The following is a 144,179-nucleotide window of genomic DNA, read 5'->3' on the forward strand; positions in this document are numbered from 1 at the left end:
CCATGTCGTAACAGGCAAGCATACAGTTAGCACAGTGCTAAACCATGCTAACGTTAAACCACATGAAACCCCCTAGTGCGACCATGTCGTAACAGGCAAGCATACAGTTAGCACAGTGCTAAACCATGCTAACGTTAAACCACATGAACCCCCCTAGTGCGACCATGTCGTAACAGGCAAGCATACAGTTAGCACAGTGCTAAACCATGCTAACGTTAAACCACATGAAACCCCCTAGTGCGACCATGTCGTAACAGGCAAGCATACAGTTAGCACAGTGCTAAACCATGCTAACGTTAAACCACATGAAACCCCCTAGTGCGACCATGTCGTAACAGGCAAGCATACAGTTAGCACAGTGCTAAACCATGCTAACGTTAAACCACATGAAACCCCCTAGTGCGACCATGTCGTAACAGGCAAGCATACAGTTAGCACAGTGCTAAACCATGCTAACGTTAAACCACATGAAACCCCCTAGTGCGACCATGTCGTAACAGGCAAGCATACAGTTAGCACAGTGCTAAACCATGCTAACGTTAAACCACATGAACCCCCCTAGTGCGACCATGTCGTAACAGGCGATCATGTGGCCAAAATAGCCAAAATAGTACGACCATCCCACAACGTAGCATATTGTCAAAGATAACGCTAATGTAGAGACCGGTCACCACATTATAAATTAATTTAATTTGACGACTCTTTGTCACACAAATGATTGTGATTAGTGATTTTTGGCATTGAACATTTGGAGCGTTACAATTAGTATTTCTGTTTACCCTTGAGGCTTCGTAATCACAGGGTAGACGAATAACATCACTGACACATTTAATGATTTTTAATAATTTTTTTGTTTTTCGAAGATTTTTACAAAATAGCAAAATGTACCTAATAGCAGGAAGAGTTGAGTTTTGCAGTGGAGTGGAGCCTTTAGCATGCAGTGTGTGAAAAGCTCCCTTAATAGAGATATTATTTATTTTAATCAAAGTATATTTTAACTAACGCAAGTGTTTCTGAAGTGGGTCTATGGAGGCTCCACGCTTTATGTTTCTGTTTGTTAATCAACTTTTTATTTCTCTGGTTCTGAAATAATGGTTTGGCTTCTATAATTATATTCTATACAACGTAACGTTGGCTCTATATTCTACAACATTATCGTTTGAAAAACGCTTGAAAGACGCCTGATTTGTACGAGTTTAACCCATTTTGACCTGAGATCAGATTCTAAAAAATGTCTTCTCCATCCTGACACTTTTCTGAAAAAGCTATGTTTCTATGTCAGTCGTTCTTCGATTTTTTTCAAAAATAGCAGACCCGAGTGGCGCGCTACGAGCTTGTAGATCTGCTATTTTTCAATAGCTAAAGCATAACATGATGCTAACGCCAAAAGGGGTTCCCGTTCAGAATGGGTTTAAAACCAGCTCAACCTTTACCATGAGGTCTGTGCCTCTCTTTTGTTTCATTGTGTTTTTGTGTTTGTCTGATGGGATGTTCGTTCCATAGGGTTGGGTGTCGTTTATACCGGTGCTAATTAAGCAGTACTTTGAACCAGAGCCTTGGATATAGACAGAGTTACGCAAACTGCCTTCACTTCATGGGGCTTCAGTCCAATGGAGGCTCTCCTACATTCTATTCTATTCTATTGAGAATGGGGGACAACCGACTGGGGACAAGTCCTGGACCGGAAGTATAGGCAGAAATGCATTGGACTCACAGGGCAACTTAAATCCCTTTTATTTTAGATTGTTTTGTAGTAATAGTACAACATAAACATTAAAGAGACTGTAGTTGTTACTGTAGAACACTTTAAAACAGTTGTCATGTTGCACACATGCTTAAAATAGCTCTTATTTGCGCCGCCCTCGTTGAAAACAATGCATTTCCAACTCCAGCTTGTCTCAGTCCAGGCTGCATGAATGAACAGCGCTGGGTTTCTGCCCCCTCAATGTCCTAACTCTTCTATTAGATGGCTCTGCTTTGAACGCGCTGCCGGTGCCTAAACCGATTGGTCGATGCTCATAAAAGGCACAGAACAATGGTGTGTTTATATAAATGCTAGATTTTGCATTTGACGTGAGAAATGAACCCCCCCCCCCCATGCAGCTGTTAAGAGTTGGTAGGAACACATAGGTAGGAACCTTTTTGGCCGCACATGTTGCACACATGGGAACACTTAATAAAGTGACACGGAGGCAGCGTTTTGCCATGCTGGTTATTATAAACCTCTCAACCTCTCACTGGTGGTCCCCGTACCACTGGTGGTCCCCAGACCACCTGGAACCCCCTCAAAGACCACTGGTGGTCCCCGGACCACTGGTGGTCCCCAGACCACCTGGAACCCCCTCAAAGACCACTGGTGGTCCCCGGACCACCTGGAACCCCCTCAAGGACCACTGGTGGTCCCCGGACCACCTGGAACCCCCTCAAGGACCACTGGTGGTCCCCGGACCACCTGGAACCCCCTCAAGGACCACTGGTGGTCCCCGGACCACCTGGAACCCCCTCAAGGACCACTGGTGGTCCCCGGACCACTGGTTGAGAACCACTGCCTTATGTGTTGGTCACCACATGCTTCATAACATTTGACGCCCCTCCCCTCCCCCCCAGAGTTTAGGCCAATGAGAGCTGTCCTAGTGCTGCCATCCTTTATTACCAGCTATTGCCTGTGATGTTCGTTTTGGAACACCAGGAGGGCGAAACGCCGTCTGCGTTGCGATTGGGTCCCGTAGGTCATGTGGTAGTTTGCGTACCCGCCCACCCGGCCCTAAAACGAACGTTGTTTTAATTTATTTTGTTTTATGTTCCTTTTTATCGCTCGTCTCTCGCTGATCTTTCACTGAAGTAAAACAAATTACCGTTTTAACTTCTTCAAAAATAGTTATCCTGTCCAGTGATTGGTCCGGGGAGAAATCTCCTATGTCCAATTAAAGAATTAAAATAACGACGAATTAACGAACAAAGTATACATTTGGGGATGCGAGGTTTTCCGCCCGGTACCGGCGACGATAAATAATTAAAACATTTAGTACTTAATGAATTACTGAGCAGATAAATGTATAACCACTGAAACGGCTCCATTATTAAAAAACATACTTCCTGGTTCTGTCGCACACACAAATTAATGTGCTCTGCTGTCATTGGTGGAGGGGTTTTCAACTCGGTGCTACCTACCTACCTGCGAGCGTACGATTGGTGCAGGGTTGACGACAAAGTGGGTGTGGTCTGTGCGCGAGGGTGTCTGTCCGTCATATTGCTTTGCTCTGAGACTCTGTATCCTGTGTAATTAATAACTCAATAAAACAAAACGTTAAACGCATAATTATCCTGCCTGCTGTTTCTTTTATCTTGTTGTGATGAAGCGCTCTGAGCAGATTTCATCCTCATAGAGCACCATACAAATGTAATTCTACCTATGAGTTTAGCGCCATATGTACAAATATAAGGGTTCAAGTCCCTGCAGTGCTCTGCTCAATGTGTTGTATTTACATGGTTTATTTTTGATTTTCTGCTCATTGTGTTGCCTTTTCATAGATGATAATAATAACCCCAGGTTCGGTACTGTGTTTGTAACTCCCTACAGTTATAGGTCACCAAGTCTATTCAGTTATTCTTTCTGTTCACTAGAACCAACCGTGAGAACTTCTGTCTTATCCTGGTTTAGTTTGAGAACGTTTGAAACTTCGACCCCCATCTTGTGTGGTTCCAAAGACCCCCATCTTATGTTGTTCCAGGGACCCCCAGAAGCAAGGATTTGAGTTAAAGTCATTCTAAAATTCCAAGATTTTAGAAGAATAGCAGATCTACAAGCTCATAGTGTGGCATGAGGTAACGGTATAAAAGGTTAACATGATTGTGATGCTGTATGAACTACTCTTGCTGGGGACCCCCTTGAACCTCCCCAAAGACCCCTGGGGGTCCTGGGACCTCCCCAAAGACCCCAGGGGGTCCCTGGACCCCCTGGGACCGCCCCAAAGCTCCCCAAAGACGATGATAGGAGTTCATTGATTGAATGCATTAGACAGAGGGACAGAAATGCGAACAGCACGGGTACACTAAAAGGATAACACAAAAAAGATGTTTCCATTGTGGTCATGTGTATTCAATTCATCCACAAAGCAAAAAAAAAGATGACACCAAAATGCAATATAATCAAACACTTTAGGTACAGAGTTGGACACGTGTGAGAGAGAAGTGTCGTGTGACCCCTGACCCCTGAGATTTATCTGACCCCCCCATGCCTTGGTTGGTAACTCCTCGCTCGCTCTCTCTCCCCCCTCTCTCTCTCTCTCTCTTTACTGAGGCCTACTTTCCAAGAATAAGGCAGCAATGGTGTGTGTGTGTGTGTGTGTGGGTGCGTGTGTGTGAGAGATAAGAGTTGTCACTCCCTACGAACTCAGTCGACCTACGAACATGATCCGACCTCGTTTGACCTCGCATGTCGTCTTGAAGACGTTTATGGTGGAAATAATCAATCAATGAAAACAGCTTTTGTACTGTACAAAATATATCTACTGTATCGTGTTGTTTGTTTCACTGAGGATAAGGTTATGAATAGGCCTATAAGTATTGGAATAGTTTTACTGAGGTTAAGGTTAGGAATAGCTTTATATTGGAATAGCTTTACTGAGGTTAAGGTTAGCAATAGCTTTATATTGGAATAGCTTTACTGAGGTTAAGGTTAGGAATAAGGTTAGGTTAAACTGTGTATCTTACTGACATGCTACAGTCCCCACTGTCTTGTCCTGTGTCCTAGTGGAATTATATAGATATATTAAACAGAGAGGACTGGAGTCAATTGGGTTATATTATGTTTAACACTAATTTGAAGCTGTCAAAATCTGACAGACTTCTGGCGGCCATGGCCACGCCCACCTTTCGGTAGCCCACTTTCGGCCAAGCCCACAAAAAGGACCCCCATGTCATTTGCCAGGCAGGCTCCACTGCAGACAGGGTCTCAATTTGAACACTGACGCCTGTTATTTGGCGCTGCACTGTGGCGACATGGACTAGGGCTACGCTTGCATGCGGGCCCTTTGTCTAAGACAAATTTCTTCCTCGGGAGACTAATAAAGTATATCTCTCTAGTCACAATGTGGGACAGACAGCGTCTCAATTTGAACACTGACGCCTGTCAGTCACAATGTGGGACAGACAGGGTCTCAATTTGAACACTGACGCCTGTCAGTCACAATGTGGGACAGACAGGGTCTCAATTTGAACACTGACGCCTGTCAGTCACAATGTGGGACAGACAGGGTCTCAATTTGAACACTGACGCCTGTCAGTCACAATGTGGGACAGACAGCGTCTCAATTTGAACACTGATGCCTGTCAGTCACAATGTGGGACAGACAGGGTCTCAATTTGAACACTGATGCCTGTCAGTCACAATGTGGGACAGACAGGGTCTCAATTTGAACACTGATGCCTGTCAGTCACAATGTGGGACAGGGTCTCAATTTGTGGGACGCCTGAAAAGTCTTGGAAATGAGGGACTGTGAGACATAGCATTTAGACAAGTCTAAATAGTATTTAGACAAGTACAGTTTCTGTATTGACCTGGACTTTCGTAATCGTTTGAAATGTACCCGTCCCATTCTGACTACTGGTCTATAAGCCCTACAAGGTGCAGGTCGGTCTCTGAACCCACAGGGGGCGCTGATAGCACGCTTCTCGAGAGGAGAGCCGGCGTCTCGCGAGATTTCACACGCCGACGTGACAGTGGACGTAGAACGTGAATATTATGTGACGCAGCAGTGTTGCCATGTCTGCGTATATATATCGGTTTTTTTCTCGTTTATGTTCCCTGTAAATAGTTTTGTCTTGTTTCCATATTATGTTTTTAAACCAGTGGTTCTAAAATATCGTTGTCATGGACCCTCAAATTAAACTGTTTTGTAAAATTTGCCTTGTTTTATTAATAATACCTGGTCCTGGTTTGCTTATTTCTCTCGAGGAACCTGGCAACCAGCCGCGTCGACGTGTGACGTGTCTGCGTCGGTGTGTACGTGGAACGTCAGTCACGTGACGCGGACACCAGTCAGAGGAAGAACAGCAGCCAGAAGAACAACAACAGAACAGATAAATAAACACATTAATAGTCTTCTTTCTGTAGGTTAATAACATAACGCAGAGGTTTATAACTCTGTGCTTCCACACACAGCTCTGTATCAACCTGTCTGTCTGTCGGGCAGTGTTTATAAGGTTTATTTAGGTTTATTGTTGTTAAAAACAACAACAAACAAACAAACAAACAAACAAACATGTCTGCTGCTGCCGGAGGAGAGAAGCTACACACCACTGAGCCATGGGGAGGCTTTGATGACAACATCATACAGGTACACACACACACACACACACACACACACACACACACACACACACACACACACACACACACACACACACACACACACACACACACTGCTATAATAATAATAATAATATATACGATTTATATAGCGCTTTTCTTTTCTGGGTACCCAAAGTCGCTTTACAGAAAGAGGTACAGACTACAGACAGTTTAAAAGGTTTAAAAACTAGAAATCAAAATCAAAAGAGGGACAAACAAGAAGGGGGTGTGTGTGTGTGTGTGTGTGTGTGTGTGTGTGGGGGGGGGGGGGGGGGGGGGGTTAGGGGAAGCCAGTTTGAAAAGGTGGGTTTTGAGTGTGCTTTTGAACATTTCGAGGGTGGGGGCAGCTCTGATGTGTGTTGTACATTACTAGTTGTACATTACTAGTAATAATACATAGTGTGTTAACTACAGTAGTAGTTATCGTGGTGGTAGTTCTGCAGCACTAGTAGTGGTAGTAATAACTGTGTGTGATGTACTGTGATTGATTGATTGATTTAAATATTTATTAACAGTTTGCAGAATTACAGTAACATTTCAAGCACAAACTCAATACACGGTTAAGACTGTTAACTGTGAGTGGACGACCCAATTAAGCATTACACTTGTTTACAAGAGGGTCCACCATGTTCAATTCATCAGAGGCAGAGGCAAGGAAGCAACTCAGGTGCTCAGGAGGTGTGCAGGTATAAAAAAAATTAAAAGATGATATAGTAAAAAGGTGCTCCTGCCTCCTGGGATCAATCGGGATAACTCGTCTATTGAACAAAGCGGAGATCCGGGCACACTTAGGGCTGTATTTTGCGTGTTTTACCCCCTCAGGCCGGGAACCCATATTTGGGTTCTGTACAGTATGTACAGTATTCAAAAATGTTACATTTTTGATGCTGCTATATACATATTTGAAGTTTTTCAGAAACCTTAGGTCAGGATTTAGAGGCGTTTTTAGAATCGGCCTTAGGCCTAAATGTGTTAAGTACCAGGTCTTATTCCTTAACTTGAGTAAACTAAAGACCTGGAGGCGTGGTCAATGCCATTTGGCTATTCTGAGTGGCCAAAGAGCATTGACCACGCCTCCAGGTCTTTAGTTTACTCAAGTTAGGGAATAAGACCTGGTACTTAAGACACGCAAAATACAGCCCTTAATGTTAACCCATTCTGAACGGGAACCCCTTTTGGTGTTAGCATCATGTTATGCTTTAGCTATTGAAAAATAGCAGATCTACAAGCTCATAGCGCGCCACCGAGTGGCGCGCTACGAGCTTGTAGGTCTGCTATTTTTGAAAAATCGAAGAACGACTGACATTTTTTTAAATCTGATCTCAGGTCAGAATGAGGTTAATCAGACCAGTGTGTATCCAGTGGAAACCTCGTATGAATCTGATCTCAGGTCAGAATGGGTTAAAAAGGAGGAACACTTTATTCAACCGACATGTTTTGACCTCTACGGTCTTAAAGGAGGATCTCCGTTTGTGTTCTCTAGATGTGTGTGGTACTTGATACAGTGACGTGGACAGTGCAGCAATATAATAGAATAACATAGAAGGGGCACGGTGGCACAGTTGGTAGTGCTGTCGCCTCACAGCTAGAAGGTCCTGGGTTCGATTCCCGCTGGGGACGCTGTGGGCACTGGCGGCGTGTTCCCTCCTCCGCGTCATCAGTGCCCATACCCGAGGCGGGGGTTGGCGAAAGGGCCTTTCTGTGTGGAGTTTGCATGTTCTCCCCGTGTCCCCTAGGGTAGGTACCCTCACAAAAACATGCCGTAATCCTGGTCTCTAAAACTACCTCCCCCTGGCCAGCCGGGGCGCCTGATGGAGGGGAAAGGAACTGGTCGGAATAACGTGTCCCTTCCACGCGCTACGTCCGGCCGGGGAAACTCCCCTCTGTCAGGTGAAAAGAAGCAGCTTGGACTCCTCATGCATAGAAGGAGGCATGAGGTCAGTCCGCTGCCCCCCCAGGTTGGCAGAGGAAGTGTAGCGCCCAGGATTACATTAGACAATTGGCACTGGGTGAAAAAGAAAAAACTGGGTTACAAAAATCGTGGGATAAAAAAAATATAAAAAAAATAATAATAGAATAACATAGAATAGAAAGAACATAGACTGTGTCATCATAGAACAGAATAACATAGAACAGAAAGAACATAGACTGTGTCATCATACCCGGCGGAGGTTATGCAGAATAACATAGAATAGAAAGAACATAGACTGTGTCATCATACCCGGAGGTTATGCAGAATAACATAGAACAGAAAGAACATAGACTGTGTCATCATACCCGGAGGTTATGCAGAATAACATAGAATAGAAAGAACATAGACTGTGTCATCATACCCGGAGGTTATGCAGGGACACCAACTGAGTGGCAAAAAACTACTGGATTATTCTGATTGGATGTATGGGCTGTCAATCAGATAGGACTTTGTGATTGGCATGTTGTTGTTGCTCCGCCCCATATGGGGCCCACGTGGCTCTGCTGTGATTGACATGTTGTTGCTCCGCCCCATAGGGGAGTGGCTCTGCTGTGATTGACATGGAGAACATGGATGACACGTCTGGGTCCAGCTTCGAGGACATGGGGGACATCCACCAGAGGATGAAGGTAAACATGGACCGCATATCCCACAATGCACTGCATCCACCAGAGGACTACATTTCCCACAATGCACTGCACTACATCCACCAGAGGATGAAGGTAAACATGGACCACATATCCCACAATGCACTGCACTACATCCACCAGAGGACTACATGTCCCACAATGCACTGCACTACATCCACCAGAGGACTACATGTCCCACAATGCACTGCACTACATCCACCAGAGGACTACATGTCCCACAATGCACTGCACTACATCCACCAGAGGACTACATGTCCCACAATGCACTGCACTACATCCACCAGAGGATGAAGGTAAACATGGACCACATATCCCACAATGCACTGCACTACATCCATTAGAGGACTACGTGTCCCACAATGCACTGCACTACATCCATTAGAGGACTTCATGTCCCACAATGCACTGCATCCAACAGAGGACTACATACATGTCCCACAATGCACTGCACTACATCAACCAGAGGAGTTAGAGGAAGTTAAATGTTTTCTTTGTCTTATTGTGAAGGAGGAAGAGGAAGTTAAATGTTTTCTTTGTCTTACTGTGAAGGAGGAAGAGGAAGTTAAATGTTTTCGTTGTCTTATTGTGAAGGAGGAAGAGGAAGTTAATTGTTTTCTTTGTCTTATTGTGAAGGAGGAAGAGGAAGTATCCGCGGAGGCTGCCGCCACCGAGGAGGAGGAAGAGGAGGGGGAGGGGGGGGGCATCCCGGAGGACGGAGAGTTCCTGGGGATGAAGGGCATCAAGGGGCAGCTGGGGAGGCAGGTGGCTGACGAGGTGAGGAAACCACACTTCTCATGGGCCTGACTGAACCCTGACTGACAGGGCCCTACTAGGCCCTGACTGGGCCCTGACTGACAGGGCCCTACTGGGCCCTGACTGGGCCCTGACTGGGCCCTGACTGGGCCCTGACTGACAGGGCCCTACTGGGCCCAGTCAGGGCCCTGACTGGGCCCTGACTGACAGGGCCCTACTGGGCCCTGACTGGGCCCCACTGGGCCCAGTCAGGGCCCAGTTAGGGCCCAGTCAAGGTCCAGGCTTTTTATTTACATCATGGTTTTACGTTCACCATCGCTGATGAGCAGCGCTTTGTAGGCGAGGAGGGAGGCTTATTGTTCAGGAACTCCATTATATCATAATATATATATCTATGTATTATTGTAATAAACATATGCCCTGTGAGCCAACGTGAGCCATGATGTCATACGTGTGTGTGTCGTTAACATGTGTGTGTGTGGTTAACAGGTGTGGCAGGCGGGGAAGCGCCAGGCGTCCAAGGCCTTTAACCTTTACGGTAACATCGACATCCTAAGGCCGTACTTCGACGTGGAGCCGCTGCAGGTTCGGAACCGGTGAGTCTGATTGGTTGACCCAAACCCCAAACTATCATCTGATCGGTTGACCCAAACCCCAAACTATTATCTGATTGGTTGACCCAAACTATCATCTGCATAGACCGCATAGACTCGATGCGATTGGGCGCATTCTCACCTGTACTTTGGTAGACTCCATGCGATTGGGCGCATTCCCACCTGTACTTTGGTAGACTTGATGCGATTGGGCGCATTCCCACCTGCACTTTAATAGACTCGATGCGGATTGGGCGGAGAAGTTGCATCATTCTTGCATATTTAATTTGCTGCGTTTGCCTTCATCCGCAGCAATTCGATTGATTGATTGAAGTATTTATTAACAGTTTTCAGAATTTCAAGCACAACTCAATACAAAATTGTTAAGTGTGAGTGGACGACACCATAAAGCAATACACTTGTTTGCAACAGGGTCCACCATGTTCAATTCAGTAAGTAAGTAAGTAAATAAAGTAAATGGAAACGCAGCAGGGAACTCAATGTGTTCAATTCATAAGCACAGTGGAAGAAAAAAAACTACACAGTGAAATCTATGGTGGTAAAATTAATAATTTGTGCATATTCTTTTGGGGCATGGAGGAACAATGCACTGAGCACAGACAGACAGCACAACATGAACCCGATGGAGGAACAATGCACTGAGCACAGACAGACAGCACAACATGAACCCGATGGAGGAACAATGCACTGAGCACAGACAGACAGCACAACATGAACCCGGACGCACAGACGGAAGCAATTTAGGTCTGACGTAGAAATAAATAAATAGAAATCTTCTAAATGCTTTTCTGAAAAACCTCATGTTTCTATGTGTCAGTGGTTCTCACAGGGTTAAACCTCATGTTTCTATGTGTCAGTGGTTCTCACAGGGTTAAACCTCATGTTTCTATGTGTCAGTGGTTCTCACAGGGTTAAACCTCATGTTTCTATGTGTCAGTGGTTCTCAAACATTTTCCGCCGACCCCCATCTGAAAACATGTTGTTCCAGTTACCCCCCCCCCCCCCAGAAGCAAAGATATGAGTTAATGTAATTCGCTCTGAAAATAATATATAATCAAAGATTTGCGCCACATTTTCAAGATTTTTCAAAAATAGCAGACCTACTACAAGCTCGTAGCGCGCCACTCGGTGCCGTGCTATGAGCTTGTAGATCTGCTATTTTTCAATAGCTAAAGCATGACATGATGCTTAAAACACTAAAAGGGGTTCCCGCCCAGAATGGGTTAAGCAATTGATTAATGTACTCGTTGTCATACTTGGACCAGGGCTTCGGTCTCCTCATTCGACCACGATAACGGGACATCTTTGCGCGGTGTAAAATATGCCTTCTCCGTCTCCAACTGCGTTTCCTCCTCATTCATTGATCATTTCCTTTATTTGATGTGAATTGCATTCACACCTGCAGTGAATCGAACACGAAAACCCCCGTTTTTCTTTTTTGGTGAAGTAGAATGCGATTGTTTGATCCCTATCAGAGTTTGATTGAGCCTCCCTTCACACCTGCCAAACGAGAGCGCACTTTCCGACCAATACGCAGCAGGATTCGGATTGTTGTCTTATTAATTGTGTTTTATAACAGGATGGTATGTTGTCTTAATAATTGTGTTTTATAACAGGATGGTATGTTGTCTTAATAATTGTGTTTTATAACAGGACAAATGGTATGTTGTCTTATTAATTGTGTTTTATAACAGGACTCTCATTGTGTCGTTTCAGGTTGATGGAGTCTATGATTCCTGTACGCATGATCAACTTCCCACAGGTACGCAAAACATCTGATCCAGGACCAGTAGCATTAAAGTTACACCATGTACAGTAGGAGCATTGTGGTGAGATCTGATCCAGGACCAGCAGCATTAAAGTTACACCATGTAGGAGCATTGTGGTGAGATCTGATCCAGGACCAGCAGCATTAAAGTTACACCATGTAGGAGCATTGTGGTGAGATCTGATCCAGGACCAGCAGCATTAAAGTTACACCATGTAGGAGCATTGTGGTGAGATCTGATCCAGGACCAGCAGCATTAAAGTTACACCATGTAGGAGCATTGTGGTGAGATCTGATCCAGGACCAGCAGCATTAAAGTTACACCATGTAGGAGCATTGTGGTGAGATCTGATCCAGGACCAGCAGCAGTGTAGATTAAAGTTCTCAGTCGCCACGACTGATTTAAATCATTTGTATTCCATAGAAACCTTTCTGTGAAAGCATGCTGCGCACCGAAAAGAGCAGATCTACAAGCCCACAAACACGTCGCAGCGCAACGTGTTGTGAGCTTGTAGATCGGCTGTTTTCGGTCATTTCGTTATTTTAGGGTGAAATAGTATTTGAAGTGATCGAAACTAGCAACGGAACACAAGAAGAATACAGAAACACGAACGGTCTCAGTTAAATGGTATGATTTCTTCCGCTGGGTCGGAACTAAAACGTCGTCATCACATTTTCAGTCTTGATCACTTATTTTTGCTTTATTCCATGTGTTCTCATCTCCTGTGTGTGTGTGTGTGTGTGTGTGTGTGTGTGTGTGTGTGTGTGTGTGTGTGTGCGCGTGCGCGTGCGCGTGTGCGTGTGTGTGTGTGTGTGCGTGCGTGCGTGCGTGCGTGTGTGCGTGTGCGTGCGCGTGCGTGTGCGTGCGTGTGTGCGTGTAGAAGGTCGCGGGGGAGCTGTATGGACCCATGATGCTGGTGTTCACCCTGGTGGCCATCCTCCTTCACGGCATGAAGACTTCTGGGACCGTCATTGTAAGACATGAAGACATTTAGTTTCTGCCGATAAAGTACAGTTTTATAGTCTCAGAGCTCAACTTGAGCCACGCGAGTCACCGCTGAGCGAGTTGACGTGCCGAACTTTGTGACGTTCGCTCGAGTCGTCTCAGCGCCAGAGGCGCAGCCAGAAAGGAGATTCTAGATGGGCCTCACAATGGCCAGCGTGCGCGCGTGCGTGAAAGACCTGCACGCGCGCAAAAGTCGCGTTATTTCGGGTTATTTATTTGCCGTATTTCGGTTATATTTCGGGTTATATTGCCCCCGGAGTGACAGCCGGGCAGTTGTCATCACACATGTCATGAGCATTATCATCTGATCAAATATCAATAGCTGCTAGCTAGCAATCATTCATATTTCATAAGCTGTAGGCTATAATACAAATAGAAATAAATCCACTTGAATTAGATGAGGCTCTTGTAAATGATTCACAGCACACTTCGATCAGCTTTTTGATTGGGCAGTGCCCAGTGGGATTTGTAGTTTTTGCGCAATTGAACAACACAGACACGTCAGACAGACAGAAGTCAGAGCGAAGACAGCCTGTTTATTCATAATATTAAGGAAGGTGATCACGCAAAAAAAACACAGACATTATGAATATGATATATGAAAATAGAAATTATGTATTTATTTATTTATTTATTTAAAAAAATATATATACATTTCTCCCCCCCCCCCAAAAAAATGGATGGGTGGTCCAGCTCTCTATACCACCCAACTTGACCCAACTTATATTATAGAAGTGTCTATTTGTACGTCTCTAAATGTTTTGATGAATTGAACAATGTGGACCCTGTTGTAAACAAGTGTGTAATGCTTAATTGGGTCGTCCAACTCACAGCTAACAGTCTCTGTATTGAGTTTGTGCTTGAAATGTACTGTAATTCTGCAAAACTGTTAATAAATATTTCAATCAATCAATCAATTTAAGCCCCAAACCTCAACAATGCAACTAGTCACAACATAGTCACAGTTTTAAGGACATGTCACACCAATGCAACCCCCCCCCCCCCCCCCCCCCCCCCCCCCCGCTACAAACAAGGACATGTCATGATGTAAAGATATGACTGTACATTCATTGTCCGTGGGAATGTAATGTTTGTGTCGGACACGTTTGTGAACAAGCGTCTAAAAGCTGGATATCGGATGGTCTGGCGTCCCTCAAAAACAACACGACAACGACATGGGGTTTAAATTGTCAAACTGTCGGTGCTATGGTGACCGTTTGACGTGTGTGTGTGTGCGTGTGCGTGTGCGTGTGTGCGTGTGTGCGTGCACAGAGAGAGGGCACCCTGATGGGCACCGCCATCGGGACGTGTTTCGGGTACTGGCTGGGCGTGTCCTCGTTCATCTACTTCCTGGCCTACCTGGTCAACTCCCAGATCACCATGCTGCAGATGATGTCCCTGCTGGTCAGTGCTATGTACTACACTATGCATGCTTTAACTACTACAGTCTATATGTGTAGCATTGTAGCGTAACACAACCAACCGCATCGCGGTGACAAGAATAACGCTTCTGGGGAGAAATACATATACTTTTAGACGAAGCTTAACGATGGCTATTTTTGGTCTCCTGATTTTTCCTGGAAGGGAAAGTGAATGTGTTTGTTTTCAAAATAAAAGCTCCCCGATACTGATACGATGTTTGTGTTGTTGTGGTTGCCAGGGTTACGGTCTGTTCGGACACTGCGCCGTTCTCTTCATCACCTACAACGTCCACTTCCACTCTCTGTTCTACCTACTGTGGCTGCTGGTGGGAGGCCTGTCCACGATGCGCATGGTAAGAGAACTACACTACCCACACTGCACTGCTTCCACTCTCTGTTCTACTGGGAGGCCTGTCCACGCTGCGCATGGTAAGAGAACTACACTACCCACACTGCACTGCTTCCACTCTCTATTCTACTGGGAGGCCTGTCCACGCTGCACATGGTAAGAGAACTACACTACCCACACTGCACTGCTTCCACTCTCTATTCTACTGGGAGGTCTGTCCACGCTGCGCATGGTAAGAGAACTACACTACCCACACTGCACTGCGACAGGCCAACAGAATGAACAGTGATTTCACTTGAATTAAGTGAAATCACTGACAAAGTGAAAAAGTGTAGAAGACATGTTTAGAATCTGATCTCAGGTCAGAATGGGTTAACCCATTCTGACCGGGCACCCATTTTGGTGTTCGCATCATGTTATGCTTTACCTATTGAAAAATAGCAGATCTACAAGCTCATATCGCGCCACCGAGTGGCGCGATACGAGCTTGTAGGTCTGCTATTTTTGAAAAATTCGAAGAACGACTGACATTTTTAGAATCTGATCTCAGGTCAGAATGGGTTCATCAGACCAGTGTGTGTCCAGTGGAAACCTCGTATGAATCTGATCTCAGGTCAGAATGGGTTAAATGAATGTCCTGACGTTTCCTCTCCCGGCCTGCAGGTGGCGGTGATGCTGTCTCGTACCGTGGGCCAGACGCCCCGGCTGGTCATCTGTGGCTCCCTGGCTGCTCTGCACATGGTGTTCCTGTTGTACCTTCACTTCGCTTACCACAAGATAGTGGAAGGTACTGATTTAACCCTGATGTAGTGACCACAGGGTACTGATTTAACCCTGATGTAGTGACCACAGGGTACTGATTTAACCCTGATGTAGTGACCACAGGGTACTGATTTAACCCTGATGTAGTGACCACAGGGTACTGATTTAACCCTGATGTAGTGACCACAGGGTACTGATTTAACCCTGATGTAGTGACCACAGGGTACTGATTTAACCCTGATGTAGTGACCACAGGGTACTGATTTAACCCTGATGTAGTGACCACAGGGTACTGATTTAACCCTGATGTAGTGACCACAGGGTACTGATTTAACCCTGATGTAGTGACCACAGGGTACTGATTTAACCCTGATGTAGTGACCACTAGGTACTGATTTAACCCTGATGTAGTGACCACAGGGTACTGATTTAACCCTGATGTAGTGACCACTAGGTACTGATTTAACCCTGATGTAGTGACCACAGGGTACTGATTTAACCCTGATGTAGTGACCACAGGGTACTGATTTAACCCTGATGTAGTGACCACAGGGTACTGATTTAACCCTGATGTAGTGACCACAGGGTACTGATTTAACCCTGATGTAGTGACCACTAGGTACTGATTTAACCCTGATGTAGTGACCACTAGGTACTGATTTAACCCTGATGTAGTGACCACAGGGTACTGATTTAACCCTGATGTAGTGACCACAGGGTACTGATTTAACCCTGATGTAGTGACCACAGGGTACTGATTTAACCCTGATGTAGTGACCACTAGGTACTGATTTAACCCTGATGTACTGACCACAGGGTACTGATTTAACCCTGATGTAGTGACCACAGGGTACTGATTTAACCCTGATGTAGTGACCACAGGGTACTGATTTAACCCTGATGTAGTGACCACTAGGTACTGATTTAACCCTGATGTAGTGACCACTAGGTACTGATTTAACCCTGATGTAGTGACCACTAGGTACTGATTTAACCCTGATGTAGTGACCACTAGGTACTGATTTAACCCTGATGTACTGACCACTAGGTACTGATTTAACCCTGATGTACTGACCACTAGGTACTGATTTAACCCTGATGTACTGACCACTAGGTACTGATTTAACCCTGATGTAGTGACCACAGGGTACTGATTTAACCCTGATGTAGTGACCACTAGGTACTGATTTAACCCTGATGTAGTGACCACAGGGTACTGATTTAACCCTGATGTAGTGACCACAGGGTACTGATTTAACCCTGATGTAGTGACCACTAGGTACTGATTTAACCCTGATGTAGTGACCACAGGGTACTGATTTAACCCTGATGTAGTGACCACTAGGTACTGATTTAACCCTGATGTAGTGACCACAGGGTACTGATTTAACCCTGATGTAGTGACCACTAGGTACTGATTTAACCCTGATGTAGTGACCACAGGGTACTGATTTAACCCTGATGTAGTGACCACAGGGTACTGATTTAACCCTGATGTACTGACCACAGGGTACTGATTTAACCCTGATGTAGTGACCACAGGGTACTGATTTAACCCTGATGTAGTGACCACAGGGTACTGATTTAACCCTGATGTAGTGACCACAGGGTACTGATTTAACCCTGATGTAGTGACCACAGGGTACTGATTTAACCCTGATGTAGTGACCACTAGGTACTGATTTAACCCTGATGTACTGACCACTAGGTACTGATTTAACCCTGATGTAGTGACCACTAGGTACTGATTTAACCCTGATGTAGTGACCACAGGGTACTGATTTAACCCTGATGTAGTGACCACAGGGTACTGATTTAACCCTGATGTAGTGACCACAGGGTACTGATTTAACCCTGATGTAGTGACCACAGGGTACTGATTTAACCCTGATGTAGAAGAAGAAGAAGAAGAAATGCGTTCTGGTAAATCATGTTTACCAAGGGTAACTCGACTAAGCATCAGATACTTGTTTACAGCAAGGCCCACATGGAGCATTTCATGGTAGAGGTTCAATGCCTTGTCCAAGGGCACTTCAACGGTGGTAATTTTTAACGTGTCGGATCGCTGATTCGAACTGGCGACCTTCCGGTATCTAGACCGCTCCGCAATCCACTCGGCCACCGCTGCCTACATTAATGTACTGATTTAACCCTGATGTAGTGACCACTAGGTACTGATTTAACCCTGATGTAGTGACCACAAGGGTACTGATTTAACCCTGATGTAGTGACCACAAGGTACTGATTTAACCCTGATGTAGTGACCACAAGGTACTGATTTAACCCTGATGTAGTGACCACAGGGTACTGATTTAACCCTGATGTAGTGACCACTAGGTACTGATTTAACCCTGATGTAGTGACCACAGGGTACTGATTTAACCCTGATGTAGTGACCACAGGGTACTGATTTAACCCTGATGTAGTGACCACAAGGGTACTGATTTAACCCTGATGTAGTGACCACTAGGTACTGATTTAACCCTGATGTAGTGACCACTAGGTACTGATTTAACCCTGATGTACTGACCACTAGGTACTGATTTAACCCTGATGTAGTGACCACAGGGTACTGATTTAACCCTGATGTAGTGACCACAGGGTACTGATTTAACCCTGATGTAGTGACCACAGGGTACTGATTTAACCCTGATGTAGTGACCACAGGGTACTGATTTAACCCTGATGTAGTGACCACAGGGTACTGATTTAACCCTGATGTAGTGACCACTAGGTACTGATTTAACCCTGATGTAGTGACCACAAGGGTACTGATTTAACCCTGATGTAGTGACCACAGGGTACTGATTTAACCCTGATGTAGTGACCACAGGGTACTGATTTAACCCTGATGTAGTGACCACAGGGTACTGATTTAACCCTGATGTAGTGACCACTAGGTACTGATTTAACCCTGATGTAGTGACCACAGGGTACTGATTTAACCCTGATGTAGTGACCACAGGGTACTGATTTAACCCTGATGTAGTGACCACTAGGTACTGATTTAACCCTGATGTAGTGACCACAGGGTACTGATTTAACCCTGATGTAGTGACCACTAGGTACTGATTTAACCCTGATGTAGTGACCACAGGGTACTGATTTAACCCTGATGTAGTGACCACAGGGTACTGATTTAACCCTGATGTAGTGACCACAGGGTACTGATTTAACCCTGATGTAGTGACCACAGGGTACTGATTTAACCCTGATGTAGTGACCACAGGGTACTGATTTAACCCTGATGTAGTGACCACTAGGTACTGATTTAACCCTGATGTAGTGACCACAGGGTACTGATTTAACCCTGATGTAGTGACCACTAGGTACTGATTTAACCCTGATGTAGTGACCACAGGGTACTGATTTAACCCTGATGTAGTGACCACAGGGTACTGATTTAACCCTGATGTAGTGACCACAGGGTACTGATTTAACCCTGATGTAGTGACCACAGGGTACTGATTTAACCCTGATGTAGTGACCACAAGGTACTGATTTAACCCTGATGTAGTGACCACAGGGTACTGATTTAACACTGATGTAGTGACCACAGGGTACTGATTTAACCCTGATGTAGTGACCACAGGGTACTGATTTAACCCTGATGTAGTGACCACTAGGTACTGATTTAACCCTGATGTAGTGACCACTAGGTACTGATTTAACCCTGATGTAGTGACCACAGGGTACTGATTTAACCCTGATGTAGTGACCACTAGGTACTGATTTAACCCTGATGTAGTGACCACAGGGTACTGATTTAACCCTGATGTAGTGACCACAAGGTACTGATTTAACCCTGATGTAGTGACCACAGGTTACTGATTTAACCCTGATGTAGTGACCACAGGGTACTGATTTAACCCTGATGTAGTGACCACTAGGTACTGATTTAACCCTGATGTAGTGACCACTAGGTACTGATTTAACCCTGATGTAGTGACCACAGGGTACTGATTTAACCCTGATGTAGTGACCACTAGGTACTGATTTAACCCTGATGTACTGACCACTAGGTACTGATTTAACCCTGATGTAGTGACCACAGGGTACTGATTTAACCCTGATGTAGTGACCACAGGGTACTGATTTAACCCTGATGTAGTGACCACTAGGTACTGATTTAACCCTGATGTAGTGACCACAGGGTACTGATTTAACCCTGATGTAGTGACCACAGGGTACTGATTTAACCCTGATGTAGTGACCACTAGGTACTGATTTAACCCTGATGTAGTGACCACAGGGTACTGATTTAACCCTGATGTAGTGACCACAGGGTACTGATTTAACCCTGATGTAGTGACCACAGGGTACTGATTTAACCCTGATGTAGTGACCACAGGGTACTGATTTAACCCTGATGTAGTGACCACTAGGTACTGATTTAACCCTGATGTACTGACCACAGGGTACTGATTTAACCCTGATGTACTGACCACAGGGTACTGATTTAACCCTGATGTAGTGACCACAGGGTACTGATTTAACCCTGATGTAGTGACCACAGGGTACTGATTTAACCCTGATGTAGTGACCACTAGGTACTGATTTAACCCTGATGTAGTGACCACAGGGTACTGATTTAACCCTGATGTAGTGACCACAGGGTACTGATTTAACCCTGATGTAGTGACCACAGGGTACTGATTTAACCCTGATGTAGTGACCACTAGGTACTGATTTAACCCTGATGTAGTGACCACAGGGTACTGATTTAACCCTGATGTAGTGACCACAGGGTACTGATTTAACCCTGATGTAGTGACCACTAGGTACTGATTTAACCCTGATGTAGTGACTACAGGGTACTGATTTAACCCTGATGTAGTGACCACAGGGTACTGATTTAACCCTGATGTAGTGACCACTAGGTACTGATTTAACCCTGATGTAGTGACTACAGGGTACTGATTTAACCCTGATGTAGTGACCACAGGGTACTGATTTAACCCTGATGTAGTGACCACAGGGTACTGATTTAACCCTGATGTAGTGACCACTAGGTACTGATTTAACCCTGATGTAGTGACCACTAGGTACTGATTTAACCCTGATGTAGTGACCACAGGGTACTGATTTAACCCTGATGTAGTGACCACAGGGTACTGATTTAACCCTGATGTACTGACCACAGGGTACTGATTTAACCCTGATGTAGTGACCACAGGGTACTGATTTAACCCTGATGTAGTGACCACTAGGTACTGATTTAACCCTGATGTACTGACCACTAGGTACTGATTTAACCCTGATGTAGTGACCACAGGGTACTGATTTAACCCTGATGTAGTGACCACAGGGTACTGATTTAACCCTGATGTAGTGACCACTAGGTACTGATTTAACCCTGATGTAGTGACCACAGGGTACTGATTTAACCCTGATGTAGTGACCACAGGGTACTGATTTAACCCTGATGTAGTGACCACTAGGTACTGATTTAACCCTGATGTAGTGACCACAGGGTACTGATTTAACCCTGATGTAGTGACCACAGGGTACTGATTTAACCCTGATGTAGTGACCACAGGGTACTGATTTAACCCTGATGTAGTGACCACAGGGTACTGATTTAACCCTGATGTAGTGACCACTAGGTACTGATTTAACCCTGATGTAGTGACCACAGGGTACTGATTTAACCCTGATGTAGTGACTACAGGGTACTGATTTAACCCTGATGTAGTGACCACTAGGTACTGATTTAACCCTGATGTAGTGACCACAGGGTACTGATTTAACCCTGATGTAGTGACCACAGGGTACTGATTTAACCCTGATGTAGTGACCACAGGGTACTGATTTAACCCTGATGTAGTGACCACAGGGTACTGATTTAACCCTGATGTAGTGACCACAGGGTACTGATTTAACCCTGATGTAGTGACTACAGGGTACTGATTTAACCCTGATGTACTGACCACAGGGTACTGATTTAACCCTGATGTAGTGACCACAGGGTACTGATTTAACCCTGATGTAGTGACCACAGGGTACTGATTTAACCCTGATGTAGTGACCACAGGGTACTGATTTAACCCTGATGTAGTGACCACAGGGTACTGATTTAACCCTGATGTAGTGACCACAGGGTACTGATTTAACCCTGATGTAGTGACCACAGGGTACTGATTTAACCCTGATGTAGTGACCACAGGGTACTGATTTAACCCTGATGTAGTGACCACTAGGTACTGATTTAACCCTGATGTAGTGACTACAGGGTACTGATTTAACCCTGATGTACTGACCACAGGGTACTGATTTAACCCTGATGTAGTGACCACAGGGTACTGATTTAACCCTGATGTAGTGACCACTAGGTACTGATTTAACCCTGATGTAGTGACTACAGGGTACTGATTTAACCCTGATGTACTGACCACAGGGTACTGATTTAACCCTGATGTAGTGACCACAGGGTACTGATTTAACCCTGATGTAGTGACCACAGGGTACTGATTTAACCCTGATGTAGTGACCACTAGGGTACTGATTTAACCCTGATGTAGTGACCACAGGGTACTGATTTAACCCTGATGTAGTGACCACAGGGTACTGATTTAACCCTGATGTAGTGACCACAGGGTACTGATTTAACCCTGATGTAGTGACCACAGGGTACTGATTTAACCCTGATGTAGTGACCACAGGGTACTGATTTAACCCTGATGTAGTGACCACAGGGTACTGATTTAACCCTGATGTAGTGACCACAGGGTACTGATTTAACCCTGATGTAGTGACCACAGGGTACTGATTTAACCCTGATGTAGTGACCACAGGGTACTGATTTAACCCTGATGTAGTGACCACAGGGTACTGATTTAACCCTGATGTAGTGACCACAGGGTACTGATTTAACCCTGATGTAGTGACCACAGGGTACTGATTTAACCCTGATGTAGTGACCAATAGGTACTGATTTAACCCTGATGTAGTGACCACAGGGTACTGATTTAACCCTGATGTAGTGACCACTAGGTACTGATTTAACCCTGATGTAGTGACCACAGGGTACTGATTTAACCCTGATGTAGTGACCACAGGGTACTGATTTAACCCTGATGTAGTGACCACAGGGTACTGATTTAACCCTGATGTAGTGACCACAGGGTACTGATTTAACCCTGATGTAGTGACCACAGGGTACTGATTTAACCCTGATGTAGTGACCACAGGGTACTGATTTAACCCTGATGTAGTGACCACTAGGTACTGATTTAACCCTGATGTAGTGACCACAGGGTACTGATTTAACCCTGATGTAGTGACCACAGGGTACTGATTTAACCCTGATGTAGTGACCACTAGGTACTGATTTAACCCTGATGTAGTGACCACTAGGTACTGATTTAACCCTGATGTAGTGACCACAGGGTACTGATTTAACCCTGATGTAGTGACCACTAGGTACTGATTTAACCCTGATGTAGTGACCACAGGGTACTGATTTAACCCTGATGTAGTGACCACAGGGTACTGATTTAACCCTGATGTAGTGACCACAGGGTACTGATTTAACCCTATAATGTAGTGACCACTAGGTACTGATTTAACCCTGATGTAGTGACCACTTGTCCGTTTGTTTAAAAACACTTTTCTCACAAAAACATGCAGTAATCCTGGTCTCTAAACTGCCTCCCCCTGGCCAGCCGGGGCGCCTGATGGAGGGGAAAGGAACTGGTTGGAATAACGTGTTCCTTCCACGCGCTACGTCCAACCAGGGAAACTCCCCCCTGTCAGGTTGTAAAGGAGCAACTTGGACACTCAGGCATGAAGGAAGCATGAGTTCAAGTCCGTTGCTCTCCCCTTGTCCCCCATATATGGGGACTAGGTTGGTGGAGGGTGTGTAGAGCCCAGGATCACATTAGATGATTGACACAGGGGTGAAAAATGGGTTACAAAAATCGTGGGATAAAAGAAATAGGTACTGATTTGGCTCCCTTTGTGTGAGCCACTTCATGGGCAGACTGACTCGCAGTCCCTCCCCCTTTCAGAACAACGAGTGGCCCAGGAAATTAATCCCAAAATGCATTTTCCTCATAGGCATTTCTTAAAGTATTTATTCAAAGACGGTTACGCCGCGGACAAAGCCAACTCGGATCGTGACAAATCATGACAATGAACACAATGTTTTGGGGCCGATCAAATCATTTATAAGAAGAAAAAACAAAACAAATAGTGTTGTCTTTCCTGCCTTTATTTTCTTCTTTCTAATGATTTGATCGGCCCCAAAACATTGTGTTCATTGTCATGATTTGTCACGATCCGAGTTGGCTTTGTCCGCGGCGTAACCGTCTTTAAATAAATACTTTAAGAAATGCCTAGGAGGAAAAATGAACGGCGATTTATTTTCCGGGTCTCTCGAGGGGGCGGGACTGCGGCGCTCTATGCTGAAGACGCTTGCTTGTTGTTGTTGTTGTTTGCATAAAATAATAGAATGTCCATTCCAGGTTGGTTCAGGTGTTAAATTAACCCATTCTGACCGGGCACCCATTTTGGTGTCGGCATCATGTTATGCTTTAGCTATTGAAAAATAGCAGATCTACAAGCTCATATCGCGCCACCGAGTGGCGCGATACGAGCTTGTAGGTCTGCTATTTTTGAAAAAATCGAAGAACGACTGACATTTTTTAGAATCTGATCTCAGGTCAGAATGGGTTAATCAGACCAGTGTGTGTCCAGTGGAAACCTCGTATGAATCTGATCTCAGGTCAGAATGGGTTAAAAGGTGTCCTGCAGTGGGCAGAGAGCAGATATCATTAGTTTACAGAACACCACCACCAGAGGGCCAATACATAGATAATATAATTAAATATAAGGATTTGGCTCCTACTACACCTGATACCTACCATGAGATAGTGGAAGGTACTGATTTAACCCTGATACCTACCACAAGGTAGAAGGTACTGATTTAACCCTGATACCTACCACAAGGTAGAAGGTACTGATTTAACCCTGATACCTACCACAAGGTAGAAGGTACTGATTTAACCCTGATACCTACCACAAGGTAGAAGGTACTGATTTAACCCTGATACCTACCACAAGGTAGAAGGTACTGATTTAACCCTGATACCTACCACAAGGTAGAAGGTACTGATTTAACCCTGATACCTACCACAAGGTGGAAGGTACAATTTACAATTTACAATTTACAATTTAGGCATTTAGCAGACGCTCTTAATCCAGAGCGACTTACATTAAGCAAGAACAAAAAAGCATGGGAATACATCACATAAAAACATTTATCATGAAACATGCGTAAGCTAAGAAAGTAACAGTGGAATATCTATAATGAAACTATACATATAAGCTATACATCTATACTACTATGCTATACATATGTACTATGACGTGCTATGACAATAGCACATACAATGCACTTATGCTGTCTACATAACATGCTATAAGTCTGTATCAAATGCTATCTAAGTCTACAGAATTGCTATCTAAGGGGGTGGGGTAAGTGCTATGGGCCATGATGGAGTCTGAAAAGGTGGGTTTTCAGACTACGGCGGAACTGATTTAACCCTGATACCTACCACAAGGTAGAAGGTACTGATTTAACCCTGATACCTACCACAAGGTAGAAGGTGCTGATTTAACCCTGATACCTACCACAAGGTAGAAGGTACTGATTTAACCCTGATACCTACCACAAGGTAGAAGGTACTGATTTAACCCTGATACCTACCACAAGGTGGAAGGTACTGATTTAACCCTGATACCTACCACAAGGTGGAAGGTACTGAGTTGTTGTGTCCTGTGTTCCCCAGGCCTGCTGGACACTCTGGAAGGACCCAACGTGCCTCCCTTCCAGCGGGTGGCCAGAGACGTGCCTGAACTGCAGGCCGTCGTCAACGCCGCCGTCAACGCCACCGTCAGAACGCTGGGCGTCGCCCTGTCCCTCTGAGCGTGACAGGAAGTGACATCATCATCGTGCGTTTGTGTTTTCCTGGTTGAAGGTGTTACGGCTATAATGACACTCTCGTCAACTTCTGTTGGAGATCAGACGTTTAATCCATTCTGGGCGGGAACCCCTTTTGGTGTTTTAAGCATTATGTTATGGTTTAGCTATTTGAAAAATAGCAGATCTACAGATTCTACACGATCGTAGCGCGCCACCGAGTGCCGCGCTACGAGCTTGTAGGTCTGCTATTTTTGACAAAAGAAATCTTGAAAATGTGGCGCAAATCTTTGAATATATATATTCTTTCCGAGCGAAAGATCTTTGCTTCGGGAACAACATATTTTCAGATGGGGGTCGGCGGCCAATTACATATCATTTCTGGGGGTCCTTGACGTGAAAAAAGGTGGAGAACCACTGAACCACTGACATGGAAACATGAGGGTTTTACTGAAAACTGTCGGGTTACTGGAAACCCTCTTTGAGAAGTTCTGTTTATATACGGATATATTTGGACGTTCCAAGGCCGACAACCAATTCAGGTGTTTTGGAACAAGACAGACCGATATCAATTGATTTTCATTAATTAATTAATTAATTCAAGTTTAATTTATTCTCTAAATTACACTGAGTAATCAAACTCATTGTGTCATTCAGAGTCGTCGAGGAATACAATCGCATAGACTAGAGTAACATCACAATACATCAGAATAAAAACAAAAGATATACATGTGTGATTAAACATAGGTTTACAAATAAGAAGATAAGACAAATTTCAAAATGATCTAAAAATGTATGGAATTAATAACAACACAATTAAAGCTCCACGCATCCATACTATTCATGTCCTAACCCCTCAACCCCTAACCCCTTGACCCCTAACCCCTCATCCCCTAACCCCCCGACCCCTCGATCCCTCGTCCCCTAACCCCTCGACCCCTAACCCCTCGTCCCCTAACCCCTCGTCCCCTAACCCCCCGACCCCTCGTCCCCTAACCCCTCGTCCCTGACATGTCTCCCGCTGAGCTGACAGTTTGGACAGAAGAAATGGTTTTCAGCTTCATGCAGTACCACTTGTCAACCAGTAGGTGTCACTGCAGACCACAGGATCTGGACCTAGTCTTAGAGAATAGGTTCTCAAACCTTTGCACTAGTCACGGACCCCCAGATTGATACACATTCACTGCAGAGCAGAGCCTCCAGGATAAAGGACCCCCATAAAGGACCCCCACATTCACTGCAGACCCTCCCAGGATAAAATGTTGGGCCCAAAGATTTGAGATTTAAAATATATAATGTATACTGTATATTTTCAGAGGTTTTCACAAATCTTTAAAAACTACAAGATCTACAAGATCGCAGCGCAGTGCAAAGAAAGTGAAGCCCTTTGAGGTTGCACACACACACACACACACACACACACACACACACACACACTGTCCCGGGTGTTTTAACAGGTGGGGGTGAAATCCAATTCTTTCTTCTTTTTTTTTAAGTTGTTGGTATAACCAGGAGGGGATGTTTGTACATTTATTAGTTTTTTATTAGTCTGTTCTTTGTTGTTTCTGTTTATTCATGTGTATTTATAGTTATTGCTGTACAGAAAGCAGAGAATAAACGTCATGGACTGTTACAGTGGTGTTGGTGATGTGAGTACTATGAAACATGGACCGTTACAGTGGTGTTGGTGATGTGAGCACTATGAAACACCGTTACAGTGGTGTTGGTGATGTGAGTACTATGAAACATGGACCGTTACAGTGGTGTTGGTGATGTGAGTACTATGAAACATGGACCGTTACGGTGGTGTTGGTGATGTGAGCACTATGAAACACCGTTACAGTGGTGTTGGTGATGTGAGTACTATGAAACATGGTCCGTTACAGTGGTGTTGGTGATGTGAGTACTATGAAACATGGTCCGTTACAGTGGTGTTGGTGATGTGAGCACTATGAAACATGGACCGTTACGGTGGTGTTGGTGATGTGAGCACTATGAAACACCGTTACAGTGGTGTTGGTGATGTGAGCACTATGAAACATGGACCGTTACAGTGGTGTTGGTGATGTGAGCACTATGAAACATGGTCCGTTACAGTGGTGTTGGTGATGTGAGTACTATGAAACATGGACCGTTACGGTGGTGTTGGTGATGTGAGCACTATGAAACATGGACCGTTACAGTGGTGTTGGTGATGTGAGTATATATGAAACATGGACCGTTACAGTGGTGTTGGTGATGTGAGCACTATGAAACATGGACCGTTACAGTGGTGTTGGTGATGTGAGCACTATGAAACATGGACCGTTACGGTGGTGTTGGTGATGTGAGCACTATGAAACCATGGACCGTTACGGTGGTGTTGGTGATGTGAGCACTATGAAACATGGTCCGTTACAGTGGTGTTGGTGATGTGAGCACTATGAAACACCGTTACAGTGGTGTTGGTGATGTGAGCACTATGAAACATGGACCGTTACGGTGGTGTTGGTGATGTGAGCACTATGAAACATGGACCGTTACAGTGGTGTTGGTGATGTGAGCACTATGAAACATGGACCGTTACGGTGGTGTTGGTGATGTGAGCACTATGAAACATGGACCGTTACAGTGGTGTTGGTGATGTGAGCACTATGAAACATGGACCGTTACAGTGGTGTTGGTGATGTGAGCACTATGAAACATGGACCGTTACAGTGGTGTTGGTGATGTGAGCACTATGAAACATGGTCCGTTACAGTGGTGTTGGTGATGTGAGCACTATGAAACATGGACCGTTACAGTGGTGTTGGTGATGTGAGCACTATGAAACATGGACCGTTACAGTGGTGTTGGTGATGTGAGCACTATGAAACATGGACCGTTACAGTGGTGTTGGTGATGTGAGCACTATGAAACATGGACCGTTACGGTGGTGTTGGTGATGTGAGTACTATGAAACCATGGACTGTTACAGTGGTGTTGGTGATGTGAGCACTATGAAACATGGACCGTTACAGTGGTGTTGGTGATGTGAGCACTATGAAACACCGTTACAGTGGTGTTGGTGATGTGAGCACTTTGAAACATGCACCGTTACAGTGGTGTTGGTGATGTGAGTACTATGAAACATGGACCGTTACGGTGGTGTTGGTGATGTGAGTACTATGAAACATGGACCGTTACGGTGGTGTTGGTGATGTGAGCACTATGAAACATGGACCGTTACGGTGGTGTTGGTGATGTGAGCACTATGAAACATGGACCGTTACGGTGGTGTTGGTGATGTGAGTACTATGAAACACCGTTACAGTGGTGTTGGTGATGTGAGCACTTTGAAACATGCACCGTTACAGTGGTGTTGGTGATGTGAGTACTATGAAACATGGACCGTTACGGTGGTGTTGGTGATGTGAGTACTATGAAACATGGACCGTTACGGTGGTGTTGGTGATGTGAGCACTATGAAACATGGACCGTTACGGTGGTGTTGGTGATGTGAGCACTATGAAACATGGACCGTTACAGTGGTGTTGGTGATGTGAGCACTATGAAACATGGACCGTTACGGTGGTGTTGGTGATGTGAGTACTATGGACCGTTACGGTGGTGTTGGTGATGTGAGTACTATGGACCGTTACAGTGGTGTTGGTGATGTGAGTACTATGAAACATGGACCGTTACAGTGGTGTTGGTGATGTGAGCACTATGAAACATGGACCGTTACAGTGGTGTTGGTGATGTGAGCACTATGAAACATGGACCGTTACAGTGGTGTTGGTGATGTGAGCACTATGAAACCATGGACCGTTACGGTGGTGTTGGTGATGTGAGCACTATGAAACACCGTTACAGTGGTGTTGGTGATGTGAGCACTATGAAACATGGACCGTTACGGTGGTGTTGGTGATGTGAGCACTATGAAACATGGACCGTTACAGTGGTGTTGGTGATGTGAGCACTATGAAACCATGGACCGTTACAGTGGTGTTGGTGATGTGAGCACTATGAAACATGGACCGTTACGGTGGTGTTGGTGATGTGAGTACTATGAAACATGGACCGTTACGGTGGTGTTGGTGATGTGAGCACTATGAAACATGGACCGTTACAGTGGTGTTGGTGATGTGAGCACTATGAAACCATGGACCGTTACAGTGGTGTTGGTGATGTGAGCACTATGAAACATGGACCGTTACGGTGGTGTTGGTGATGTGAGTACTATGAAACATGGACCGTTACAGTGGTGTTGGTGATGTGAGTACTATGAAACATGGACCGTTACAGTGGTGTTGGTGATGTGAGCACTATGAAACATGGACCGTTACAGTGGTGTTGGTGATGTGAGCACTATGAAACATGGACCGTTACAGTGGTGTTGGTGATGTGAGCACTATGAAACATGGACCGTTACAGTGGTGTTGGTGATGTGAGCACTATGAAACATGGACCGTTACAGTGGTGTTGGTGATGTGAGTACTATGAAACATGGACCGTTACAGTGGTGTTGGTGATGTGAGCACTATGAAACATGGACCGTTACAGTGGTGTTGGTGATGTGAGCACTATGAAACATGGACCGTTACAGTGGTGTTGGTGATGTGAGCACTATGAAACATGGACCGTTACAGTGGTGTTGGTGATGTGAGCACTATGAAACACCGTTACGGTGGTGTTGGTGATGTGAGCACTATGAAACCATGGACCGTTACAGTGGTGTTGGTGATGTGAGCACTATGAAACATGGACCGTTACAGTGGTGTTGGTGATGTGAGCACTATGAAACATGGACCGTTACAGTGGTGTTGGTGATGTGAGCACTATGAAACATGGACCGTTACAGTGGTGTTGGTGATGTGAGCACTATGAAACATGGACCGTTACGGTGGTGTTGGTGATGTGAGCACTATGAAACATGGACCGTTACAGTGGTGTTGGTGATGTGAGCACTATGAAACATGGACCGTTACAGTGGTTTTGGTGATGTGAGCACTATGAAACATGGACCGTTACGGTGGTGTTGGTGATGTGAGTACTATGGACCGTTACGGTGGTGTTGGTGATGTGAGCACTATGAAACATGGACCGTTACGGTGGTGTTGGTGATGTGAGTACTATGAAACACCGTTACAGTGGTGTTGGTGATGTGAGCACTTTGAAACATGCACCGTTACAGTGGTGTTGGTGATGTGAGTACTATGAAACATGGACCGTTACGGTGGTGTTGGTGATGTGAGTACTATGAAACATGGACCGTTACGGTGGTGTTGGTGATGTGAGCACTATGAAACATGGACCGTTACGGTGGTGTTGGTGATGTGAGCACTATGAAACATGGACCGTTACAGTGGTGTTGGTGATGTGAGCACTATGAAACATGGACCGTTACGGTGGTGTTGGTGATGTGAGTACTATGGACCGTTACGGTGGTGTTGGTGATGTGAGTACTATGGACCGTTACAGTGGTGTTGGTGATGTGAGTACTATGAAACATGGACCGTTACAGTGGTGTTGGTGATGTGAGCACTATGAAACATGGACCGTTACGGTGGTGTTGGTGATGTGAGTACTATGAAACATGCACCGTTACAGTGGTGTTGGTGATGTGAGCACTATGAAACATGGACCGTTACGGTGGTGTTGGTGATGTGAGTACTATGAAACATGGACCGTTACAGTGGTGTTGGTGATGTGAGCACTATGAAACATGGACCGTTACGGTGGTGTTGGTGATGTGAGTACTATGAAACACCGTTACAGTGGTGTTGGTGATGTGAGCACTATGAAACATGGACCGTTACAGTGGTGTTGGTGATGTGAGCACTATGAAACATGGACCGTTACAGTGGTGTTGGTGATGTGAGCACTATGAAACATGGACCGTTACAGTGGTGTTGGTGATGTGAGCACTATGAAACATGGACCGTTACAGTGGTGTTGGTGATGTGAGCACTATGAAACATGGACCGTTACGGTGGTGTTGGTGATGTGAGCACTATGAAACATGGACCGTTACGGTGGTGTTGGTGATGTGAGCACTATGAAACATGGACCGTTACAGTGGTGTTGGTGATGTGAGCACTATGAAACATGGACCGTTACAGTGGTGTTGGTGATGTGAGCACTATGAAACATGGACCGTTACGGTGGTGTTGGTGATGTGAGTACTATGGACCGTTACGGTGGTGTTGGTGATGTGAGCACTATGAAACATGGACCGTTACGGTGGTGTTGGTGATGTGAGTACTATGAAACACCGTTACAGTGGTGTTGGTGATGTGAGCACTATGAAACATGCACCGTTACAGTGGTGTTGGTGATGTGAGTACTATGAAACATGGACCGTTACGGTGGTGTTGGTGATGTGAGTACTATGAAACATGGACCGTTACGGTGGTGTTGGTGATGTGAGCACTATGAAACATGGACCGTTACGGTGGTGTTGGTGATGTGAGCACTATGAAACATGGACCGTTACAGTGGTGTTGGTGATGTGAGCACTATGAAACATGGACCGTTACGGTGGTGTTGGTGATGTGAGTACTTGATAAGTATAGAAATACTTTAAGTCCACCTTAACTATCTTTCTTTGGAAACCAGAGACAGCTCAACTAACAACTCAAAAGTACGCTCTCTGGTGGAAAACCAGAGGGAAAAAGACTTGAAAGGAATGTTCACACGGACGACAGGTTAATACAAGGATCTTTAGTGGATTCTTCGGTTCTTACAAAGTATGTTACACATGAAATATGTGACAAGAATGATGAAATATGGTAGGAGAGAGAATTCTCCGTACCGCAAGAGCTTCTGAACCCTGTTACATCATTTTACAATAGTATATATACAATTCAATCATGTCATGTTTTATCAGAATGCAGTGTCACTTCTCCATAGGTCGAACAGCGTGATTAGGGTCAGGCGTCATCAGACGCCAGTCACGCCAAACAACAGAACATGTTTTTGACTGGTAATCATGTTCCATGATTACGGATTCTGTTGTTCACGGTTTATCTCATGGGGTGAGAGTGTCATTTAGGTCAAGTTGTTTCCTCCAGTTTGAATCAATCTGGAGTGGGTGACAGCTGATAATAGAATGAATGAACATGCAAAAACAAGAGGTCCCTTACTCGGTGACAGGGCAGTCCTGTCCACCCGAGTGAGGACAATTTTTAACATTACATTAATATGTGAATCAATAAAATATGAATAGAAATATCTATCAAATCCCTCATCTTGATCACAGATTAGACCATGTTAAAAATCAGCACAAATATATATTTTTTCTTTTCAACTAGGAGGCTCCTTCTCAGTTTTCCCCCCTAGCATCATCTGTATGCTGGGTTTTGTAAATGATCTAAAAGTGAGGCACAAAATTACTTCAATACAAATCATAATGGCAAAAAATAATACTTATCATGATTAATAACTTTAATTAATTGATTAATTGATTAATTAACTTCAATTTAACTTCAATTTACTTCTTCAATTTCAAGGACTGTATATCTACATAAGAGTGAACAAAATAGGCAAATGTATCATAAGTGATGAGGCAGAAAACACTCATTCACAAACTCTCCTTCAGATGCCACCATAATCATTTATACCGGGACCTGTGTGTGAGTCAGAGAGCGGCAGGCCTCTCTGTCACATTGACCAACCTGTCTGGTCTGCATGTGTCTTTCCGTAGAATGTCTCCATTTCTCCTCATTTCTCCTCATTTCTCCTCATTTCTCCTCATTTCTTGAGGTTTTTTTATCCATTTCTCATGTGTTTCCTTCATTCTGTTATTATCTGGGGAATCTTTTAAGATCAGATCATACCTGCAGCTAGTCCCCACTGGCTCATTATAGCATGGTTTTAATCGTTGTGTTTTGTTGGAGTTCGCTTCGGTCTCCATACTATCAGAGTTATGTGTAACTTTTAACCTCTGGACCAGCATTTCAGGGGTAGCAGAGACTCACTCATGGTTTCTCTGGGCGCAACCCGGGAGCCCCCTGCTGTTCAAACAATTGTGTGGAGAAAAAGACATTTTGCACAAAAATAATCTAATAATAAAGATGAGTCTAAATCTAATGGTTATAGCACAATGATTATGGTAGATACTTTGGGACAACACATGAAAGAAATGTCACTTTTCTCATCAGACATGACACATTATACCCACCTGTTCCTCGTGACAGATGAATGATAGTCAATTGGTTCTGTGATGGAGCTTGTCTGATAATGTCATCAGCTTGCTTCCCTTCTTTTTTTTTTTTTTTTTTTTTTTTTTTTCTCTTAGGTTGAAGGGAAAATAAAGCAAAAACAGAGAAACACAAGAACATGATTAGTTATGAGAAATGTGAACATTCTTCTTTTTTTTTTTTTCTTAAATGTAATATAGAAATAATAGAAAACCGAAATAATAATTTTTTTTTTTTTTTTTTTATCAGTTGTAATAATAATAATCATTGTAATATGTTTTTCTTTCTTTTTTTTTTTTAAATGTAATAGAGAAATAATATAAAACAGAAATAATAATTTTTTTTTTTTTATCAGAGTTGTAATAATAATAATTGCAATATGAAAAAAAATCAAAGTCAAAGTGGATAATACAGGTTAATACAGGGTCCCCCCCTCCCCTTTTTTTTTTTTTTTTTTTTTTTTTTTTCGAAGATGGGAGAGGGTATAAGATGGAATGTGTACATGCCGTATTATCCTGTCGTGTTGTGTCATCTCCTGGGTTGGCGTTTTCAGGATTGGCCGGAGGGCCATGCGATGTCACACCACAAGATGTGTCCTTTCCCCGATGTGCAGGGATTTCCAGGTGGGGTTGGCAAAAAGAAACAAAATGAAAACAAAACAGCCCAGGGCCACATTATCTGAAACTCTTAAGTATTGACAGGCATGGTTTGAGACAAGTCCATATAGGAAATCCCTTTGTAGCCATTCGTGTCAATAAAGTTTCCAATATAATGTAACTCTATGCCTTAATGTCAATGTTTTTAAAACGGCGGCGGAGACTTTTTTACTTGTCTCACTGGGATCCAGCGGTCTTTTCCATAAACTTTGAGTACATGTGAGTGTACTAGTGTCACCTGATGGGGACCTTCCCACAAAGCCTTCCCCCACGGTTGATGGCCTCCCTTGGTTCGAATAGTTGGCTTGAGTAGGACGTAATCTCCCGGGATGATGTCGTGTGGTCTCTCGCCAGAGTCTGCATACACTGGCACAGGCTTCGGTGCTGCTTCTCTGATAGTGGGAGCCATGGGTTTTGAGGACAGAAACCTTTTCATTTCATGTGCGATGTTATTCATTGGGTCTGGGAACTCCTGGTCTAACTGGTGTCTGGAGAATGGACTTAGAGAGGGGACTATGTATGGTCGCCCAAAAAGGATCTCATAAGGTGATAGACCATTCTTAGAGGGAGTTACACGCATAATGAGCTTAGCTAAAGGTACACACTGGGGCCATGGCATATTAGTAGAAGCAGAGATCTTCATAATTCTGGCTTTAATAATTCTGTTGGCGTTCTCTATCAATCCATTAGCCTGGGGATTGTAAGCTGCATGTGGCTTCTGAGTAATCTGTAGTGATTTACAAATATGTGTTATTGTGGTGTTTAAAAAATGGGCTCCTCTATCACAGTATAAAGTCTGGGGTATGCCATGGTAACAGATAATGCGGTCAATAAGGACTCTCGCTACAGTAGATGCGTTATTTTTAACACAAGGGACAGATTCTATCCATCTACTATATGGGTCAATCATGTTCAAGAGGTATTGAAAGTTCTGGACTTTCGGCAAAGGACCCACAAAGTCCATCTCAAGAGTTTGAAATGGCCTTGTAGGGCAAGGAAATCTTCCAGGGGAGATTTTCACCCCCCCCTGAGGATTATATTGACGGCAAATCAAACATTGATTGCAAAAGTTGCGAAGAAATGGTGTGATACCTGGTGCTTTGAAGTAACGAGATATGATACTTCTCATAGGTACCGCTGAAAGGTGACCAGGTCCATGCGTCAGAAGAGTGACGGGATGGAATAGATTCTTCGGAAGATATGGTAAACAGGGACGATCTGACGCCCTCCTGTATCCTTCTTTGTCGAATGCACACCCTAGCCGGACCCAGAGAAGCTGTTCTTTTTCTGGAGCATTCTGCTGGGCCCGCAAGAGGACGTCTCGATCTAGAGATTCGACAGTAGGTGGTGCAAGAATGGTCAAAGTTAGAGCATGAGACATGATATTCACAGGATGTTTAGAAATATCTTTGGCTGTAAGGTCAGCAAAATCATTGCCTACTGAAATGGGGTCCTTGCCAGCAGTGTGTGCTGCACACTTACATACGGCAAGATGTAAGGGAAGCATGACAGCCTCTAATAGAGCCGCAATTAGTGTATAGTGTGCAATCTTGGCCCCCGTAGTGGTAGTAAAATTTCTTCGTCTCCACTGAGCAGCAAAGACATGTAATGTATTGAACGCATACTGACTGTCTGTCCAAATGGTGACACTGCGATCCTTGGCCAGAATGCAGGCCCGCGTTAAGGCGACCAATTCCGCTGACTGTGAAGAGTGGTCAGAGGACAGAGCCTTGGCCTCTATGACCTCTGTGGCGGAGACCACTGAGTACCCCGCCTGCCGCTTTCCTAGGGAGTCAAGAGAGCAGGAGCCGTCAACAAAATATGTGAGCTCACAGTCAGGGATAGGTTCACTTTTCAAGTCTGGCCTAGGCAGTGTGTTCTGGGCTACGTTAGTTAAACACTCACATACATGTCTGCTACCTTCACAGGGTAAAGGCATTAAGGTGGCCGGGTTGATTGATGTACATCGTTCAAGGGTGATGTGCGGTGAGCTGAGTAAAATAGCCATGCATGCCAAATGCCTGGCCGGTGACATGAAGCTAAGTTTCTGTTCTAATAGTAGCAGAGAGACAGCATGCGTGACAAGCAAGGTGGTCTCATGATATAGTAATAGAGAGGCAGAACTCTTTACAGCCATGGAGGCTGCAATAACATGACGGATACAAACCGGCATGGCTGCAGCCACAGGGTCAAGTCTAGCAGAATAGTAGGCGACAGGCCGTTGGGATGTGCCTAGTTTCTGTAAGACAACAGAGGACATGTAAGATGCATTGTCACACACACGACAGTCCACTGTTTGTACAAAGGGTTTACCATAATCTGGGAAGGCCAGACATGGTGCAGATGACAATTCCTTTTTCAGATCCGTAAATTGTAACTCAGCATCAGGTGTCCAAGTGAGTTTGTCCAGCGGGGACATAGGACTGTCATAAATTAGTTTCACTAAATTGCATGTTTTCATAGCATAGTGTGGTATGTACTGCCTACAGTAATTAGTCATACCTAGGAATGACATCATATGTCGTTTAGTAATAGGTTTGGGTGTCTGAAGAATAGCAGCCTGTCTGTCGTTATTCAGTGCTCGGCCTTCAGCTGAGATAGTATGTCCTAAATAAACAACCGTTGGCTGCCACAACTGTGCCTTAGATGGGTTAACTTTACAACCAGCTGCTGCAAGAAAGTTTAATAATGCCACTGTATCAGTCTTACAACTAGATAAATCATCACTAGCCACCAGGAGGTCATCGATGTAGGTTGTGATCTGTGACCCACAGGGGGGTGTAAACTGTTGAATACATGCTGAAATAGCCTGAGAGAAAATGGTCGGAGATCAGGAAAATCCCTGGGGAATTCTGTCAAATGCCCATTTCTTACCGGCATATGTGAAACCAAACCATCCTCTAGACTCAGGGTGTAATTTAATACTCCAGAATGCATTAGCCAGGTCACAGACAGAAAATATCTTTGCAGTAGGGCTAAGGTCATTCAATAGTGTGGAAGGGTCCGGTACACAGACCGCACGTTTCAATACAGCATTGTTAACTTTTCTGAGGTCTAATGTCATACGATAAGTACCTGATGATTTAAGAATGGGTAAAACCGGTGAATTAGAAAATGCATCTGGGCATGGAACAATGACGCCAGATTGGCTTAATTGATCTATGATTGGCTTAAGGCCAATCTCTGCCTTTGGATGTAACCTATACTGTCTAGTAACTGGAAAAGATAACAAATTGGGCATAGGCTGTATTTGAACCGGGAGAATATCTTTCATTAACCCCACGTCTGCCGGTCCCGTGGACCAAAGTGAGGCAGGTAGGCTACTGAGCTCTGGAAGGGCCCTAACATCAGGTTCTATAGCTAGGATCAGGTCAGTAAAGGGAGACAGAAATGGAGGAGGTCAGTCCTCATAGTGTTTATATATCGCTGCGGGTACCATTGGCCAGCCGGACAATGGTATGCGGTATACCTGCATTTCGTCGTCTAGCTCCACCCCTATCATGTGGTCATGGGTACGGAATCTGCCCGTCCGGACAGACCTTTGTGCCAGCTCACCGACATCATCCCATGTCGCGTCGCGGTCTCTCACGATTGCCACATGGGGGACCTGGTCCATACGGTGGTACTTTTTCTGGAGCTCTGTCAACTGTACAGTAATAAAGGCAGCATTGCAGAATGGTGACCAATACATATGTAACAGGTGAATCCTTTGTTGAGTAGTTAATGAGTGGAATAAGTCTTCCTCATATGCTATGTTGCCTGCACTGTCATGATAAAGGTACCTCAATATGACCTGTAGGTGGGACGGACTTTTGTAGATTCGTCTACAGTCAGGTGGCAAATATTGATGCAACGTTTTGACCAGCTCTCCCGGGGTATATGGAGCTATAGAGCTTTCTAGGTCCATTGAGTAATAGTGTTTGGACATTACCTGGTCATGATCCAGTACTAGGATCCCTACTCCGTGAGCTGAGCGTCTGACTGGAGACATACCATCTGGAAAGCTAACAAGATCAATACCCAGAGCCGTTAATCCATCCCTACCCAGTAAGTTACAGGGGCATGTAGGATGAATGATAAACTGAATAGAAGTTTGCTGTTTGGTGTCAGGATCATACAATACCAATGCTTCAGTGAGTGGTTTTGTTTCTGCCAGACCAGATGCGGTTTTAATCGTCATGGTGTCCTTAGAGAGGGGGAACTCTCCTAAGGGAACATTCAATACAGAGCGGCATGCCCCTGAGTCACATAAAAATGTTGTTTGTACATTATTAACCCAGAGATTAATTAAGGGGCGTCGGGTGTAACCCGCCTGCATCTGTAAAATCTGTTCCATGTCAAAAATGTCATGTTGGTCATCATTCACAATCAGAGTGGTGGGGTCATCAGTCACAGTCAATTCTGCAGCCCAGGGGATGTCTAGAGTCGGGGGTGGGGGGGGGGGAAACCCTTCATCTAGTCATGCCTGACTGTTCGACCCTGAATCTTGGGGCTTCCCCATCTTTTTTGGAAGGTAGGCCAGCGGTTGAACAATTTCCTGGGGGCATCTAAAAATGGAGTGGCCTGTCTCCCCACAATTCCAACAGATGGTCTTAGACCAATCTTTAGGTGGATGGGCAGAGCGCCATGTGGGTTTCTGAGTGTGAGATGTTTTTGTATTACCGTGCCTGTTTTGATGATGTCCCCTGGAATCCTGGGTCGACTGTCTGCCCGGCTCGGTCCCCTCTGACCTTTCCTGGTAGCCTGGTTTTATGAAAGAGACGTGCCCCTCCTCCGTAAGAACTGCCTGTATCTTAGCCAATGGTTTGGGTGCAGCTATGGTGTCTGTATAATAAGTTGCAAGTGTGGTAATTTCATCCGTTGTTTTACTTTTCCATAGAGGATCGTGCATCGTTATTGCCTGCTTTAGAAATGGCCGTATAGCTTCTATCACCAGGTGATTTAGTAGCTGTTGGTAGCCTTGTTGTTCTTTCGCCATGCCAGAGTGGCGGTCGAATTGTATACGGAAATTGTTAATAAATTCCGCGACATTCTCGTCTTCCTTTTGTTTAATGCCTGTGAGGACAGAGAGGTCAATCTTAGCTCTCATTAGAGTCCTGGTGTTTTTGATCATCAGTTTTAGAGCGTCTTCGTGTAGATCATTACGAACTTTGGCCTGTGCATTATCTGGGGGTGGGTCCTTGTAGTAGTGGAATCCCATCCCGTTATGATCTGTGATAATTGCGTCTTGTGAGATTTTGTGAGCCAAAAGTGTGGGGCAGCTGGCCTGGATCAATTCTCTGACTTCTCTGGTATTCAAAAGTAATTCTGCCACTTCTGCTCTTAGGGCTACCTCCCAGGCTTGTGGGTCTGATCTAATATCGGGTAAAGATAATGCAGTACTTGCAAAGTCGGCGGTGTACCATTTACGGTATGCATAGGCCGTCCCCCCATTGTGCGGGAAGCCCACAAGAGGGGCCACTAGGTTATCTATCGGTGGTGGTATGTGATCTGGTTGTTTATCCTTAGCTGTGTTTTTAATATGTTTAGCCTTAGCTACTCTGTGCAGTTGTGGTCTGGGTGAGCTGTGTTTCTGTTGCTTGCATGTTTTCTTACCCTCCCTATGCGGTGTGCTTTTGTGCTTAGGAGACTCCGGCCTTGGGCATGGGCATACAGTCGACCCTGGCTCCTTGTTTGGGACCTGTGAGGTGGATGAAACAAAATGGGCGTCATTATCATCTGAGTCAACTTCTTCTGACTGATCAGTGTCATACTCAGAGTCCTCATCATTTTTTTCATCATCATCATCATCATCATCTGTGTTACTGAAACACCTAGAAGTCTGTGTGCCTACCGGGGCTGAGGGTGCTTGCTGTGTGCCTACCGGGGCTGAGGGTGCTTGCCTTCGCTTACTATTTGAAGTCAGGATTTCATCACAGGCTGGAAATTTATTCCCTGCTTTGGAAACAGAATGAGAGTTAGTCGTTTTGTCTTTCGGAGGTGTTGAGTATGAAGTCAACTCTTTTTGTTGTCGGCTAATTACCGACTCTCTGTCCGCAGCTGTCTTGCGGAACTGTCTTAGAGGTAGTACCCCTAACCGTTCGATTTCTTTATCAGCTGCTTTTGTTCCCTTCTTCTTTTGAATTGAATCAATTTGCTTTCGTAATGCGGTTGAAAGTTCATTCAAATCAAGTGATTTCAATGAGTCATCATATCCGAATTCAGACCTCCAGAGTGGGAGAAAGGGGGCCACTGTCGGACATTTGGTAACAGCTAGTTTTAGGTCCGGGTCAGTCATTTGAGCAGTCAATGTTGCTATAATGCTGGATTCAAATGATTTTGTGGTTACCTCCGTTCTCTTATGAGATGATTTATATTTCGGTGTTAACAGTGGTTGTCTTTCATTTCTTTCCTGCTTATTCTGCCTTTTGTTTGAGTTCCCCATTCTAGAAATTGCAAAGTGATGTGTTTTAGGGGAGAAATACGACAGTTGGACAGGGGAGGTCAGTGTTATACTGCTCAGATTTTAGTGCTCTCTACTTCAGAGATAGGAATGTTTAGTGATAAGGCAGGAACGTAAATCAAGCTGAGCTGACCTCGGCCCACTGAAAAACGGGCTCCTCTATACAGAGGGAGAGAGAGAGAGAGAGAACTGTTATTTACTGATATCGCTTTCAGAATAAACAGAGATATTCTGAAACGTAGATCTTCTAAATGTTACACTAGTCCACTGAGAAACTAATGATACATTGTATAAAAGAAGACAATGACTGATGTAATTGGCCCTAATCAACTGAGAAATTAGAGAGAGAACTGTTTTTATTTTCAGAATAAACTGAGATATTCTGAAACTTAGATCTTCTAAATGTTATACTAGTCAACTGAGAAACTAATAATACATTGTCTTAAAGAAGACAATGACTGATGTAATTGGCTCTAATCAACTGAGAAATTAGAGAGAGATGTAATTGGCTACCTTCATCAACTGAGAAATGAATGGTGCATTGTATTGTATAAGACAATACTGGGCTTAGTAGATAATACTGGTATGGCTTTCAAAATAAACTGAGATATAGTGAAAGATGGATGTGAAGAAACTGAGATCTTCACCCCACGAGTAATGCCTTACTTTTTCTGCGTGCACATCGGCTTAGCTACTTGCCGCTAATCAACTGAGAGACTAGTCGCACAATCACAGAAATTGCCAAAAGAGAGAAAAGTGAGAACCACAGAGAAAATAGAAAGCCGGTTTGTCTGTGAAAGCCAGTAGCGCTACAGGAATTCAACAGTCCACCAGCTAGCAAGAGAAGTATTGGTACTTAGAACACTTTAAATAAGGTTACAAATACATACGTTTTGTTGAGTTGTTGCTTTGCGATCCGACCAGCCAGGCTGCAGGCACCGGCTCGGTCAAGATTTATCCGTATCCAGATAGACAGAAAGGTGAATTCTGTGCAGGTTCTAGCCCCCCTCCTAATGTTTTCACAAACCAGCTGTGAAATTCTATAGGCAAAGGAAACACCGCTCGATATGGACCAAATGATAAGTATAGAAATACTTTAAGTCCACCTTAACTATCTTTCTTTGGAAACCAGAGACAGCTCAACTAACAACTCAAAAGTACGCTCTCTGGTGGAAAACCAGAGGGAAAAAGACTTGAAAGGAATGTTCACACGGACGACAGGTTAATACAAGGATCTTTAGTGGATTCTTCGGTTCTTACAAAGTATGTTACACATGAAATATGTGACAAGAATGATGAAATATGGTAGGAGAGAGAATTCTCCGTACCGCAAGAGCTTCTGAACCCTGTTACATCATTTTACAATAGTATATATACAATTCAATCATGTCATGTTTTATCAGAATGCAGTGTCACTTCTCCATAGGTCGAACAGCGTGATTAGGGTCAGGCGTCATCAGACGCCAGTCACGCCAAACAACAGAACATGTTTTTGACTGGTAATCATGTTCCATGATTACGGATTCTGTTGTTCACGGTTTATCTCATGGGGTGAGAGTGTCATTTAGGTCAAGTTGTTTCCTCCAGTTTGAATCAATCTGGAGTGGGTGACAGCTGATAATAGAATGAATGAACATGCAAAAACAAGAGGTCCCTTACTCGGTGACAGGGCAGTCCTGTCCACCCGAGTGAGGACAATTTTTAACATTACATTAATATGTGAATCAATAAAATATGAATAGAAATATCTATCAGTACTATGGACCGTTACGGTGGTGTTGGTGATGTGAGTACTATGGACCGTTACAGTGGTGTTGGTGATGTGAGTACTATGAAACATGGACCGTTACAGTGGTGTTGGTGATGTGAGCACTATGAAACATGGACCGTTACGGTGGTGTTGGTGATGTGAGTACTATGAAACATGCACCGTTACAGTGGTGTTGGTGATGTGAGCACTATGAAACATGGACCGTTACGGTGGTGTTGGTGATGTGAGTACTATGAAACATGGACCGTTACAGTGGTGTTGGTGATGTGAGCACTATGAAACATGGACCGTTACGGTGGTGTTGGTGATGTGAGTACTATGAAACACCGTTACAGTGGTGTTGGTGATGTGAGCACTATGAAACATGGACCGTTACAGTGGTGTTGGTGATGTGAGCACTATGAAACATGGACCGTTACAGTGGTGTTGGTGATGTGAGGACTATGAAACATGGACCGTTACAGTGGTGTTGGTGATGTGAGCACTATGAAACATGGACCGTTACAGTGGTGTTGGTGATGTGAGCACTATGAAACATGGACCGTTACGGTGGTGTTGGTGATGTGAGCACTATGAAACATGGACCGTTACAGTGGTGTTGGTGATGTGAGCACTATGAAACATGGACCGTTACGGTGGTGTTGGTGATGTGAGCACTATGAAACATGGACCGTTACGGTGGTGTTGGTGATGTGAGCACTATGAAACAAACAAAGCATAGCGCTTGGTTTAAACTGTATATACTGGTGTAAGTTGTAACCAAAACGCCACAGGTTTGATTCCCGTAGCTCGGGTTCTCAAACCAAAGTACGTCACTCCAAATCAATTTGTCTTTCCATCATTATGATACTTTAATTATAATTATTAATCATTATGATGCTTCCACTGCATCTCTGAGGCTAATTGTGATACTTACACTTGTTTGTGTCGACTAAAACTAAGAGGAAAAATGTTCGACTACCTTTTTTCACTGACAAAAACTAAATGAAAACTAAGCTATGACGACTAAAACAGACTAAATATACTGACAATTTCGTCAACAAATATAAACTCTACTAAAATGTTAGGAAGTCTTTTTACACTTGGTTGCATGCTGAAAATAGCCGATCTACAAGCTCACAACGCGCCGTGCACTTGTGGATCTGCTATTTTCAGCAAGTGAAAACGCCAAAATACATTTTAGTCAACTAAATCAACTGTAGATTTAGTCGACTAAAATCTTGTGATATTTAGTCGACTAAAACCAGACTAACACTTAAACTAAAATGTGACTAAAACTAAATGGCTTGAGTTAAAAATGTGAATTAAATTAAAAGTTGTGTTTTCATAATCACCGAAAAATCAAGTAACAGTTTTTGTTCTGTACAGTATATCTGTTCGCTGATCAAACTATACAAGCTAAGCCTATAGCGTGTAGACTAGAGTATATAGGCTACTTTACAAAACATTGTTGTATGTTTATAAACAAGGTGTCCATGTTTGTAAACAATGTATTCCAGTTTATAAACATGTCAATATTTACAAACAACGTGTCCATGTTTACAAACAACGTGTCCATGTTTACCCCTCCTGGCAGAATGAAATGTTGTCCAGCAGGGGGAGTGGGTTTACCCAGGCTAAGGTTGCCCTAAAGCGATTACCGGTATTCGGTTTTATTTTGAAGTGAGTGACCGGAAGCCACAAGGTGTCTCTAAAACAGCTGCCTTGACGGATGTAGTTGGACAGCTGGTGTTGGACACATCAGGCTCTCAGACCCACCGCTAGCCTAGCGGGACCCAAACATCCATACACCCACCGGGCCGGGGATCGAACCAACCCAACCCAACCCAACCAGGAGAAAGAAGGACCACCATGGACGGACCACCTGTCCTATGAGCCTGTCCGGACCTCTTTGAATGAAACACCGTCCCGTTCCGCGGACACGATGGCGCGTGACACCGGCTGTGTGTCCCGGCGGTGTCCATAGCAACCGACAACAACAGACAGACAGACAGACCGGACGGACGATCAACGGACCACCCGATCGATCCGTTCCATCCGTTGATTGACCCGATAAGAGACAGAGATCAATCAATCAATCAACCACGTCTTGAAAGAAGAAGTGACCAGCCGCCTGCGCGTGCACGCATGCATGGCTACTTTGTATCCATAATATCCGCACGGAGGCGCGTGCACGCCCGCGTATAGCCTGCTGCCGAGCGAAGGAGGATTAATAATGACGTCATTCAATGCGTGCGTGCATGCACGGATCGTCTGGAGCGTGCGCGTGCGCCCTTTCTTTCTTTAGTCGGGCTTGATTGATCAACAATAACTAATATATAAATGAATGATCAATGAGTTAAAACGCACTATATATGCACCCAATGACGTTTATAATTGTGTTGCAGCTTATGGAATGTAATTAACATATGATGCAGACAGACTACCTCAACTGGACCGCTGATTGATTGACTATTTATTGATCATTTATTAGGATCATATGATCGATTGATCAACTTGATTGTATTTCATTTTAGAACAGCGGTGCCAATAACAAGAGAGACATCAGACCCAGAGTTTATTGTTATTAATAATGTATGATTACAGACTGCTACAGACTCAGAGATTATGGGAGATATTGATCAGTGTATAGTTGACTGCTCCTAAAGGCTATATATTGATAGTGTATTGGGTCAGTATCGGCTGCATGTACCAGCATGCTTCCTGGCTCCATCCAGGTCTAAGTTATTGATAGGTTATTGATAGTATATTATTGGGTCGGTATCGGTGCTACCATGCTTCCTGGGTCCATCCACATCTAAGTTATTGATTATTATTTATTGATAGTTTATCTGGGGGGAGGGGGGCGGGGGGGGTATCGGTGCTGCCACCATGCTGCCTGGGTCCATCCAGATCACAGGGGAGACCCTGTCCGGGGCAGAGGTCAAGGACATCTGTGACAGCCTGAAGGAACACGGTGTCAGGTAAAACTATACATTCATTAATACAAATGTTTTCTTAAATAACTGAAGTATAAAATCAGACACAAGTAGCATGTGCTTCGTTTTTGTCAGTGAAAATTTTTAGTAGACGAACATTGTTTTCTTCACAATTTTAGACTACTAAATAAATGACCCCTGCCTTCTTTGTCGTGTGTTGTCTTGTGTGCCAGGCTAAATGACCCCTGGTCTTGTGTGTTGTCTTGTGTGCCAGGCTAAATGACCCCTGGTCTTGTGTGTTGTCTTGTGTGCCAGGCTAAATGACCCCTGGTCTTGTGTGCCAGGCTAAATGACCCCTAAAGAAAGTCTAAAGAAAGTCTGGTCTTGTGTGCCAGGCTAAATGACCCCTGGGTCTTGTGTGTTGTCTTGTGTGCCAGGCTAAATGACCCCTGGTCTTGTGTGCCAGGCTAAATGACCCCTGGTCTTGTGTGCCAGGCTAAATGACCCCTGGTCTTGTGTGCCAGGCTAAATGACCCCTGGTCTTGTGTGCCAGACTAAATGACCCCTGGTCTTGTCGGTCTTGTCTTGTTTCCAGGCTGCTGTCGGTGCGCGGCTGCCAGCTGTCGGACCGGGACTTCGGCCGGGTGTGTCGGGGCTTGGCAGAGTGCCAGAGTCTGGTCCAGCTCAACCTCAACCTGGGCGTGGTCAACAACCTCAGCAGGACCAAACAGCTGGCCGACGCCCTACAGGCTAACCGCTCGCTGCAGACCCTGTTGTAGGTTCACTGTTCACTGTTCACTACACACTACAGGCCAACCGCTCCCTGCAGACCCTGTTGTAGGTTCACTGTTCACTGTTCACTGTTCACTACACACTACACACTACACACTACAGGCCAACCGCTCCCTACAGACCCTGTTGTAGGTTCACTGTTCACTGTTCACTGTTCACTACACACTAGTACACACTACACAGTACACACTACACACTACACACTATACCCTACACAGTTATGACTTCTCCTCTATATGTTGTAGTATTTAGATGGTTCTGTTATGACTTCTCCTCTGCATGCTGCAGTGTTTAGATGGTTCTGTTATGACTTCTCCTCTGCATGCTGCAGTGTTTAGATGGTTCTGTTATGACTTCTCCTCTGCATGCTGTAGTGTTTAGATGGTTCTGTTATGACTTCAACTCTGCATGCTGTAGTGTTTAGATGGTTCTGTTATGACTTCTCCTCTGCATGCTGTAGTGTTTAGATGGTTCTGTTATGACTTCTCCTCTGCATGCTGTAGTGTTTAGATGGTTCTGTTATGACTTCTCCTCTGCATGCTGTAGTGTTTAGATGGTTCTGTTATGACTTCTCCTCTGCATGCTGTAGTGTTTAGATGGTTCTGTTATGACTTCAACTCTGCATGCTGTAGTGTTTAGATGGTTCTGTTATGACTTCAACTCTGCATGCTGTAGTGTTTAGATCAGTGGTAACCAACCTTTTCAAGCCCAAGAGCCCATTTTATTCCCAATTGTAAGCCAAGATCTACCACTAAAACGTGTTAGAAAAAACACTTGTTATTTTGCTATTTCTGACAGGCTCAATGCATGTGCACACATCCACACAAAGACTAAAGCTTAAATTAGAATAAATACTTATAGTAAGTTATATTATCAATGTCAAATAATATTAAGACAAATTAGAAATAATTAGTATTAGAAATATTTTGTTTTTCATTTGAATGAATATTCACATTGGCAGATGTTCAAATGACAGGCATAACATGACCATATATATTTGCACAGATATGGTGACATACTCTCAGGGTCAGCCCACCTTTAATGAGACTGCTGTGACTGCACTTTATCTGCAAGCGTTTTGAAATCTGGTTCATATTTAGTGATTGCCAGTCTGAGGGTGTCATTAAGATGTGAGTCAGTCATACGAGTTCTAAACTTGGATTTTATTATTTTCATTTGTGAAAAGGCCATTTCACATAAGTACGTGGAACCAAAGTAGGCATGCAGCTTGAGTGCACACGACACAATCAGCGGATACTTCTCTGCTCACAAGAGACCAAAATTCCTGACCTGCAGGTGACAGTCACTTACTAATCCAATAATCTCCATTTAAATATCTGAAGTTAATGCAAACACATCCTGCATTTTATCGGACAGCAGTTCAATGACAGTAGGCTCAGTAAAGAGGAAAGGGTTTGATACAAAAGCAGCTACTTGACTCATGCGTTGTACTTCAACAAGTTTTCATATTTCATATTTATCATATTTTTTGCTCTATGTGTGCGTGTGTACAGAATTCAAACTGTAGCATTGATTATTGTCACGGACAGAAGTCATTCTTTCCCTTTGCATATGCCCTGGAGTGCACTCGCCTATTAGTTTGCATTGCAGACTGGTATATTCAGAACGCACCCTTAATTAAAAACCAAATGCAGCTGTGTATGTGGCTCTCAGCGTGCGGTGTCCCATATTGACTGGCTGAAGTCTGTTTGAACTGCGCTGTGTCAGAGAAGTAACAGATAGAAGCCGCAAACGTTACCCCCAAACGATACCCCCCCTCACCTCTGTGCTGGAAATATAACGTCTGGGTTTCCGAGGCTACATCCATGCTGACGCAGTGACTGTCCTGTTTCTGGCTAAGCTTTACGCGCAGGGCACATGAACCTCTCCGTCTCCAGTCAGTGCTGGTTGTTGTTTATTTGCATGGCTCAGAAAATGAGTAACAAACTAAAATGAGAACGTTATCGAGTTGTTGGAGGAGGAGGAGGAGGAGGAGAATAATAATGTTATATTTCTTATTGTGTTCTCAGGCCGCTGTGCTGTGCTGCGCTGCTGCTGCGCTGTGTGCCAACCACATCATCATCTTTTCATTTTGACATGATTCACATGAAATAATAATCCTGCACCGCGTGTAGCGTTTGGTTTCATTAACGCGATCGTGACAAAATAGCCTACAGCTGCTGCTGCCAAACATACCAAAGATTGGACAGTGCTACGCAACATGGAAGTAACACTGACTCCAAGCCGTTTATAAATCAGTCAGTGAAGTCAACTTTTCACCGCCGTTTGGTCCCCGTCATCCGTCCGCCCCCCCCCCCCCCCCCCCCTCCCCCGCCCACAATCACAATCAGAAGCGTTTTCAAAGAGACGAGTAGGATATAAAAGCAGCCTGAAAGGCAAGCATTTGCATTCCAATGGGTCTGACACTTCGGGATCGACTTGAAAGGTTCCTGCGAGCTACTGGTAGCTCGCAAACCCCTGGTTGGTTACCCCTGCTATACACTGTCTCTCTCTCTCTCTCTCTCTCTCTCTCTCTGTGTCTCTCTGTCTCTCTCTCTCTCTCTCTCTCTCTCTCTGCAGTCTTCATGGCAGTCCTCTGCTGGACGCTGGTCTGGTCAGTCTCAACGTGTCCCTGTCGTCCCATCCGTCCCTGGTCAGTCTGGACCTGGGGGACTGCATGCTGGGAGACCAGGCCCTGGGTCTGGTCTGTGGGATGCTGCCGCCCGATGGCGCCAAGTCTGGTACGTACTGGGAGACCTGGTCCTGGGTCTGGTCTGTGGTCTGGTACGTACTGGGAGACCAGGCCCTGGGTCTGGTCTGTGGGATGCTGCCGCCCGATGGGGCAAAGTCTGGTACGTACTGGGAGACCTGGACCTGGTCTGTGGTCTGGTCTGTGGTCTGGTAGGTACTGGGAGACCTGGTCCTGGGTCTGGTCTGTGGTCTGGTAGGTGCTGGGAGACCTGGTCCTGGGTCTGGTCTGTGGTCTGGTAGGTACTGGGAGACCTGGTCCTGGGTCTGGTCTGTGGTCTGGTAGGTGCTGGGAGACCTGGTCCTGGGTCTGGTCTGTGGTCTGGTAGGTACTGGGAGACCTGGTCCTGGGTCTGGTCTGATGGTCTGGTAGGTACTGGGAGACCTGGTCCTGGGTCTGGTCTGTGGTCTGGTAGGTACTGGGAGACCTGGTCCTGGGTCTGGTCTGATGGTCTGGTAGGTACTGGGAGACCTGGTCCTGGGTCTGGTCTGTGGTCTGGTAGGTACTGGGAGACCTGGTCCTGGACCTGGTCTGTGGTCTGGTACGTACTGGGAGACCTGGTCCTGGGTCTGGTCTGTGGGATGTTACCGAGCGCCCAACGGAGAGACACACCTGAGTGTTAAATATCAATATAATCTGATGGTGTCGTTGCTATAATATTATACTAACAGGTACTATTAGTACACTAAAGAGCAGGGGACACTATGGGAGACTCTAAGTCTATATAGCAATGATTACCCCCTTATAGCATGTTATGTAGACAGCACTATAATTGCATTGTATGTAGTCATAGCACGTATGTATAGCATAGTATAGTATATATGTATAGTTTATATGTATAGTTTCATTATATAGATATTCCACAGTTACGTTCTTAGCTTACGCATGTTTCATGATAAATGCTTTTATGTGATGTATTCCCATGCTTTTTTGTTCTTGCTTAATGTAAATCGCTCTGGATTAAGAGCGTCTGATAAATGCTTAAATTGTAAATTGTAAATTGTAATGATTACTACCTGAGCTTTAACTAATGCTTCTTCAACCAAAACGTTTAGTTTCAGCCAAACCAACAACCAACCAAAACAGAGCACTTACAGCATCTTTAACACTCGCTGTGGTTCCAGGACGGAGTGTGTGGTCACATCATCTCCTGTTCCTCTGGTCCTCTGGGAGGAACGTTTAGTTCCTCTGGGGAGGAACCGGAGGAGCGTGTGGTCACATCATCTCCTGTTCCTCTGGTCCTCTGGGGAGGAACAGGAGGAGCGTGTGGTCACATCATCTCCTGTTCCTCTGGGGAGGAACGTTTAGTTCCTCTGGGGAGGAACCGGAGGAGCGTGTGGTCACATCATCTCCTGTTTCTCTGGGAGGAACGTTTAGTTCCTCTGGGGAGGAACGTTTCCTCTGGGGAGGAAGGGGAGACACACCAACACACCAACATGGGGAAGCGACGGTCAGCCATGCGCTGCTCTGTGCTTGTGGTTAGGGTTAGGTTAGGGTTTGAGGTATAGGTTGTGGTTATGGTTAGGTTAGGGTTTGAGGTATAGGTTGTCGGTCTAATGACAGTCGGACCAATAGTATGCCTGACCCTCAGCGCTAACAGGCTAACGGTGTGCTAACTCTGTGCTCCAGGGCTCAGGGAGCTGACCCTCAGCGCTAACAGGCTAACGGTGTGCTAACTCTGTGCTAACTCTGTGCTCCAGGGCTCAGGGAGCTGACCCTCAGTGCTAACCCAGGAATCAGCACCAAAGGCTGGGCTCGCCTCTCCATCGCCGTGGCTCACAGCTCCCAGCTCCGAGTGCTCAACCTGGACTACAACCCGCTGGGGGACCAGATAGCGGGGATGCTGGCGGTGGCCGTGGCGTCCAGCAGAACCCTGGAGGTGTTGGACCTGGAGGGGACCGGACTCACCAACCAATCAGCACAGGTATATACACCCCCCAGCAACCACCTGGCAACCAATCAGCACAGGTATATAAGTATAAACCCCCTAACAAACCCTAAAATGTTTTGTAAACACATCCTTGAACGTTGGTGGTAATAACGCGTCCAGGACATGCCTCAGACTTCTCCTCAGGAGGTCAGATCTGAAGCCATTTTATTTGGCGTTAGGAACCCGTTGTGACAGCATGCCCTTGCTGACGTCCACGATACCCCATCTGAAGATATTTAAGGCCCTATTTTGAAAGAAAAACATTTTTGAATAGTTCAACTAGCCGATTTACGCTCACGTGTGGATGTATAGATCAGCCCCCTCAAGGAACCATGAGGGTCCCTGGATCACACCTTTAAATAAATACATAACTAATATAGAGCATATTTGATCAAATTTAGGAGCCAAACTTTTTTGACAGATGAATTTAATTCAAACAGAACACGCGCTACGTCCAACCAGGGAAACTCCCCCCTGTCAGGTGTAAAGGAGCAACTTGGACACTCAGGCATGAAGGAAGCATGAGTTCAAGTCCGTTGCTCTCCCCAGGTTGGCGGAGGGTGTGTAGAGCCCAGGATCACATTAGATGATTGACACAGGGGTGAAAAATGGTTTACAAAAATCGTGGGATAAAAAATATATATAAAAAAAAGAACCGCGCACGCACGACACATGCACATCCACGACATGCATGCGCACATGTGTCCTCTTTTTGGTAATTCAGAATATGGTATGCCTAACAAAGCCCCCCGCCCCCCCCCCCCCCCCCCAGCAGGTCAAATAAAGGCTGAGCAGCAGTATGTTAGTCTGGCCACTAGATGGAACTACTACTACTTAATTTAATTTCAAATCAATTCACTGAGCTTTATTGGTAATGAGACAGCATACAGTTTACAAGTGGAACAAGACAATCAAGTGGTGTAAAACTGTAAAGTAACTACGTACATTTACTCAAGTACTGTACTTAACCCATTCTGACCTGAGATCAGATTCATACGAGGTTTCCACTGGACACACACACTGGTCTGATTAACCCATTCTGACCTGAGATCAGATTCTAAAAATGTCAGTCGTTCTTCGATTTTTCAAAAATAGCAGACCTACAAGCTCGTAGCGCGCCACTCGGTGGCCCCCCCCCCCACACACACACAATGTTAAGTATTGTGTTAATTGTGTTAATTATTTATGTTAATTAGGTGTTCCTGGACATGGTGGAGAACTACCCGACGTGTCTGCGCGTCCTGGTGCTAGCGGAGAACGCCATTGGTCCAGAGCTGCAGCAGCAGATCTCAGACCTGCTGTCCAATGACGGCGAAGAGGAGGAGGGAGCTCCGCCCCACAGCAGCGCCCTGCTGCCAATCAGGGACAAGCAGCACCATCGTCAGCAGCAGCAGCAGCCAATCAGAGACAAGCACCAGCAGCAGGCGGGCCCTCTGCTAGGCCACGCCTCCTCCTGGCTCCCACACAGCAGTAAGGGCTGACTCCTCCCCCTCTCTCTCTTTCCCCAAAACCACTTGGGGAAAGGTTGATGTTTATTGCGAATGCAATGAGCACTTACTATGAGACCTAGCAGATCATGTCTGTCTGTCTGTGTGTCTGTCTGTGTGTCTGTCCCGCTATACGTCCAAATATGGAGTGTGTTGCATCAGCAATCACTCAGCTCCATATATGGGCACAAAAGGGGCCAGGTCCACATATACAGTAACAGCGGGACAGACAGACAGACAGACATGATCTGCAGGGTCTCAGCTGCGTTCGCTTCCCGCATTTGCGCGTCTTACTGGTATAGTGTACCTCTAGACCGGGGGTGCTCACTACTACTTTAAACCCCTTGGGGACAGGTTGATGTTTGTATAGGTTTAGGTTTAGGTTTATTTATTTAGCATAAAGTACAAAAAATAGACAATAACATATCAAAGAAACAAAAACACAAAGCAAGGAAAGGAAGAAGCCAGAAGGCTTATTTTGAATCCTTTCCTGAAGGAAGAGGTCATTGGTTTAAAAGATTACAAGTTCATAAAGAACCGTACATACATCTACAAGTTGTCAAAGGGGGGGGGGGGGCAGCTGTGCAGTAAAGAAATAAAAACACAGACTGCACAAAAAACAGAAATAAACAATACAACAACAAACACACAAAAGAAAATATATAGTGTACCTCTAGACCGGGGGTGCTCACTATTACTTTAAACCACTTGGGGACAGGTTGATGTTTGTAGGGTGTACCTCTAGACCGGGGGTGCTCACTACTACTTTAAACCCCTTGGGGGACAGGTTGATGTTTGTAGGGTGTACCTCTAGACCGGGGGTGCTCACTACTACTTTAAACCCCTTGGGGACAGGTTGATGTCTGTAGGGTGTACCTCTAGACCGGGGGTGCTCACTACTACTTTAAACCCCTTGGGGACAGGTTGATGTCTGTAGGGTGTACCTCTAGACCGGGGGTGCTCACTACTACTTTAAACCCCTTGGGGACAGGTTGATGTTTGTAGGGTGTACCTCTAGACCGGGGGTGCTCACTACTACTTTAAACCCCTTGGGGACAGGTTGATGTTTGTAGGGTGTACCTCTAGACCGGGGGTGCTCACTACTACTTTAAACCCCTTGGGGACAGGTTGATGTTTGTAGGGTGTACCTCTAGACCGGGGTGCTCACTACTACTTTAAACCCCTTGGGGACAGGTTGATGTTTGTAGGGTGTACCTCTAGACCGGGGGTGCTCACTACTACTTTAAACCCCTTGGGGGACAGGTTGATGTTTGTAGGGTGTACCTCTAGACCGGGGGTGCTCACTACTACTTTAAACCCCTTGGGGACAGGTTGATGTTTGTATAGTGTACCTCTAGACCGAGGGTGCTCACTACTACTTTAAACCCCTTGGGGACAGGTTGATGTGTGTATGTTGTACCTCTAGACCGGGGGTGCTCACTACTACTTTAAACCCCTTGGGGACAGGTTGATGTTTGTAGGGTGTACCTCTAGACCGGGGGTGCTCACTACTACTTTAAACCACTTGGGGACAGGTTGATGTTTGTAGGGTGTACCTCTAGACCGGGGGTGCTCACTACTACTTTAAACCCCTTGGGGGCAGGTTGATGTTTGTAGGGTGTACCTCTAGACCGGGGGTGCTCACTACTACTTTAAACCCCTTGGGGACAGGTTGATGTTTGTAGGGTGTACCTCTAGACCGGGGGTGCTCACTACTACTTTAAACCCCTTGGGGACAGGTTGATGTTTGTAGGGTGTACCTCTAGACCGGTTGATGTTTGTATAGGTTTAGGTTTAGGTTTATTTATTTAGCATAAAGTACAAAAAATAGACAATAACATATCAAAGAAACAAAAATACAAAGCAAGGAAAGGAAGAAGCCAGAAGGCTTATTTTGAATCCTTTCCTGAAGGAAGAGGTCATTGGTTTAAAAGATTACAAGTTCATAAAGAACAGTACATACATCTACAAGTTGTCAAAGGGGGGGGGGGGCAGCTGTGCAGTAAAGAAATAAAAACACAGACTGCACAAAAAACTGAAATAAACAATACAACAACAAACACACAAAAGAAAATATATGGTGTACCTCTAGACCGGGGGTGCTCACTACTACTTTAAACCCCTTGGGGACAGGTTGATGTTTGTAGGGTGTACCTCTAGACCGGGGGTGCTCACTACTACTTTAAACCCCTTGGGGACAGGTTGATGTTTGTAGGGTGTACCTCTAGACCGGGGGTGCTCACTACTACTTTAAACCCCTTGGGGACAGGTTGATGTTTGTAGGGTGTACCTCTAGACCGGGGGTGCTCACTACTACTTTAAACCCCTTGGGGGACAGGTTGATGTTTGTAGGGTGTACCTCTAGACCGGGGGTGCTCACTACTACTTTAAACCCCTTGGGGACAGGTTGATGTTTGTAGGGTGTACCTCTAGACCGGGGGTGCTCACTACTACTTTAAACCCCTTGGGGACAGGTTGATGTTTGTAGGGTGTACCTCTAGACCGGGGGTGCTCACTACTACTTTAAACCCCTTGGGGACAGGTTGATGTTTGTAGGGTGTACCTCTAGACCGGGGGTGCTCACTACTACTTTAAACCCCTTGGGGACAGGTTGATGTTTGTAGGGTGTACCTCTAGACCGGGGGTGCTCACTACTACTTTAAAAATGACCAGCTCAACAAGATCTTACACACCGAAACAATTATAATTCCACTGCTGAAAATACTGTAGATTAAAAATGTACCTGGGGGAGGGGGGGGGGGGAGGGGGCTTTGGAATAGCGGCGCTGGCGTTGCGTATCATGTGGCTTAAAGTTCTCAGTCCTGGGGACTGATTTCAGTCCTGAGGATTAGGAATTCTATTAGGGGTTTCCAGGGGGGTCCCCAGGTGGTGGCAACCGGTTCTGGTTCTGAGCTGAACCGGTTCTGGTTCTGAGCTGAACCGGTTCTGGTTCTGAGCTGAACCGGTTCTGGTTCTGAGCTGAACCGTTTCTGGTTCTGAGCTGAACCGGTTCTGGTTCTGAGCTGAACCGGTTCTGGTTCTGAACTGAACCGGTTCTGGTTCTGAGCTGAACCGGTTCTGGTTCTGAGCTGAACCGGTTCTGGTTCTGAGCTGAACCGGTTCTGGTTCTGAGCTGAACCGGTTCTGGTTCTGAGCTGAACCGGTTCTGGTTCTGAGCTGAACCGGTTCTGGTTCTGAACCGGTTCTGGTTCTGAGCTGAACCGGTTCTGGTTCTGAGCTGAACCGGTTCTGGTTCTGAACCGGTTCTGGTTCTGAGCTGAACCGGTTCCCAGCCGGTGGAAAAGGGGACGTGTTGGACAGCTGCGTTTTGACCCTTGACCCCTACTTAACGTCTCCGTTCTCCCGCCCCCTTACAGACTCCGCCCCCAACCACGTGGTCCTGCTGACATCAGGTCTAGGTGAGAGCCTATTGGCTGAGACTGAGATGTGACATCAGGGTCTAGGTGAGAGCCTATTGGCTGAGACTGAGATGTGTGACCCCTCCCTCCCTCCCACACAAACCCGTGGCACGCATACCAACTTCCTAAAGAAAGAAAAGATCACGTTTGATTTGGTTTGAATGAAAAGGTTGATTTATTTATTTTGTTTTTCCTCTTTGTGTGTTTGTTTGTTTGTGTGTTTGTTTGCACTTAGTTGAACTGCAAGATCACGTGATGAATAATTAAAGGTATATTCAGTGATTTCACTCAAAAAACCTTTCATCCAATCAGGATAGAGAGCCAAAAACGAAACCTGAGGTTTTTTGACCCCCAGGGGTTAACTGGGGATAGGGAGGAACTCCTTATATGGTCAGCACACTCTATAGTAGGGAGGAGGATTATCATAACAAAACAAACAAATAAGTGATATTTTAATTAAGTGAAATCACTGAATATACCTTTAAGTTCTGTACGCCAGAGCCCGGCTGATTATTGGGGCCGATACAGCGTTGATTTAGTCGACTATAAAACTATCACGAATTTTCTTTTCGTCAACAACCTTTTTTTTGCTTATTTTCGACGAAAACGAAATCAAAACTAGGCTGTGATGGCTATGAACACTTTGACTGAGTTTAACATATTGTCAATTTATCGTCGACAAACCATAACTAGTCATTTTATATGACAAATAATATTTAACATTGATTATATAATGAACAAACACAAGTACATTTAAAATACACATAAAATGCAGTTTGTTTTTATTTAACCATTTAAACCTAATTCAAACATTTTCAAAAATATCACTATAGGCACGGCCAGTAAATAGTGGTCAGTTATTTTATTTATAATAATAAAATAAGTTTTCAAACACATTAACTGCATAACTGCGGAAAGAAAGTCAAATAGTTCCCGATATATATATATATATATATATATATATATATATATATATATATATATATATATATATATAAAAAACCGCCATATCGGTCAGGCTCTAAAACAGATGGACAGGTGTTGCACCCAATCACCACTTTGCGCTTGCATGATGTAATGTAGCACTCCTCCTATCACAGGCCAAGGTTTGGGCGCAACACGACACACCCTTAACTCTCCTCCTATCACAGGCCAAGGTTTTGGCGCAAAACACGACACACCCTTAACTCACAAAGTGAACTTGTAGGCAATAGTACGGGGGCGTCATTTAGGGTCTCACAGTAGGGGGGGGGGGGCTTAGTGTTCACATTCAACCTCAGATGTACTTATTTTATCTGCATGCGTTCCCCAAGCGACCGGGGGAATGGCCGTGGGTTTGTGTAAGGACGTGCTGTGATTGGCCAGTAGCCACTTTAAATGTTAGTCGCCAGAACACGACGTACTATTCTGTCCGTATCGGCTCGCAACTCCAACGGGAGTCGACTAAGCGAACGATCGTTCCACACGGCAACGCGGCGGTGGTCTAAAACTGTACTTTATCTCCTAGCCTCGGAAAACCCTGCAGGCGTTTTTATTTAGAGGAAGAGAAAAAACGTTATCCCCGACTAATAGCAGGAGGGGGCGGGACTACTAGTAGGAGGGTGCGGGACTACTAGCAGGAGGGGGCGGGACTACTAGTAGGAGGGGGCGGGACTACTAGCAGGAGGGGGCGGGACTACTAGTAGGAGGGGGCGGGGCTAGTATGAGGGGGCGGTACTACTACTAGTAGTAGTGGTAGTAGTGTTTGGATCTGGTCATTATAGGGTGAACATTAAGTCATGGGGTCCGGGGAACCCCTAGGGGTCCTTGAGGGAGTTCCAGGGGGTCCCCAGCTCAATTAGAGATATAGTTAGGGACCCAAATGGACCCTTATTGGTCTGTAACTCAGAGAGTGTACACATTTGTACACTCTCTGAGTAAAATTAATTAAGTGGTTTTACAATATAAATTGGGGTCCCAGAGATAGAAATGCCATGAAATGCAGGGGATCCATGAAATGGATGTTTCGGAATCACTGCTAGAGCTGCTTATCGGGGGTCAAACGGGGGGTCCCGTGGCCTCATAAATGTTGATTTGGGGGGTCCTTCCGTCCTTGAGATGGAAAGGTTTGGGAACCACTGCATTCTGTCTGCTGTCCACCCTGTTGGATCTGGAATGACGCCCCTCTGCAACAACAGTAGATCTGTATACTATGTGTCTTTCTATAGAATCATAATAATAACAATAACAATAATTATTATAATAATAGTATCCAATGAATGTATATGTTCTGCTCTGTTATTCTGTACTGTAAACTGTTACTGTAGGAATAATAACATAATGAATGTACAGTGAGTTCCACTGTGTAATTATGATGTACTGTAAACTGTTACTGTCAGGTCTGCTGTGATGATGATGATGATGATGATGACGTCATGCACATTAAACCTGTTTACACCTTCTTATTAACGCTCTCTGCTCTGTGCTCTGTTCTGATTGGTGCCCCGTGTTCTCTGTGCTCTGTTCTGATTGGTGCCCCGTGTTCTCTGTGCTCTGTCCTGATTGGTTCCCCCCTGTACTCTGTGCTCTGTTCTGATTGGTGCCCCGTGTGCTCTGTTCTGATTGGTGAATGTGAATGTGGAGCGGGGGGGGGGCGTTTTCCTTCTCCCTGATTGGCTCTGTTTCTTATCAGTTCCTTCATGGATCTGATTGGTTGAGGGAAAGAAGCTTTTTTGGCATGAGTCTATTTTGCAATGTAACCTCAGTCCTTAAATTAAACCCTCTATTCTTATAGAAACAGGGTTTAAATTAGACCCTCTATTCTTACAGAAACACAGCTTTGTCGTGACAAATCATGACAATAAACACAATGTTTTGGGCCAAACAAATAATTAGAAAGTAGAAAAGAACGGCAGGTTAAAAACACTTTTTTTGTTGTTTTTCTTCTTATAAATTATTTGATTGGCCCAAAACATTGTGTTCATTGTCATGATTTGTCACGATCCGAGTTGGCTTTGTCCGCGGCGTAACCGTCTTTAAATAAATACTTTAGGAAAAGCCTATGGAGAAAATGAATGGAGAACCATTTCCTGGGCCACTTGTCCTTCTGAAAGGGGGAGGGACTGCGACGCTCTATAGTGGTTACCGTCCTGATGACTACAAACCAGTGACTACAACATGACGTAAGTTACCATCCTGAGGACTACAAACCAGTGACTACAACATGACGTAAGTTACCATCCTGATGACTACAAACCAGTGACTACAACATGACATAAGTTACCATCCTGAGGACTACAAACCAGTGACTACAACATGACGTAAGTTACCATCCTGAGGACTACAAACCAGTGACTACAACATGACGTAAGTTACCATCCTGAGGACTACAAACCAGTGACTACAACATGACGTAAGTTACCATCCTGATGACTACAAACCAGTGACTACAACATGACATAAGTTACCATCCTGAGGACTACAAACCAGTGACTACAACATGACGTAAGTTACCATCCTGAGGACTACAAACCAGTGACTACAACATGACGTAAGTTACCATCCTGATGACTACAAACCAGTGACTACAACATGACATAAGTTACCATCCTGAGGACTACAAACCAGTGACTACAACATGACATAAGTTACCATCCTGAGGACTACAAACCAGTGACTACAGCATGACGTAAGTTACCATCCTGAGGACTACAAACCAGTGACTACAACATGACGTACGTAAGTTACCATCCTGAGGACTACAAACCAGTGACTACAACATGATGTAAGTTACCATCCTGAGGACTACAAACCAGTGACTACAACATGATGTAAGTTACCATCCTGAGGACTACAAACCAGTGACTACAACATGACGTACGTTACCGTCCTGATGACTACAAACCAGTGACTACAACATGACGTAAGTTACCATCCTGAGGACTACAAACCAGTGACTACAACATGACGTAAGTTACCATCCTGAGGACTACAAACCAGTGACTACAACATGACGTACGTAAGGTACCATCCTGACGGTATTCCTCCCAGGCTACTGAGGGCATCTCAAGAGTTAAATTATTGTTAAACATCTGCATCGCTTAATTTACGAGAATGTAGAAGAGTTTCTATTTTGATGTTATCTCTCCTAACGGTACCAACATCAACACCTCACGGAATTGTGGGCAAAATCATATCCATACACTAACAAAACTATTCTCTCGTTTTGGGTCTGAGAGGTTAAATCTCAAACACAGAATACATAATGGAACTTGATATGAACTGGGTTGAAATCCACTGTTTTTTAGAGACATCTGATCCGATGAACACAAGTTCCACCACAGGATAAAAGATGATAAATGTTGTCTCTGTGCGTGCGTGCGTGCGTGCGTGCGTGCGTGCGTGCGTGCGTGCGTGCGTGCGTGCGTGCGTGCGTGCGTGCGTGCGTGCGTGCGTGCGTGCGTGAGTGCGTGAGTGCGTGCCACAGCTCACTGACTGTAACATTAGCTCAGATAAAGCCAGTTATCTTTCCTGCTGATTTCTCTAATTACCTCAGCTGATGAAAACAGTGCTGGTTCCCTCAAGGTATTATCCAAATCATGCTGAACCACTTCAACCCTAGCATAGCCATACTGTATACTGTACATGTCTCCTCCATTTTTTACGTTCTCTGTCTGATGATTTCCTTCTTTTTCATAGAAGTGTATAATACAGTATGTCTTTAAATGTTCCGATGAATTGAAAATGGAGGACCCTGACGTAAACAAGAAGTCTAGAGCTTTTCGGTGTCGTCCTCAAAGTATCAGTTTTCATATTGACTTTTGAAATGTACCCATTCTACTGTGAAATAAAATGTTCAATCAATCAATATCAATCAATCAATTACCGTTTTTGAGTAACTTTTCCGACCCTGCATTTTAACGACACCTTCATGGGGGGTCCCTGCGTGGGACCTTCAGGGGGGTCCCTGTGTGGGACCTTCATGGGGGGTCCCTGCGTGGGACCTTCAGGGGGGTCCCTGCGTGGGACCTTCATGGGGGGTCCCTGCGTGGGAACTTCATGGGGGGTCCCTGCGTGGGACCTTCATGGGGGGTCCCTGCGTGGGACCTTCATGGGGGGTCCCTGTGTGGGACCTTCATGGGGGGTCCCTGCGTGGGACCTTCATGGGGGGTCCCTGTGTGGGACTTTCATGGGGGGTCCCTGTGTGGGACTTTCATGGGGGGTCCCTGTGTGGGACTTTCATGGGGGGTCCTTCATGGGGGGTCCCTGTGTGGGACCTTCATGGGGGGTCCCTGTGTGGGACTTTCATGGGGGGTCCTTCATGGGGGGTCCCTGTGTGGGACCTTCATGGGGGGTCCCTGTGTGGGACCTTCATGGGGGGTCCCTGTGTGGGACTTTCATGGGGGGTCCCTGTGTGGGACTTTCATGGGGGGTCCTTCAAGGGGGGTCCCTGTGTGGGACCTTCATGGGGGGTCCCTGAGGGACAGAATGATTTCAGTCAGACGGGGCACATGGATCTAAAGGACATTGGGATCCTTGCCATGAAGACATTTTAGTAGCCTTACATAATGAGAGAGCTGTAGGGGAGGGAACAGTGTGTGTGTGTGTGTGTTGACATACAACAGTCAGTGTGTGTGTGTGTGTGTGTGTGTGTGCGCGCGCGCGTGCGTGCGTGCGTGTGTGTGTGTGTGTGCGTGAGTGTGTGTATTGACATACAACAGTGTCAGAGTGTGTGTATCAAAGTGTGTTTTGGTGTAAACGTCAGGCTGTAATATGACTCGCTTAGATTGTTACACTCCTACTCATAGGAGGCCTTAAGTATGTTTCACCAGTTTCAATTGAAACGGGCCTCCACCCTCAGGGGGGCCTCCAAGCTCCAACTGAACGTCAGGCGTCAGTCACCCCCCCCCCCCGCCACTCTTGGCCCTCTCTCTCTCTCTCTCTCTCTCTCTCTCTCTCTCACTGCCTTGCTCTCTCCCACAATGTTAATGTTAAGTTAGTAAAGTTACAACTATTTTATGTAAATAACATGGTAAAATCTGCAGCATTGGGAGGTAAAGGGGAGACACTTTCATTGTGAAGGGACGAGAGGATGAGGAAAGGTGTTGTTGCTAATTGTCGAGAGTAATGGCTGCGTGTGATATTGAACAGTCAAACTATTCGTATCAATATATACGGCTCAAAAATCGCGTAAACACAAAAATCGCGTAAACACAAAAATCGCGTAAACACAAAAATTAAGTTGCGTAAAGTTAAGTAATTGAAAATTAAAGTTGCGTAATTGAAAATTAAAGTTGCGTAATTGAAAATTAAAGTCGCGTAATTGAAAATTAAAGTCGCGTAATTGAAAATTAAAGTTGCGTAATTGAAAATTAAAGTTGCGTAATTGAAAATTAAAGTCGCGTAATTGAAAATTAAAGTTGCGTAATTGAAAATTAAAGTCGCGTAATTGAAAATTAAAGTCGCGTAATTGAAAATTAAAGTCACGTAATTGAAAATTATTTGCCAAAATTATTTGCCAAAACCCTAATTTGCCAAAACCCTAATTTGCCAAAACCCTAATTTGCCAAAACCCTAATTTGCCAAAACCCTAATTTGCCAAAACCTTAATTTGCCAAAACCTTAATTTGCCAAAACCCTAATTTGCCAAAATAATTTGCCAAAATAATTTGCCAAAATAATTTGCCAAAATAATTTGCCAAAACCCTAATTTGCCAAAACCCTAATTTGCCAAAACCCTAATTTGCCAAAACCCTAATTTGCCAAAACCCTAATTTGCCAAAATTATTTGCCAAAATTATTTGCCAAAATTATTTGCCAAAATTATTTGTCAAAATTATTTGCCAAAATTATTTGCCAAAATTATTTGCCAAAACCCTAATTTGCCAAAACCCTAATTTGCCAAAATAATTTGCCAAAATAATTTGCCAAAATAATTTGCCAAAACAATTTGCCAAAACAATTTGCCAAAACAATTTACTATTTACTATTTGCCAAATACTAGGAGATGTGACATCATCCCCTTCCCCTATTGGCTCATACTAGGAGATGTGACATCATCCCCTTCCCCTATTGGCTCATACTAGGAGATGTGACATCATCCCCTTCCCCTATTGGCTCATACTAGGAGATGTGACATCATCCCCTTCCCCTATTGGCTCATACTAGGAGATGTGACATCATCCCCTTCCCCTATTGGCTCATACTAGGAGATGTGACATCATCCCCTTCCCCTATTGGCTCATACTAGGAGATGTGACATCATCCCCTTCCCCTATTGGCTCATACTAGGAGATGTGACATCATCCCCTTCCCCTATTGGCTCATACTAGGAGATGTGACATCATCCCCTTCCCCTATTGGCTCATGTAGTGAGAAGAATAGGAGAGATTAGCTAATTGGTCTAAATTTGACAGAAAGTTGACAGCAGTATATTTGATGTTTGGCATTCACTTCTACATGCACGCACGCGCACACACACACACACACACACACGCACACACACACACACACACACACACACACACACACACACACACACACACACACACACACACAGTCATGCTCTGTTTCCTCATCATTGAATGGACACCAGGAGCCTCAAGACACTGGATAATGTTACCCCTTCTCTCTCTCTCTCTCTCTCTCTGTCTCTCTCTCTCTCTGTCTCTCTGTCTCTCTCTCTCTCTCTCTCTCTCTCTCTGTCTCTCTCTCTCTCTCTCTCTCTCTCTCTAACACACTATACAGTCTCTATCTCTCTCTCTCTCTCTCTCTCTCTCTCTCTGTCTCTCTCTCTCTCTCTCTACAGTCTCATAGTCTCTCGACCATGTCTCCCTCTCCCCATGGTTCCATGGCTCATATATAATAATAATGAATAAATTCAGGTCTGAATGATTCAAAGTTATTTTTATAATAACATCGCCCCTCCCATCCTGTCCAGTGTCCACCGCCGTGGTGACGTCAGCACGGGGAGGGGGGGGATTCCTGAGGAGGAGGAGGAGGAGGATTACCCAGAATGCCCCGCGGGTAAAGATGGCGTCAGTGTGTGGAGTAGGAGGAGAGCAGAGCCTCAGCAGATCAACTTTATTATAACACAACATTTACTTATATTAGTCTGTTTTGGTCATATAACCGTTACACGGGAGTTCACGCGCGTAGGGCGTGCGTGTAGGGCTGCGTGCAGTGTGTATGTGTGCGTGTTGTATTTTAAACACACACACAGACAGACAGAACAACAAGCTGTGTGTGAGAGAGAGAGAGAGAGAGAGTGTGAGTGTGTGTGTGTGTGTGTGTGTGTGTGTGTGTGTGTGTGAGTGGGTCTTTTTCTGGGTGTTTGTCCTCCTTTAACAACACGTTTAGTTGTGTTGTGTGTTCGCTGGGTATAAAACCTCCACGCATGAGTCTCTCCTTCAAGGACTGAGTGGGTTTATTTTATTCTCCTATACAGACACAGAGATAAACTAAGTTTATATTGTTGTTGGAAGCGAAGTTATCAGAACTGGAACATCAAAGACGGCGTGGATTCATTTCATCCACCACTACGAGTCACTAAAGAGAATCTAACGGACTTATACCAGCGACCCACAGGTAAGACTATACCGCTGCTGTGTGTGTGTGTGTGTTGTGTGTGTGTGTGTGTGTGTGTGTTTGTGTGTGTGTGTGTGTGTGGTGTGCGGGGCTTGTTGTATTTGTAATTGGTGAGAGAGAGAGAGAGAGAGAGAGAGAGAGAGAGAGAGAGAGAGAGAGAGAGAGAGAGAGAGAGAGAGAGAGAGAGAGAGAGAGAGACGGACGGACGCCTGGAATGTCTACACACACACACACACACACACACACACACGTTTTGACAGATATGGGCCACACATTTCAGGGTAGACTAAAACAATGTGATGTGTCGAGAGAGAGAGAGAGAGAGAGAGAGAGAGAGAGAGGGGATGAAACGAGCTGTGTGTGTGTGTGTGTGTGTGTGTGTGTGTGTGTGTGTGTGTTACTCTGTACAGAAGTGGGGTTTTTCTCATGGCATTGTGGTTGAAATGAAGTGATTTGATTGACACACATATATATATATATATATATATATAGCGTCTGGCTGACTGTTCTATGTAGTAAGATCTGGTTTGTCTGACCATCTACTTGTCAGACAGACAGACAGACAGACAGACAGGCAGACAGACAGACAGACAGACAGACAGACAGACAGACAGACAGACAGACGGGGCCTGTGACTGTCTGACCTGTTCTGACAATGTATACACATAATCCAAATATAATCGATAACCGGTCGACTGGTTGAACTTGTGGTGAAGTTACTGTTTATTTTTTCACGCATCTAATAATCAATATGTAATCAATAACCGGTTGACAGGTGGTCCCCGTTGTGTGTTGAGAGTACAGGAGGTCGTGATGGACAGCTGTCAGTCATCCTCACTTTTATCTTCATCTTTTTTTTTTAAATCTTTTTCATTATTATTATTATTATTATTATTAAGGGCAGTTTTTCCTGCAGTAAAATGCTTTGCCTGGGGGGGGGGGGGGGGTGGGGGGACGACGATGTTAAAAAAAAACATGTTAATGTTAATTTGGGTCCATTTGGTTCCATCTGTACACTCTCAGAGCTACAGACCCATAAGGGTCCATTTGGTTCCATCTGTACACTCTCAGAGCTACAGACCCATAAGGGTCCATTTGGTTCCATCTGTACACTCTCCAGAGTTACAGACCCATAAGGATCCATTTGGTTCCATCTGTACACTCTCAGAGTTACAGACCCATAAGGATCCATTTGGTTCCATCTGTACACTCTCAGAGTTACAGACCCATAAGGATCCATTTGGTTCCATCTGTACACTCTCCAGAGCTACAGACCCATAAGGGTCCATTTGGTTCCATCTGTACACTCTCCAGAGTTACAGACCCATAAGGGTCCATTTGGTTCCATCTGTACACTCTCAGAGTTACAGACCCATAAGGATCCATTTGGTTCCATCTGTACACTCTCCAGAGTTACAGACCCATAAGGATCCATTTGGTTCCATCTGTACACTCTCAGAGTTACAGACCCATAAGGGTCCATTTGGTTCCATCTGTACACTCTCAGAATTACAGACCCATAAGGGTCCATTTGGTTCCAAACTATCATTTAGGCTGGGGACCCCCTGGAACTCCCTCAAGGACCCCTGGGGGTCCCCGGACCCCACTTTGGGAACCACTGCCCTAGGCAACAAAAAAAAAGGTCTGCAGGAATCCCCCGAAGGGTTTCAAATGGTTAATGTATGACCTTGTGTTAATGTATGACCACTTTAAGAAGCTTTATGCAACTTGATATGATCAAATCATGTGGACCTTTTTGGTATAATGTTGGCTGTACATCCTCACTTATATACTGTACATGCTCACGTTACTACTGTAAATGAGATGTTTGCAACATTGACGTCACTTACAGGGTAAAAACTTGAACAATGCATTGTTTCCACATTGTAGAATGTAGAGGCTCTGTGCAAATTACATGCATGAAGTGAGTTTAGCATTGTTTAATGCAATCAGATATAGGACTGTTCTGTGTGGATGTATGGGGCTGTCAATCAGATAGGACTGTTCTGTTTGGATGTATGGGGCTATCAGTCAGATATAGGACTGTTCTGTGTGGATGTATGGGGCTGTCAATCAGATAGGACTTTTCTGTGTGGATGTATGGGGCTGTCAATATGATAGGACTGTTCTGTGTGGATGTATGGGGCTGTCAATCAGATAGGACTTTTCTGTGTGGATGTATGGGGCTGTCAATCAGATAGGACTGTTCTGTGTGGATGTATGGGGCTGTCAATCAGATATAGGACTGTTCTGTGTGGATGTATGGGGCTGTCAATCAGATAGGACTGTTCTGTGTGGATGTATGGGGCTGTCAATCAGATAGGACTTTTCTGTGTGGATGTATGGGGCTGTCAATCAGATAGGACTGTTCTGTTTGGATGTATGGGGCTGTCAATCAAATAGGACTTTTCTGTGTGGATGTATGGGGCTGTCAATCAGATAGGACTTTTCTGTGTGGATGTATGGGGCTATCAGTCAGATAGGACTTTTCTGTGTGGATGTATGGGGCTGTCAATCAGATAGGACTGTTCTGTGTGGATGTATGGGGCTGTCAATCAGATAGGACTTTTCTGTGTGGATGTATGGGGCTGTCAATCAGATAGGACTTTTCTGTTTGGATGTATGGGGCTGTCAATATGATAGGACTTTTCTGTGTGGATGTATGGGGCTGTCAATCAGATAGGACTTTTCTGTGTGGATGTATGGGCTGTCAATCAGATAGGACTTTTCTTGTGGATGTATGGGGCTGTCAATCAGATAGGACTTTTCTGTGTGGATGTATGGGGCTGTCAATCAGATAGGACTTTTCTGTGTGGATGTATGGGCTGTCAATCAGATAGGAATTTTCTTGTGGATGTATGGGGCTGTCAATCAGATAGGACTTTTCTGTTTGGATGTATGGGCTGTCAATCAGACAGGACTTTTCTGTGTGGATGTATGGGGCTGTCAATCAGATAGGACTTTTCTGTGTGGATGTATGGGGCTGTCAATCAGATAGGACTTTTCTGTTTGGATGTATGGGGCTGTCAATCAGATATAGGACTGTTCTGTGTGGATGTATGGGGCTGTCAATCAGATAGGACTTTTCTGTGTGGATGTATGGGCTGTCAATCAGATAGGACTTTTCTGTTTGGATGTATGGGGCTGTCAATCAGATAGGACTTTTCTGTTTGGATGTGTGGGGCTGTCAATCAGATAGGACTTTTCTGTTTGGATGTATGGGGCTGTCAATCAGATAGGACTTTTCTGTGTGGATGTATGGGGCTGTCAATCAGATAGGACTTTTCTGTGTGGATGTATGGGGCTGTCAATCAGATAGGACTTTTCTGTGTGGATGTATGGGGCTGTCAATCAGATAGGACTTTTCTGTGTGGATGTATGGGGCTGTCAATCAGATAGGACTTTTCTGTTTGGATGTATGGGGCTGTCAATCAGATAGGACTTTTCTGTGTGGATGTATGGGGCTATCAGTCAGATAGGACTTTTCTGTGTGGATGTATGGGGCTATCAGTCAGATAGGACTTTTCTGTGTGGATGTATGGGGCTGTCAATCAGATAGGACTGTTCTGTGTGGATGTATGGGGCTGTCAATCAGATAGGACTTTTCTGTTTGGATGTATGGGGCTGTCAATCAGATAGGACTTTTCTGTGTGGATGTATGGGGCTGTCAATCAGATAGGACTTTTCTGTGTGGATGTATGGGGCTGTCAATCAGATAGGACTTTTCTGTTTGGATGTATGGGCTGTCAATCAGATAGGACTTTTCTGTTTGGATGTATGGGGCTGTCAATCAGATAGGACTTTTCTGTGTGGATGTATGGGGCTGTCAATCAGATAGGACTTTTCTGTGTGGATGTATGGGGCTGTTAATCAGATAGGACTTTTCTGTTTGGATGTATGGGGCTGTCAATCAGATAGGACTTTTCTGTTTGGATGTATGGGCTGTCAATCAGATAGGACTTTTCTGTTTGGATGTATGGGGCTGTCAATCAGATAGGACTTTTCTGTGTGGATGTATGGGGCTGTCAATCAGATAGGACTTTTCTGTGTGGATGTATGGGGCTGTCAATCAGATAGGACTTTTCTGTTTGGATGTATGGGGCTGTCAATATGATAGGACTTTTCTGTGTGGATGTATGGGGCTGTCAATCAGATAGGACTTTTCTGTTTGGATGTATGGGGCTGTCAATCAGATAGGACTTTTCTGTGTGGATGTATGGGGCTGTCAATCAGATAGGACTTTTCTGTTTGGATGTATGGGGCTGTCAATCAGATAGGACTTTTCTGTGGGGATGTATGGGGCTGTCAATCAGATAGGACTTTTCTGTGGGGATGTATGGGGCTGTCAATCAGATAGGACTTTTCTGTCGGGATGTATGGGGCTGTCAATCAGATAGGACTTTTCTGTGTGGATGTATGGGGCTGTCAATCAGATAGGACTTTTATGTGTGGATGTATGGGGCTGTCAATCAGATAGGACTTTTCTGTGTGGATGTATGGGGCTGTCAATCAGATAGGACTTTTCTGTTTGGATGTATGGGCTGTCAATCAGATAGGACTTTTCTGTGTGGATGTATGGGGCTGTCAATCAGATAGGACTTTTCTGTGTGGATGTATGGGGCTGTCAATCAGATAGGACTTTTATGTGTGGATGTATGGGGCTGTCAATCAGATAGGACTTTTCTGTGTGGATGTATGGGCTGTCAATCAGATAGGACTGTTCTGTGTGGATGTATGGGGCTGTCAATCAGATAGGACTGTTCTGTGTGGATGTATGGGGCTGTCAATCAGATAGGACTTTTCTGTGTGGATGTATGGGGCTGTCAATCAGATAGGACTGTTCTGTGTGGATGTATGGGGCTGTCAATCAGATAGGACTTTTCTGTGTGGATGTATGGGGCTGTCAATCAGATAGGACTTTTCTGTGTGGATGTATGGGGCTGTCAATCAGATAGGACTTTTCTGTTTGGATGTATGGGGCTGTCAATCAGATAGGACTTTTCTGTGTGGATGTATGGGGCTGTCAATCAGATAGGACTGTTCTGTTTGGATGTATGGGGCTGTCAATCAGATAGGACTTTTCTGTGTGGATGTATGGGCTGTCAATCAGATAGGACTTTTCTGTTTGGATGTATGGGGCTGTCAATCAGATAGGACTTTTCTGTGTGGATGTATAGGGCTGTCAGTCAGATAGGACTTTTCTGTGTGGGTCAATCAGATAGGACTTTTCTGTGTGGATGTATGAGCTGTCAATCAGTTTTTTCATGTAATATGAAACTGAAAGCATGGAATCATAGCTTCAAATTGACATTGGTTATTCAGTTGACCCACCAGTTTAGGAGATATGGCTTATAGAGTAATGTCTTGCAGAGAAACAGCTGAGAGTTGAGAAAACAGGCTTGAAAGGTTCACTTCTGTGGACTCTAACATTACACCTAGTTACATGTTGAAGCATTTTTTTCATATTTACATGTCTTCTGTGGACTCTAACATTACACCTAGCTACATGTTGAAGCATTTTTTTCATATTTACATGTCTTCTGTGGACTCTAACATTACACCTAGCTACATGTTGAAGCATTTATTTCATATTTACATGTCTTCTGTGGACTCTAACATTGTCACCTAGCTACATGTTGAAGCATTTATTTCATATTTACATTACTTCTGTGGTCTCTAACATTACACCTAGCTACATGTTTAAGCATTTATTTCATATTTACATGTCTTCTGTGGACTCTAACATTACACCTAGCTACATGTTGAAGCATTTATTTCATATTTACATGTCTTCTGTGGACTCTAACATTGTCACCTAGCTACATGTTGAAGCATTTATTTCATCTTTACATGTCTTCTGTGGACTCTAACATTGTCACCTAGCTACATGTTGAAGCATTTATTTCATATTTACATGTCTTCTGTGGACTCTAACATTACACCTAGCTACATGTTGAAGCATTTATTTCATATTTACATGTCTTCTGTGGACTCTAACATTGTCACCTAGCTACATGTTGAAGCATTTATTTCATCTTTACATGTCTTCTGTGGACTCTAACATTGTCACCTAGCTACATGTTGAAGCATTTATTTCATATTTACATGTCTTCTGTGGACTCTAACATTACACCTATAGCTACATGTTGAAGCATTTATTTCATATTTACATGTCTTCTGTGGACTCTAACATTACACCTATAGCTACATGTTGAAGCATTTATTTCATATTTATTTTGATTAATCCATTTGAGTCGTCCACATCCCTACCGGTGAGGAGCCCCCACCGGGAGGACGTAGAGCCTTCCTCCTCCTGTTTGTTTTATGGGATAACTTTTTCATTTCTTGTTGGTCGTCATGGCTGCCAGTTCCCACCTGATGTTGTGTCAATTCTCAATTCTCCTTTCATTAATTGTCAATGGCAAAATTGACAATCATTTTGGAGATCTCACACATCTTCAGCATCACACGTTTTTTTTTATAAGATGTGTGTGGATGTCCTGGGTCTAATTTTAATGGTACGCACACACGCACGCACGTTGAGATCTCAACGTTCTCTCACACACACACACACACACACACACACACACACACACACACACACACACACACACACACACACACACACACACACACACACACACACAATGGCTGATCTGTGTGTAGAATGGAATGCAATGTAATTGAGTAGAATGGGTCTTCTCAGAGAGAGAGAGAGAGAGAGAGAGAGAGGGAGGGAGAGAGGGAGAGATGGAGAGAGAGAGAGAGATATATGAATGCATGCATGCCCCACTAACCCCAGCCTAGAATGTAACACCCATTCTATGTGTTGTCATAACCGTCATAAAGTGAGAGTGCCAGTTCTCATTTGCTAGATGTTAGTGCCAGTTGCTAGTGCCAGTTGCTAGTGCCAGTTGCTAGTGAGAGTGCCAGTTGCTAGTGCCAGTTGCTAGTGCCAGTTGCTAGTGCCAGCAACTGGCACTAGCAGGTTGAGGTTGTACCGGTCAGTACAACAGTATCAGACTGAGGTTGTACCGGTCAGTACAACAGTATCAGACTGAGGTTGTACCGGTCAGTACAACAGTATCAGACTGAGGTTGTACCGGTCAGTACAACAGTATCAGACTGAGGTTGTACCGGTCAGTACAACAGTATCAGACTGAGGTTGTACTGGTCAGTACAACAGTTTCAGACTGAGGTTGTACTGGTCAGTACAACAGTATCCGACTGAGGTTGTACCGGTCAGTACAACAGTATCAGACTGAGGTTGTACCGGTCAGTACAACAGTATCAGACTGAGGTTGTACCGGTCAGTACAACAGTATCAGACTGAGGTTGTACCGGTCAGTACAACAGTATCAGACTGAGGTTGTACCGGTCAGTACAACAGTATCAGACTGAGGTTGTACCGGTCAGTACAACAGTATCAGACTGAGGTTGTACCGGTCAGTACAACAGTATCAGACTGAGGTTGTACCGGTCAGTACAACAGTATCAGACTGAGGTTGTACCGGTCAGTACAACAGTATCAGACTGAGGTTGTACCGGTCAGTACAACAGTATCAGACTGAGGTTGTACCGGTCAGTACAACAGTATCAGACTGAGGTTGTACCGGTCAGTACAACAGTATCAGACTGTGGTTGTACCGGTCAGTACAACAGTATCAGACTGAGGTTGTACCGGTCAGTACAACAGTATCAGACTGAGGTTGTACCGGTCAGTACAACAGTATCAGACTGAGGTTGTACTGGTCAGTTACTGGTCAGTCTCTGCATCACATGTTTCCATTCCTGTCTCTGCGGTGAAGTCCTGAGTCCTGAAGACTCACCGCTGTGTCTCGTAACCCAACCGGTGGGGGGGATGAAGCCCTCAGCGGTGAGATGTGTAACGTGATCACCCTCTGTGAACCAGACACCATAGCATAGCACAGCTTCTTAATCAGTTCTGGGCGGAAACCCCTCTTTGGTGTGTTAAGCATTGTGTTCATGCTTTTAAGCTCTTGAAGAACAGCAGATCTACAAGCTCGTAGCGGCACCATAGTGCCGCGCGCTACGAGCTTGCAGATCTGCTGTTCTTGAAAAATCGTGAAAATGTGGTGCAAATCTTTGAATATATATTATTATTTCAGAGCGAAGGTTTTTAACTCAAATCTTTGGGGAGGTGGGGGTCCCTGGAACAACGTATTTTCAGATGGTGGACAATTACAGATAATTCTGGGGGTCCTTGACATGAAATAGTTTGAGAACGACTGATATAGAAAACTGTCATGATTTAGAAGACATTTCTAGAATCGTCCTCAGATCTAAATGGGTGTAGTGAAGCTCAACCAGGGAAACTCCCCCTGCTGGAGGGGAGAGGAACTGGTTGGAATAACGTGTTCCTTCCACGCGCTACGTCCAACCAGGGAAACTCCCCCCTGTCAGGTGTAAAGGAGCGACTTGGACTCCTCATGCGTAAAGGAAGCATGAGTTCAAGTCCGTTGCTCTCCCCAGGTTGGCGGAGGGTGTGTAGAGCCCAGGATCACAATAGAATTAGATGATTGACACAGGGGTGAAAAATGGGTTACAAAATCGTGGGATCAAAAATATATTTTAGGAAAGGTTTTTCTGAAAACCTAGGTTAGGTTTTTTACAAGGTGTTTTATTTTTGAGTGGTGCAACCACTCTTACATCCAGCAATGTCCGTGTACCTGTTTGTGTACCTGTGTGAGCATGAGTGGTGTGCGTGAAATTGGAACGAGAGAAGTATGTGACATTGCTGCCACCTGCTGGACGCAAATCCAACTTCTGACAGAGAGAGAGGAGTTGCACCACTCGGTTCACTTTTTTAAAAAATCTGCCTCAGGTCTAAATGGGTTAATACAACCCCCCCCCCCCCATGTTTTCAGATGGGGGTCGGAGGGCAAACGCGTGAAAACGTTTCGCAGGCTTTGCTGTACAGAGCCGAGACCCCCGCGGACCTCCCCCCCCCGGCTGAACTCCCCCGCCTTCAGCGAAGTGTGTGTGTGTGTGTGTGTGTGTGTGTGTGTGTGTGTGTGGCGCGTGAAAACATGTAATGATGTTTTTGGTGGTAAAGGTCATTGTCAGAAGAAAGTCTCTCGAGATGAGTTGTACATTTTCTAAATGTCATACTGCGTCTGTCTGTCTGTCTGTCTGTTTCTTTTAATTCTGACTGAGGAATGGAATTCAAGCTACACAATCTCAACTGACCGGTACAACCTCAGTCTGATACTGTTGTACTGACCAGTACAACCACAGTCTGATACTGTTGTACTGACCGGTACAACCTCAGTCTGATACTGTTGTACTGACCACTACAACCACAGTCTGATACAGTTGTACTGACCGGTACAACCTCAGTCTGATACTGTTGTACTGACCAGTACAACCACAGTCTGATACTGTTGTACTGACCGGTACAACCACAATCTGATACTGTTGTACTGACCACTACAACCACAGTCTGATACTGTTGTACTGACCGGTACAACCTCAGTCTGATACTGTTGTACTGACCGGTACAACCACAGTCTGATACTGTTGTACTGACCGGTACGAACCACAGTCTGATACTGTTGTACTGACCACTACAACCTCAGTCTGATACTGTTGTACTGACAGGTACAACCTCAGTCTGATACTGTTGTACTGACCGGTACAACCACAGTCTGATACTGTTGTACTGACCACTACAACCACAGTCTGATACTGTTGTACTGACCGGTACAACCACAGTCTGATACTGTTGTACTGACCGGTACGAACCACAGTCTGATACTGTTGTACTGACCGGTACGAACCACAGTCTGATACTGTTGTACTGACCGGTACAACCTCAGTCTGATACTGTTGTACTGACCGGTACAACCACAGTCTGATACTGTTGTACTGACCGGTACGACCACAGTCTGATACTGTTGTACTGACCGGTACAACCTCAGTCTGATACTGTTGTACTGACCGGTACAACCACAGTCTGATACTGTTGTACTGACCGGTACAACCACAGCACACAACCATATAAGGACATGTCTACTTGTCGTCCGTGTCGGGTTCCTGATCTCTGATTCTCTGCTGTAAAGTGACTCCACTGTCTGTGTGTGTGTGTGTGTGTGTGTGTGTGTGTGTGTGTGTCAGGTGATCCATGTCATGTTTTCTCTCTCTCTCTCTCTCTGTCAGGCTAACGGAGGAAGAGAAGAACAGAAACAGGACTGTTGAAGACGGAGGAGACCGGAAGGGAGATGAACCCACAACCTACTAGTGCCCTGGCTCAAGAGGTGAGTGTTCTGTCTGGGTTTCAGCCTGCTATGCACCGCACGCATGCACGTACATACGCACGCACGTACGTACGTACGTACACACGTACATACGCACGCACGTACGTACGTACACACGTACGCACGTACATACGCACGCACGCACTACCTGTTGGTACATAATTCAGAGCACATGGCTAGCTACCTTGTCACCTCTCCTGTCATGTCTCACTTCCTGTCTGCTTTCCGACCTCCCTACTAGGGCATTAAGCAACTAGTCCACTATTCAACTAGTGGACTATTCAACTAGTCCACTATTCAACTAGTCCACTATTCAACTAGTGGACTATTCAACTAGTGGACTATTCAACTAGTGGACTATTCAACTAGTGGACTGTTCAACTATTCAACTAGTCAACTATTCAACTATTCAACTAGTCAACTATTCAACTAGTCAACTATTCAACTATTCAACTAGTCAACTATTCAACTATTCAACTAGTCAACTATTCAACTAGTCAACTATTCAACTATTCAACTATTCAACTAGTCGACTATTCAACTAGCCCCTCTTTCCCCCCCCACTGTATATGTTTCTTTTCCCTTTTTACCTCCTTTATGATGAAATCCTGTTCTGTTCTTTGACTATCTAGAAGTGTCTATTTGTACGTCTCTAAATGTTTTAATAATAATAATAATAAAACTTTATTTGTATAGCACCTTTCATGACATGAAATGCAGCTCAAAGTGCTTTACAGAAAAATGGAGAATAAAAGAAAAGCAAGGCAACAACATTAAAAAACAAGCAGTAATGCAATACAGTGAGGACATGAATTGACATGAACAAAAATAAAAAATAAAATATCAATTAAAAGCAATGTTGTAGAAGTGGGTCTTGAGCTGAGCTTTAAAAATGTCTACAGAGGCTGCCTGTCGAAGGTACAGTGGGAGTTTGTTCCATGCCGACGGCCCGTAGAAGCAAAAAGCTTCTTCCCCGTATTTTTTTAGTTGCCATTTCTTTTAGGCAAAGCGAGCAGGCCGGCAGTGGAAGACCTTAGGGGGCGGTTTGGGACATATTTAGGCAGGCAGTCATTTAGGTAGGAAGGTGCGAGACCATTGAGAGCTTTATAGACAAGTAAAATAATTTTAAAATCAATCCTAAAAACAACCGGAAGCCAGTGCAGTGAAGCCAAAACTGGAGTAATATGTTCTCTCAGTTCTAGTTAAAACTCTGGCTGCTGCATTTTGGACAAGTTGTAATCTGTCGGTTGTTTTCTTAGGCAGTCCTGAAAAAAGTGCATTGCAGTAATCAAGCCGAGAGAAAACAAAGGCGTGGATTAGCGTTTTTGCATCGTCCAAGGACAAATAGGCTCTGATTCGTGCAATATTTCTAAGGTGAAAAAAGGCAATCTTGGTAAAATGATTAATGTGTGAATTAAAATTAAATTCAGAATCAATAATAACCCCCAGGTTCTTTACTGTACTGTTACTTTCTACAGTCAGGTTACCAAGTCTGCTTATTATTGATTATTTCTGTTCACTAGAACCGATTATGAGAACTTCTGTCTTATCCTCATTTAGCTTGAGAAAGTTCTCACTCATCCAACATTTGATGCTAGACAGACAGGTCAACAGCGGGTCTAAAGCACAGCGATCATCTGGAGCCAATTTTGATGAATTTAACATGGTGGACCCTGTTGTAAACAAGTGTAATGCTTAATTGGGTCGTCCACTCACAGTTAACAGTCTTTGTATTGAGTTTGTGCTTGAAATGTACTGTAATTCTGCAAACTGTTAATACATATTTCAATCAATCAATGAATTGACTAGTGAATCCACTAGTGGACCTTGTTGGTACTAGTTGATGAGAAAATAATGTTATTTATAATCTTTTTGTTTGGCCTCAAGATCTAGCTAGGCGGGAAATTGCTGTTTTCAATGCATGATAGTTCAGTTGGTGATACAAGCATGAAATTTGGTACAGATGTCCTTCATATGTCCCTAATCGATAATCAACCTCGGGCCACGCAGAATTCCAATTTTTTCAAGGTGGCCCGCCAGTTTTAAAAATGGCTGCAACTGTAAATACGTTTTGGACTATTAGCTAGGCGGGAATAAAGGTGATAGTTCCGTTGGTGATACAAGCATGAAATTTGGTACAGATGACCTTTATATGACCATAATCGATAATCAACCTCGGGCCACGCAAAATTCCTCCATTTTCCAAGATGGCCGCCAGAAATTGCATAAATGTACATCTGCTCATGGTTAATCCACAGTTGGCGATACAAGCATGACATTTGGCACAGATGACCTTTATATGACCATAATCGATAATCAACCTCGGGCCACGCAAAATTCCTCCATTTTCCAAGATGGCCGCCAGTTTGCAATTGGACAGCTAGGCGGGAATAGAGGTGATAGGTCAGTTGGTGATACAAGCATGAAATTTGGTACAGATGACCTTTATATGACCATAATCGATAATCAACCTCGGGCCACGCAAAATTCCTCCATTTTCCAAGATGGCCGCCAGAAATTGCATAAATGTACATCTGCTCATGGTTAATCCACAGTTGGCGATACAAGCATGAAATTTGGCACAGATGACCTTTATATGACCATAATCGATAATCAACCTCGGGCCACGCAAAATTCCTCCATTTTCCAAGATGGCCGCCAGTTTGCAATTGGACAGCTAGGCGGGAATAGAGGTGATAGGTCAGTTGGTGATACAAGCATGAAATTTGGTACAGATGACCTTTATATGACCATAATCGATAATCAACCTCGGGCCACGCAAAATTCCTCCATTTTCCAAGATGGCCGCCAGAAATTGCATAAATGTACATCTGCTCATGGTTAATCCACAGTTGGCGATACAAGCATGAAAATTGGCACAGATGACCTTTATATGACCATAATCGATAATCAACCTAGGGCCACGCAGAATTCCAATTCTTTCAAGGTGGCCCGCCAGTTTTAAAAATGGCTGCAACTGTAAATACGTTTTGGACTATATGACCTTGCTGGGGCTGTAAATATTTTATTTCCCCACAATTTGATATAAGAGAATATGTTCTGGAGGTATTTCTACTAAGTACAATAAAGAATATATATATTGGGTTCCAATATGGCGGCATTTTTTGAGAGATGAGATGAGAGAGATATACTTTATTAATCCCAGAGGGGAAATTGCAGTGTTACAGCAGCAAAGTGCATAGAGTTAAAAACTAAAACCTACAAAGCTACTGGACAGACAGAAAAACACAAAAAACAGACACAAAGGACATAAACACACAAGACCAGGACCATATGGGTGGGGGGGCAGATCTTAATGCTTCTGTGTATTGTGTAGTGTGATGGCAGTTGGCATAAAGGACTGTCTGTAGCGTTCCGTCCGGATCAAGGGGAGTGTGAGCCTACTGCTGAAGGTGCTCGTCCTTTCCCGCAGCACACCATGGAAGGAGTGGGAGGGATTTTCCAGCATGGAGTTCAGCTTATCCCCGATCCTCCTCTCCACCACTGACTGTAGGCTCTCCATTCGGAGGCCAACAACAGAACTGGCCTTCTTTATGATTTTGTTGATCCTGTTGAGCTCCCCGGCCTTGATGCCCCCTCCCCAGCATACCACAGCATAGAATAAAATGCTGGCCACAACCGACTGGTAAAACATAACCAGTAGCCTGCTACATACTCCGAAGGACCTGAGCCTCCTCAGGAGGTACAGTCTGCTCTGTCCCTTCTTGTAGACGGCCTCAGTATTGTCTTTCCAGTCCAGGTCCTTGTTCAGGTGGACACCCAGGAATTTATAGGAGTCCACGATCTCCACCTCCTCTCCCTGGATGGTGATGGGTGCTGGGGTCCTCCTCTTACTCCGCCTAGCGTCGAACACCAGCTCTTTTGTTTTTTTAATGTTCAGCAGCAGGTGGTTCTGTTCCGCCCAGTCGATGAAGTTCTCCACCACTCTCCTGTACTCCTTTTTCAAATATGGCTGCCGGTATATTGCATAAATGTACTGTTCATGGTTAATGCACAGTTGGTGATATAAACATTTGTCACAGATCACTTTTATACCACCCTAATTCATAATCAACCGTGGGCCACGCAGAATTCCTGAATATTTCAAGATGGCTGACAGGTTTTCAAAATCTTCCCAGCCCAATTGACAATTTTTAAATATTGTATAGTGTCATTGCACTACCAGGGCACACTGGTTGACACTATAGCTGTGAGACTCAGCATGGGGTTCAATGCTAGCTATTAATTAATATTTTTTCTAGTTTCCTAAATGTTGTTTAGGTTGCCCCAAATTAAACTTAAACAGCCGCACCTAAATTGACAGGATGTGCCAGCGCGGGAGAGCCGAGCCAAGGAAGACGGGGCTTTAGTCTTTCGGACGGTGTACAGATCACACAGGAATTAAATAGCATTGGATGGATGATCGGACTGGGGGTAGGATAGTCATGTTATTATCTGAGCCCAGTTGTATCCCATACTGTAAAGTGTATCTTTTTTTTCATTGGTGGTAAAAGGATAAACCCTCGGCCTACGAAATTGCAATGGACACACAGGCAGAAATGCCATCATGTTCATCACAGGAAAACAGTACATCTAGTACAACCTATTGGAATTAGTGCTGTTTGTGCCAGCGTTCTACAGTTGAGAAGCTAGTTGATGCCACTAGCAGTGGTTATGTGACATTGGCTACCAATATTCCCCAGTTTTACGAACTGAATTGCATGCCAATAATGTTTGACCCCAAGCGACTTGATGACGGTGATGGAATTCAGTTGACACTTGAGAGGAACAAAGCCACATACCATGATTCATGTAAACTGAAGTTTAAAGCAACAAAATTGGAAAGAAAAAGGAAGTCCAAGTCATCAGAAGAGAAGTGTGAAGTACCTTGTGCTAAGTTCACTCGCAGCAGCCTTAATAAGACTTCTGCAGAAGCTGATTATGAAACGACAGGAGAGTGTTTCATATGTAACCAGACAGACACAAAGAAGAATCTGAGAGAAGCGATGTCTCTCACAATGACTACCAAGCTGCAGAGAATTGCCCAAAACCTGCTGGACGATAACCTTCTGGCAAAGCTCAGTGTTGGAGACGTAGTTTCCCAAGAGTCATATTGAAAAATATGCCGCCATATTGGAACCTAATGTTATCTCACTTGGTAGAAATACCTCCAGGACATATCTTATACCAAAATTAGGGGAAATTCTAAGTTTTATAGACCCCGCAAATTGTTGTAGTCCAAAACGTATGTCCAAATTGCAAACTGGCGGCCATCTTGGAAAATGGAGGAATTTTGCGTGGCCCGAGGTTGATTATCGATTATGGTCATATAAAGGTCATCTGTACCAAATTTCATGCTTGTATCACCAACTGACCTATCACCTCTATTCCCGCCTAGCTGTCCAATTGCAAACTGGCGGCCATCTTGGAAAATGGAGGAATTTTGGTGGCCCGAGGTTGATTATCGATTATGGTCATATAAAGGTCATCTGTGCCAAATTTCATGCTTGTATCGCCAACTGTGGATTAACCATGAGCAGATGTACATTTATGTAATTTCTCAGCAGCCATTTTGAAAAATATACCGCCATATTGGAACCTAATGTTATTGTTTTATCTCACTTGGTAGAAATACCTCCAGGACATATCTTATACCAAAATTAGTGGAAATTCTAAGTTTTATAGGCCCCGCGAATTGGTGTAGTCCAAAACGTATAGGTCCAATTGCAAATTGGCGGCCATCTTGGAAAATGGAGGAATTTTGCGTGGCCCGAGGTTGATTATCGATTATGGTCATATAAAGGTCATCTGTACCAAATTTCATGCTTGTATCACCAACTGAACTATCACCTCTATTTCCCGCCTAGCTAATCAGGTAGATTATAGTTATAGTCACCAATGTACACAGTTTTTAAATACAAAGTACAAATATTTATTTCAATCTTTTCCAATCTTTTTCCAATGCCCTGCTTCTTACCTTCTAACCTTTCCTACCTCCTTATCGACAACCTTTCCTATCTCCTTAACTTCCTACCTCCGTAGCTCCGTAGCTTACCACTGGTTGAACACCACTGTTCTAGTGAAACATCCCATAACAGAATACAGTACAGTACACTGGTGGTCCCCGGACCACTGGTTGAACACCACTGTTCTAGTGAAACATCCCATAACAGAATACAGTACAGTACACTGGTGGTCCCCGGACCACTGGTTGAACACCACTGTTCTAGTGAAACATCCCATAACAGAATACATTACGCTTTACAGTGGTCCCCGGACCACTGGTTGAACACCACTGTTCTAGTGAAACATCCCATAACAGAATACAGTACAGTACACTGGTGGTCCCCGGACCACTGGTTGAACACCACTGTTCTAGTGAAACATCCCATAACAGAATACATTACGCTTTACAGTGGTCCCCGGACCACTGGTTGAACACCACTGTTCTAGTGAAACATCCCATAACAGAATACAGTACAGTACACTGGTGGTCCCCGGACCACTGGTTGAACACCACTGTTCTAGTGAAACATCCCATAACAGAATACAGTACAGTACACTGGTGGTCCCCGGACCACTGGTTGAACACCACTGTTCTAGTGAAACATCCCATAACAGAATACAGTACAGTACACTGGTGGTCCCCGGACCACTGGTTGAACACCACTGTTCTAGTGAAACATCCCATAACAGAATACAGTACAGTACACTGGTGGTCCCCGGACCACTGGTTGAACACCACTGTTCTAGTGAAACATCCCATAACAGAATACAGTACGCTTTACAGTGGTCCCCGGACCACTGGTTGAACACCACTGTTCTAGTGAAACATCCCATAACAGAATACAGTACGCTTTACAGTGGTCCCCGGACCACTGGTTGAACACCACTGTTCTAGTGAAACATCCCATAACAGAATACAGTACGCTTTACAGTGGTCCCCGGACCACTGGTTGAACACCACTGTTCTAGTGAAACATCCCATAACAGAATACAGTACGCTTTACAGTGGTCCCCGGACCACTGGTTGAACACCACTGTTCTAGTGAAACATCCCATAACAGAATACAGTACGCTTTACAGTGGTCCCCGGACCACTGGTTGAACACCACTGTTCTAGTGAAACATCCCATAACAGAATACAGTACAGTACACTGGTGGTCCCCGGACCACTGGTTGAACACCACTGTTCTAGTGAAACATCCCATAACAGAATACAGTACAGTACACTGGTGGTCCCCGGACCACTGGTTGAACACCACTGTTCTAGTGAAACATCCCATAACAGAATACAGTACAGTACACTGGTGGTCCCCGGACCACTGGTTGAACACCACTGTTCTAGTGAAACATCCCATAACAGAATACAGTACAGTACACTGGTGGTCCCCGGACCACTGGTTGAACACCACTGTTCTAGTGAAACATCCCATAACAGAATACAGTACAGTACACTGGTGGTCCCCGGACCACTGGTTGAACACCACTGTTCTAGTGAAACATCCCATAACAGAATACAGTACAGTACACTGGTGGTCCCCGGACCACTGGTTGAACACCACTGTTCTAGTGAAACATCCCATTGTGTTCATTTTTAATGTGAGGGTGAAATAATTTTATAATGTTGAACAAGACATGAATATTTCACATGGTTCATTAATATATCATGTGTGTGTGTGTGTGTGTGTGTGTGTGTGTGTGTGTGTGTGTGTGTGTGTGTGTGTGTGTGTGTGTGTGTGTGTGTGTGTGTGTGTGTGTGTGTGTGTGTGTGTGTGTGTGTGTGTGTGTGTGTGTGTGTGTGTGTGTGTGTGTGTGTGTGTGTGTGTGTGTGTGCGTGCGTGCGTGCGTGCGTGCGTGCGTGCGTGTGCGTGTGATCTGCTGTTCACTGACAGCTGGTAAAGTACATGTTCCAGTTCATGTTTGTATTCATTGTATTTATATATTTTATTCAGTTCTACATTGATCCACATTTCTGTAAAAGTGCCAGTTTATATACATCTGAACTGTGAACTGTCAACTCTGCAGTTGTAAATAAAAAAAATAAAAAATGTAATCATCTTAGATTTGTATATAAGCAGAAACGGCAATACGAGTGGCTCTCAGCCTTGTTCACGTCAAGGACTAATTATATGAATTAATTAATTATTAATATGAATTCTGCGGAACCTGTACTCTGTAACTCTGAGAGTGTACGTGTGCATTTGGTTCCATTTGTACACTCTCAGAGTTAAACTCAGAGTTAAATTAACAGTAATTTTACAATATAAATTGCTGGTCCCAGAGATAGAAATGCCATTAAAGGAGAATTCCATACTAAAAGGCTTTCTTACCTTTCTTTGTAGTCGTTACGTCCCCATCAAAGAGGTCCAGGTGTTATTTTGTGCAAAAGCTCCTTATTGGCTATTTCCCCTACCATAAGCCCTCAATTAATTGCATTGAATTGAATGGGGCTATGGGGTGTTGTGCTAATTAGCTTATTTCCATCGAAATAAGTAGTAAACTGTGCCGTTTGGGTTATTATTTACATTATGAAGAGAGGATATATACAAAAAATATATAATTTTGAGCGATGGAAATAAGCGAATTAGCACAACACCCCATACATCCCATTCAATTCAATGCAATTAATTTAGGGCTTATGGTAGGGGAAATAGCCAATAAGGAGCTTTATTTTTTTTGTAAACTTTATTTTTACATTGTAATAAGGAGCTTTTGCACAAAATAAACACCTCTTTGATGGGGACGTAACAACTACAAAGAAAGGTAAGAAAGCCTTTTAGTATGGAATTCTCCTTTAACCCATTCTGACCGGGCACCCATTTTGGTGTTATAGCATCATGTTATGCTTTAGCTATTGAAAAATAGCAGATCTACAAGCTCATATCGCGCCACCGAGTGGCGCGATACGAGCTTGTAGGTCTGCTATTTTTGAAAAATTCGAAGAACGACTGACATTTTTAGAATCTGATCTCAGGTCAGAATGGGGTTCATCAGACCAGTGTGTGTCCAGTGGAAACCTCGTATGAATCTGATCTCAGGTCAGAATGGGTTAAATAGTGGACCGTAGACCGATTCAGTTCAAACGGGTTGAGAATCACTGCTATAGCCGTGCACACAGGCTCCCTGGCATTATCTCTTTAACCCATTCTGACCTGAGATCAGATTCATACGAGGTTTCCACTGGACACACACTGGTCTGAATAACCCATTCTGACCTGAGATCAGATTCTAAAAATGTCAGTCGTTCTTCAAATTTTTCAAAAATAGCAGACCTACAAGCTCGTATCGCGCCACTCGGTGGCGCGCTATGAGCTTGTAGATCTGCTATTTTTCAATAGCTAAAGCATAACATGATGCTAAACACCAAAATGGGTGCCCGGTCAGAATGGGTTAATGTGGAAAAGGTCTGGGAAACACTGCTCTAAGCCAGGGGTAACTTCTCAACGTCTTTTTGGCCGGGGACCCCCGGAAAAAATGCTTTGGCCATGTCTCGCAAACCCTAGTATTATTGTGATGACCATTAGACTCCCCACACTCTCCCCAGTCAGAGATTTAATTAATTAATTAATGCATGAATAGAAGTTTTGTTCAGGATGTCATTTGCATACAGATGGGGAGGGGCTTCTGTGCCACAAAATCAATCTTATTCACATCCACGTAGGTGGTGTTTTTTATTTTTATTTCCCCCCCCCCCCACATAAATGGTGATGTTCTGAATGTGGCCTCATTTTGACCTGTATTTGACCGTCTGTGTGTGTGTGTGTGTGTGTGTGTGTGTGTGTGTGTGTGTGTGCGCGTGCGATCAATGCTACCAATCAGATTGAGTTCCTCTTCTCTCTCCATCAATCTCTGCCTGAGGGCTCTCTGCCCCCCCGACACACACACACACACACACACACACACACACACACACACACACACACACACACACACACACACACACACACACCCTAGTCCATGTATTTGAGAGAGTGTCCTCATTGTAGCCATATTGATCTAAACTTCACTCTAATGATGTCAGATAGAGAGAGAGAGGGGGAGAGAGAGAGGGGGGAGAGAGAGAGATTGAGGGAGAGAGAGAGAGAGAAAGAGACAGACGTGAACAGTTCATAAGCCATCATATCCATGTTGCTGCTGCTGCTGCTGCATGGAGCTAGCGTGCTAACGGGCTAAGCTCTGCCCAACAGGACTGAGAGCTAGCAGAGGATGCTAGCATGCTAACCGGCTAACTTCTGTGCCAACAGGACTGAGAGCTAGCAGAGGATGCTAACCTCCGTGCTAAAGGGCAGTCCTCCATACTGTCTCTGACCATCCAACTTTTCGTCGGAAAGCTCCGGTGCAACTACAACATGACGTCACTCGCAACTTCTGAGACGCATTCCTCGGAATTTTTGTTCTGAAAGCTGCGCTCCCAGATGTCGTGACTCTCCGAAGGAAAAAAAAAAAAAAAAGTCTGATCTTTCCGACGAAAAGTTTGGTTGGTCGGAGACGGTATGGACTGACCTTAACGGGCTAACCTCTGTCCCAGCAGGACTGCATGGAGCTAGCATGCTAACGGGCTAACCCTCTGTGCCAACAGGTCTGAGCGCTACCTTGCGTAGGATGAGTGCCTCCCAGCAGCCGCCCGCGGGCAGGAAGCCGTACCGCAAGGCGCCGCCCCAGCACCGGGAGAGCCGCCACGCGCCGCCCTTCCGGGACGACCTCTACCCTCCCACGCTGACCCCTCCTCCTCCTCCTCCTCCTCCTCATCCTCCACAGCAGCAGCAGCAGGCGCGAGGAGACCCCCACCAGGTAACCAAACGCACCCCTTCCCCTAACTCCCCTAACCCTAACCCGTCCCCTTCTTCCCCCCGCGCGTCGTGGCCACCGCCGGACTCGGACAATTGTTGCCTCAGCAGCGACGCGGAGCTGTCCAGCCTGTCCAGTCTGGACCTGGCCGTCCTGCCGCCCCCGCGGACCCCCCTCGGCCCGCCCGCGGCCCAGCGGAACCCCCTCAGATCGCCCGTGGCCCGCCGCGTCCTCAACCTCGCCTCCGACGACCTTTCTCTCTGTTCCTCTGACGCGAACGCAGGCGCCGCCCCACTGGCGGGGCGATGGAACCCCCACACGGGGCACCAATGGTACCCCGTGATCCTGCAGGAATGGAAGGCCCAGGTGGGAAGGGAGAGGAACCCCAACACCACCCAGGAGAGGAAGCCCCACATCGGGCACCAATGTTACCCCGAGATCCTGCAGGAATGGAAACCCCAGGTGGGGCACCAATGTAAGCCCCACACCACCACCCAGGAGAGGAACCCCCACACCAGCACCCAGCAGCTCCTCAACAGCAGCAGCAGTGAGCTCCTGCTGGGTTTCTCCTCTCGCTCGGTCTCCCTGCAGAGCTTGGACTCCTGCTCCTTCTCCAGGAGTCCTCCTCCATCTCCCGACGAGGAGGAGGAGGAAGAACGCCTGGGAAACTCCTCCTCCAAGAGCCCAGATTCTCCGGGCCGCTCCTCCGTGAGTCGCTGCCCGCCGGCCCCATTCTCGAGGGGAAGGAGGAGTGGGCGGGCGGGTACGGACCGTCTGAGGAGTCCCTCGAGTAGTCCACATCGCCCGGGTCACTCCTCAAGGAGTCCAGAACGATTGGGTCACTCCTCAAAGAGCCCAGAACGATTGGGTCACTCCTCAAAGAGTCCAGAACGATTGGGTCACTCCTCAAAGAGTCCAGAACGATTGGGTCACTCCTCAAAGAGTCCAGAACGATTGGGTCACTCCTCAAAGAGTCCAGAACTATTAGGTCAATCCTCAAGGAGTCCACAACTCCTCGGTCCTTCCCACAGGAGTCCAGACCGCTGCCTGGCCTTTCGAGAACCGCTGGAGAGTTTCATGCCTCTGACCCTCCAGGGCCAGACCCTCCAGGGTCAGACCCTCCTCACCATCCAGCCCAGAGGGATCTTGAAGCAGCCGACCTCCGATCATCGGCGGCCGGGCGGTCCAAAGAAGACCCAGCCGACCCCCTCCCGCGGCGGGAGGAAGCGGAGCCCCTCCGGGGACCAGCGGACCACCTCCCTCCTCCGGGCCACCTGGACCGTGGAGCAGGTTCTGGAGCGCAGGGCTCGCTTCTCCTGCTTCCTGGATGAGGTCACCACACGCGTCCTCAGCCCCGCCCGCCTCCGTCTGCTCCGGGGGAGGGGGAGGGGGGCCGGGGGGGAGGAGGAGGAGGAGGCGGGGGGGAGGGGGAGGAGGCCCAGGAGGAGCAGCGACAGCACCATCTTAACTCCTGGGCAGAGAGCGAGAGGAGGAGACAGGAGGAGAGCTCTGAGCTGTGACGCTCCTCGACCTCCTCCTCGACGCACGGCCTCTCCTCCTCCTCCTCCTCACGCTCGCCGCGCCTCCTCAGAGCAACAGGGGGCGCTGTTCTCTAGTCTGTCTGTTCAGTCACGTGACGACCAGGTACGTCCGCATGACGTCACCAATCCTCTGCCCCCCCTCGTCCCCTCAAACACCTCCTTCTGCCCCTCTGCCCCCCCCTCGTCTCCTCAAACACCTCCTCCTGTCCGTCCGTCCGTCCGTCGATTCGGGCTGCCACGATTGGGATGCGTAGGCTGTTCCGACCAGCATGGTCCGACATGCGTAAAACGACCCGATTAAGGGTGGCGAACATTCGCCTCTCCGTGCTCGCGGTTATGGTTAGCTTAGGGTTTGAGGTAGGTTGTCGGACCAATGACTGGTCAGAACTCAGTACTGCACCCACCACCATTACAGCATTTAGATTGACGAGGATGTCGCACAAATTAATTGCGATTAGCGGGGTTCTTTAAAAAAAATATATATATGTTTTTATTTGTTTGGCTTTCTCCTATATGTTATATTTTTTATGGAGGGACAGACAGTAGGCTGACAGGAAATGGGGGGGGAAGACATGCAGTAAAGGCCGTCGGGATCGGGAGTCGAACCCGCGGCACACTGCCAGACTGGATTACCAGCCAAGGTGCCTGGACCGCTGAGCCAGGGCCCAGGCCGCGATTAGCGGTTTAAATTGTGTTTCCATCGTTGAAAATTGAGGTTTCATTTCTGTTTGTCTCTTAGGCTTCGGAATCAAATGTTGCACGGGGCAGATATGTCTGATACCGTGAATGCAAAAATAAATTACTGGCATATAGTTAATAATTCTACACTTTCCTAAGAACATTTTAAGTAGCTGGAATAGCTGATTCACAAGCTTAAACGGGCCACGATTAGACTATTGTGTCATAATGTTGACAGGCCTACCGTTGACACCACAAACGCCTGGGGGTATTTAGGACCCAGCGATCTGCAGCAACGGAGCACATTTCGAGACGCACCAGGCGCCATCTTGGATGTAGCTGAAGTAGCTACATGTGAAGTAGCTCCCAGCTTGTGGAGCGACGCTCCCAGCCTGTGGAGCGACGCTCCCAGCCTGTGGAGCGATGCTCCCAGCCTGCGGAGCGACGCTCCCAGCATGTGGAGCGACGCTCCCAGCCTGTGGAGCGACGCTCCCAGCCTGCGGAGCGATGCTCCCAGCCTGTGGAGCGACACTCCCAGCCTGTGGAGCGACGCTCCCAGCCTGTGGAGCGATGCTCCGTCATTCCTTTCCCTTCCTCCATCCCCCCTCCATCCCTCCATCCCTCCATCTGTCCCTCCATCCCTCCATCCGTCCATGTAACTGTTGTTTCTGCAGACATAATTTGATCAGATTATGAAGTAGATACCATGACTGTTGCGTCCCCTAACAAATGTAGAGATATTTAACACCGTTACTGAACACACACTATAGCAATGATTACTGTCACACTATAGAGCTATTTAACACCGTTACTGAACACACACTATAGCAATGATTACTGTCACAATATAGAGCTATTTAACACTGTTACTGAACACACAATATAGCAATGATTACTGTCACAATATAGAGCTATTAACACTGTTACGACTGTTACGACGCTCCCAGCCTGTGGAGCGACGCTCCCAGCCTGCGGAGCGACGCTCCCAGCCTGTGGAGCGGTGCGCTCCCAGCCTGTGGAGCGATGCGCTCCCAGCCTGTGGAGCGACGCTCCCAGCCTGCGGAGCGACGCTCCCAGCCTGTGGAGCGGTGCGCTCCCAGCCTGTGGAGCGACACTCCCAGCCTGTGGAGCGGTGCGCTCCCAGCCTGTGGAGCGACGCTCCCAGCCTGTGGAGCGATGCGCTCCCAGCCTGTGGAGCGACGCTCCCAGCCTGTGGAGCGACGCTCCCAGCCTGTGGAGCGATGCTCCCAGCCTGTGGAGCGACGCTCCCAGCCTGTGGAGCGACGCTCCCAGCCTGTGGAGCGACGCTCCCAGCCTGTGGAGCGGTGCTCCCAGCCTGCGGAGCGACGCTCCCAGCCTGTGGAGCGACGCTCCCAGCCTGCGGAGCGACACTCCCAGCCTGTGGAGCGATGCTCCCAGCCTGTGGAGCGATGCTCCCAGCCTGTGGAGCGATGCTCCCAGCCTGTGGAGCGACGCTCCCAGCCTGTGGAGCGATGCTCCCAGCCTGTGGAGCGATGCTCCGTCATTCCTTTCCCTTCCTCCATCCCCCCTCCATCCCTCCATCCCTCCATCTGTCCCTCCATCCCTCCATCCGTCCATGTAACTGTTGTTTCTGCAGACATAATTTGATCAGATTATGAAGTAGATACCATGACTGTTGCGTCCCCTAACAAATGTAGAGATATTTAACACCGTTACTGAACACACACTATAGCAATGATTACTGTCACACTATAGAGCTATTTAACACTATTACTGAACACACACTATATCAATGATTACTGTCACACTATAGAGCTATTTAACACTGTTACTGAACACACTCTATAGCAATGATTACTGTCACACTATAGAGCTATTTAACACCGTTACTGAACACACTCTATAGCAATGATTACTGTCACAATATAGAGCTATTTAACACTGTTAATGAACACACTCTATAGCAATGATTACTGTCACAATATAGAGCTATTTAACACTGTTAATGAACACACTCTATAGCAATGATTACTGTCACACTATAGAGCTATTTAACACCGTTACTGAAACACACTCTATAGCAATGATTACTGTCACAATATAGAGATATTTAACACCGTTACTGAACACACTATAGCAATGATTACTGTCACAATATAGAGATATTTAACACCGTTACTGAACACACAATATAGCAATGATTACTGTCACAATATAGAGCTATTTAACACTGTTACTGAATACACACTCTATAGCAATGATTACTGTCACAATATAGAGCTATTTAACACTGTTACTGAATACACACTATAGCAATGATTACTGTCACACTATAGAGCTATTTAACACTGTTACTGAACACACTATATAGCAATGATTACTGTCACAATATAGAGCTATTAACACTGTTACGACTGTTACGACGCTCCCAGCCTGTGGAGCGACGCTCCCAGCCTGCGGAGCGACGCTCCCAGCCTGTGGAGCGGTGCGCTCCCAGCCTGTGGAGCGACACTCCCAGCCTGTGGAGCGACGCTCCCAGCCTGTGGAGCGATGCTCCCAGCCTGTGGAGCGACGCTCCCAGCCTGTGGAGCGACGCTCCCAGCCTGTGGAGCGACGCTCCCAGCCTGTGGAGCGGTGCTCCCAGCCTGCGGAGCGACGCTCCCAGCCTGTGGAGCGACGCTCCCAGCCTGCGGAGCGACACTCCCAGCCTGTGGAGCGATGCTCCCAGCCTGTGGAGCGATGCTCCCAGCCTGTGGAGCGATGCTCCCAGCCTGTGGAGCGACACTCCCAGCCTGTGGAGCGATGCTCCCAGCCTGTGGAGCGATGCTCCGTCATTCCTTTCCCTTCCTCCATCCCCCCTCCATCCCTCCATCCCTCCATCTGTCCCTCCATCCCTCCATCCGTCCATGTAACTGTTGTTTCTGCAGACATAATTTGATCAGATTATGAAGTAGATACCATGACTGTTGCGTCCCCTAACAAATGTAGAGATATTTAACACCGTTACTGAACACACACTATAGCAATGATTACTGTCACACTATAGAGCTATTTAACACTATTACTGAACACACACTATATCAATGATTACTGTCACACTATAGAGCTATTTAACACTGTTACTGAACACACTCTATAGCAATGATTACTGTCACAATATAGAGCTATTTAACACTGCTACTGAACACACTCTATAGCAATGATTACTGTCACAATATAGAGCTATTTAACACTGTTACTGAACACTCTATAGCAATGATTACTGTCACAATATAGAGCTATTTAACACTGCTACTGAACACACTCTATAGCAATGATTACTGTCACACTATAGAGCTATTTAACACTGTTTACTGAACACACTCTATAGCAATGATTACTGTCACAATATAGAGCTATTTAACACTGTTACTGAACACACTCTATAGCAATGATTACTGTCACAATATAGGGCTATTTAACACTGTTACTGAACACACTCTATAGCAATGATTACTGTCACAATATAGAGCTATTTAACACCGTTACTGAACACACACTCTATAGCAATGATTACTGTCATGCATTGTATTGCTGTAACTTGTTTATTTCCTAAAAGCGTTTCATTTTAACCCCCAAAAATATCACATTTAGAAATAAACTTCCAGCAGTGTCCCTTTAAGGCTGTGATGTCATCATGACAACCTCCCTTTAACGAGGTTAAACATCGTAACAACGGAAACCCAAATTAGACCCCCCCACCCCCCCCCCCCCCCCCCTCCCCCCACCCCACACATCATCCCAAATCTAGTTTCCTCTCCTGAGGTAGTGGAGTGTTGTATTGAGTGTGTGTGTGTGTGTCCGTTCGTGTGCATGCGTGTGTGTGCGCACGTGTGCGTTTAGAGTGCTGCCCTTCTGACCGATATCTCATCGATTCGACCTCAATCACACACAGAACGCACGCCCTAAAACCCACCCCCTAAAACCCACCCCCTAAAACCCACCCCCTAAAACTCGCACCCTAAAACCCACCCCCTAAAACCCACACCCTAAAACCCACCCCCTAAAACCCACCCCCTAAAACCCACCCCCTAAAACCCACCCCCAAAAACCCACCCCCTAAAACCCACCCCCTAAAACCCACCCCCTAAAACCCACCCCCTAAAACCCACCCCCTAAAACCCACCCCCTAAAACCCACATCCTAAAACCCACCCCCTAAAACCCGCACCCTAAAACCCACCCCCTAAAACCCACCCCCTAAAACCCACATCCTAAAACCCACATCCTAAAACCCACCCCCTAAAACCCACCCCCTAAAACCCACCCCCTAAAACCCACGCCCTAAAACCCACCCCCTAAAACCCACCCCCTAAAACCCGCACCCTAAAACTCGCACCCAAAAACCCACCCCCTAAAACCCACCCCCTAAAACCCACCCCCTAAAACCCACACCCTAAAACCCACCCCCTAAAACCCACCCCCTAAAACCCACCCCCTAAAACCGGCACTGCTCGTTTGTCAGTCTGCGACTCTGACGGTTAAATAAACACTAAGGGATTGAAGGATGTCTGTGTGGCCACGCTTAAATGGACCTTTAATACAGCGCTTTATCCAAAGCACTCTACATAGATTTATGTGCATTGCATTCACACACACACACACACACACACACACACACACACACAGCTTTACATAGATTGTGCATTACATTTACAGGGATCGAACAGGGAACCTTCCGGTTCCAGCTGATCCACTGCCGCCTACCGGAAATAATTCACACTCACAGATCTGCTGGGTCACAGAGCCAACAGTCAAACCCCTCCGTTCTGAAGCGTGCCCCCGCGCTTCACTCCTCGGGTCCCTCCTCACGTCCCTCGGGGTCCTCGTTCCCTTAGTGACGCCGTCGCCAACGTAACGTTTAGCACCCTGAGCTGGAGTCGAGCCCCGGCCTCCAACTCGGTACACAGGGCAAGCCACAGGCCGCGCCAGGAGAGCTAGCTCAGAGAGCTAGCGCCCATGGAGGAGCAAGTTACGGCCGGGTCTGTCGCAGGGTCGTTACACTATACTCTACTGTTACACATACATAGTATGACTAATGTAATAATACAATATACTGAGGCCTAGTTGCCACGTTCATACTGTGTAATAGTACAGATACGAGTACAAGTACATACTATGACTGACTCACACATTGTCTGTTCTCTCTTACAGGATGTCTTAACAGATGGAGACAGAATACAGTAAGTCCTCTCCTCTCCTCTCCTCTCCTCTCCTCTCCTCTCATCTCCTCTCCTCTCCTCTCCTCTCCTCTCCTCTCCTCTCCTCTCCTCTCCTCTCCTCTCCTCTCCTCTCTCTGTATTAATAATTTAGAGATCTATCTTTGGAAGACTCGTTTCATATAATGACAGACATTGTCATTAATCCCAGCCGAGAACACACACACACACACACACACACACACACACACACACACACACACACACACACACACACACACACACACACACACACACAGGGAAGCTGGCAGAATGTTCACTAAAAACGCCGGGACAACGGCGCTCCACATGTCCCAAACTCCTCTCCCTTCTGGCTCCAAAACTGTGGAATGCACTTCCCGTCGCAGTCAGAACTGCAGCATCACTCCCCAACCTTCCGCCGTAGTCTGAAAACCCACCTCTTCAGACTCCATCTTGGCCCCGTAGCACTTACCCTCTAGACGACCTTACAGGCGTATGCAAAGGCTCAACTTGTGTAACTTGGCTTTATAACTTTCCATTTTATTGAATGTATAAGTTATCATTTGATGTAGACGTAGTACATAGCACTCTATAATCATTCACTGCACAGATAATCTACTGTTGGACAGATATTAGACTCTCAGCTTACTTATCATCATCGATGACATGTTTCTATGTATGTGATGTATCACCATGTGTTATTTTTGCTTACTGTAAATTTCTCTGGATTAAGAGCGTCTGATAAATACCTAAATTGTACATCAATGGCACCGCAGTGAGATGTTTTCTGTGTGTGTGTGTGTGTGTGTGTGTGTGTGCGCGCATGCGCGTGCGTGCACTAGGACCCTGCAGCAGCAGAACGAGGAGCTCCGGCGCCACCTCTCTCACTCCTCCCACAGGGCGGAGTCTCTGGAGGCGGAGCTACTGAACAGCCGTCACTTCCTGCAGGCGGAGCTTAACCGGACCAATGAGGACCTGGACAAGATGAGAGACAAGTTCCGGAGGTGAAACACTTAAAGGAGAATTACTGCCTAGCTGTTTTCTTACTAAATTCGGTTGATAATAATTATGTGTATTGACCAAAATAAAGTATATATATATACAGTAGGGTGCTGGTCCTTTAAGAAAAGGGTAGGCAGGGCCTAACGTCGGCTCACGTATAGCCTCGCGTAGCCAGACAACTATCCCACAATCTCTACGAATGCTATATAGAGTCTGGACCTACAGCCCCATGAGCTGGACCTACAGCCCTATGAGCTGGACCTACAGCCCCATGAGCTGGACCTACAGCCCTATGAGCTGGACCTACAGCCCTATGAGCTGGACCTACAGCCCTATGAGCTGGACCTACAGCCCCATGAGCTGGACCTACAGCCCTATGAGCTGGACCTACAGCCCCATGAGCTGGACCTACAGCCCTACTGGACCTACAGCCCTATGACCTACAGCCCTATGAGCTGGACCTACAGCCCTATGACCTACAGCCCTATGAGCTGGACCTACAGCCCTATGAGCTGGACCTACAGCCCTATGAGCTGGACCTACAGCCCTATGAGCTGGACCTACAGCCCTATGAGCTGGACCTACAGCCCCATGAGCTGGACCTACAGCCCTATGAGCTGGACCTACAGCCCCATGAGCTGGACCTACAGCCCTACTGGACCTACAGCCCTATGACCTACAGCCCTATGAGCTGGACCTACAGCCCTATGACCTACAGCCCTATGAGCTGGACCTACAGCCCTATGACCTACAGCCCTATGAGCTGGACCTACAGCCCTATGAGCTGGACCTACAGCCCTATGAGCTGGACCTACAGCCCTATGAGCTGGACCTACAGCCCTATGAGCTGGACCTACAGCCCCATGAGCTGGACCTACAGCCCTATGAGCTGGACCTACAGCCCTATGAGCTGGACCTACAGCCCCATGAGCTGGACCTACAGCCCTATGAGCTGGACCTACAGCCCCATGAGCTGGACCTACAGCCCTATGAGCTGGACCTACAGCCCCATGAGCTGGACCTACAGCCCCATGAGCTGGACCTACAGCCCTATGAGCTGAGTAAGGAATGCTATAGAGTCTGGACCTACAGCCCCATGAGCTGAGTAAGGAATGCTATAGAGTCTGGACCTACAGCCCCATGAGCTGAGTAAGGAATGCTATAGAGTCTGGACCTACAGCCCTATGAGCTGAGTAAGGAATGCTATATAGAGTCAGTCTGAGTATAAATAAATACTTTTTGAAATGTCTATGAGGAAAGTTAACGGAGAATCATTTACTGGGCCCTGGTAAGGGGGGGGGGGGGACTGCGACGCTCTATAGAGTAGGAACACTTCATGACCATATAAGGTGAGAGTAGGAACACTTCATGACCATATAAGGTGAGAGTGGGAACACTTCATGACCATATAAGGTGAGAGTAGGAACACTTCATGACCATATAGGTGAGAGTAGGAACACTTCATGACCATATAGGTGAGAGTAGGAACACTTCATGACCATATAAGGTGAGAGTAGGAACACTTCATGACCATATAAGGTGAGAGTAGGAACACTTCATGACCATATAAGGTGAGAGTAGGAACACTTCATGACCATATAAGGTGAGAGTAGGAACACTTCATGACCATATAAGGTGAGAGTAGGAACACTTCATGACCATAGAGGTGAGAGTAGGAACACTTCATGACCATAGAGTGTATGCACATGCTTAAAGTGAATGGCAGTCAGGGAATGTTATCAGAACAATGTCCATTCTGGGAATAAACTCCTTAGCAATAAATGTATTCAGGACTGTCTGTGTGTCCACAGACTCCAGAACAGTTACACTGTATAATAATAATAATAATAATAATAATAATAATAATAATCATATTTTCTCCACAGACTACAGAACAGTTACACTGTATAATAATAATAATAATAATCATATTTTCTCCACAGACTCCAGAACAGTTACACTGCATCTCAACGAGCCAATCAGGATCTGGAAGAGAAGCTACACGCCCTGGTAATGATTTAATATAAAGAGGGGTGTGTGTGCGTGTGTGTGTGTGTGTGCGTGTGTGTGCGTGCGTGTGTGATAACTATCTCGACAAGTCTCCCCGGCGACCTGAGATAAAGTCCGCCATCGGTCCCTTGGGAGCCTTCTGTCTGTCTCCTGTGCGTGCGTGTGCACGTGCGCGTGTCTGCCTTTGCGTGCGTGCACGGTCACTGCACATGTGGAATTAATGTCTTGATCGAGTGACGCCGCAGTGGAAGTTAGCGGTGTGTGCTAGCGGTGTGAGTTAGCAGTGTGTGTTAGCGGTGTGTGCTAGCGGTGTGTGCTAGCGGTGTGTGCTAGCGGTGTGTGCTAGCGGTGTGTGTGTTGCAACCATGCATAATATCAATTATCTAATGTAATCCTGTGCTCTAATCGCTCTATACTCTATGACCTTTATGGAGATAACTAAATTCACCTGACAGGGAGTATGATTTGACCTTTATGGAGATAACTACATTCACCTGACAGGGAGTATGATTTGACCTTTATGGAGATAACTACATTCACCTGACAGGGAGTATGATTTGACCTTTATGGAACATAACTAAATTCACCTGACAGGGAGTATGATTTGACCTTTATGGAGATAACTACATTCACCTGACAGGGAGTATGATTTGACCTTTATGGAACATAACTAAATTCACCTGACAGGGAGTATGATTTGACCTTTATGGAACATAACTAAATTCACCTGACAGGGAGTATGATTTGACCTTTATGGAACATAACTAAATTCACCTGACAGGGAGTATGATTTGACCTTTATGGAACATAACTAAATTCACCTGACAGGGAGTATGATTTGACCTTTATGGAACATAACTAAATTCACCTGACAGGGAGTATGATTTGACCTTTATGGAACATAACTAAATTCACCTGACAGGGAGTATGATTTGACCTTTATGGAACATAACTAAATTCACCTGACAGGGAGTATGATTTGACCTTTATGGAACCTAACTAAATTCACCTGACAGGGAGTATGATTTGACCTTTATGGAACATAACTAAATTCACCTGACAGGGAGTATGATTTGACCTTTATGGAACATAACTAAATTCACCTGACAGGGAGTATGATTTGACCTTTATGGAACATAACTAAATTCACCTGACAGGGAGTATGATTTGACCTTTATGGAACATAACTAAATTCACCTGACAGGGAGTATGATTTGACCTTTATGGAACATAACTAAATTCACCTGACAGGGAGTATGATTTGACCTTTATGGAACCTAACTAAATTCACCTGGCCTTTCAAATGGGCAGTGATTCAACGCACCTATAGTTCATTTATTACAGTTTTTTCTGGACGCGCAGAGGACCCTTTAGAGGAACAAATGGAGTTAAACGGTTCATGGGTTATCTTCTGCTGTGTAACTGTTTGTGTTTAACATTCCCTCTTATTCCCTCCTCGTCCTCTCTCTGTGATGATGTCATTCTAACGTTTTTAACACACTCTCTCTCTCTCTCTCCCTCTGTGTCGTTCTCTCTCTCCTCATGCTGCTGTGTGATTGGTGGATGTAACCTCATCTTCATCTTCATCCTCATCCTCCTCCAGGCGGCTGTCAGTCAGACATGGGTCCATGCAGTTGCGTTTTGGTTTTTCTTTTCCTTCTTCTCCTCTTCCTCCTCCAGTAGCCGTTACTCTCCTTTTCATCCCTCGTTCAGAACATTTATTCTCTTTCCTTTTCGTAGCAACAGTGTTGATTTTTACAGCAACAGTGTTGATTTTTACAGCAACGGTTTGATTTAGTTTTAGTCCTTTAGTCTTTTGAAAAAAAGTAATATTTTAGTCTTTTAGTTTAGTCGACTGAATATCAAGATTTTAGTCGACTAAATGTACAGTTGATTTGTGTTTTGGCGTGGCTTGGTGGCGTCGTAATGGCTGATGGTACACTTGGTGGTTGGGAGCTTGTAGATCTGCTATTTTAAGAGCACAACAACCTGAGTGTCAACTCAAAATAAAATGACTAGTCTTTTAGTTCTACTGGATCTCTTCTCTGCTAGTCCCTCCCTAACATTTAGTTTTTATTTGTCTAGTCTAGTTTTTATTTGTTGACGAAATCGTCAGTATATTTAGTCGACGAACATTTTTCGTCATAGTTTTATTACAGCTGTTAGGATGCGTTGTGGGCTTGTAGATCGGCTATTTTCGGCCAACATTCTCCACACTAGAAGGACAGGGATGCTGGGGATCAGGTGGTTCTTTCGTTAATCTTTCGTTATGAAAAAAAAAAAAAGGTCTTTCATAATGAAATAAAGTCGTAAAAAACCTCCGTCCTGAAGCGAAGAAAACTACTGGAAAAACGTCCTGCAATTTCACTTCACCGTTTCACCACATCCTGTTGTTTCATTCACCGTTTCACCACATCCTGTTGTTTCACTTCACCGTTTCACAACATCCTGTTGTTTCACTTCACCGTTTCACCACATCCTGTTGTTTCATTCTCTCGTCTTTCTCACCCGTTTAATCTGTCTTTGTCGTCTTAATTCATCGGTCGCAGCCGGAAGCGTTAACCTGTTATGTCTCGTGTTTTCTGGTCAATGACGTTTTACTTCTTTGATCGTGAAGCACTTTGTAACTTTATTTTATATGTAAAAGTACCTTACATATAAAGGTTATGATGGTGATGAATGCCCTGGTTACAAGACATGCACGCACGCACACACACACACACACACACACACACACACACACACACACACACACACACACACACACACACACACACACTTGTAATACTTACTACACTTAGGCATTTATAAAATCGTGCTCCTAACATTTTGATGCCTTATTCTTTTTTTTAAACCCTGCATGGAAATGTTGTCAAATTCTACTATACTTTTGATAACATTTGGCCCTATTAAGTATAGAGTCCCCTGGTTCACAGAAGTTCTTCTCTGTGGAGAATAACTCTTGGATCTTAAAATCCTCTCATATACGTAAGCATTGCGATCCAGAAATAAACACACAGCGATATTGTCGGGGAGGAGTCTCTGTATCGTCTCCAGAGACACCTCATATATATTTGATTCAGTCGGTTCCTAGCGAAATAAAAATGCAACTAATTGGGCAGCAGTTTAAACATTAGTGTTTTCTCTCAGTCAGTTGATTCTTCATATCCATACGAGTCAAACCTCCGGGATCAATATGTTTATGTTTGGAACACAGTTCTTATTTGACCTGATAAAGTCTGTGAATTCAGAACGGGGGGAAAATCACAACCCAGGAAGGATCTGTAGATTACGTTAGACTATAGGTGTTTGATAGTAATACAAGTATACGCGCATGCGCGCGCACACACACACACACACACACACACACACACACACACACACACACACACATACACACACACACACACACGAGAGAGGGAGAGAGACATCGTTTGCCGTACGACAGGTTTGTCGTAGCAACAGTAACAACATCCCACAATGCAATCTGTTTAGCGCTACGAGCTAAAACAGTCGGCCATAGCTTCTTTTTTGTCCCCGCCCCATCGCCGCCCCCCCCCCCCTATCCCCCCAACAACGCTTCTGATTGGTCAATCGGTCTTGGCGATTGACCTCTAATGTCTGTGTCTCCTCCCGGCTCCTCCCATTTCACCTCCCACAGCTACGGAAGGTGGAGAGGGACAAAAACATGATGGACCACGAGATGGTGGAGTTGACCAACAAGCTGCTAGACGCCAAGAACACCATCGACAAGATGGAGGAGCTAAACGTAGGTTATTGTTCATAACATCATGTCTATCAGAACACCATCGACCAGATGGAGTTAATGTTCATAACATCATGTCTATCAGAACACCATCGACCAGATGGAGTTAATGTTTATAACATCATGTCTATCAGAACACCATCGACCAGATGGAGTTAATGTTTATAACATCATGTCTATCAGAACACCATCGACCAGATGGAGGAGCTAAACGTAGGTTATTGTTCATAACATCATGTCTATCAGAACACCATCGACCAGATGGAGGAGCTAAACGTAGGTTATTGTTCATAACATCATGTCTATCAGAACACCATCGACCAGATGGAGTTAATGTTTATAACATGTCTATCAGAACACCATCGACCAGATGGAGTTAATGTTTATAACATCATGTCTATCAGAACACCATCGACAAGATGGAGTTAATGTTTATAACATCGTGTCTATCAGAACACCATCGACCAGATGGAGGAGCTAAACGTAGTTTATTGTTCATAACATCGTGTCTATCAGAACACCATCGACCAGATGGAGTTAATGTTTATAACATCGTGTCTATCAGAACACCATCGACCAGATGGAGTTAATGTTCATAACATCGTGTCTATCAGAACACCATCGACCAGATGGAGTTAATGTTTATAACATCATGTCTATCAGAACACCATCGACCAGATGGAGTTAATGTTTATAACATGTCTATCAGAACACCATCGACCAGATGGAGTTAATGTTTATAACATCATGTCTATCAGAACACCATCGACAAGATGGAGGAGCTAAACGTAGTTTATTGTTCATAACATCGTGTCTATCAGAACACCATCGACAAGATGGAGTTAATGTTTATAACATCATGTCTATCAGAACACCATCGACCAGATGGAGGAGCTAAACATAGTTTATTGTTCATAACATCGTGTCTATCAGAACACCATCGACAAGATGGAGTTAATGTTTATAACATCATGTCTATCAGAACACCATCGACCAGATGGAGGAGCTAAACATAGTTTATTGTTCATAACATCGTGTCTATCAGAACACCATCGACAAGATGGAGTTAATGTTTATAACATCATGTCTATCAGAACACCATCGACCAGATGGAGGAGCTGAACGTAGGTTATTGTTTATAACATGTCTATCAGAACACCATCGACCAGATGGAGTTAATGTTTATAACATCATGTCTATCAGAACACCATCGACCAGATGGAGTTAATGTTTATAACATCATGTCTATCAGAACACCATCGACAAGATGGAGGAGCTAAACGTAGGTTATTGTTTATAAATCTAGGTCTTTATTTAATATAGCCTTTATTTATCCTATATTTAAAGGTATATTCAGTGATTTCACTTAATTCAAATATCACTTATTTTTTTGTTTTGTTGTGATAATCCTCTCTACTATAGAGTGTGCTGACCATATAAGGAGTTCCTCCCTGTCCCCAGTTAACCCCTGGGGGTCAAAAAACCGTAGGTTTCGTTTTTTGGTTCTCTATCCTGATTGGATGAAAGCTTGGGTCCCAAGGCAAAAACGAAACCTGAGGTTTTTTGAGTGAAATCACTGAATATACCTTTAACATTTATTAACACCCCGATCTCCAAGGACGAAGTTCACCATCCTTTCTATTAGTAACACCCAGCGCCCAGGTTACTATTAGTAACACCCAGCGCCCAGGGCGAAGATTTATCCAAAAGACGGATTTCGGCCGGTTTTAGGTAGATCACATCGGCCGTTAGCCAAACAAGCTAAATGTTGCTACATTAAGCCCCCGATTACTGGGAATTAAACAATAGCGTCAGTGACCACAAGAGGGTTAATCATACCTGCCGTTGTTGTCGATCGCTACATTTAGCATCTCCAGCCACATCTGGGATAACATCCGGTCCGTCGCTGCTATAAATCGCTGGGCTCTGATGTAATGGATTAAATAACCTCTGATTTAATGGATTAAATAACCCCGGGCAATAGGAGTGTAAACCAGTAACTCACCATCGACAAGCTTTAGGAAATCAACGTATGTTTTGTTTTATTCTATTTCATTTAGCGTGACCGCATGTCCTAATGTCGGACAATATGGGAACATGATGTTGGTACCATTAGGAGAGATAACATGATGTTGGTACCATTAGGAGAGATAACATGATGTTGGTACCATCAGGAGAGATAACAGGCAAACATTAATCAAAATAACTCTTCCACGTTCTCTAATTGGGCAGAACTCAACAATAATGTAACTCCTGAAAGCGTAAATCCGGGTCTGTTTGGTTTCATTGTAACTCTGAGAGTTCTGATTGGTTGACTCAGTGCAAAAGTAGTGTGTAGTGTGTGGCGAGCCAGCGACGCCCCGGGTGACCTCCAGAGCCTCTGACGTCGCCCAGGCTGCCCGGCAGAAGAGAAGGAGAGGTGTCCCGCCAGCCGAGGGACACCGCCGGGCGGACAGGAGCCCCTCCAGAGGGCAGTCTCCGAGCGAGCAATGGAACAACTGTGTTTCCCAGAGGCACACGCCCAGGGCACGAGGCCTGCCCCCCTCTGCCACCACACGCCCAGGGCACGAGGCCTGCCCCCCTCTGCCACCACACGCCCAGGGCACGAGGCCTACCCCGCTCTGCCACCACACGCCCAGGGCACGAGGCCTGCCCCCCTCTGCCACCACACGCCCAGGGCACGAGGCCTACCCCCCTCTGCCACCACACGCCCAGGGCACGAGGCCTGCCCCCCTCTGCCACCACGCGCCCAGGGCACGAGGCCTGCCCCCCTCTGCCACCACACGCCCAGGGCACGAGGCCTGCCCCCCTCTGCCACCACACGCCCAGGGCACGAGGCCTACCGCCCTGCAGCAGAGGCCTACCCCCCTCTGCCACCACACGCCCAGGGCACGAGGCCTGCCCCCCTCTGCCACCACACGCCCAGCCAGTATGCTCTAATCCTGGGCCGGCCCGCGGGTCATATCCAAGCGCCCACGGCCGCCCCTATAAGTGACAATGGACGAGATGCTGAAATGATGTGACACGTTATATAGTGTTGACCATTAATATAACAAATCCCCCATATTGAATAACTTGTGTTTTATATTACATGTGTTATATAATATATATATATACAGTATTCATACTACAGTGATCGTGGTATGGCATGTTGAAGGGTTTTAATGTGTTTATGTCATGTGTAAGTGTGATAAACCTTATGCATTCACCTTTCTATATTTCCGTAGGCACAGTATTTGTATGTGTTCAATATTGTGAACAATGCTGTGAAACTCCAGATTGTGTACAATGTGAATGTTTACAGTATTGTATGAGTATTCGACAGAGTCGTGTCGCGGACTAAGATGACCTTGTACTGAGCCGTCTGTTCGGTGGGGTTACTCTCGGGCATAAGAGAACCTGAAAACAGAGACGCGTGCCACGTGCGGGTTCGCCCGTGGCACTCGTCTCTAGACGTAATGTTGGGATATAAATACCTCCCTTATTATGACGCTATGTTTTCTAAGTTGATATATATATATATATATAGGCCCGTCTGATCGGCGAAGACCAGAGATGCCATCTTTGACGGAAAGGAGAAACTTTTCTCTCACTCTCTCTCCCTTGCTCGTTAGAACGCTGATCCTTTGACTGAAAGGAGAAACCTTTCTCTTTATGGGGCGATTCACACTGTGGTCCCGGGTGCGCACTCGAGCCGGGACCACTTCGAAGATGTTGTGGTTTAGTGTGAATGATGCGTACCGTTCCCGGGAGCGGATCGCCCCAACCGTCCCCAACCGTCCCCAGGACCGCATGGAGGGGCGGGTCTCTGGACCACCTGGGGGGGCGGGTCTCTGGACCGTTGAAGTGTATTCAGATACGGGTCGTTCCAATGTGAATGTGTGCGTACCTAAAGAAGGAAGTGGACTGTTTTTTTTGAGTGGTGCAACCACTCCTACAACCAGCAATGTCCGTGTACCTGTGTAGGTACCTGTGATGTGTGTCTATGAGCACGAGGAGTATGTGACTTATTTATACCAGTAGGGGGCGCCGGAAACAGAGAGAGGGGTAGTGCTGTGTCTCTAATGAGAGAGAGAGAGAGAGAGAGAGAGAGGGGGGGGGGGGGGAATTGCACCACTCAGTTCACACGTGTGTGATTTCTTTTTACGAACGTGACATAATCTCTAGTCGACGAGCCAAGCGTAAAAAAACAACACACACAGCCGCTGCACGACGCTGTAACACCAGCTGATTTCTCAACGCCGCCCGTCTCCTGTTGAATCTGCGTATACGCGCAGCACCGCAGTACGCGCTGATCTTATTCTGCGGACTACACGTGGCTCTTGGGCTTTGCTTGGCATAGTTTCCAAAGTAAAACAAAATAACAATAATGCTAAAGTAGAATCCATAGCAAACTAATATCAAACACGACACTGGAGCACAGAACTGACTGACACAGTGAATAGCAGGCAGGCTGACAGTGAAGTAGTATAACGGCAAAGAGGCAATGCAATGCAGTGTGTCTGGATTTATTTGAGACAATGTCGCAGAGTTGATGGTCAGTGTCCGTGTCCGTGCCAGCCATCAAGCACAGCGCCATCTGGAGGATTAAAGTGTGTTATGCAAGTGTACCCAGGTCGGGTGAGCTGTTGAATCTGGGGCAATGTGAATCATGGCCATCGGGGGACCAGGCAACCGTATTCGGAAAACGGTTCCAATGAAACGGATTCAGTCCGTCTCAGGGTGAATTTCCTATATCTCTCTTCCTTGCTCGTTAGAACACTGATCCTTTGTGTGTTATCTTGTGAGTTTTTTGTTCTGTTTCTCTCACTCTGTGCATTTCTCTGAAATAAATCCTCATCTTTTTACATCGTCTTCCTTTATCCTATTTTGAGCCATTCTTGTCTATATAGTTATACATCTTTGATCACTTTTCCAGATCTCAAAATTTGAAGGTGAGTGAATTAAAAAGTGAGTTGTATCACTCGACTTCCCCTCTCTCTCCATGAGGGGGCAGAGTTCCCCTCTCTCTCCATGAGGGGGCAGAGTTCCCCTCTCTCTCCATGAGGGGGCAGAGTTCCCCTCTCTCTCCATGAGGGTGCAGAGTTCCCCTCTCTCTCTCCATGAGGGGGCAGAGTTCCCCTCTCTCTCCATGAGGGGGCAGAGTTCCCCTCTCTCTCCATGAGGGGGCAGAGTTCCCCTCTCTCTCCATGAGGGTGCAGAGTTCCCCTCTCTCTCCATGAGGGGGCAGAGTCAGTGAGAAAGAGGCCAATAATGCCGGCTTCTAAGTGTACAAGTCAAAGGCCGTGAATAAATGGCCCCAGACTGACCGCTGATCCAAGTACAAGTAGGGTTGGGATTCGGAACCGGGTCCATTTCAGACCTGGTTTCCGACATTGCGGATCCGGAGCCGGTTCCATCGTTTTTTTATTAACGGTTCCCCAAACGGATCTCATCAGTTGTCATTTAGCAGAGCCTGGGGTGACGTCACCCCACCTACATGAGTGAGTGGGGTCGGGGAGGATACGCCCACTGTTCTGTGCATTCAGCGACCCAACAGATCCTAGATCAGATCATGGTACTAACGTCCACACAGCCTACAGACAACAGATCCTAGATCAGATCATGGTACTAACGTCCACACAGCCTACAGACAACAGATCCTAGATCAGATCATGGTACTAACGTCCACACAGCCTACAGACAACAGATCCTAGATCAGGTCATGGTACTAACGTCCACACAGCCTACAGACAACAGATCCTAGATCAGGTCATGGTACTAACGTCCACACAGCCTACAGATCCTAATAAATAAATGTATTATTATTATTATTTCTCTTTTCAAAAAGCATCACACAAAAAAAGCTTTATAAGCGCTTGTTTCCATTGTGGCCCTATTTATTAAATTAATCAAATGGAAGTTATGGAACCAAATGGACCCTTACGGGTCTGTAACTCTGAGAGTGTAACACATGGAACCAAATGGACCCTTACGGGTCTGTGACTCTGAGAGTGTAACACATGGAACCAAATGGACCCTTACAGGTCTGTGACTCTGAGAGTGTAACACATGGAACCAAATGGACCCTTACGGGTCTGTAACTCTGAGTGTTCCATTTGTACACCCAGTTATTGGGGGTCTGTGGCCTAGTAGTGCATTACAACACGTTTGAGAATGACCAACTCTCTCTCTCTCTCTCTCTCTCTCTCTCTCCCCCCAATAGGAGCGATATCGTCAGGACTGTAACTTGGCCGTCCAGCTGTTGAAATGCAACAAGTCTCACTTCAGAAACCACAAGTTTGCAGACGTGAGTTCAACCCCCGGTGATGCCCGCTTCTAGACTTAGGCCCAATCCCAATTCCTTTTTTTAACCCTACTACCCCTCAGCCCTTGTGAGCTACATAATGAGGGTCAAGGGGTAGGGGGACAAATCATCCCCCTAGGAATTGGAACGTCCCTAAATATTGAACGTCCCCTTGTAGATATCGATATTATAATATATTGATATACAACCTGTTCTCAGAAAATAGCTGATCAAGCTCACTACAGGCCAGTGGTCCCCAAACTTTTTATGTCAAGGACCCCCAAATTGACACTAATTTAGCCCCGCAGACCCCCATTTGATGGCATTTCTGTCTCTGGGACCCCCAATTTATATTGTAAAATCAATGTTAATTAACTTTGAGAGTGTACAAACTATCATTTAGCCCATAACCCACTTTGGAAACTACTTTCCATAAGCTGTAGAGATGGAACGTAAATATAACATTGCTGTGGTTATGATGAAATAAATATATTGTAGTTTTGTCTCATGTTGGTAGCCCACCATGCAGAATGTAATTCAGCTAGATATAGCTCATTCTGACACCTGCTCAACAGTTGTACCTGATTCATTGATTAATGTATTAACAGTTTGTATAGCATGGGTACAGATATATATATACAGGGTTAGAAAAAGGAAAAACTATTTACAGTATAGAAGAAAGATGGGGCTGTGGTCACATGTGTTCATTGTTTTTAATATCAAGAACAGAGTAATTTTCTATCAATGAAAATGCCATGGTGATTCATCTCCATCCAATGTACAGTCTGTACAGCAGCTTGCAATCTGTTCCATAGCTGGTTTGCCTGGAGGAGAAAACGACTAGGATGTTATTATAACACATTGGGTGCTAAAGACGAGTTATCTCGTCGTATGAAATAAAACCAGCCTGGTGACTTGTTTGGACCGGTGGGTCCCAAGGTAGTGGGGGTCCGGGGACTCCCCAGGGGTCCTTGAGGGAGTTCAACACCATTGCTAATTTGTCTCTCTATGTCTCTATGTCTCTCTCTCTCTCTCTCTCTGTCTCTCTATGTCTCTCTCCCAGCTGCCCTATGAGCTCCAGGACATGGTGAACAAACACATGCGCAGCAGCGGCGGCCTCCCAGAGGAGGGGGCGGAGCTTGGGCTGGGGGGAGGAGTCCGGTCCGGCGCCCGGGGGGGGGACCCCGACACCCTGAGCCTCGGGGCGTCCGACGTGGTGCCCACCTCGGTCATCGCCCGCGTCCTGGAGAAGCCCGAGCCCATGGTGCTGAACTCGGCCCAGTCGGGCAGCGCCGCGGGCCGGCCTGTGGCCGAGGACGTGTTCGTGCACGTGGACATGACGGGGGGGGGGCTGCCCCGCCCCCGCCACCCCCCCCACCGCGGAGCGGACGCAGGTAGAGACAGAGTTACGTTCACTTCACGGGGCTTCAGGCCAATTCACCCTTTATTTGTCGTGTCCGGCCCATGGTTCTGATATAGATGGATGGATAGATAGATAGATAGATCTTTATTTGTCATTGCAACGTGTACAACGAAATTAAAAGTGCCAACCAATCAGTGCATCATATCACAAAAACAACATACAAGCTAAAACAAAACACACATGACTAATTGTTATTGCACAAACCCAGCAGCACTACTAATGCACAAACATGTAATTTCAGCTGTTATCGCACAACAAACCCTCATTGCACTTAAGATAGCAGAGAAAACTAAAAAGTGTCGCAGCAACAGATCATTTCTTAGCAGCATTGAGTGCAACTATACCGCTGTGGGATAGAAGCTGTTACTGAATCTGTTGGTCTTGGACTTGATCACTCTGTAGCGTACGTCTGCCTGATGGCAACAGTTCAAACAGTGAGTGAGCGGGGTGGGAATTAAGTGTCTGTCATAATGTTCAGAGTGTTTTTATGACAGCGGCCTCTGTGTAGTTCTTCCAGTGTGGGGAGAGGGCAGCCAACCATCTTCTGTGCTGTATTTATGACCCCCTGGAGCCACTGTACAGCTGGTGTACCACACACACATACAGTTATACACTGTACAGCTGGTGTACCACACACACATACAGTACAGTTATACACTGTACAGCTGGTGTACCACACACACATACAGTACAGTTATACACTGTACAGCTGGTGTACCACACACACATACAGTACAGTTATACACTGTACAGCTGGTGTACCACACACACATACAGTACAGTTATACACTGTACAGCTGGTGTACCACACACACATACAGTACAGTTATACACTGTACAGCTGGTGTACCACACACACATACAGTACAGTTATACACTGTACAGCTGGTGTACCACACACACATACAGTACAGTTATACACTGTACAGCTGGTGTACCACACACACATACAGTACAGTTATACACTGTACAGCTGGTGTACCACACACACATACAGTACAGTTATACACTGTACAGCTGGTGTACCACACACACATACAGTACAGTTATACACTGTACAGCTGGTGTACCACACACACATACAGTACAGTTATACACTGTACAGCTGGTGTACCACACACACACATACAGTACAGTTATACACTGTACAGCTGGTGTACCACACACACATACAGTACAGTTATACACTGTACAGCTGGTGTACCACACACACATACAGTACAGTTATACACTGTACAGCTGGTGTACCACACACACATACAGTACAGTTATACACTGTACAGCTGGTGTACCACACACACATACAGTACAGTTATACACTGTACAGCTGGTGTACCACACACACATACAGTACAGTTATACACTGTACAGCTGGTGTACCACACACACATACAGTACAGTTATACACTGTACAGCTGGTGTACCACACACACATACAGTACAGTTATACACTGTACAGCTGGTGTACCACACACACATACAGTACAGTTATACACTGTACAGCTGGTGTACCACACACACATACAGTACAGTTATACACTGTACAGCTGGTGTACCACACACACATACAGTACAGTTATACACTGTACAGCTGGTGTACCACACACACATACAGTACAGTTATACACTGTACAGCTGGTGTACCACACACACACATACAGTACAGTTATACACTGTACAGCTGGTGTACCACACACACATACAGTACAGTTATACACTGTACAGCTGGTGTACCACACACACACATACAGTACAGTTATACACTGTACAGCTGGTGTACCACACACACATACAGTACAGTTATACACTGTACAGCTGGTGTACCACACACACACATATACAGTACAGTTATACACTGTACAGCTGGTGTACCACACACACATACAGTATGTCAATATGCTCTCTATGGAGCATCGATAGAAGGACACCATTAGTCCCTGCCCCTCTTCGCACCCATTGGTTGCCGTTTAGGGGTCGAGTAGGGGTCCCCAGCATGTAGAAACTGCCGGATACTAACTTGCAATTTAGCATAAATAGCTTTAATTGATATGATATGATATGATATGATATAGTACTTTATTGTCAGTTCACACTGAATTTTGTCTTGCGACACAGCAGCCAAGTATGCAGAACACATACAAAACACAAAGAACAAGACAATTTACATGCATAAAGACATGAGCAATATCCACCGCTTAGATTATCCTGTGGCTACTACATCTCCTGATTAGGCCCATAGACTGTAAAAAATATGGACAAAGCGTTCCGCGGGTCTAACGTGAACGTAAAATGAAGCCTGTCAGTCCTTGCAATGGAAGTCGCCATCTTTCTAGATCCGTTTTGGCCCAGTTCAGGCCAGCTGGCCCATTGGCTGGCCCAGACAACGAGGCGGGACTCCCCCCTTCTTCTTCGTTGGTTTTTATTTTGACTCGAGTGGGTGGGGGATCCCGTTCATAGACTGTAACGGTAGCCACGCCCCTCAGAACATGCGCAACTTTATGGTCATTTTTCTAATAAATGGGACCATAATTTTCCAAAAAGAATATTATGACATTAGAAATGAGACTTTAAACTAGTGACTGGAAGCAAAAAGTATTCATGACCATGTTTATTAAGGTAATACAGTCTAGATGAAGTTGGGCCCAAATACATGGACTTCTATGGGGCTATGGGTTTTTTTGAGCCCAATGAGAGTGCCACAACAGGCCATTATATGAACTTTCATTTCCTTAGTGGCTTCACAAAATATCCGTCTGACTGCCCCCCTGATTAGGCCTCAAGGTCGACTGGTAGACAAAGGACCTCTTTAGTCTGACCTTATTGTATGCTGGTACACCATATCTCCTTCCTGAAGGTAGCAACATATATTCTCCATACAACACATGCTTAGCATTAGAGGTGATATCCCTTGCTAACCTTAGGATGCTGTTATCATATGTGGATGTATAAAGTTTCTGAAGTTGTTGTCCAACAATCTTTGAACAAATGTTCAGTTGTTGCAGCAGTTGTGACTTTAGGGCTGCAGACAGACATCCATACCAGGTGGTACTACAGTACTGAAGAACACTCATAAAAACAAAAGACTAGCACCGAAGGATCTTAGACGGCGAAGGAGGTAGATTCTTTGCTTTGTTTTCTTACACACTGAATCAATCTGATCTTTCCATGACAAAAGATGGTCTATTACTACTCCTAGGTATTTGTACGAACATACCTGGTTGATCGGTTCACCATGAATAGTAATGGGGGATCTGTGTATATCTGGTGGTGTACCAAAAACAATCTCTTCTGTCTTTTTTGTGTTAATGATGAGAGCGTTGTTATCACTCCATTCAACCACCTTATTTACTCTGAGTTGGTGCAGTCCAGGATCACTGGAACTATCTAGGAGAGAGATCAAAACTGTATCATCTGAGTATTTTAGAATGTATTGGTCTGGTGTGTCAGTGCGACATTCAGACAGGCATTCCTCAATACGACAGCTGTCAGTATAGAGGGTGAAAAGTACAGCTGAGCTCACACAACCCTGGGGAGCACCAACATTAGTAGTTAATGCTGATGAGAGGGTTGTGTTCACCTTCACCCTCTGTACTCTGTTAGTAAGAAAAGAAGCATACCAGTGAATTAAGTATGGATTAAGTTCCAACTGTACCATTTTTGACACTAGTATATCAGACTGTATTGTGTTGAAAGCTGAAGAAAAGTCTAAGAATAGCACTCTCGCATGATTCTTATTTGACTTATCTAGGTGTTTTGTAATTAAGTGGACCAGTGTGACAACCGCATCCTCTGTACCGCAACCCTTTTCGTAGGCAAACTGACTGGGGTCGAATTTGTCTTTGATTATACTGACAAGATGTTGTAACAGTATTCTTTCAAGTGATTTCATAATCACTGAAGTGAGAGCTATGGGTCTATAATCCTTATGTTCTTTTGGACATTGGATTTTGGGTAGTGGTTTTATGTGTGAGGTTTTCCAAGACAGGGGAATTGTGTGTGTGTGTCTACAGAGGTTTGGAATATTGGTTGCCACACTGGAGCCAGCTCAGATGCAAAGTGTTTGAGGAGAAAAGCAGTGAAACAAAACAGCGATTCCTCACGAAAATCGTTACAGTACCTTGCATATGTCCGTATCGTGCCGATTCTGTGGTGTAAGGAACGCACGTTGGCCAGAACAATAGAGGGGAGCGGGGGGGCGCTTGAATCTCCTCCGTAGTCGATTCCGTATACCGCCGTTTCTTCCTCGTTTCCTTTTCCTTCTGTGTCGGATCAACTCCTCGGGGATGTTGTTCAACACTGACAAACAGACGTGGTTGTTGTTGTTCGTTGTGCGAGGCTCCGGCCGTAGTGACAGCAGCACATCTCGGCTGTACACACAGGCGAGTCTGGGCGCCGCCCCACGCCAGTTGTTTGTGTTGTCGAATTGTTGAGTCTGAAGTTCGACTGACAGGCATCTTCCACAGGAGTGTATAATCCACAGAATCAGCAGAGCGATTTCTAAGGCCCTTATCTTCCACATCCTTACACGCATAACGACTGACATTACGTAGGCACACGGACAAACATTAAACATTAAGGCATACAAGGCACGCTGGGTCGCAGTGCAGCCGCTGAGCAGCGCACCGGAATCGGAAGCGGGATCACTCGTGTGGTCAATATTTCAGCAATAGTCCTCCCTGGTCTCACTCCGGTCTCACTCCGGTCTCACTCCGGTCTCACTCCGGTCTCACTCCGGTCTCACTCCGGGCACCAAAGATAGATTCTCAGTGTTTTGGCATTTTTTTTTATTCTCAGTATTTTGACGTGGACGATCCCGTCGATCTGATTTAATGACATGACGAGTATTAACACCTATCGTCCCTTTTCCCTAGCGAGAGGGGGAGGAGCCAGAGGAGGAGGAGCAGGAGGGGGCGTGTCCTCGGCCGTGAGGGAGAACGGGGGGGGCCACCACCACCACCACGGGGGGGGCGGGGTCTCCTCCGCCGACCTCCAGAACGGGAACGCGGTGCGTTGTCCGGACGCCTCCTCGCCTGCAGGGGGCAGCGCCGGCGGAGAGGTGGAGGCGGGGCCCGCCTCCTTCGAGAAGCTCAACCCGTACCCGACCCCTCCCCCGCCCCACCTGGGCCCCCAGCACCCCCAGCCCCCCCCACACCCGCTGTACCCGGGTCACCGCAAGGTCATCGAGTTCACGTCTGACGACAAGGTGAAGATCCCGAAGAACAGCCCGCTGCCCAACTGTACCTACGCAACCCGCCAGGTAAACCCCCCCCCCCCCACACTACGCAACGCGACAGGTAAAACCCCCCCCACACTACGCAACCCGACAGGTAACACACACACAGCTACTGCTGTTGAGTTTAGTGAATGATGACATTTATTTCATATTTACATGTCTTCTGTGGTCTCTAACATTACACCTATAGCTACATGTTTAAGCATTTATTTCATATTTACATGTCTTCTGTGGTCTCTAACATTAGTACACCTAGCTACATGTTTAAGCATTTTTTCATATTTACATGTCTTCTGTGGTCTAACATTACACCTAGCTACATGTTTAAGCATTTATTTCATATTTACATGTCTTCTGTGGTCTCTAACATTACACCTATAGCTACATGTTTAAGCATTTATTTCATATTTACATGTCTTCTGTGGTCTCTATCATTACACCTATAGCTACATGTTTAAGCATTTATTTAATATTTACATGTCTTCTGTGGTCTCTAACATTACACCTATAGCTACATGTTTAAGCATTTATTTCATATTTACATGTCTTCTGTGTTCTCTAACATTACACCTATAGCTACATGTTTAAGCATTTATTTCATATTTGCATGTCTTCTGTGGTGTAACATTACACCTAGCTACATGTTTAAGCATTTATTTCATATTTGCATGTCTTCTGTGGACTCTAACATTACACCTAGCTACATGTTTAAGCATTTATTTCATATTTACATGTCTTCTGTGGTCTCTAACATTACACCTATAGCTACATGTTTAAGCATTTATTTCATATTTACATGTCTTCTGTGGACTCTAACATTACACCTATAGCTACATGTTTAAGCATTTATTTCATATTTACATGTCTTCTGTGGTCTCTAACATTAGTACACCTAGCTACATGTTTAAGCATTTATTTCATATTTACATGTCTTCTGTGGTCTCTAACATTACACCTAGCTACATGTTTAAGCATTTTTTCATATTTACATGTCTTCTGTGGTCTAACATTACACCTAGCTACATGTTTAAGCATTTATTTCATATTTACATGTCTTCTGTGGTCTCTAACATTACACCTAGCTACATGTTTAAGCATTTATTTAATATTTACATGTCGATTTCAGCTCTGACACTTATTTCAGACATGCTCTAGTATGTGCTATTAACTCATTAAAAAAAACGTTTTTTCTCCTCTGGTGAAAAGCTGGAATTTGCACGATGGCAGTCTCCCAGTCAAATCTGGTCACACACGGTTGTTTTGTCCTCTGGAGTTGTCTTTTAATATCACTGAATGAACGTGTCGTTACCTCCAGGCCATCTCCCTCAGCCTGGTGACCTCCGACCCCGGAGGCTCCTGCTCCCTTCAGGGGGGGGGCGGCGGGGGGGGGGCCACCACCTCCTCCTCCTCCTCGGACCACATGACCTCCTTCCCCTCCCCCTCCTCCTCCTCCTCCTGCTCCTCCTCCGGAGGGGGCGGGGCCGAGCGCAGGGGACGCGCGCGCCACCGCGACTCCAGTCCGTTCTCCTCCAGGTAAGAAGAAGAGTTCCGGGTTTTCTTTTTAAGATTTTTAGTTCAAATCCATTCTGACCTGAGATCAGATTCTACAAAATGTTCTTCTACATCCTGACAGTTTTCTGAAAAAGCTTATGTTTCTATGTCAGTCGTTCTTCGATTTTTCAAAAAATAGCAGATCTACAAGCTCGTAGCGCGCCACTTTCAATAGCTAAAGCATGACATAATGCTAACACCAAAATGGGTTAATTTTGACCTTTTCTTTTTTCCTGCTACATATCCACCTTCCTCTACTAGCCACCTTTAGTGGACACTCTTTCATGATTGGCTGCCTCCTCTAGGCCAGTTGTTCCCAAACCTTTTTCACGTCAAGGACCCCCAAATTGACACTAATTAGCCCCGCGGACCCCCCGTTTGAAAAGGGAATGCCAGGGACCCCCCATAAGAGAAGATGTTTACGTCTCTAGCAGTGATTCTCAACCCGTTTCATTTCAAGGACCCCCCAGTTTGACATGCGGACCCCCCATTTAATGCCATTTCTGTCTTTATATTGTAAAATCTAAAAAGTTACTTTAACTCACTCTCCAGAGTTACAGACGCATAAGGTTGGTTTCTAACTATCATTTAGCTGATGGGGACCCCCTGGAACTCCCTCAAGGACCCCTGGGGTTCCCCGGACCCCCTGGAACTCCCTCAAGGACCCCTGGGGGGGTCCCCGGACCCCCACTACCTTGGGACCCACCGGTCCAAACAAAGTCACCAGGCTGGTTTCATTTCATAGGACGAGATAACTCGTCTTTAGCATCCAATGTGTTTTATAATAACATCCTAGTTGTTTTCTCCTCCCAGCCCCCCGCCACCCCCTCCTCTCCCCCCCACGCAGCAGCAGCAGACTCCTCCCCCTGGAGGAGGAGGCGTCCCTGGCCCCGCCTCCTTCTCCTCCTCGGCCACCTCCTGCTCGGAGGAGGAGGACCTCCTATTGGCCAACTGGCAGCGGCTGTTTGTGGAGAAGACGCTCCCGTCGTCTGGAGACCACGCCCTCCACCGCACCTCCTTCTCCTCCGAGTACTCCTCCCCCCTCTCCCCCTCCCCCTCCTCCTGCGTCGCCAAGGAGACCACGCCCCCCCCCGCCCCCGCCGCCGGTGTCATCACTAGGCCGCGGGCCGCGCCGGCCGCCGCCCACCAGGAGGGGGCGCCAAAAGCGACGACGACGACGACGACGATGATGTCGACGACAGACGGCAGGAGGAACCGCACGTACCACCACCACCACCAGGGCGGCGCTACAGCCGCCAACGCTGCCGTCGACGACTACGCTTCCTCCGACTCCAGTGCACACAGGTGGGGGGGGGGGGCTACGGACGTCACCCGCTACACACGTTTAAAACCCATTCTGGGGGCGGGAACCCCTTTTGGGTGTTATAGCATCACGTTATGCTTTAGCTATTGAAAAAGAAATCGAAGAACGACTGACTTATAGAAACATACCTTTTTCAGAAAACTGTCGGGATGTCAGAAGACATTTTTTAGAATCTGATCTCGGGTCAGAACGGGTTAAAACCGTTTCTAGACGGGAACCCCTTTCAGAAGGTTTCCCTTTCATTACATCATCATCCATCACCATGACATCATCATCCATCACCATGACATCATCATCCATCACCATGACATCATCATCCATCACCATTACATCATCATCCACCACCATTACATCATCATCCACCACCATTACATCATCATCCACCACCATGACATCATCATCCACCACCATTACATCATCATCCACCACCATGACATCATCATCCATCACCATTACATCATCATCCATCACCATTACATCATCATCCATCACCATTACATCATCATCCACCACCATGACATCATCATCCATCACCATTACATCATCATCCACCACCATTACATCATCATCCACCACCATTACATCATCATCCACCACCATGACATCATCATCCATCACCATTACATCATCATCCATCACCATTACATCATCATCCATCACCATTACATCATCATCCATCACCATTACATCATCATCCATCACCATTACATCATCACCCATCACCATTACATCATCATCCATCACCATTACATCATCATCCATCACCATTACATCATCATCCATCACCATTACATCATCACCCATCACCATTACATCATCATCCACCACCATGACATCATCATCCATCACCATTACATCATCATCCATCACCATTACATCATCATCCATCACCATTACATCATCATCCACCACCATTACATCATCATCCATCACCATTACATCATCATCCATCACCATGACATCATCATCCATCACCATGACATCATCATCCATCACCATTACATCATCATCCATCAGACATCAGGCTTCCAGTAGACTGTGTTTATAACAGGGATCTATGGGGACCTATGGGGGCTTCCAGTAGACTGTGTTTATAACAGGGATCTATGGGGACCTATGGGGGCTTCCAGTAGACTGTGTTTATAGGAGCTATGGGGACTTCCAGTAGACTGTGTTTATAACAGGGATCTATGGGGACCTATGGGGGCTTCCAGTAGACTGTGTTTATAACAGGGATCTATGGGGACCTATGGGGGCTTCCAGTAGACTGTGTGTTTATAGGACCTATGGGGGCTTCCAGTAGACTGTGTTTATAACAGGGATCTATGGGGACCTATGGGGGCTTCCAGTAGACTGTGTTTATAGGACCTATGGGGGCTTCCAGTAGACTGTGTTTATAACAGGGATCTATGGGGACCTATGGGGGCTTCCAGTAGACTGTGTTTATAACAGGGATCTATGGGGACCTATGGGGGATTCCAGTAGACTGTGTTTATAACAGGGATCTATGGGGACCTATGGGGGCTTCCAGTAGACTGTGTTTATAACAGGGATCTATGAGGACCTATGGGGGCTTCCAGTAGACTGTGTTTATAACAGGGATCTATGGGGACCTATGGGGGCTTCCAGTAGACTGTGTTTATAACAGGGATCTATGGGGACCTATGGGGGCTTCCGGTAGACTGCGTTTATAACAGGGATCTATGAGGACCTATGGGGGCTTCCAGTAGACTGTGTTTATAACAGGGATCTATGGGGACCTATGGGGGCTTCCAGTAGACTGTGTTTATAACAGGGATCTATGGGGACCTATGGGGCTTCCAGTAGACTGTGTTTATAACAGGGATCTATGGGGACCTATGGGGGCTTCCAGTAGACTGTGTTTATAACAGGGATCTATGGGGACCTATGGGGGCTTCCAGTAGACTGTGTTTATAACAGGGATCTATGGGGACCTATGGGGGCTTCCAGTAGACTGTGTTTATAACAGGGATCTATGGGGACCTATGGGGGCTTCCAGTAGACTGTGTTTATAACAGGGATCTATGGGGACCTATGGGGGCTTCCAGTAGACGTGTGTTTATGTATGAACAACATTTTTCAGCATGGAAACGACTGTGATGATTATGACAGAATTATTGCGGTAGTGTAATAATTGTGACAGGTCTGTCCACAGGAGAGGAGGAGGGGGAGGAGGAGGGGGCGTGTCCCCGGACAGGGAGGAGGAGCCCCAGGAGGAGGAGGAGAGAGAAGGAGGCGGGGTTTGGAGGCGGGGCTCCTACGGGCTCCTCCTGGAGGCGGAGCCGCCTCTGGCTCCTCCCCCTCCTCTGGACGACCGGGCCAGCGGAGACACGCTCGTCGCCGCCCACAGCCCCGCCCACAGCCACGCCCACAGCCCCGCCCACAGCCACGGCAGGAGGGAGGAGTCAGAGGAGGAGGAGGAGGAGGACAGCAGAGACGACGTCGTCTCCGGGGAGGGGGACTTTAGCTCCTCCTCCGCGCCCCCCTCGCCGCTGCCCCCCGGTGGCCACAGCGGTCACAGCGGTCCGCCCCGGCACCAGAAGAGTCCCAAGAGGATGGGCGTCCATCACCTCCTCCGGAAGGACAGCCTGACGCGAGCCCAGGAGCACGGGACGCTGCTGGACTGACCCTCCGTCTGGCCTGGCCCCTAGACTGACCCTCCATCTACCCTGGCCCCTAGACTGACCCTCCATCTAGCCTGGCCCCTAGACTGACCCTCCATCTAGCCTGGCCTCTAGACTGACCCTCCATCTAGCCTGGCCCCTAGACTGACCCTCCATCTAGCCTGGCCCCTAGACTGTCCCTCCATCTAGCCTGGCCCCTAGACTGACCCTCCATCTAGCCTGGGCCCCTAGACTGACCCTCCATCTAGCCTGGGCCCCTAGACTGACCCTCCATCTAGCCTGGCCCCTAGACTGACCCTCCATCTAGCCTGGCCCCTAGACTGACCCTCCGTCTAGCCTGGCCCCTAGACTGACTCTCCATCTAGCCTGGCCTAGCCAGACCAGTCTGCCATTGCAAAAAGAAAACACATTTAAAAATGACCCCCTCCCCCCCGGTATGCAAAAATGGGGGTGGGCTTCTCTGCTCCTATTGGTTGTATGTCTAACCAATAGAGACCGTTTGAATATTTTTGTCAACGCCCAATGAGAAGGACGAGACTGATACCCAGACAGTGATGTCATCTGGCTCTGCCAGGCTAGTTGAGACTGATACCCAGACTAGTTCAGACTAGTTCAGACTGATACCCAGACTAGTTCAGACTGATACCCAGACTAGTTCAGACTGATACCCAGACTAGTTCAGACTGATACCCAGACTAGTTCAGACTAGTTCAGACTGATACCCAGACTAGTTCAGACTAGTTCAGACTGATACCCAGACTAGTTCAGACTGATACCCAGACTAGTTCAGACTGATACCCAGACTAGTTCAGACTAGTTCAGACTAGTTCAGACTGATACCCAGACAGTACCCAGACACCTAGCCAGGCTAGTTCAGACTGAAGGAGGTTGACACAAAAACGGCCGACCGCCCGTGATGATGATGATGATGATGGCGAGTAAATAAAACGTGGGAGTTTATCTCTGAGGTCGCCCGTCGGTCAGAGTTTATCTCTGAGGTCGCCCGTCGGTCAGAGTTTATCTCTGAGGTCGCCCGTCGGTCAGGAGTTTATCTCTGAGGTCGCCCGTCGGTCAGAGTTTATCTCTGAGGTCGCCCGTCGGTCAAGAGTTTATCTCTGAGGTCGCCCGTCGGTCAGGAGTTTATCTCTGAGGTCGCCCGTCGGTCAGAGTTTATCTCTGAGGTCGCCCGTCGGTCGTCAGGAGTTTATCTCTGAGGTCGTCAGGAGTTTATCTCCGAGGTCGCCCGTCGGTCAGGAGTTTATCTCTGAGGTCGCCCGTCGGTCAGAGTTTATCTCTGAGGTCGCCCGTCGGTCGTCAGGAGTTTATCTCCGAGGTCGCCCGTCGGTCAGGAGTTTATCTCTGAGGTCGCCCGTCGGTCAGAGTTTATCTCTGAGGTCGCCCGTCGGTCGTCAGGAGTTTATCTCCGAGGTCGCCCGTCGGTCAGGAGTTTATCTCTGAGGTCGCCCGTCGGTCAGAGTTTATCTCTGAGGTCGCCCGTCGGTCGTCAGGAGTTTATCTCCGAGGTCGCCCGTCGGTCAGGAGTTTATCTCTGAGGTCGCCCGTCGGTCAGAGTTTATCTCTGAGGTCGCCCGTCGGTCAGAGTTTATCTCTGAGGTCGAGGTATTTGACACACATTGAGGCGTGTCCACATCGCTCACAGGGCTTAACGTTATCAGTCCTGTTTATCTCATAGGGGTCATAGGGGTCATAGGGGTCATAGGGGTCATTGGGTCATAGGGGTCATTGGGTCATAGGGGTAATTGGGTCATAGGGGTCATAGGGGTCGTTGAATGAGAATGAGTCTTCGGATTTGTTTTGGCTTCAAGCAGCCAACCAGAACTCACCGGTAAAAGTATGAACGCGTCATTCAAGTTTTACCTGTCGTGTACTTTTCGGACAACTGGACGTGACCTCTGGGCAGGTCGGAGATGACCTCTGACCCCCCGCTCTGACCTTCATCACCACCTGCTCCTCATCCTCACGGACGGACGTGCTCAAACCCGCGGGTCGCGGTCCCACTGGCGGGAGAATTATGCAATAGGACAGTTGAATTCAATTCAATTGACATCCAAGCGATTAGCAAAACACTACGATTATTATTAACCCCATTAATTAAGAAAACGAATAGTAATTGGTGGGGGGTGGGTGGGGGTCGATTGATTGATTGATTGATTGATCGTTAAAATAAAGGAATGCACGTGGCCCCGCCCCTCTGACGACAACAACTCACTGCCGAGTTTAAGCGACGCGTCGTGCTCCCGGTGTCTCGCTCAGTTGATGAACAGCAGATCTACAAGCTCTCCGCGCGTCGCCAACGCGTCTGTGACGCCTGGAGAGCTTGCTTGCCGATCTACCGTTTTTCAGGCCTATAGCTTGCAAAGTACAAACAAGGTTTTTTAAGTGGTCAGATTTGGGTGGGCCGAAAAAGAAAAACACTTTGGAGATTTTGCTCCTGAGAGTTTGGCCCCTGATGCGGAAGAGATGGAGAACTGTTGAAGGCAGACAGACAGGTCTGTCTGTCTGCCTGCCTGTCTGTCTGTCTGTCTGTCTGACAGCGGAACCAAGAAGGAGGAATGTGAAAGACGGACTCTTGTGTGACTGACGGGTTCGTTCGGCCTCCTAGCGTTCATCGGACCGCCGTCTCCATCTCCGCTCCAGCTTCGCGTACTTCGTGTTCGTCGCGTGACGAACGCAGATTCATACGTCGCCACAGGAGGGCGCCACCGCCGCCGCCGGCCGCCGCAGCGGTGAAAACGGCCGCGCTGCGACGGCGCGGAACACCTTAACGCTGCTGTCTTCATCGGGAGGCGTGGCCTGAGTTTATTCTCAGCTCTCCCATTGGTCACTGTGATCCCGTCTCTGCCCCTAAACGGCCCGACAGGACTCCACCCATCCAGGATACTATAGCCATAATGTATGGACAATGTCTGGCGTGCGCGCGTGCATGTGCATGCGTGCGTGTGTGCGTGCGTGTGTTAAAAAAACGTAAGCGATCATTGCACTACAATAGATAATGTACATATACAATATATTGTATTCTACTAATCACACATGCACACACACACACACACACACACACACACACACACACACACACACACACACACACTAGATACACACATACACACACACACACACACACACTAGATACACACATACACTGATTTCCCACTCATGTATTTCCTTGTCATTTCATGTATGGTTTTATGATCGTTATCATCATTTAATCACCTGCTTTGATTGTTGTTGTTGTTTTGGGTTTTTTTGCAGTTAATCTGGTGTAAACGTGACGATGCAACTCACTGATTAAGTCTTAAAGGAAACGGACGCGTCAATCAAACCGTCGCTGATCCATTCTGTTATTGTCCTAGATTGTTTACCGACTTCCTGATCGTGTTCATTATTGTTATTATTAGCCGATTGTTGATTGGCTGTCGCCTGTCGTCACGCCGCGGACAGAGAGAGCTCATCTCGACTTCGCCCAATCTTTGCCCATTGTCGCCGAAAGTTCGCGGATGCTCAGCGAATGTTCTCCGATGCTCAGCGAATGTTCTCCGATGCTCAGCGAATGTTCTCCGATGCTCAGCGAATGTTCTCCGATGCTCAGCGAATGTTCTCCGATGCTCAGTGAATGTTCTCCGATGCTCCGATGCTCAGCGAATGTTCTCCGATGCTCAGCGAATGTTCTCCGATGCTCAGCGAATGTTCTCCGATGTTCAGTGAATGTTCTCCGATGCTCAGCGAATGTTCTCCGATGCTCAGCGAATGTTCTCCGATGCTCCGATGCTCAGCGAATGTTCTCCGATGCTCAGTGAATGTTCTCCGATGCTCAGTGAATGTTCTCCGATGCTCAGCGAATGTTCTCCGATGCTCAGCGAATGTTCTCCGATGTTCAGTGAATGTTCTCCGATGCTCAGTGAATGTTCTCCGATGCTCAGTGAATGTTCTCCGATGCTCAGTGAATGTTCTCCGATGCTCAGTGAATGTTCTCCGATGCTCAGTGAATGTTCTCCGATGCTCAGTGAATGTTCTCCGATGCTCAGTGAATGTTCTCCGATGCTCAGTGAATGTTCTCCGATGCTCAGTGAATGTTCTCCGATGCTCAGAGAATGTTCTCCGATGCTCAGAGAATGTTCTCCGATGTTCAGTGAATGTTCTCCGATGCTCAGTGAATGTTCTCCGATGTTCAGTGAATGTTCTCCGATGCTCAGTGAATGTTCTCCGATGCTCAGTGAATGTTCTCCGATGCTCAGAGAATGTTCTCCGATGCTCAGTGAATGTTCTCCGATGTTCAGTGAATGTTCTCCGATGCTCAGTGAATGTTCTCCGATGCTCAGAGAATGTTCTCCGATGTTCAGTGAATGTTCTCCGATGCTCAGAGAATGTTCTCCGATGCTCAGTGAATGTTCTCCGATGCTCAGAGAATGTTCTCCGATGTTCAGCGAATGTTCTCCGATGTTCAGCGAATGTTCTCCGATGTTCAGTGAATGTTCTCCGATGCTCAGTGAATGTTCTCCGATGTTCAGCGAATGTTCTCCGATGTTCAGTGAATGTTCTCCGATGCTCAGTGAATGTTCTCCGATGCTCAGCGAATGTTCTCCGATGCTCAGTGAATGTTAGTCTAGTTTTTTGCAGAATGTTCCCGTTTTTTCCTTTTCTTTTAAGGCAGAATGTTCTGCTATTATTACCAATATTACGAAGAATATACGATGCTAGGGCGCAGGTTTTGCGATGGGTGGGTGGGCCCCCGATGGGTGGACCACAGACCACCGATGGGTGGGTGGGCCCCCGATGGGTGGGCCGCAGCCCACCGATGGGTGGGTGGGCCGTGCGAACGACGATCCACGAAAAGCGTGCGCTGGGACTCGTGCGGACGGACTGCCGCTCCCCTCTGACGAGCCCCGCCCGCTCAAACGTATTGATTCTAGTATTGATCCTTTTGACCTCTAGATGGGTCTGGAGATCCGTTGAACTCTCTAGATGGGTCTGGAGATCCGTTGAACTCTCTAGATGGGTCTGGAGATCCGTTGAACTCTCTAGATGGGTTTGGAGATCCGTTGAACTCTCTAGATGGGTTTGGAGATCCGTTGAACTCTCTAGATGGGTTTGGAGATCCGTTGAACTCTCTAGATGGGTTTGGAGATCCGTTGAACTCTCTAGATGGGTTTGGAGATCCGTTGAACTCTCTAGATGGGTCTGGAGATCCGTTGAACGTGAAATGTAATCATGCAGTCATGAATCGCCACTTATAATGTCCTGATTGTCTGAAGTCGCTTTGGTTGTTTTAAGTTGATTTTTTGTGTGTGTGTTTTGTTTTCGTGGTTCTGAATCGTGCAACGTCTCTGGAACAGCTCGCAGAAGAACGCCATCTTTGACTTTACTTTGTTCTTTTTGTTGTTTTGAAATGTCGTGAAGATAAGATTTAAGGTAGCCTGCTTACACACCTGGTGGCTTTTTTGTTTTTATGTTGTTTTGTTTTTCTTCCCAATCCGCAACGCAATCTTTAAGCTGGATTTTCACAGCGAATAAAGGCCGAGTGAGTCGTCAAACCGTACCGAGAGTTATGGAACTAAATGCTTGTGGTTTGTCCAAAAAATACATATTTGAACCAGGGACTCCCCCAAAATAATCAATATTTGAACTCCTTGAGTGGGACACAGAACATCTACTGAATGTTAAGTTCACGTGGTTCTTTTGGGTGCATTTCAGCTCAGAAAACCTAAAAGAAATGAAGAAAGATTAGAAAAACATCACAATCCCTTTATAGACAGAGTCCAGATGGAACCAGATGGACTCGTAACTCACGTCGAAATTAAAAAAAAAATCTTCTAAATCCTGACAGTTTTCTGAAATACCTCATGTTTCTGTATCAGTGGTGCTCAGTATTTCATGTCAAGGACCCCAAAAAATGATACAGTATGTAATCCACCGACCCCCATCTGAAAATATGTTATTCCAGAGATCCCCTGATGTAGAAACATAGGGGTTTTTCAAGACAACTGTCATGGTTTAGAAGACATTAGTAGAATGGTCTCATATCTCATACCGGTCAGAGGAGATCAGCCACTCTGCCTTACATTTTTAATGCAGGCGTCAGAAATAGGTCGCCATGGGTTACACATACACACGCATGGGCGGGGGGGGGGGGGGGGGGGGTGTATGTCCGCCCGCCCGTGTGTGTGTGCCCGTGTGTGTGTGTGTGTGCGTGTGCGTACGAAACTTTCCGTTTTTATTTCAGCAGTGTAATTGAGGAGGAAGGTCACCTCTGCACGTGCACACACACACACACACACACACACACACACACAGTCATTAATCCATTCAACTGTAAAGGTGTGTGTGTGTGTTTTAATTTACTTTAATGAATAGTCATAATTAAGACATACTGCGGTCACCTTCAACAAAAGGAGTAATATTTAATGTAAACTACCAGGTGTGATGTAACGTTTCATTAACATCAAACAGTAAATGAAGCTAAATTAATGCTCTGCTGTATTCTGCTGCTTTACTTCATTTGAACAACGGCTTATTATAAATATTATATCTTCTGCACCAATGTCCTGAAAAGAAACCGTTTGTAGTTCCAGGGGCCCCCTCCCAGAAGCAAAGATTTGAGTTAAAAACGTTCGCTCTGAAGAATATATATATATTCAAAGATTTGTGCCACATGTTCACGATTTTTCAAAGATAGCAGACCTACAAGCTTGTAGATCTGCTATTTTTCAACAGCTAAAGCCCAAACTGGGTCAAAAGTTTTTACACTTTTAGATGGAATCAGAGATGTAATGCATTGATGATCAACACCTGATGTCTGACGGTAAAATATGTTACTACAAACTAGAGCGCTCTTTAAAACATTTAGACCTGAGGCCCATTCTAAAACAACAAGTCTTAAATCTTAAACGGTTTTCTGAAAAGTCCTATGTTTCTGTGTGTCAGTAGTGCTCAACCTCACGCAAACACGCGCGCACAGAGTTGCTGCTGAATATTTGATGAGTCTGCTCAGCGTCTCAGCTTGTTCTGACCGCGAGGACAAGAGAGCGTTCTATTTGAAGATCAGATCCAGCCTATCGGTGTGAAGCCGGTGATTTCCACACAATGTGGTTATTAATATTACGTTCATGTCATGCCTTTGTTTATTGGCCGTTATGATTCAGTTCGTCAGTCAGTGTAATAGCTGATAACATGTTTAACAGTGACACCTGCTGGTATATGTTTGAAAAGCAGCTCAGAGCTGCATGTGTTATATAGGAGGATGAAATCAAGGTGATTGATCACAGCCTCGTCGGCTGTAAAGGCTCATTCATAGTCTGGCTTTTCGGTGGTGAGGTGACCACCGCTCCGGTGGTGAGGTGACCACCGCTCCGGTGGTGAGGTGACCACCGGAGCTGAAATAACGTTAAGCGGTGGTGAGTAAAAACAGAGAGAAGGGCTGGAGCGGTGGCGGTGGTTTGCTCTTCACCGCGGCTCAGTGACGTCATGTTGTAGTTCGGTGGTCACCTCAGTGACGTCATGTTGTAGTTCGGTGGTCACCTCAGTGACGTCATGTTGTAGTTCGGTGGTCACCTCAGTGACATCATGTTGTAGTTCGGTGGTCACCTCACCACCGAAAATCCAGACTATGAATGAGCCTTAAGCCCGACTCCACTCCAGCTGGAAATGTGACTAACTGCGGAGTTTGTTTTACGGTGACAACCGGCTTTTTGTTCCATTAGCAAAAACGTTATTTTTTTTATATTATCATGTGTTATGGTATATTTTTCGCAATAATCATTTCACGTGAGCGTGTTTTTCGGAGAGAAAAAAGAAAAACGTCTCTTAAGCGCCATTTTGTCGTCACGATTGTCTGCCCCTGACACACACACACCCGCGCGAAATGAACCAGAAATAAGAACCTTCCTCCTCTGTGCTGTTGTAGGACCCTATAGCAGCGTTCGTTTTGGAGGCGGAATGTGGTTCTGTTTCTAACTGAATTCTGGGAATTGCAGTTCTAAACAGACCATAGACTCTGACCGCTGCAATGCCAACGGGGCTGTGAGTACACACTGTAAGTAAGTCGTACACCCTTTCAGAGTTACAGTTCCAGACCCGTAAATGTCCATTTGGTTCCATCTGGTTCGCTCTCTCTTTAATTAACACTATAGATTGGCTTTCTGCTGCTGTTCACGTCTGGGTTGTTGTGTGTTTGGTTGCGGGTTCGAGTCCCACCCTTCACTGTGTGTCTGTGTGTGTTTGGTTGCGGGTTCGAGTCCCACCCTTCACTGTGTGTCTTTGTGTGTGTGGTGTGGGTTCGAGTCCCACCCGTCACTGTGTGTCTGTGTGTGTGAGGTGTGGGTTCGAGTCCCACCCTTCACTGTGTGTCTGTGTGTGTGAGGTGTGGGTTCGAGTCCCACCCTTCACTGTGTGTCTGTGTGTGAGGTGTGGGTTCGAGTCCCACCCTTCACTGTGTGTCTGTGTGTGAGGTGTGGGTTCGAGTCCCGAGTTCACACGATGAGACTCACTCTGTTCCCGAGCTTTCTACCCCATGGGCCTGGTTTTTCATATTAGGTTAGGGTTAAGGTTAGGTTTAGGCGTAGTTTCTGAGAGGTTAGGTTTAGGCGTAGTTTCTGAGAGGTTAGGTTTAGGCGTAGTTTATAGAGGTTAGGTTTAGGCGTAGTTTCTGAGAGGTTAGGTTTAGGCGTAGTTTATAGAGGTTAGGTTTAGGCGTAGTTTCTGAGAGGTTAGGTTTAGGCGTAGTTTATAGAGGTTAGGTTTAGGCGTAGTTTCTGAGAGGTTAGGTTTAATTAAGGACTTTTAAGGACTTCGGTCTTCTGTACCAACTGTACAAAGTAGTTTTAGTTTCCTCATGGCAGAGTTTAGAGAGGTTTAGGTTAGGTTTAGGCATAGTTTCTGAGAGGTTAAGCTTAAGGCTTATTCAGTCCAGTTTCCAGTGAAGAGGTTGACCACCGAAAACTACAACATGACATCACTGAGCTGCGGTGGTCACCCACCCGCCTCTCACCCAAACACATCTCTCTGTTTTTACTAAAACTACAACATGACATCACTGAGCTGTGGTGGTCACCCACCCGCCTCTCACCCAAACACATCTCTCTGTTTTTACTAAAACTACAACATGACATCACTGAGCTGTGGTGGTCACCCACCCGCCTCTCACCCAAACACATCTCTCTGTTTTTACTAAAACTACATCATGACGTCACTGAGCAGCGGTGGTCACCCACCCGCCTCTCACCCAAACACATCTCTCTGTTTTTACTAAAACTACAACATGACGTCACTGAGCAGTGGTGGTCACCCACCCACCGCTCATCCAAACACATCTCTCTGTTTTAACTAAACACTGTTTGGGTGGTCACCTCTTCACCTGAAAACGGGACTATGAATAGGCCTCTAGGGTTTGGTTGTCGGTATATAATATAAACACACCCATCAGCTAGAAAGCTCTGTGAAATAGGGTGGTCCCTCCCACACAGTATCTTTATGGTAAAGCTCTGTGAAATAGGGTGGTCCCTCCCACAATGGTAAAGCTCTGTGAAATAGGGTGGTCCCTCCCACAATGGTAAAGCTCTGTGAAATAGGGTGGTCCCTCCCACAATGGTAAAGCTCTGTGAAATAGGGTGGTCCCTCCCACACAATATCTTTATGGTACCGAATGTTTTCCTTTCTGTCTCAACTCTCGTTGGGAACACACAAAAAAAGATTTAAAAGTATATATATATATATATATATATATATATATATATATATATATATACTGTACATGTATTAAAAGAAAATCCTACAAAAAAAAGACTGTTAATAATCTACTAATGATTTTATTTTCTGAATTTGTAAAACCAATGTTTATTTTAAAAGCAAATAAAATATTTTAAAGTTATATACTGGAGCCATGGGTCATCATCTGTGTTGAATTGTTATATACTGGAGCCATGGGTCATCATCTGTGTTATATAGTTATATACTGGAGCCATGGGTCATCATCTGTGTTGAAATGTTATATACTGGAGCCATGGGTCATCATCTGTGTTATATAGTTATATACTGGAGCCATGGGTTGTCATTTAGTTCTACTGGATCTCTTCTCCACTAGTCCCTCCCTGACATTTAGTTCTACTGGATCTCTTCTCCACTAGTCCCTCCCTGACATTTAGTTCTACTGGATCTCTTCTCCACTAGTCCCTCCCTGACATTTAGTTCTACTGGATCTCTTCTGCACTAACGTCCCTCCCTGACATTTTTAGTTCTACTGGATCTCTTCTCCACTAGTCCCTCCCTGACATTTAGTTCTACTGGATCTCTTCTCCACTAGTCCCTCCCTGACATTTAGTTCTACTGGATCTCTTCTCCACTAGTCCCTCCCTAACATTTAGTTCTACTGGAATCTACTACAAATCAACTAATCAAATGATTCCCGAGCGTGGCTTGGCTGCAGCTCAGCTCTCCTTGGCTGCAGCTCACTGCTCCTTGGCTGCAGCTCACCGCTCCTTGGCTGCAGCTCACCGCTCCTTGGCTGCAGCTCACCGCTCCTTGGCTGCAGCTCACCTCTCCTTGGCTGCAGCTCACTGCTCCTTGGCTGCAGCTCACCTCTCCTTGGCTGCAGCTCACCTCTCCTTGGCTGCAGCTCACTGCTCCTTGGCTGCAGCTCACTGCTCCTTGGCTGCAGCTCACCGCTCCTTGGCTGCAGCTCACCGCTCCTTGGCTGCAGCTCACTGCTCCTTGGCTGCAGCTCACCGCTCCTTGGCTGCAGCTCAGCGCTCCTTGGCTGCAGCTCAGCGCTCCCAAGAGATGCGTCAAATGCGGTAACGTGTGTGACTAATCGTATGACTTTGACATAGCTCAGTGTTGTGTTGGTACAATAACACGCCCATCATGTATCAGAAACACATACATACATTTATTGTACACAATGCCGTATAAAAAATAAGATTCCCCCGACGTCACATTCACCTTCCACAAATAATAAATTACACCAATATATTATATTATATTTAGACAACATCAGGCAGCAGAGTATAGACAGTAGATACACATTTCTGTGTCTTCAGTGCATTCTCCAGATTTATATAAAAAACATTATAAGAAAACAGTCAAAACTACATAACACATACTGTACAATGTTTTAGTTTTTTTTCCCCTCTCCAAACTTTGTGTTGAAGAAAAAGCAGTGAATGTTCATGTAACTGGCATGTGAGAATACCAGAATGTTCATGTAACTGGCATGTGAGTTTGATTCTGATTCTGATTCTCTACAGAGTGCATAATTATGCTGTTTTTGATGGCGAGGTTTGGTGGTCTGTCTTTCTAAGCTTAGAGGGGTCTAAGGGGATATACTGAAGTGACTTTGATGAATTCCAAATAGTATCAAAAGTATTCTGAGACAACCCTTCCCTGGACATGCGTCACGGCACCTTAGGGCCTCACGGCTAACCTGACGCTGCCAGATCCAAGAAGCTTGCTACACAAGTTTGTTTCCCAGCTTATTGGGATCCGGGATCTCGGGAGCCAATTCGATGACGGGGCTGTTCCTTTTTTTCAAGATACTTGGCAGATGATTGGATGGGACCGTCTGTCTATCACCGTGTGGGCGTGCAGACACAACCAATCATATTGAGTAACCATGTTCCCCAGACATCCGGTTTCGCACATATCCCGCCCTTAGCTCACGCTGATTGGTTCGAACCGGGAGCGGTTCGGTGTTAGCTCAATCCCCTGAGCGATCTCAGATGGATGCTGTGTTGGGGAACATGGTTACCCAATACCGCCCCCAACTGGCAGAGTCAGGTTACCTCACAGCACCCCTAGGGCGCCAGCCGCGCCACGGACGGACGGCACCCACTCTGAGAACCCAGCGTTCTGTAGCCGCCGCGCAACGAGATCGTCGCGACGGAAGTTCACCACCTCCATGACGCGAGTGCAGAACGGCCTTCGATCGCGTTTGAGTAAATGGACAACTTTAGCCACGACGTCTGTCAAACATTGTCAAAGTTCACTTAGCCGTCGCAGCGACCCGATACGGACAGAATAGTAAGTCATGTTCTGGCGCGAGCGAACTTTGCTCCACAGAGTTAGGACCAATCACAGCAGTGTCCGTGCACTGGCCAATCACAGCAGTGTCCGTGCACTGGCCAATCACAGCAGTGTCCGTGCTCGAGCGTGAAGGCCTATATGACCTCGGTGTTGAGTCTCTTCTTCTCCACTTCCTGTCCGGACGACAGGAAGCAGATCTTGTGCTCTGCGCACATCGTCTCACTCTGCTGCTGCTGCTGTTGTTGTTGTTGTTGTTGTTGCCTTGACGACGCGGCGTGTTGTCCATCCCCCCCCCCGGCGCGGTACCAGAGCCCGCGGGACACGAGTCCGGCCGTGAGCAGCACCACGGTGAGGGTCATCCCGCCCAGAACCAGCATGGTGACCAGCTGGGCCTCGGAGACCCCCAAGGACCGCCGCTCCGTCACCACCTCCTTCACGGAGATCTTCAGCAGTCTGCCGCCGTCGCTGCTGGTACCGCTAGCACTGTGGCTACTAGTTCTGCTACTAATGCTACTATCTCTACTGCTGGTACCGCTAGCACTGTGGCTACTAGTTCTGCTACTAATGCTAATATCTCTACTACTACTATCTCTACTAATACTACTATCTCTACTGCTGCTATCTCTGCTACTGCTACTGCTATCTCTGCTACTGCTATCTCTGCTACTGCTACTGCTATCTCTGCTACTGCTACTGCTATCTCTGCTACTGCTACTGCTATCTCTGCTACTGCTACTACTACTATCTCTACTGCTGCTAGTGTGCGTGGAGTTCCCGGTGGTGCTCCCGTGATCTCGCTGTCCATTGGTGGCGTTCCGGGTGGCCGTCGTCCAGTGATCTCGCTGTCCATTAGTGGAGCTTCTGTGATCTCGCTGTCCCAGCGTCACTCCGACGTGTCCCCGTCCTTGTGATTCGTCGGCGGCGGGATGTACTACAGTCTGTAAGTTGATTAAAGGAGAATAATTATATTAACATAATCGGTTACTATACTTTGGTCCGACATTCCATTGGTCCGATCGACTAGCTATACCCCAAACCCTCACCCCTAACCATAACCGCGAGCACGGGGGCAGCACACATTAACCTAACCCGCAACCCTCTCCCGAGTCGGACCAATGCTCCTTCGAACCAATGATATGTCGGACCAAAGTATGCCTCCCACCATAATCTGTCGTTATTATTATACAATAACGTCTGTCTTTCATAATGACAGAATAGTACTGCACAGTGTTTTGTCCCAAAGGGGCTTCTGTAACAAGGTGAACCTTGGTGCACATACAGTACTCTGAGCTGCAGTCCGCTATAAGACCCAGTGCACATACAGTACTCTGAGCTGCAGTCCGCTCCTAATGTTGTGGTTTTGGGTTGTTTCTTTCAGCCTCTATCACTGGTTGTTGGATACAATAACATCAGATTACGGTAAGAAAAACACTGGTCTGGAATTCTCTCTTAAACGTAAATGGGGTGTAAGTGATATTTTACAGTTAAAATAAGTGTAAAATTGCTCAATATTGTGATAGCAAGCGTTGCAACGGAATGTCCGTTCAGTAGCAGGGCATCAGACGTCGTCATTTCAGATAATGGTCCATAGATTGTGTGTAGAACGTTTCACGCAAATTGCTCAAAGACTCAGGCAGAAAATCAGGTATAAGCGTTTTTTTCAAATTGCTCAAAGTGGCGGAAAGTCTGAGGGCAGAGCTTACTGATCAAAGTGACAGATGTGTTCCCCATGAGTCAAAGTGACAGATGTGTTCCCCATGAGTCAAAGTGACAGATGTGTTCCCCATGAGTCAAAGTGACAGATGTGGAAACAAGTGCCATGAATTATTGCCTGCATGTATGACGTATTAGGGGCAGAAGAATAATTTTCACAACAGCTATTTTCATTGGCTCATATAAACTTATTTTTTCACTTTTGGTCCAGAGTTCACGTGTAGAAGTTTTCGTGCATTTTGATCAAAGATCCTGGGAGGAGATACATTTTAAGGGCGGGTGATCTAAAGGTGAGAGGTCAAACGTAGGCATGAGGAGACTCGTATGCTTATCAAAGTGTCACTGCCGACGGTCAAACGGTTCATGAGATATGTGCGTTCAAAGTTTGCATTTTCAATTGAGTGCTATAGCGCCACCCTTTGGCCAATGGTCATGGGCTTCGCATCGTCACCGTTTGGCATGGCCCTCTACCATATTGCCGAGTTTTGCAAAAAAACGACTGCATGATTCAGCCAGAACTGCTATTTTTGGCGGAAAACAGACAAAAACCAATTCCCTTCAGGACTGCTTGGACCCTTAATAATAGTAATAGTAAAAATAAAGTAAACGGACCTTCCAGACCTGGTCCTGACAGGTGGTTCCGGAGTATCCGGGCCGACAGAGGCACCGGAAGGTCCCGGCGCGGTCCAGACAGCGCCCCCCGTGGCGGCAGGGCGCGCTGGCGCAGTCGTCCTGGTTGACGGTGCAGAAGCGCCCGCTGAAGCCGCGCGGGCAGACGCAGGAGAAGCGGTTCACGCCGTCCAGGCAGGTGGCGCCGTTGGCACACGGCGTCATGGCGCAGTCGTCCAGGTCGCTCTCGCAGCGGGCGCCCGCGAAGCCCGCCAGGCAGCGGCAGCGCAGGGAGGACGCGAAACCGCCGTCGTCCTCGCACTGACCCCCGTTCCTACACGGAGACCTGGGGGGGGGACGGGACCAGGGTTAGCGGACCTATGGGTGGACCAGGGTTAGCGGACCTATGGGTGGACCAGGGTTAGTGTTGACCTATGGGTGGACCAGGGTTAGTGTTGACCTATGGGTGGACCAGGGTTAGTGTTGACCTATGGGTGGACCAGGGTTAGTGTTGACCTATGGGTGGACCAGGGTTAGTGTTGACCTATGGGTGGACCATGGTTAGGGAGGCCTATGGGTGGACCAGGGTTAGGGAGGTATATGGGTGGACCAGGGTTAGTGGAACTATGTGTGGACCATGGTTAGGGAGGCCTATGGGTGGACCAGGGTTAGGGAAGCCTATGGGTGGACCAGGGTTAGTGGACCAATGGGTGGACCAGGGTTAGTGTTGACCTATGGGTGGACCAGGGTTAGTGTTGACTTATGGGTGGACCAGGGTTAGTGTTGACCTATGGGTGGACCATGGTTAGGGAGGCCTATGGGTGGACCAGGGTTAGGGAGGTATATGGGTGGACCAGGGTTAGTGGAACTATGTGTGGACCAGGGTTAGGGAGGTATATGGGTGGACCAGGGTTAGTGGAACTATGGGTGGACCAGGGTTAGGGAGGCCTATGAGTGGACCAGGGTTAGTGGACCTTCTGGGTCAGTGGACCTATGGGTGGACCAGGGTTAGGGAGGCCTATGGGTGGACCAGGGTTAGTGGACCTATGGGTGGACGGCGTGGGGGTGTGACTGACCGTCTCTGGGTACAGGGCCCCGTCCTCAGGTGACAGTGGTCACCGTGGTAACCCTGAGGACACAGACAGGAGTATTCTCCTTGGTCATCGGTGACGCACGTCGCCCCGTTGAGACACGGACGCTCCCGGGAACACACATGGATGTCTGGGAGGGAGCGCACACACACACACACACACACACACACACACACAGGCACACACACACACACGCACATACACAAACAGGCACACGTTTAAGATGTATTAATAATATGTAACTAACTATGGTGCTTTATTTTAAAAAGCTATAGAGCACCGAAGTCTGACGTCAATATCGGTAGAGGGCGCAAATCCACAGGTTCAACAGACTGTATCATATATGAGGGACTGACTGTTGCAAACGATACAGAGACACCTCCCTGACAATATAACGATACAGAGACACCTCCCTGACAATATAACGATACAGAGACACCTCCCTGACAATATAACGATACAGAGACACCTCCCTGACAATATAACGATACAGAGACACCTCCCTGACAATATAACGATACAGAGACACCTCCCTGACAATATAACGATACAGAGACACCTCCCTGACAATATAACGAGACAGAGACACCTCCCTGACAATATAACGATACAGAGACACCTCCCTGACAATATAACGATACAGAGACACCTCCCTGACAATTAACGCCGATACAGAGACACCTCCCTGACAATATAACGATACAGAGACACCTCCCTGACAATATAACGATACAGAGACACCTCCCTGACAATATAACGACACAGAGACACCTCCCTGACAATATAACGACACAGAGACACCTCCCTGACAATATAACGATACAGAGACACCTCCCTGACAATATAACGATACAGAGACACCTCCCTGACAATATAATGATACAGAGACACCTCCCTGACAATATAACGATACAGAGACACCTCCCTGACAATATAACGATACAGAGACACCTCCCTGACAATATAACGACACAGAGACACCTCCCTGACAATATAATGATACAGAGACACCTCCCTGACAATATAATGATACAGAGACACCTCCCTGACAATATAATGATACAGAGACACCTCCCTGACAATATACACCTCCCTGACAATATAACGACACAGAGACACCTCCCTGACAATATAACGATACAGAGACACCTCCCTGACAATATAACGACACAGAGACACCTCCCTGACAATATAACGATACAGAGACACCTCCCTGACAATATAACGACACAGAGACACCTCCCTGACAATATAACGATACAGAGACACCTCCCTGACAATATAACGACACAGAGACACCTCCCTGACAATATAACGATACAGAGACACCTCCCTGACAATATAACGACACAGAGACACCTCCCTGACAATATAACGACACAGAGACACCTCCCTGACAATATAACGACACAGAGACACCTCCCTGACAATATAACGATACAGAGACACCTCCCTGACAATATAACGACACAGAGACACCTCCCTGACAATATAACGATACAGAGACACCTCCCTGACAATATAACGACACAGAGACACCTCCCTGACAATATAACGATACAGAGACACCTCCCTGACAATATAACGATACAGAGACACCTCCCTGACAATATAACGATACAGAGACACCTCCCTGACAATATAACGATACAGAGACACCTCCCTGACAATATAACGACACAGAGACACCTCCCTGACAATATAACGACACAGAGACACCTCCCTGACAATATAACGACACAGAGACACCTCCCTGACAATATAACGATACAGAGACACCTCCCTGACAATATAACGATACAGAGACACCTCCCTGACAATATAACGATACAGAGACACCTCCCTGACAATATAACGATACAGAGACACCTCCCTGACAATATAACGATACAGAGACACCTCCCTGACAATATAACGATACAGAGACACCTCCCTGACAATATAACGATACAGAGACACCTCCCTGACAATATAACGATACAGAGACACCTCCCTGACAATATAACGATACAGAGACACCTCCCTGACAATATAACGATACAGAGACACCTCCCTGACAATATAACGATACAGAGACACCTCCCTGACAATATAACGATACAGAGACACCTCCCTGACAATATAACGATACAGAGACACCTCCCTGACAATATAATGATACAGAGACACCTCCCTGACAATATAACGATACAGAGACACCTCCCTGACAATATAACGATACAGAGACACCTCCCTGACAATATAACGATACAGAGACACCTCCCAGACAATATAACGATACAGAGACACCTCCCTGACAATATAACGATACAGAGACACCTCCCTGACAATATAATGATACAGAGACACCTCCCTGACAATATAACGATACAGAGACACCTCCCTGACAATATAACGATACAGAGACACCTCCTTGACAATATAACGATACAGAGACACCTCCCTGACAATATAATGATACAGAGACACCTCCCTGACAATATAACGATACAGAGACACCTCCCTGACAATATAATGATACAGAGACACCTCCCTGACAATATAATGATACAGAGACACCTCCCTGACAATAACGCAGAGACAGAGACACCTCCCTGACAATATAACGACACAGAGACACCTCCCTGACAATATAACGATACAGAGACACCTCCCTGACAATATAACGATACAGAGACACCTCCCTGACAATATAACGACACAGAGACACCTCCCTGACAATATAACGATACAGAGACACCTCCCTGACAATATAACGACACAGAGACACCTCCCTGACAATATAACGACACAGAGACACCTCCCTGACAATATAACGACACAGAGACACCTCCCTGACAATATAACGATACAGAGACACCTCCCTGACAATATAACGATACAGAGACACCTCCCTGACAATATAACGATACAGAGACACCTCCCTGACAATATAACGATACAGAGACACCTCCCTGACAATATAACGATACAGAGACACCTCCCTGACAATATAACGATACAGAGACACCTCCCTGACAATATAACGATACAGAGACACCTCCCTGACAATATAACTACACAGAGACACCTCCCTGACAATATAACGACACAGAGACACCTCCCTGACAATATAACGATACAGAGACACCTCCCTGACAATATAACGATACAGAGACACCTCCCTGACAATATAACGATACAGAGACACCTCCCTGACAATATAACGATACAGAGACACCTCCCTGACAATATAACGATACAGAGACACCTCCCTGACAATATAACGATACAGAGACACCTCCCTGACAATATAACGATACAGAGACACCTCCCTGACAATATAACGATACAGAGACACCTCCCTGACAATATAACGACACAGAGACACCTCCCTGACAATAACGACAGAAGTAGTTGTACTCTAAAGTAGTTGTACTGTAAAGATGTGTGGTCGTCTGGTCACCTTTGTCACAGAAGTAGTTCTATTCTAAAGTATTTCTACTGTAAAGATTTGTGGTGGTCTGGTCACCTTTGTCACAGAAGCGTCCGGTCCAGCCTGCTTCACACGTGCACTGCCAGGGCTGGTGACAGGAGCCGTGCACGCACCCCGGCATGTGCACACACACTTCACAGCGCTCCCCATCCCAGCCGGGGTCACACCTGATAAACACACACACGCACGCACACACACACACACACACACGCACACACACACACACACACACACACACACACACACACACGCACACACACATTTTCAATTACAAGGTAATTACAGGTACAATTTAGACCATTTCTGGCCCTATAAGTAAATAGCCAACATAACGTGGTCAAACTAAAACAAGCCTTTCTAATAATAATTATTATAATAATATAAAACTCTATTTGTAGAGCACCTTTCATGACATGAAATGCAGCTCAGAGTGCTTTACAGACCAAAGAAAAGCTCAGGCGTGAAACGACATTAAAATAATAACAAAAAGGCCAGTGAATAAAGCAATACAGTGAGGACATGAATAACAAACTAAACAAATAAAAAATAATAAAAATACACAAAAGTGAAGAAATACATCTTGCGTGTGCTTTAGTGTTGTTTACAGAGACTGAGGTGTGTAGTGGGAGATTATTAATATCTTAATCTTATAATCCCATTTGTGACTTCTATAATAATCAGAGATGGCAACACTGATGTTTACCCACATGTACGGAGTTGCATTAGCCTGATGTTTACCCACATGTATGGAGTTGCATTAGCCTGACACTCAGACACTCGGTCTGAATTTTCACTTTTTCATGGTAGCGATTCAGGTCCGGAGCCAGGCTAGAATGGGGGCAGCGGTGGCCGAACGGTTTGCGGAGCGGTCTTGATATCGGAAAGGTCGCTATAGTTCGTATCCACCAGACCGGCACGTTAAAATTACCACCGCTGAAGTGCCCTTGAGCAAGGCATTGAACCGCTACCATGAAATGTTCTATGAGAAGGGCCTGGCTGTAAACAAGTTATTGAGCTTAGTCCAGTTACCCTGCAGGGTAAACATAGTACCTTTCCTTTCCTTAGTCCAGCTACCCTGGGTAAACATAGTACCTTTCCTTTCCTTAGTCCACTTACCCTAGGTAAACATAGTACCTTCCCTTTCCTTAGTCCAGTTACCCTGGGTAAACATAGTACCTTTCCTTTCCTTAGTCCACTTAGCCTGGGTAAACATAGTACCTTTCCTTTCCTTAGTCCAGTTACCCTGGGTAAACATAGTACCTTTCCTTTTCTTAGTCCAGTTACCCTGGGTAAACATAGTACCTTTCCTTTCCTTAGGCCAGTTACCCTGGGTAAACATAGTACCTTTCCTTCCCTAGTTGCATGTTATTATGTATCACTGTGGCCACTAGATGGCGGGCACGCACTCCCCTCCACCACAGGGTCGGTCAGAGAGAGTGTGACAGACAGACATGTTGGTGCATCAGAGATATGTGAGTCCATGCAGAACATTCCTGTTCTGTGTGTCCTGACGGCTTCATAAACACACTGACAACCACACACACACACACACACACACACACACACACACACACACACACACACCAGATGCTGCTGACATTGTGTTACATGATCAGTCAATCATTGTGTCCCTTAAGTCCCACAGCTAAATGATGGAGAGCTGATAACCAACTGGTCTTTAACTCTTCAGAGCGTGAAATGAAACCAAATGGACCCGTGAAGAGTCAAACTATTGTTAAACATCTGCATTATACTTCATTTACAAAGAAGTCTAAACACAATTAGAGAATGTAGAATAATTGTTATTTTGATCGACGTTTGTCTGTTAGCTCTCCTAATGGTACCAACATCAAATACAGTCATACAATCTTATCCAATCAAACAACAAGGTATTCTTTAGTTTTTAAAGGGGGTGAGCGGTGAGTCTCTTACCACCGCGGCTCAGTGACGTCATGTTGTAGTTTTAGTAAAAACAGAGAGGTGTGTTTGGGGTGAGCGGTGAGTCTCTTACCACCGCGGCTCAGTGACGTCATGTTGTAGTTTTAGTTAAAACAGAGAGATGTGTTTGGGGTGAGCGGTGAGTCTCTTACCACCGCGGCTCAGTGACGTCATGTTGTAGTTTTAGTAAAAACAGAGAGATGTGTTTGGGGTGAGCGGTGAGTCTCTTACCACCGCGGCTCAGTGACATCATGTTGTAGTTTTAGTAAAAACAGAGAGATGTGTTTGGGGTGAGCGGTGAGTCTCTCACCACCGCGGCTCAGTGACGTCATGTTGTAGTTTTAGTAAAAACAGAGAGATGTGTTTGGGGTGAGCGGTGAGTCTCTCACCACCGCGGCTCAGTGACGTCATGTTGTAGTTTTAGTAAAAACAGAGAGGTGTGTTTGGGGTGAGCGGTGAGTCCCTCACCACCGCGGCTCAGTGACATCATGTTGTAGTTTTAGTAAAAACAGAGAGATGTGTTTGGGGTGAGCGGTGAGTCTCTCACCACCGCGGCTCAGTGACGTCATGTTGTAGTTTTAGTAAAAACAGAGAGGTGTGTTTGGGGTGAGCGTTGAGTCTCTTACCACCGCGGCTCAGTGACGTCATGTTGTAGTTTTAGTAAAAACAGAGAGGTGTGTTTGGGGTGAGCGGTGAGTCTCTCACCACCGCGGCTCAGTGACGTCATGTTGTAGTTTTAGTAAAAACAGAGAGGTGTGTTTGGGGTGAGCGGTGAGTCTCTCACCACCGCGGCTCAGTGACGTCATGTTGTAGTTTTAGTAAAAACAGAGAGGTGTGTTTGGGGTGAGCGGTGAGTCTCTCACCACCGCGGCTCAGTGACATCATGTTGTAGTTTTAGTAAAAACAGAGAGATGTGTTTGGGGTGAGCGGTGAGTCTCTCACCACCGCGGCTCAGTGACATCATGTTGTAGTTTTAGTAAAAACAGAGAGATGTGTTTGGGGTGAGCGGTGAGTCTCTCACCACCGCGGCTCAGTGACGTCATGTTGTAGTTTTAGTAAAAACAGAGAGGTGTGTTTGGGGTGAGCGTTGAGTCTCTTACCACCGCGGCTCAGTGACGTCATGTTGTAGTTTTAGTAAAAACAGAGAGGTGTGTTTGGGGTGAGCGGTGAGTCTCTCACCACCGCGGCTCAGTGACGTCATGTTGTAGTTTTAGTAAAAACAGAGAGGTGTGTTTGGGGTGAGCGGTGAGTCTCTCACCACCGCGGCTCAGTGACGTCATGTTGTAGTTTTAGTAAAAACAGAGAGATGTGTTTGGGGTGAGCGGTGAGTCTCTTACCACCGCGGCTCAGTGACGTCATGTTGTAGTTTTAGTATAAACAGAGAGATGTGTTTGGGGTGAGCGGTGAGTCTCTCACCACCGCGGCTCAGTGACGTCATGTTGTAGTTTTAGTAAAAACAGAGAGGTGTGTTTGGGGTGAGCGGTGAGTCTCTCACCACCGCGGCTCAGTGACGTCATGTTGTAGTTTTAGTAAAAACAGAGAGGTGTGTTTGGGGTGAGCGGTGAGTCTCTTACCACCGCGGCTCAGTGACGTCATGTTGTAGTTTTAGTAACAACAGAGAGATGTGTTTGGGGTGAGCGGTGAGTCTCTTACCACCACGGCTCAGTGACGTCATGTTGTAGTTTTAGTAAAAACAGAGAGGTGTGTTTGGGGTGAGCGGTGAGTCTCTTAACATCGCGGCTCAGTGACGTCATGTTGTAGTTTTAGTAAAAACAGAGAGATGTGTTTGGGGTGAGCGGTGAGTCTCTTACCACCGCGGCTCAGTGACATCATGTTGTAGTTTTAGTAAAAACAGAGAGATGTGTTTGGGGTGAGCGGTGAGTCTCTTACCACCACGGCTCAGTGACGTCATGTTGTAGTTTTAGTAAAAACAGAGAGATGTGTTTGGGGTGAGCGGTGAGTCTCTTACCACCGCGGCTCAGTGACGTCATGTTGTAGTTATAGTAAAAACAGAGAGGTGTGTTTGGGGTGAGCGGTGAGTCTCTTAACATCGCGGCTCAGTGACGTCATGTTGTAGTTTTAAGTAAAAACAGAGAGATGTGTTTGGGGTGAGCGGTGAGTCTCTTACCACCGCGGCTCAGTGACGTCATGTTGTAGTTTTAGTAAAAACAGAGAGATGTGTTTGGGGTGAGCGGTGAGTCTCTTACCACCGCGGCTCAGTGACATCATGTTGTAGTTTTAGTAAAAACAGAGAGGTGTGTTTGGGGTGAGCGGTGAGTCTCTTACCACCGCGGCTCAGTGACGTCATGTTGTAGTTTTAGTAAAAACAGAGAGATGTGTTTGGGGTGAGCGGTGAGTCTCTTACCACCGCGGCTCAGTGACGTCATGTTGTAGTTTTAGTAAAAACAGAGAGATGTGTTTGGGGTGAGCGGTGAGTCTCTTACCACCGCGGCTCAGTGACGTCATGTTGTAGTTTTAGTAAAAACAGAGATGTGTTTGGGGTGAGCGGTGAGTCTCTTACCACCGCGGCTCAGTGACGTCATGTTGTAGTTTTAGTAAAAACAGAGAGATGTGTTTGGGGTGAGCGGTGAGTCTCTTACCACCGCGGCTCAGTGACGTCATGTTGTAGTTTTAGTAAAAACAGAGAGGTGTGTTTGGGGTGAGCGGTGAGTCTCTTACCACCGCGGCTCAGTGACGTCATGTTGTAGTTTTAGTAAAAACAGAGAGATGTGTTTGGGGTGAGCGGTGAGTCTCTTACCACCGCGGCTCAGTGACATCATGTTGTAGTTTTAGTAAAAACAGAGAGGTGTGTTTGGGGTGAGCGGTGAGTCTCTTACCACCGCGGCTCAGTGACGTCATGTTGTAGTTTTAGTAAAAACAGAGAGATGTGTTTGGGGTGAGCGGTGAGTCTCTTAACATCGCGGCTCAGTGACGTCATGTTGTAGTTTTAGTAAAAACAGAGAGATGTGTTTGGGGTGAGCGGTGAGTCTCTTACCACCGCGGCTCAGTGACGTCATGTTGTAGTTTTCGGTGGTCACCGTATCACCTAAAACTGGACTATGAATCGGTCTTAACACTCAGAGTTGCAGAGCTGGAATGGTCACTTAGGGCTAGCTCTGTGTGTGTGTGTGTCTACTTGTTTTGTGTGGTTTTGACGAGTTCTTACCGACACTCTCCGGTCTCGTCACAGCGACTGTTGCTCATGTTGCACGTACAGTTAGAGCCTGTAAGACACAACATACATTATGATTAATATCATAATCCATAACACCAGGATGGAGCGCATTGCGATGGCGGTATTGAGAACCGTATCGTTCCATCCTGTGTATACAATAAGAGTAAAACTTTATTGTCCTGTGTTCAGGTACATAACAGTAAAAGTCCTTCAGACAATGCAGCAGCATAGACAACAATAATGACAGTATAAAATAATGTAAAAAAGACAGAATGAGAGTGACAAAGAGAGCAAGGAGACAATGGAATAGATTCACGAGCGAGCGTGTGTGTGTGTGTGTGTGTGTGTGTGTGTGTGTGTGTGTGCACACGTGCATGTGTGTGTGTGTGTGTGTTGTTGAATAACTCAGTGAAACAAACAGCAGTGTAACTCATCATTTAGTTCAGCATTGTTTCAAGTGTCATGTTTAGAGTGTGTCTCCACTGTGTGTGTGCGCGTGCGAGCGTGTGTGTGTGTGCGTGCGTGTGTGTGTGTGCGTGCGTGTGTGTGTGTGTGTGTGCGTGCGTGTGTGTGTGTGCGCCTGCGAGCGTGTGTGTGTGTGTGCGTGCGTGTGTGTGTGTGTGCGTGTGTGCGCGTGCAAGCGTGTGTGTGTGTGTGTGCGTGTGTGTGCGTGTGCGTGTGTGTGCGCGTGCGAGCGTGCGTGTGTGCGTGTGTGTGCGCGTGCGAGCGAGCGTGTGTGTGCGTGTGTGTGTGCGTGTGTGTGTGCGTGTGTGTGTGTGTGTGTGTGTGTGTGTGGTGCGGTAGGAATGCTGGTGTCAATAGTTGAGGAATTCAAAGGGCTGCTTCGGTAAACGCTGGCCCTGAAGCGGTTGTTTTGGGACCTCATGCTCTGATTGTATTACTGTACAGATACAGAGTGGAGTCCTGTTCAATAGACTGTATTACTGTACAGATACAGAGTGGAGTCCTGTTCAATAGATTGTATTACTGTACAGATACAGAGTGGAGTCCTGTTCAATAGATTGTATTACTGTACAGATACAGAGTGGAGTCCTGTTCAATAGACTGTATTACTGTACAGATACAGAGTGGAGTCCTGTTCAATAGATTGTATTACTGTACAGATACAGAGTGGAGTCCTGTTCAATAGATTGTATTACTGTACAGATACAGAGTGGAGTCCTGTTCAATAGACTGTATTACTGTACAGATACAGAGTGGAGTCCTGTTCAATAGACTGTATTACTGTACAGATACAGAGTGGAGTCCTGTTCAATAGGACCACTGTGGCTCAGGAGGTAGAGCGGGCCGTCCAATGAGCCACGGGTCGGCGGTTCGAATCCCGGCTCCTCCTCCTCCTCCTCCTGTCTACATGTCGAAGTGTCCTTGAGCAAAGACACTGAACACCCCAAATTGCTCCCGATGTGCTGGTTGGTGCCTTTGCATGGTTTCCTCTGCCATCGGTGTGTGAATGTGTGTGTGTGGATGGGTGAATGTAATGCACAATCTATGTAAAGGTGTGTGAATGTGTGTGTGAATGGGTGAATGTAATGCACAATCTATGTAAAGGTGTGTGAATGTGTGTATGAATGGGTGAATGTAATGCACCATCTATGTAAAGGTGTGTGAATGTGTGTGTGAATGGGTGAATGTAATGCACAATCTATGTAAAGGTGTGTGAATGTGTGTGTGAATGGGTGAATGTAATGCACAATCTATGTAAAGGTGTGTGAATGTGTGTGTGAATGGGTGAATGTAATGCACAATCTATGTAAAGGTGTGTGAATGGGTGAATGTAATGCACCATCTATGTAAAGCGCCTTGGATGAAGGCGCTATATAAATGCACCATTTACCATTTAGGACGTACTGAAATTCACTATTTCAATTTAGGCATTCAGCAGACGCTCGTAATCCACAGCGATTTATACAGTAAGCTAAAACATGGTAATACATCACAAA

General features: G+C 45.9%; 4 protein-coding genes across 5 annotated transcripts in view; 3 read left to right on the forward strand and 1 right to left on the reverse strand.

Moving 5' to 3' along the window:
• The first annotated feature begins 6,032 nt into the window (after positions 1-6,032).
• Positions 6,033-27,196, forward strand: yipf3 (Yip1 domain family, member 3). 2 transcript variants are annotated; one of them, XM_080781946.1, is made up of 10 exons: positions 6,033-6,338; positions 8,861-9,046; positions 9,608-9,748; positions 10,217-10,323; positions 12,058-12,103; positions 12,991-13,083; positions 14,388-14,519; positions 14,776-14,889; positions 15,549-15,672; positions 25,439-27,196. In XM_080781946.1, the coding sequence occupies exons 1-10, from the start codon at positions 6,264-6,266 to the stop codon at positions 25,573-25,575; spliced, it is 1,155 nt and encodes a 384-aa protein (XP_080638072.1). In that variant the 5' UTR covers positions 6,033-6,263; the 3' UTR covers positions 25,576-27,196. The 2 variants fall into 2 exon arrangements, with proteins under 2 accessions (XP_080638072.1, XP_080638073.1); XM_080781947.1 differs by having other exon boundaries at positions 8,861-8,953.
• An 18,275-nt stretch (positions 27,197-45,471) lies between these two features.
• lrrc73 (leucine rich repeat containing 73) lies at positions 45,472-56,027 on the forward strand (the record flags this gene model as incomplete). The annotated part of the gene is made up of 6 exons (XM_080781608.1): positions 45,472-45,563; positions 46,114-46,293; positions 48,891-49,051; positions 50,760-50,983; positions 52,186-52,459; positions 55,854-56,027. 6 exons carry the CDS (start codon positions 45,472-45,474, stop codon positions 55,925-55,927), a joined length of 1,005 nt encoding a protein of 334 aa, XP_080637734.1. The 3' UTR covers positions 55,928-56,027.
• A 7,902-nt stretch (positions 56,028-63,929) lies between these two features.
• tjap1 (tight junction associated protein 1 (peripheral)) lies at positions 63,930-119,241 on the forward strand. The gene is made up of 14 exons (XM_080782085.1): positions 63,930-64,460; positions 74,640-74,737; positions 85,320-85,531; positions 92,922-92,950; positions 93,790-93,951; positions 95,893-95,959; positions 97,563-97,592; positions 99,621-99,728; positions 105,931-106,014; positions 107,075-107,405; positions 112,306-112,691; positions 113,983-114,200; positions 115,032-115,523; positions 117,719-119,241. The coding sequence occupies exons 3-14, from the start codon at positions 85,343-85,345 to the stop codon at positions 118,188-118,190; spliced, it is 2,568 nt and encodes an 855-aa protein (XP_080638211.1). The 5' UTR covers positions 63,930-64,460; positions 74,640-74,737; positions 85,320-85,342; the 3' UTR covers positions 118,191-119,241.
• A 10,217-nt stretch (positions 119,242-129,458) lies between these two features.
• The window catches only part of dlk2 (delta-like 2 homolog), a 25,683-nt gene continuing 10,962 nt past the window's right edge, over positions 129,459-144,179 (reverse strand). Inside the window, exons 2-7 of the mRNA XM_080782086.1 lie at positions 142,210-142,267; positions 137,142-137,272; positions 133,616-133,760; positions 132,543-132,885; positions 130,954-131,155; positions 129,459-130,734 (exon numbers count right to left, since the gene is read on the reverse strand). Of these exons, the coding sequence (XP_080638212.1) occupies positions 130,352-130,734; positions 130,954-131,155; positions 132,543-132,885; positions 133,616-133,760; positions 137,142-137,272; positions 142,210-142,267 (1,262 nt within the window). The 3' untranslated portion in view covers positions 129,459-130,351. The remainder of the gene's footprint in view (positions 130,735-130,953; positions 131,156-132,542; positions 132,886-133,615; positions 133,761-137,141; positions 137,273-142,209; positions 142,268-144,179) is intronic.

The sequence above is a fragment of the Protomyctophum bolini genome, assembly GCF_963924005.1.
Source record: "Protomyctophum bolini genome assembly, chromosome: 14".
Classification (NCBI taxonomy): Eukaryota; Metazoa; Chordata; class Actinopteri; order Myctophiformes; family Myctophidae; genus Protomyctophum; species Protomyctophum bolini.

Coding starts and splice junctions, on each gene's coding strand:
- tjap1 (XM_080782085.1), top strand. CDS start 85,343: ATGAGTGCCTCCCAGCAGCCGCCCGCGGGCAGGAAGCCGTACCGCAAG. Junction 92,951..93,789: donor ACAGATGGAGACAGAATACA/GTAAGTCCTCTC, acceptor TGCGTGCACTAG/GACCCTGCAGCAGCAGAACG. Junction 106,015..107,074: donor GAAACCACAAGTTTGCAGAC/GTGAGTTCAACC, acceptor TCTCTCTCCCAG/CTGCCCTATGAGCTCCAGGA.
- yipf3 (XM_080781946.1), top strand. CDS start 6,264: ATGTCTGCTGCTGCCGGAGGAGAGAAGCTACACACCACTGAGCCATGG. Junction 9,749..10,216: donor GGAGGCAGGTGGCTGACGAG/GTGAGGAAACCA, acceptor TGTGGTTAACAG/GTGTGGCAGGCGGGGAAGCG. Junction 15,673..25,438: donor TTACCACAAGATAGTGGAAG/GTACTGATTTAA, acceptor TGTGTTCCCCAG/GCCTGCTGGACACTCTGGAA.